The sequence below is a fragment of the Arachis hypogaea genome, chromosome 20 (genome assembly GCF_003086295.3).
Source record: "Arachis hypogaea cultivar Tifrunner chromosome 20, arahy.Tifrunner.gnm2.J5K5, whole genome shotgun sequence".
Lineage (NCBI taxonomy): Eukaryota > Viridiplantae > Streptophyta > Magnoliopsida > Fabales > Fabaceae > Arachis > Arachis hypogaea.
Window position 1 is genome coordinate 15,571,560 of NC_092055.1, and position 144,179 is coordinate 15,715,738.

General features: G+C 35.7%; 6 protein-coding genes across 24 annotated transcripts; 4 read left to right on the top strand and 2 right to left on the bottom strand.

The window, feature by feature from the left end:
- The first annotated feature begins 14,481 nt into the window (after positions 1–14,481).
- LOC112782740 (probable LRR receptor-like serine/threonine-protein kinase At1g67720) lies at positions 14,482–21,803 on the top strand. Of its 4 annotated transcripts, none has more exons than XM_025825296.3 (16): positions 14,482–14,845; positions 15,228–15,450; positions 15,978–16,304; positions 16,828–17,339; positions 17,481–17,607; positions 17,822–17,893; positions 18,009–18,077; positions 18,232–18,303; positions 18,460–18,528; positions 18,703–18,869; positions 18,946–19,196; positions 19,761–19,887; positions 19,968–20,033; positions 20,123–20,309; positions 20,408–20,540; positions 21,066–21,803. In XM_025825296.3, exons 1-16 carry the CDS (start codon positions 14,773–14,775, stop codon positions 21,396–21,398), a joined length of 2,808 nt encoding a protein of 935 aa, XP_025681081.1. In that variant the 5' UTR covers positions 14,482–14,772; the 3' UTR covers positions 21,399–21,803. The 4 variants fall into 4 exon arrangements, with proteins under 4 accessions (XP_025681081.1, XP_025681082.1, XP_072086315.1 ...); XM_025825297.2 differs by having other exon boundaries at positions 14,488–14,845; positions 19,971–20,033; XM_072230214.1 differs by having other exon boundaries at positions 14,513–14,845; positions 15,151–15,450.
- Positions 21,804–23,910: 2,107 nt separating this feature from the next.
- On the top strand, positions 23,911–28,533 carry LOC112784064 (uncharacterized). Of its 8 annotated transcripts, none has more exons than XR_003816514.2 (4): positions 23,953–24,797; positions 26,161–26,441; positions 27,894–28,084; positions 28,328–28,533. XR_003816514.2 is itself a non-coding variant. In XM_025827172.3 (3 exons), exons 2-3 carry the CDS (start codon positions 26,180–26,182, stop codon positions 28,333–28,335), a joined length of 270 nt encoding a protein of 89 aa, XP_025682957.1. In that variant the 5' UTR covers positions 23,911–24,797; positions 26,161–26,179; the 3' UTR covers positions 28,336–28,533. The 8 variants fall into 8 exon arrangements, 4 of the variants coding, with proteins under 4 accessions (XP_025682957.1, XP_025682956.1, XP_072086317.1 ...); XR_003816513.2 differs by having other exon boundaries at positions 23,967–24,845; XR_003816516.2 differs by having other exon boundaries at positions 24,666–24,797; positions 26,086–26,441.
- A 2,034-nt stretch (positions 28,534–30,567) lies between these two features.
- LOC112783763 (uncharacterized) lies at positions 30,568–41,761 on the bottom strand. Of its 9 annotated transcripts, none has more exons than XM_072230225.1 (9): positions 41,273–41,738; positions 39,398–39,902; positions 38,505–38,571; positions 35,310–37,828; positions 35,046–35,161; positions 34,455–34,647; positions 31,922–32,772; positions 30,934–31,110; positions 30,568–30,828 (listed from the first exon to the last, which is right to left on the bottom strand). In XM_072230225.1, exon 4 carries the CDS (start codon positions 37,717–37,719, stop codon positions 36,541–36,543), a length of 1,179 nt encoding a protein of 392 aa, XP_072086326.1. In that variant the 5' UTR covers positions 37,720–37,828; positions 38,505–38,571; positions 39,398–39,902; positions 41,273–41,738; the 3' UTR covers positions 30,568–30,828; positions 30,934–31,110; positions 31,922–32,772; positions 34,455–34,647; positions 35,046–35,161; positions 35,310–36,540. The 9 variants fall into 9 exon arrangements, with proteins under 9 accessions (XP_072086326.1, XP_072086324.1, XP_072086325.1 ...); XM_072230223.1 differs by having other exon boundaries at positions 30,934–31,245; XM_072230224.1 differs by lacking the exon at positions 39,398–39,902 and having other exon boundaries at positions 31,922–32,725; positions 41,273–41,714.
- A 12,929-nt stretch (positions 41,762–54,690) lies between these two features.
- Positions 54,691–55,269, top strand: LOC112785505 (F-box protein At2g35280-like). The gene has a single exon (XM_025828967.1). It carries the CDS (start codon positions 54,691–54,693, stop codon positions 55,267–55,269), a length of 579 nt encoding a protein of 192 aa, XP_025684752.1.
- Positions 55,270–57,951: 2,682 nt separating this feature from the next.
- Positions 57,952–58,635, top strand: LOC112785506 (F-box protein At2g35280-like). Its single transcript, XM_025828968.1, has one exon. The coding sequence runs from the start codon at positions 57,952–57,954 to the stop codon at positions 58,633–58,635; it is 684 nt and encodes a 227-aa protein (XP_025684753.1).
- Positions 58,636–81,043: 22,408 nt separating this feature from the next.
- On the bottom strand, positions 81,044–81,876 carry LOC140182968 (protein FAR1-RELATED SEQUENCE 5-like). Its single transcript, XM_072230952.1, has 2 exons — positions 81,577–81,876; positions 81,044–81,427 (listed from the first exon to the last, which is right to left on the bottom strand). Exons 1-2 carry the CDS (start codon positions 81,874–81,876, stop codon positions 81,044–81,046), a joined length of 684 nt encoding a protein of 227 aa, XP_072087053.1.
- Positions 81,877–144,179: the final 62,303 nt, after the last annotated feature.

A 144,179-nucleotide genomic window follows, 5' to 3' on the forward strand; every position in this document is an offset into this window, starting at 1 on the left:
AATTTCGTTGCAGATTCAATAATAAGTCAAGTATTCTTTATTGTATCCTCCAAAAAATTCGTCAGTAACCCATTTTACACATTATTATTATTATACATTGGTGAGGACGAATTAAACTTTAAAAAAAATATGTGTAACACATACCTTAAAGAATTGTGCTATTTAATTCACTATTTTTTTTTCTCTAATATTTCACATAAGTGTCCTGTGTCCAACGGTTTAAAAAATTATTCCTTTTCTTATACTACAAACTTTCACATTATTCAAAATAATAATATACTCAAAAGTATTCGATTTATTATGTATCTCAATATTTGATGTAATGGTGGAATTACGAGGTTAAGCTTTGTGACCTTCGTGACTTCAATTTCCACTTGTATGTTCCTAAACTGAGTAGCTTTTGCTTTTCAATGTCCTTGTAGTTGTAGTTATTGACTTGGACAAGTCATCATACTTCTGAGAAATATCATTTTTTTTAAAAAAAACTTGGATGAACCATCGGGGGTCTTTCTTGACGATGAAACATCATAGGTATTTTCTGTGTTTTTTTTTTTTTTTCACATTCTATTTTCAACTTGTTTTAACTATCCGCATTTCTTTTTTCTTTTTTTTTTACACTAATTTAAAATTCGCGCTATGCATGGAACCAAATATTGATTCATTGTAAAAATTTATTTGTGCATGTCCATTACTAATAGAATAATAGTTGTTACTCTTAATTTGAAAAAGTGTAAAAGCGATATAAGACTGTTGCAGTCTATATTTATAGAAGCTAAATAATATTCTTATTTTTCTAGCACATATTAACATCCATTTACAAAAAAAAAAATAATAATGTGTATGCTAAAATTTATTTCATTGATTATTTTAAAATGAATTAGAAACTATTATTGTAAAAATTAAATTAAAAAATTAATATAAAAAATATATAAATTATATTCTATTAATAAGTTATATTTCAACGTGATTTTAATTAGTATTATTTAAAAATATTCCTTTTTTAGTGTCTAATAAAAAATATCCCAATATAAATTATATGACATTAATATAATTTTTAATCATAATTAATTTTGTAAAATTATATTTATACCAATATTCTTAATTTATCTATAAGTACTTTTATATATGATGAATTAGTATTGTTTTTAACTTTTACGTTATGCCACTCTAAATAGTGTCTCCTATAATTGTTGCATAAGGTTATTGTCAATTAGAGCATGATATATTAATTAAATACAAATACTAACATAAAAAGAAAAAAAATTATTTTTGAAGAATTAAATTTAAATTCAATTTGTACTTAAAAGTTGAAATAAAAAACCTCTTATTCTCTAAAAATAAAATTATTATCATAAAATTATTTTTTTTGACAATTTACAATAATGTGATACAATTTTATATTTTTGTACATATTTCTCTTAAAAGTAAGAACTCTATAAATAAATTTTTTTAAGTGGACTTGCACGCATACACGGGCGCTGCTTAAAAAATTGTTATGACTTAAAATTTTATTTAAAAAAATATTATATTATTTGAATAAAAAATTTTACTTATTTATTTAAAGGCCTTAAAATTATAGTATTAAAATTGATTTATGTAAAAGAAATATTAAAAATATTATATAACAAACTAAAATGGATGTAATTATATAAAAAATATCTATAATAACTTCAACGTGAATTGTCGTTGTTCTTGATATAAGTTCTTTATAAAAAATATACATTCTTTTTTTTTTTTTTTTCTTTACATCAGGTACCAAGCTTGTTTTCTCTCCACCGTAGTGTTTTTTCTCCATCGTAGTGGGAGCCACGGGGTAGAAGAGTTTCCTTCTTTGAGCATCGTATTTTTTTTTTTTTTTTTTTACTATGAGAGTACGAACACACAACATAAGTAAAAAATTGTAACTTTTTAAGGTTGATCCAATCACTCATTCTTTCCATTTTTTTTTTTAAATATTATTTGTCCTTTAAGATTCAGTCTTTAGTTAATTTTTTTTAAATTTATTATTATTTAATTAATTTAAATACTCACTTTTATTTATTAATTATTCAAAAAATTAAAAAAAAAATTATTTATTTTTTATTTTTTCTCTCTTCTAAAAAATGAATAAAAAACAATATTTAAAAGATACTTAATTACACTAATTTTTTAATATATTTTAGTGTATTATTTAACTTGTGAATATGTGTGAGCTTAACTTATTTGCAAAAAAAATGATAATATAATATGATTTTTCTATGTAATTAAAATGATTTTAACAAACTAATCTTTTTTTTTATGTTAGAATTTTAAATTTTTTAATAAAGGATTAAAAAAACAAAGATCAATTTAATATTCAAATTTTGTAATTTAGAAGTTTTAAAATTATGATTTTCATATTTTAGAGTAAAACTTATAATAAAGAGAATGTGAATAAATTAAACAATGTATCTCTACAGATAACACCAAATATTTGAATTGATTGATAATAATTTAAGTTAAAAAATTGACAAAAAACTTTTTTTTTTATGTCTAGTGAATAATCTACAAAGATTTTCTGATACTTAAATCAATAAATGTCTTTGGTTGTAATGTGTAAGTATTTTACCTTTTTCTTGTATTGCTTTTTTCTTTATATCGTCTAAGTACATTACTAACAAAATAGTCGTTGTTGCCATTTAATTGTCATTATGACTTGATGTTATAGTATCTTCACATTTAATCTCCCTTCGTCAGATTTTATAATAATAGCTAATTTTTTTTTTAATTGACTTAACTCATCTTTAGAGATTTAGCTTTATTTAATTAATCGTTTGAGCTTTTTCTCAGATGTTTGAGCCTTGTATGTCCATAATAAAAATAATCAATTTATTTATCGTATAATAATTACACTCTTTTTTACAACCGCACAACCAAATAATTTCATAATATTAAATATCGTATCATTATACTTTGAATGATGATTGATGATTATTTTTGGTATCCGTCTAAAATGGTATAAAAGAAAAAATATAAAGTGATTAAGACTATTGCATAAGTAACAATTAACAAATAATAAGAACAATATAGGGATAGCTAATCATGTACATTGATAGAGGCCACGATGCCCTTAACCAATATAACATTTGAAGGCTAAGATAGCTCCATTTGCTGAGCATCAGAGACTAGGGATAAGGTAGCATCTCATCTGCTTTAAACCCATTTAAACAATGATTAATTTTGATTGAACCAATAATCACTCTATTATACAGATTGAAGTGGTATAGAGAGAGAAAATAAATTCTTTTTATAGTTATTTTTTGTTATTTTATTGTTATTCAAAGTGTGGATCTTACTTTTTTTAATCTCTCTTTCATCCTATAAAAAAAAAATTGTAAACTTACATTTTTACCGTATAATTCACCATCAATTAATTAAGTACTCTATGACCAACAACATAATTACATGTCAATTTCTATTACTTCTTCTCTCTTCTTTCCATCTTCCTTTTCTTTTTTCACGATTTAATTAGTCACTATAATTTTTTTTATAATTTAAAATTTTTTAATTAGATTTATACATTATTTTAAATTTTATAATTAAATTTTTTTATACAAATATTAAAATTAATAAATAGAAAATGAGAAGACATTTAAATTTAGAGATTTAGTTTTTAAATACAAGGTATATTCAATTTAAAAAAATATATTCTATTAACTCTCATTTTTGGCACCACAAAAATTTAACTACAAAATTTAAAATAATATAAAGATTCAGTTTACAGTTTTTAAATTATAAAAAATTAATTATAAATTTAATAAAATTATAAAAACTGAGAAAATAATTTAATTTATTGTAAACTAATATAGAACATGAATTTATATATGTACTCTATAAATATGAAATCATTTTTTCTATATATTTGTGTTGGGGGGTGGGTCATTGACGAGGGAGTTTTAAGGAAGATTAAAAAAAAATAGAAAAACACACACTAGATGAGTCTAAAAGGGAAATTCCCACTAAGAAATTCTTTATGATAAGGAGAATTATTTTACACAAAGGAGAGGATAGTGAGGCCAAGCATGATTGGAAGTCACAAAATAGAAAGAGGATCAACTCCATGCAACTTAGGCTAAGTGGAGCATAGCTTTTCATTTGTTTAATGGAAAGTTAAGCAAAATGGCTTTGCCTTATTCTCTCTCATGATTCTTCATTACTATAGCTGTTTACTCTGTTTATTCTCTTTCGTTTTTCATTAATTAACATTATTAATTAACCTTCCATTGCTGAAAAGTTTCACTATTATTATGCTTGTAGTTGAATAAGTGAAATTTTTGTCATGGGTATTTTTTATTTTGTTTTCTTACAGTATCTCTTAAATAACATTTATTTCGAGGTATTGATAGAGATTAGATGACTGTAATTTTGGTATTATGTTTGTTAATTCAAAAATTGGTACTAAAATTTTAGTTTCTGTTTTTTAAATTTCAATCAGTACTTCAAAAAAATAAAGACACAATAAACTGAAATTTTTAGGGATGGAGAATGAAATTTTAATAACATTTTATATCTAAAATACTTCTATTTTAATTAATTAATTCTTATTTCGGTTTCTATCGTCCACTTTATACTAAATCTGTTTCTATTTTTTAATCTTACAGTTTTTCTCTTTCAAGGATTAATCCTTCACTAATCTGAGTTCTATTTAAAAATTTATTATTAGTCAATAAATTATTACATACATAAAACGAGATTTAAATTTCTGACACTTGTTTAAGCAATACTAGTATCAACAAATCATATTTAATCAATTTCATTTAAAGTAGGCAATTATAGTGTATTTGAAATTTGGAATCAAGTTGAAGGGTTCATAATTCTTCATCTTACTGATTTTGTGGGAACAGCGGCGGAGGATGTTGTCTTCATGAAGCTGAAGGAGTGAAGGGTGCTATTTGCCATTTTCCTGTCAAAGACTTCATACACGTGTCCACTATCGGCGGTTATGGATACAATTGCGGTGCGCTACGTCTATATTTTTTATAATAGATACTATTTTAATATTAATATTTTTAATAATTAATACATTTTTTATTTTTATTATTTAAATATAATTTAAATACATAATTAATTAGAACACCCATCCTTTTATACAAATAAAAATATTTAGTGTATAAATAATATTATTGTAATGAATAATGCCAAAATAAAGCAACATATTGTTACTAGTTCTTAGTATTCTTTCTTAATAATTAGTATTAAAATTTATTTTGACTTTTATATTTAATCTCTTCTCAAATTTAAATTATTTTCTAATGTTTTTTATTTATGTTTTGTCTGAAACTCGTGCTTCTTTTTATGCTGACCTTTCTAGTGTTTAAATTTTTAATATTTGTGGCAAATTTTAATTTTATTTCTAATGTTTGAAATATTTTACTTTTATCTCAAATATTATAAAAAAATATTTAAAAAAAATAATTTTAAAAAATACGAAATAAAATATTTGAAACATAAATAAACTTTTTAAATATCAAAAATAAAATTAAAACTTATTTCAAAACGTTAAAAATACCTTAAACAAATAAGCGAGTGAACATAATAAGTATGAGTAAATAGCCAAAATCGTCTTTGAAAGATACCCCGATCTCCATTTTTATCCTTGAAAGATAAAGATAATCAAAATCGTCTGCGAAAGATACACGATTGGTCACGTTAGTCCTTCCGTCAGTTGGATAATGACGTGTCACGTTAAGTGCCATGTGGCATATGATGATGTGGAGGGCTAATGCCACGTGTCACAAGATGATTGGTTTGACATGTCAGGTCGGTGACACGTGGCATGTCACGTGGCACTTGACATGTAAAAAAGTTATTTATAATCAAAATAGTCCTTGAAAGTTTAGACGTAAGTCATTTTCATTCCTAAAATTTTAAAAATTAATCAAATTAGTCCTTATATAATTTTTTTATTTTTTCTTGATAATATTAAATTTAAAATATTTTTTGATACTACTAATTTTAATAGAAATATAATTGACAATCAAAAAATTAGTAATTGTATCTTTTCTTCTTAAAAATTTTTTCAATAAAAATATCTCTCTCCTTTAATTCTTGTCAAAATCTCTCTTATTCTTTTCTATTCTAAAACCTTTTTTCTTACATTATTACATTTTGTTGGAATATATATATATTAAAGGTTTTAGTAAGAAAAAAACACAGATAGTAACAATCAATCTGGTCTCTAACAAATCCATACACAATCTTTTAATCTACGAGAAATAGTTTATTAATATAAAAGAACAGTTATTTAGTTCATATTAATAAAATTTTTATTGTAAAATTCTTTTATTCATTTTTTAGATGATTTAGAATTTAGGATTAAAATTTAGTGTTTTGAATCTATAATTTAAAATTCAGAATTTAAATTTTAAAATAAAAAAATAATAAATTTGTCATTTTTAAATCTTAAAAAACTATATCTAATTAATCTAATGTCGTAGTTTTTTTTATTTGGGACAAAAACAAAAATTTATGCTTATTTTAATTGACTGTGTGAAACGCAGATGGTAAGGTCATTACATATAAAGAGTGAATTGAAGTGCTTGATGAGGAGAACAAGTTAATCACATACAAAATCTTTGATGATGATGTCAATGAACACTATAAGGACCTTAAGATAACCCTTCAAGTGACTGAGAAGGATGATGAACATGGTTGTATTAAATGGACTATTGAATATGATGAGAAGATTGACTAATAATGTAAGAAAAAGGTTTTAGAATAGAAAAGAATAAGAGAGATTTTGACAAAAATTAAAGGAGAGAGATAATTTTATTGAACAAATTTTTAAGAAGAAAAGATACCATTACTAATTTTTTGATTGTCAATTACATTTTTATTAAAATTAGTAGTATCAAAAAATATTTTAAATTTAATATTATCAAAAAAAATAAAAAAAATTATATAAGGATTAATTTGATTAATTTTTTAAATTTTAGGGATGAAAATGACTTACATATGAATTTTCAAGGACTATTTTGATTATAAATAACTTTTTTACATGTCAAGTGCCACGTGTCACCGATCTAACATGTCAACCAATCATTTTGTGACACGTGGCATTAGCTCTCCACGTCATCATCCAACTGACGGAAGGACTAACGTGACGAATCGTGTATCTTTCGGGGACGATTTTGATTATCTTTATCTTTCGATGACCAAAATGGAGATCGGTGTATTTTTCAGGACGATTTTGGCTATTTACTCTCATAAGTATGCACATGATTTTTAAATTTGTATGTACGTCCAATAAAATTATTCTCTTCCGCCCTGATCCCAGTTACTGACATTTTGGGCTAAACAAAAAAACCCCATTTTCCAAGGCAGTTTGACACTATTTTAAATGGGCTTCATATAGTCACCAAAAAAAATGGGCTTCATATTTTTTCAAAATTATTTGAATTAAAATGTATTGCAAGTCAAGACTTAAAAATATGTATTGCAAGGATCCAATTTTTATGCACAGTCCATTGTTCTAATTAAGATTTCTCCAACTTCTCGGCCCATTTTTGTCCAAACGATAAGAAAGAAAATATAAGCTCTAATAAATAATAATATCCCATGACCAAAAACAATAATAATAATAATAATAATAATAATAATAATAATAATAATAATATCCCAAAAAAGAAAATAAAATAGATCCTCGTCTGTTCGCAGGCTCCAAATATTAAAAGAATAAATTCAGAAAGAAAGGGAAAGGAGAAGGGGGAGAGGGGGGGGGGGGGGGGGTTTAATAGAATATTGTTTTTCCTTGCTAAAGATTATTACAAACAATCACAAATTCACAACAATATATTGTCTCTTTAACTACAAAATTAGCTTACCAAAAAAAAAACTACGAAATTCAAAGTGCACAATAATAATAATAATAATAATAATAATAATAATAATAATAATAATTAAAGTACATTACTATTACTATTATTATAATCATATCTTAATAAAAAAATAAAATTTTTTTTTTAATATACTTGAACACATTTAAATACTATCAATATGTCAACGTGTTCAGTTTTATTTTTAACATATATTTTTTAAATGAATTTAAAAATAGTATATATTATTAATTATTAAAATAAAAATTATTTTAAATATTTTATATAATTAAAAAAAAATATTAAAAATAATTAAAAATTAATTTATATTTTAATATCAATAAAATTAATCCAAAATATCATTATAATTTATCTAAAAAATATTTTATATTTTATATATATGTGTTCCCATATTTTATAAAATTTTAAATTTACCTATCTGCGTATTTTGTATAGTATAGTATTTAAGTGTCCATACATCATAGTCAACTATAGTTGAATCATATTGGTCAAGCAAATAACTTAGTAGTCATAACTCAATGACGATGGTATATTCTCCTTACTTGAATTTGTTGACATGTAGGTAAAGAAGCTGTGCATCGTGCATCAAAATAATTAAATAATAATGTAAATATTAACATAATTTATATCAATATTTTTATTAAACTTATACTATTAGATTATCACTATAGGTAACTTTAATTTGGTACACTTCAAACCTAAAAAATAAAAAAGAAAATTGTATTCCAATTGACATAAAATACATAAAAAAAAATCCAGCTGACTATTAAATACAGATTCAAATTAGGAAAAAAATAAAAAAAATCTGCAGCTGGAAAAATCATAAGAAACTCAAGTTGCAAATAAAGAAAGAATAAGACAGTGCAGAAAATCTGTGTAAAATTGGACCACTGAATTGATTGCATTGAGATTAGATGGAGGGACCACATTCTTCCACAGCCTCTCTACAATATCTGCATTGCATGCTTTTTCAAACTTCAACAAAAATTAAAAAGCATAAAGACAACATGGTCCAAAGCAATGTTGCACCCTTGATAAGATTATGCGCTCTGAAAAGCAATAATTAAAGTACATTACTATTACTATTATTATTATTAAAAAATAAAAACAAAAATTCTAGATGTCTAAATCTTTAAGTAACTAAATTTAATTAAATTGTTAAAAATAAAAATCACTCACACCAGATACAAATCTACTTGGTGGCAGTCACCAAAAAAAAAATCTACTTGGTGGCATGTGGGGACAAGTACATTAAAGTACATTATTATTATTATTATTATTATTATTATTATTATTATTAAAAAATAAATATTATCGTTCTGATTTTAATAATATTACTTTTTTTTATAAATTCATATAAATATATAATATAAAAAATCATGTATATATAAACATTGTCAAAAACAGAAATGTTATTATCATTATTATCATTATTATTATTATTGGGTTTGGCCGCCATGCATGCCCTTTTAACACATTTAAGGTTGTTCCTAATTTATAAATATCAAGTCATAGCATAGTTATTCAGTGCATATGACCCATGAATTTATTTATGACAATAAATTAAAAATAATAAGAGTACTATTGTTAAATACTTAATACCAAAGAAAAAAGAAGCATAACGTGACAGAGAATGATAAATATAATTAGTACAGCCTGTTATGTCTGTTTATGTTGTCCTATAAGGCAATCTCAAGTTTTATTATACCCTGTAAGTCTTCGTTTTTGGGAGCTTCTTATAGTAAAAAGTAAAAACACAAGTGAGTGGGGCTCAAGTGTTTAATGCCAATCACTTTCATACATTGAGCTTAATTGTGACTTGTGTGTCACTCTTTTTTTTATAACAAGAGGGGGTAAAAGATTAAGAAAGAAAGTTGTTAGGGTTTTAACACCAATGGTATCAATTAAGATTCTCAAAATATATTTTTTATTTAACATATAATAAACAATTTAAAATTGTCAATACATGTATTGAAGATATTAGAAAGAAATTTACTATTAAAAATATGAATTAATCTCCACCTACAAGCTTTTTTACTACTATACAAATTTTACAAGTCCTCAATATTCCTTATTCCTAAAACGCGCCTATTATGGCACGTATGTTTCACGCACTTCCTTAATAGATTTTTCAATCAATCAACGCGCAAATATATAACTTTCTTTTTCGAAAGGATTTCGTTTCCTTTTTTGAATTCCTTCTGCGTTTTCTTGCATTTTCTCTTCGATCTCTTTTGTGCGTTTTTCTTTCCCTTCTCTTTCGTCGTTTACGTAAGTTTCTCTCTCTGTTCTTTTTCTTCGTTTTTCTCGTTTTTCATTGTTTCTGAAATCAAGCTCTGAAATCGTTTTGAAGATAATGGATGATTCAACTTCAGATTGTCAGCTGAATCAGAGTGAAGTGGATTTTGAATTTGAATCCAATGAAGTTCGTAAGGTGTGGTTTAATTCTAGTTAATAATTGAATCTGAATTTGAATCCAGTTAGTAGTTTATGATTATGTAGCTGAATAATGCGTGAATCTTGTCTGTGAAATTTGCAGTTCATTATTTCTTGTTTGAATTGAATCTAATGTACTAGTTTTGATGAATTTTTTGCATTTTATATTAGACGTTCGGGTGTAAATCAGGAATATTTGGGAGTATTTTAGGAAAGTTTGGGTGTATTTACAGTTTATGACTTTTCATCTCACTGAGGGTGAATTGTCTTATTGTTTTAGTTGAATTGTTTTAGTTTCTGTTTAATGATGATTCATGAATCTTATTTTTGTCATTTTTATGATGATTTTATAGTTGTATTTGCATTCTATAGTTTATCCTTGTTTTAATATGGTGTATTTTTGGTGTATTTTGCAGCTCCTTTGTGGTGTTTGTGAGCAGTTTGTTCTCCACATACAAGTGTTTTTCTCATACAAATTTTCTCCTCCTTTTATTGTTTTAAATCCAATCAAGTGGTTGAGATGTAGTTCAATTTAGAAGAAAAAAATACAGCATTAGAGGAAATATTTTTCTGTACAAAAATGCTATTTGTACACTAAAATCAGCCACCAATGTATTTGTATAAATACATATGTGGTTTAATTTATTTTCAATGTATATTTGTATTCCAGTATATATTTTATACTGGTGGTTGACTTTGGTGGCTGATTTTAGTGTACACATTTGCATAACTCATTTCTATATTTGCAGCAAATTTAGGTGTAAAATGATGATATTTGGGTGTAACACGAAAATATTTGGATGTAAAACGAAAATATTTGGGTGTATTTTTATTCTGATAAGTTATGCATAATTCAAAACTCTTCTTCTTCCTCTTCCTCATCTTCTGCTGCTGCTTCTTTTTTTTTCATCATTATCACCATCTTCTTCTTTTTTTCTTATTCATCTTTTCTTTTTTATTTTACATTCTCAAGTTTCTTCTTGTTTTACTCTCTTAACAAGAATAAAAACGAACAAATCAAACAAAGAAGAAGAAGAAACACATAATGCTCCAAAATTACTTGGAAGAGGATGAACTTACATTCATTTAACTATAAGAAAGAAAGAAATAAGGAAAAGAAGAAGAAGAAAAATAATGCAGCATTAGAGGAAACATTTTTCTATACAAAAATACTATTGGTACACTAAAATCAGCCACTAAAATCATCTACCAATGTATTTGTGTATAAATATATGTGTGGTTCAATTTATTTTCAATGTATATTTGTATTCCAGTATGTATTTTATATTGGTGGCTGACTTTGGTGGCTGATTTTAGTGTACACGTAGCATAACTCATTTCTGTATTTGCAGTAAATTTGGGTGTAAAACGAAGATATTTGGGTGTAACACAAAGATATTTGGGTGTATTTTAAGGAATTTTAGGTGTACTTTTATTCTGATAAGTTCTGCATAATTTAAAAACTCTTTCTCTTCCTCCTCCTCATCGTCTGCTGCTTCTTTTTTTTTTCATCATCATCACCATTTTCTTCTTCTTTTTTCTTTTATTCATCTTTTACTTTTTGTTTTACCTTCTCAAGTTTCTTCTTGTTTTACTCTCTTAACAAGAATAAAAAAAATCAAATAAAGAAGAAGAAGAAACACATAATGCTCCAAAATTACTTAAAAAATGATGAACTTAAATTCATTTGACTAAAAGAAAGAAAGAAATAAGGAAAAAAAGAAGAAAAAAATGCAGAGGAAATATTTTTCTGTACAAAAATGTTATTTGTACACTAAAATCAGCCACTAAAATCAGCCACCAATGTATTTGTGTATACATACATGTGTGGTTTAATTTATTTTCAATGTATATTTGTATTCCAGTATGTATTTTATACTAGTGCTTAACTTTGGTGGTTGATTTTAGTGTACACGTAACATAACTCGTTTCTGTATTTGCAGCGAATTTGGGTGTAAAATGAAGATATTTGGGTGTATTTTTATTCTGATAAGTTCTGCATAATTCAGAACTCTTTGTTTTCCTCCTCCTCATCTTCTGTTGGTTCTTTTTTTTTTCATCATCATCACCATCTTCTTCTTCTTTTTTTTCTTATTCATCTTTCCCTTTTTGTTTTACCTTCTCAAGTTTTTTCTTGTTTTAATCTCTTAACAAGAATAAAAATAATACTTGGAAAAAGGGTGAACTTACATTCATTTAACTAAAAGAAAGAAAGAAATAAGGAAAAGAAGAAGAAGAAAGTGCAGCTTTAGAGGAAACATTTTTATATACCAAAAATATAACAGCCCAGACCACCCGCTAGCACGATATTGTCCGCTTTGGCACACAAGGCCTCACGGTTTTGCCTTTGACGATAGGGATGATAGCCGAAGCCCTCCACACTCACTCGTCAAAACGCGTCATGCTAGGGAGAGGTATCCACACCCTTATAAGGCATGCTTCGTTCCCCTCTCCAACCGATGTGGGCCTTACAAAAAATACTATTTGTACACTAAAATCATCTATTAATGTATTTGTGTATAAATACATGTGTGGTTTAATTTATTTTCAATGTATATTTGTATTCCAGTATGTATTTTATACTGGTGGCTGACTTTGGTGGTTGATTTTAGTGTACACGTAGCATAATTCATTTTTGTATTTGTAGCAAATTTGGATGTAGAACGAAGATATTTGGGTGTATTGTTATTCTAATAAGTTCTGCATAATTAAGAACTCTTCATCTTCCTCCTCCTCATCTTCTGCTGTTTCTTCTTCTTCATCTTCTTATTTCATATTCTCATAATTCTTTTTAGGAGAAAAAAATCAAATAAAGAAGAAAAAAATACATAATGTTGCAAAATCAAAAGAAGAAGGAGGAGAAACACGACGATGAAGATGAAACATGCGAAGAAAAAGGAGGAGAAATACAAAGAAGAAAGAGAAGAAGAAGGAAGAAGAGGAGGAGGAGGAGAAATGCGAAGAAAAAATGACAGTTGTGGTTTTCATTAAGGAAGAAGAAGAAGAATCGTTCATAATGGTGAAGGAACGCTTTGGAAATGTGATGCGCGTGTTAACACGCTTTTGTGGGTGAGCATAGCTTCTGTTAGGTTTGGCCCAATTTGTAAGACTTGTAAGCCAAACAAACTTGTATGCATAGTATAATTGTAAAAATATTTAGTGGTTTTGAAGATATTATGAAATCTATAATACTTCAATAGAATTGTTTTTAATAACAAAATAATAGTTAACAAAGTTAAAAATGATATATGTATTTTTATTTACTCACAATCTTAGATATCTCTTAGTTTTTTTATAATACAATATAATAATATTAGATAATCAACTTTTTTTCAATTAATATACATCATCTAATTTTTTTAATTATTTAATTTATCTTAAATTCTAAATTTTAAATAATGAACTTTTAACTCTAAATCTTAAATTATAAACTTAAATACTAAAATTAATTAATGTTAGCTAACTAAAAATTAGTTTTTTTTTTTATTTTTTCGACACAATAATATTATTTAAATATTTTTATGAACATTGCTAGGCGCCCTTTATAAAAAAAATTTGTAGAACAAAATTGTCGAATATCATAACAAATAAATGAATAATATACAAACATACTTAATAATAATATTATTATTAGGGGTAGCAACATTATTCAAATATGCGGATACTCATTCCGTCTCTATTTGTTCGGGACGGATAATTATTTGCTCCGATGCGATGTAAATTTTCTGCAGGACGGACTCTTGGGCAGGGCGGGACGAGACAGAGTTGGGTTTAGGTAATACTCGCCCCCTACCCGTCTCGGTATATATATATATATATGTAAAATAATTAGTAAAATGATTAATAATATTATATTATATTTAAATTTTTACCTTAATTTATGTTATGTATGTGTCATGTGATGATGTTTATATAAAGTTTGAAATTTAATTTTATTTGTTGGATTTTAATAATTATAGAGATGAATACCTACAGAAGCGAGTAAAGATTCAACTTTTTACTACTCTTGGATAGAAATATAGGACGGATTCTATGCGGTTATTATAAGATGAGGCGGAATCGGGTAGAGCAAAAATCTGCCCCATTGCCACCCCCTAACTACTACTACTACTACTACTAATAATAATAATAATAATAATAATAATAATAATAATAATTTGTATATCACATAAAATGTATGAACACATTTAAAAGAAAAGAGAAAAAGGAGGGTCTGAAATCTTGTCCATTGTCCCAAAAGAAAAAGAAGATTCCAACGTCAATAAAAAGCTACACAAACGTGAGTGAACAATCAAAACAAACATATCAAAAAATAAATAAATAAAATTAAAGAAGGGAGTGAAAGACTTAAAAAGTTAAGTGGGAAAAAAAAGGAAGAGCTGGTTGAGACTTGAAGATGCTGAACACATCAAAGCAGCAGTTAATTTCATCGATGACCCAAAATTCTTGATGCAAAATCTTTTAGCTTCCTCTTCCTACTTCAATGGCTTCATTTTCTCTCTTCTTTCTTTTTATACTTCTTCTACTACCACCGTATTCTCTTTGCCAACTTCAAGGTATGTATGTATCTTCTTTTTTTTTTTTTTCACTGTGTAGTCATAGAAATACTATACAAAAACCAATGAACTTTAGTTTTTAATTTCAGTTTCAATTCTGTCTTAGTTCAAGCAAATTAGAAATCACCATGCATGCCTAAACACCTGAACTTATGTAAGTTTATCAACGTAGAAATGAGAAATCCTGAGAGCTTGTTTGTGAGTTTTGAAGTGTGAAGTTTAGTCCCATTTATATTTCAAAACCCTAAGTTGAAAGCATATGTTTATTCTGTTTAATATCGTGTTATTTTTGTGATGGAATGAAGAAAATAAAAATAAAAATAAAAGCAAAATCATGAGGGGGCTCTAGTTATGTGAGATCATTGTGATTTTGGGGATGCAGAGTTTGTGAGCATTGACTGTGGTGGAACAAGCTACTACAATGATTCAACAACAGGGTTGCCATGGATTCCGGATTCTGAGATCATGAAACATGGCAAAGCTGTGGAAGTTCAAAACCCAAATGGTGGCAGCAATATGATTCCTCTTCAGTACAAGACAAGGAGGGACTTTCCAATAGACAGCAGAAAGTACTGTTACACACTGAAAACTGAGGAGAGGAGAAGGTATTGTTGCACGCATCGGTTAAGTTTCGATTAAATGAGACATCAATTTAAGGTTTTCGGTCAATATGTGACATTTGGCCCATGGTAGTTCCGTGAGTTTAATTTTGATGTATTGATAGTGTAAATTATCATCTACAGTCATTTAGTCGCATTCATTCTTGTGAATGTCCACTCATGCGGTGGTGCGACTAGTAGTTATTTTTGTTAAAATATGACAATACGTAGTTAGATACATGTGTAAAACATCTTTGCACTGAGGATGCATGAAAATTAAATCCTATTTTCTTACTTAATCTGTTACTCCTTCTGTCCGATAATATAGGTCATATTTTATGAAACTTTGTTCACCAATATAATTCGTTTGAATAGTTTAAGGATGTTTCAATATACTTTTTCCATTACACCCCTTTTTCAGTGATTATCTACTCCAGTAGGCTTAATCTGTGTACTTTTCCCAAAAGTGACTTATATTTGTGAACTTGTATGCTTCTCAATTTTGGTGTATGCTAATCGCTTGAACCGAACAGGTACCTTGTCAGAGCAAGTTTTCAGTATGGGAACTTGGGAGATGGAGACACATACCCTCAATTTCTGCTCTTCTTGGATGCAACAAAATGGGCCACTGTGTCAGTCTATGATGCATCAAGGGTCTATGTGAAGGAGATGATTTTCAGAGCACCCTCAGACTCTGTTGATGTTTGCATGTGTTGTGCCACCACTGGCTCTCCATTCATATCCACACTGGAGCTTAGGCCCTTGAATGCGTCAATGTATGCCACGGAGTTCGAGGATGATTTCTTCTTGAAAGTGGCTGCAAGGATTAACTTTGGTGCTACTAGTGAGCATGCTGTCAGGTTCGCAAGCTAACCCCCGCTTCAAAATTCTCTATTTTGCATATGTTGTATAGCATTTGGTAAGTAAACCACTGTTTTGATCCTTGAAAGACTAGTTTGTTCACAAAATGGTTGCTCTAAGATTGATAGTGATCCTGTAGTAAAAGGTTTATTCTGCTCGACAAATCCACCTAAGATGAGAACTGTTTTTGTCAGTAAACTAATGTTTCAAGGGCCAAAACGATGGTTTGCTCAAAACTCAAGTGAAGCTTCGTAACCTGAAAAGGTACCACGGGATAATTATCAATCTCTCAGTTACTATTTTGTTAGAAAACTAATCTTTCGAGAGATGTAGTTTACTCAGCTTTAACCACAAGGATTAGAAACTTTCTAAAACTTGACCTCAGAGACCTTAGCTAAACTTCTTGCAGCATGTGGCATGGCAAGCTTGATAGGGGAAAATGGATAAAAGGATATTTTTTTCCTTTTGGTACCTTTATCTTGATTTATTTATGATTATTTTAACAAGTACTTAATATATCAGGTATCCAGATGATCCATATGATAGAATCTGGGATTCGGATCTCATTAAAAGACAAAACTTTCTTGTTGGGGTGGCCCCAGGCACAATTAGAATTAACACAACAAAGAACATAGATATACAGACAAGGGAATACCCTCCTGTTAAAGTGATGCAAACCGCGGTTGTAGGCACAAAACGGGTACTCAGCTACAGACTGAACCTTGAAGACTTCCCTGCCAACGCTAGAGCTTACGCATATTTTGCGGAGATCCAAGATCTTGGTAAGAACGAGACTCGAAAATTCAAATTGGAGCAACCTTATATACCTGACTATAGCAATGCAGTGGTTAACATAGCTGAGAATGCAAATGGTAGCTACACTCTATATGAACCAAGTTATATGAATGTGAGTCTGGATTTTGTTCTTTCCTTCTCCTTTGCTAAGACCAGGGATTCTACTCAAGGACCTCTTCTAAATGCAATGGAAATAAGTAAATATGTTGAAATCGCTTCCAAAACTGACAAAGAAGATGGTAAGCTTTTAATATCAGTATATATTTTGCGAAAATAACTTTTGGTGCATGGGTAGTATACCATATTATATGAATCGGTATATGACTAAGTACATACTGATATAATCATTTAACTTACATAAACATACTTTCATTTTGCAGTAAATGTAATAAATGTGTTTCGCTACTTGTCTTCCGATACTGACCCAAATAATGGGGATCCCTGTGTTCCAACACCTTGGGAGTCGGTTAATTGTAGTGCAGCTACCCCTCCAAGAATCACAAAGATGTAATATCTCCATATCTTTTATTTAACCTGAAATTTCAAGAATGGTGAAATTAAACACAAACAATGCTGGATTCCGAAAGTTTAAGCATGATGTTAGAATCACTTATAAGATATTTGAAATGTTCAAAAAATATATCACATTCTAAATGTATTCTGCTTTACTGAAAGTTCAAAAAGTGCAATATTTTTACTAATTCTAAAAATTTTGTAATAGAAACCTGTCAAGAAGGAATGTTAAAGGTGAAATTCCACCAGAGCTCAACAACATGGAAGCATTGACAGAGTTGTAAGTGAATCATCCTTTTGGGGGGAGAGGGGGGGGGGGGGGGGGGAGGGAGAGTAATTTTGATTTTTCTTCTTTAGTTTACTTTTCTTTTGTAATATTGTTCTCGTTTCCTTAGGTGGTTAGATGGCAACTTGCTTACAGGAACACTACCTGACATGAGCAATCTTATCAATCTAAACATTGTGTACGTTCAGTTTCACACACAGCATTCATTTATTTATATTTTTGAGGGCTCTCTGATGGAACCAAGAATCAATATTTTGTAAATGGCCCTTCTGAGTTTTTCTTTGTGCCTTTTTTCTTGTTTTCTCATTTTATTTTCAACTAATGACATGCAGGCATTTAGAGAACAACAAATTGACTGGTCCATTACCGTCTTACTTGGGTAGTTTGCCAAATTTGCAAGCACTGTAAGCAGCAGTTAATCTTTAAAATTTATCATTTCTACTTCTAGAGCAACTTGACAGATTTTCATACTTAGCCCTTTACGGTCACTATTTTGATGTATATACTTCTTAGATTGTTACCTCTCAGATCTTTATGGATCGTCTGTGAATATTTGACAGGTTCATACAGAATAACTCATTTAGCGGAGAAATACCAACAGGACTATTATCTGGAAAAATCATTTTCAAGTGAGTATGCTCAGCAACTTGATGATTTTACTAGCATTAACCCCACTTACTACCGATGCCGAACAGCCACCGAGACTAATTTAAAGTAACTTCAGTATGAACATAATAGGATGAACATCTTTTCATATTTGGTATGCAGATTGAAGTAATGACCATGTTTATTTTCACTTTCAGCTATGATAATAATCCTGAACTACATAGAGGGAACAAGAAGCATTTTCAGTTGATACTAGGAGCTTCAATTGGAATACTAGTAATATTATTACTATTATTCTTAACAAGTCTTCTGCTAATGCATAATGCACGGAGAAAGGCAGCTAAACAGAAATGTGACGAAAAAGGTTTGTCAGATGACTCAAAATCTAGTACTTGGTAAATACTCAAGCTCTTCCATCTAAGTGTTATTGTGTGGTGCAGGGATTTCCAGAGGTAGTACAAAGCCATTAACCGGATACTCATTCGGTAAGGGTGGGACTTTAATGGATGAGGGTACTGCTTACTATATTTCACTCTCGGAGTTGAAAGAAGCTACTAATAATTTTTCGAGAAAAATCGGGAAAGGGAGCTTTGGATCTGTCTACTATGGGAGAATGAAAGATGGAAAGGAGATTGCGGTTAAGACTATGACTGATCCATCCAGCCATGGGAACCAACAATTTGTGACTGAGGTAGCATTTCCATATTTCATATTTGAATTCCAATATACAATGAGTTCTGAAGAATCTACTATTATAAGTTGTTACCTGCTTTCAATCAAAAGATAATTTATGCTCCTCTAATTTTTATTAGCATAGCATTTTCCTAGTTTAGAACCCCTTTTTTATCTTTTGTTTTCTTTTATCATTTTTCTAATTTTCTTTATGAATGTCTTTATCTTGTCATTCAGATATATTTTACTTTTAATCAATGAACAATTTGTCCAATTAATAGATTGAAATTGAATGATTGATCTCTAAATTGTTGGATTTTTCTCATTCATTGTTGAATGTTTTTGGCTTTGACTAAACCCACATGTATTTCTCTTAATCTAAGAAGAAACAAAGATAGGAATTGTGAAAATGCAAATATATCAGAACTAGAAATAGAAACTATGAAATCTTAATTCCAGCTAAGTTCTAAAAATGCAGAAAGTCTACTTTACAATACAAATATTTTACTACGGTTGGAGAAACTAGAAAAATATGACAGAAAGCTTAAATTTTAAGCTCATTGATTACATATCATAAATGCAGGTAGCTCTCCTCTCAAGAATTCATCACAGAAACTTGGTTCCTTTGATTGGATATTGTGAAGAAGAATATCAGAATATTCTTGTTTACGAGTACATGCACAATGGAACATTAAGGGATCACCTTCATGGTCTAATTCCACTCCCTCATATTCATTTATTTTTATTTAGTCGAAGTTGTGTGATGATGTATATTTCGATGTTTTGACAGAAGGTTCGAGTCAGAAACAATTAGACTGGTTAGCACGGCTTCGGATTGCAGAAGATGCAGCGAAAGGTTGATTAATCAATTTCTTGGTCCATAGGTAAACTTAGTAATTTACTATCAAAATTAATATTCAAAAGTGAAATTTCCTATTTCTGTAGGCCTTGAATACTTGCACACAGGATGCAATCCTAGTATTATTCACCGAGATGTAAAGACGAGCAATATTCTCCTCGACATCAATATGAGAGCGAAAGTGTCAGATTTTGGACTATCAAGGTTAGCTGAAGAAGATTTGACTCATATATCAAGTGTTGCAAGAGGAACTGTAGGCTACCTGGATCCTGAGTAAGCTATGAGTCTCATGCATGATCAGTGATATCTTTGTTAGGGTAATATGTTGAACTAAGTTTCTATGTGTTCGGTTTTTTTTTTTTAATGAACAGGTACTATGCAAGTCAACAATTAACCGAAAAGAGTGACGTATATAGTTTTGGAGTTGTTATGCTGGAATTGATATCTGGAAGAAAGCCGGTATCACCAGAAGATTATGGTCCTGAAATGAATATAGTTCATTGGGTATGTGTGGTTTATTATTTTTCTTTAGTACTTAAGTCTCACCATGGTTTCCAAACAAAAGCTGAAGTAAAACTGAATAAGAAAATATACAGAAGACAAAGTAGTCCAAGATTTGAAGGTGACGACTTCGTCCTTCACTATTACCTTCTTGGACAAGTTCATCACTTACATGTACGGATTTTGTAAGGAAGGACTAAATTATCACCCTTTTTGATTGCCCGGGGACAATTTTATCATTTTAAAACCATGAGGGACGAGATGTGGAGCCTTGGAGCAACTTCAAGCCATGAAAACAGCCACGGATATATTTTATCAGATCATGCTGCATACATTACACCCTTTGGGTGTGGCCCTTTCTTGGATCCTGTGTTAATACGGGATGTTTGTGCACCGGGCCCTTTCCTGCATACATTATCTTCCATGTTTTTGGCCAATGACGAAATTGGGAGTTCACTCAAAAGAAAAAGATAGCAACTAGTCCAACTAGAAAATTTTTTCACCACTTTGAAAATCATTGTTTTGCAGGCAAGATCCTTAATCCAAAAAGGCGACGTGGTAAGCATCATGGATCCATCCCTGGTTGGGAATGTCAAAACCGAGTCAGTTTGGAGGGTTGCTGAAATCGCCATGCAATGTGTGGAGCAACATGGTTTCTCCAGACCAAGAATGCAAGAAGTGATTTTAGCCATACAAGATGCCTCCAGGATTGAGAAAGGTTCATCAGAAAATCACCTAAAATTATCATCTTTATCTTCAGGTAGCTCAAAACCACAATCTTCAAGGAAAACATTACTTACAAGTTTTCTTGAAATTGAAACCCCTGACTTGTCACAAGGTTGTCTCCCATCAGCAAGATAAACATCTTTTCTAAGGAGAAAGTTTATGCTATGACCTTAACCAGAAATCTTGGACTATGCAAAAACTCAAAAGGAGAAAGTTTTGCACCCCAAGTAATCTTACCCAACTTGATTGGAGGATAATTTGGTTTTGACCAAAAAAATGATGTTAAGGTATGATTTAGTCAAGTGTTGTATTGCACTGCATACTATGTTTATATCATAGTGAAACTCACTGGCTAGTGGCTAGTGATATATGATGATACCTTTAAATCTTATAACCAATGAAATTGTAATATTCTACCTTCTTTATCTGTATTTGGCAATTTTTCATGTATTAAATGGGTTATTCTGATTTAATTAGCCTACTTGTAAACTGGAAGATGAATAAGGATATATTTTTCGGTATAATATTATTTTTCTCAAATTTTCTGTTTTTGGTCTGCATATTCTTTTCCTAGTTAAAAGCAGAGCTATCAAAATGAGTCGACTCGATTTGCACATTTTTTTTTTAATATTGGGTTAACAATGGTTTTTTCTAAATTGCGATATCCTGTGGTATTTTTTTAAAATGTGGGATGATTTAATTTACCGAGTACAAATCGGACCGTCCGATTTATGTTTAAAAAATTAAAAAAATTTGGAATACACAAATCGGATCGTCCAATTTGTATATTCAAAATTTTTTTTTATTTTTTAAGCACAAATCGGTGGGTTCGATTTGTGTACCCCGAATTTTTAAAATTTTTAAAAACAAATATTTGTGCACCTCCTATAATTTTAAAAAACACCAAAAATTATCACGTTAAGATATAACATTCCTCCTACTTTTATATTCAAATTTTTTAACCCTCGATTTGCTCATAAAAATAGATGAGTCTAATCAATAAAAATACAACTCGTTTATAAACGGACCATTTTAAGAGGGTTCAAGTGAATCGGTCATTAAGTCTATTGTCTTCTTTTTCAATATATAGTCTTATTGTTGTAAAATATTAATATCTTAACTAAATTTTGCGGACTTTAGTTAATTAAGTATGAAAAAATATATAAATGTATCATAAAATCTTTTGACTCGAACGTTAACTAAAAAAGATTTTTTTTAACTTAATAATTTAGTTTTATTAAAAAAAAAATGCGCGAAATAAGTCAACTTATTTATTGATCAGCTAATGTCGAATTCAATTATGGCTCAAGTTGATTCGAATTCGGTCATCCATCCATTTCTCAGTTATAACTAAGGTTCAGTTTTTTTCGTAATCTAAACTGAAACTACACTAAACTATTTTAAATAGTTTAAAAATTGAATCAAATTATTTTGTTACATAAATTAATTTTAAACCAGTTTATAACAGTACAATACAATACACCAGTTTAAACTAGTTCGTAAAAATAAAATTAGTTTTAATTAAAAAAATTTATTTAAATTAATTTATAAACTAGTTTTAACATATAAAAAAAAAATAATTTTTACACACTCTCTCTCCCTTCTCTCTCTCCTTAGACTATCTAAAGTAAAAAACTCATTCCAGTTCCTATTTATAGCTCACCTGTCATAAAAAAGTAACTCGACATCAGTTTTTGCGCGATAAACAGTAAATAGGAACTAACTTTGGTCCTTATTGTGATCCCACTTAATTAATTAATTAAAGTAATTAAAATTAATGTAGTTACTATTTTCTTACAATAATGTTATTAAAATTTATAAATTCAAAAATAATTCAATATTAAAAAATATTAAAATAGATAACTTGAATTTGGTTAATATTTTAAATTTTACAAATAAAAATAAATAATCCAACCACAAATTATTTTATAATATGTAAAAATTAAATTTATCTTTTATGTAAATAAATTTAATTAATTATGATTTAATATAACAATATAAATATTTATATTAATTATAATTTAATATAATTAATTATTAAATAATTAATATAAATAATTAATTAAATAGATATATAATTATTTAATATAATAAATTATTATAATTATTTATTAATTAATTATAGTTTAATTATTTAATTAATTATAATTTTATATCATTATTTATTTTAAAGATAATTTGCAACAAGTTATCATTAGGTAAATTTAAATATTAAAAAATTATTTATTTTTATATTTTTTAATTTAAATATTAACTTTTATCTTTTTTTAATAAATTAGACAAATATAAATAGACACCATAAAATAGGCTAATTTTTTTTGGTATGGAAAAAATATTGGTGTTTTTGTTGAAAATGGGAGTATTTGGTGTAATTACAGATGGGTGGATTTTTTGGGTGGGAAGCCAACACGTGGGGGGCGTGGTGGACACGTGGCAGCATTCTGGCCAACACGTGGGGGGCGTGTTGGACACGTGGCAGCTTCTTAGCCAATACGTGGGGGGCGTGTTGCAACACGTGGAGGGCGTGTTGAATGATTTCCATACTACTGTAATACACTTCAAATATCAATATTCAACCAAAATACCATCTCTCTTTCCATATTAAAAATAATTTCTGCATAAAATACACCTCTTTCAAAATTGTACAGGGACTCTCTTTTCCTTCTTTCCAATGGTTAATTCCCTTTGTGTCAGAAAAAGTTTAATACGAACCAAACCATTAGAGTTGCTCTTACCCTCTTTCTCCTCCTCCCTCTCTTTCTCTCTCCCTTCTTTCCATCTTTCTTCTCGGCCTCTCTCTTTCTCCTATCTCTCTCTTTCTCTATCTTTCTCCTTCTTTTTCTCTTCATCTCTCTCCCCTCCTTTTTCTCTTCATCTCTCTTCCTTCTTTTTTTCTTTTTTCTCTTCTATATTATCTCACAAAAGTAAACATTTTAACATATTTTGTATATTTAAAAATTTAAAATTATAAAATATTTAATTTTAATAACTTCAAAAACTGATTTAAATAATTATTTTTAATAAAAATTTAATATCTTTATTTTAGAAGATTCAAAATTTAAAATTAAAAATTTATAAATTAATCTTAAAAAATAAAAAAATAAAAAATTTTTAATTTTTTAATTTAAAAAATATAAATTTATGACTAATTAAAAATATAAAAATATTTTTTATTTTTAAAAATGTAAAACATTTAAATTTTTTCGTTCAATAATATATAAAAATAAATAGGTCTCCCAAAGAATTTAAATATTTCACTTTTTAAAAGATAAGTAACGTTTTTGTATTTTCTCAATTAATCGAGGACTTATTTATCGTTTTTTTAAAAAAAAATTGATTAATATTCACTAAAAAATTAGTTTTTAGTATTATTTAATTGTATCATTGCAAATTTTTCTATTCCCTTCAAAAACGATTGTAAACAAATCTCGCGAATATAACCTAAGAAAAAAATTTTTTTTTTCGAAATCTATGTAGAAATAAATAAATAATAAATAAACACAGCAGCGTAAAGTTCCCGTTCCTGTTCTCAAGGTACGTTTCCGACTCAATTTTCTCCGTTCCTGTTCGATTTTCTTCCCTGTAAGTGCTTTTCTTTCACTGTTCAATGCTTTTCAAGAAGCTTCTTCAGTTCTTATTATAGTTAGTATTCACTTTCACTGGGTTCTGGCACTCAAGTTTGGATTCAATTTGTGCTCTTTTTTGTCAGTCTTTTATCCATTTCGTGGCGTTTCTCGTTGCTTAATTGCTTATTCCAATGCGTTTTGTTCCCCAATTGGAGCTCTGCCGAGCTGCAATTAGGGTTATTGGTGTTGTCGCCGTCATTTGTTTGCCAATTCCAATTCATTTGGAACGACCTTGTCGTAACTGTTGACTGGTTGTTAACGAATCCAGGAGTTTTTGTTTTTGGAACCTTCTAAATGCAACCACTTGAATTGCCAGCTGGATTTTTAATTTTTTATCATTTGTTTGGATTTTACTTTCTTTTGTTTGCATTTGAGTTTTGTCGTTTGGGCAATGAATTTTAGGGAATTTGAAAGAAAGCTTGTGATTTACTTGAGTGATTCTATGGTAAAGTGGGATTTGCGGGTTTCTGTTGCACCTTGTTTACTTCTAGTTATTTAAGTTAGGAATTTTCATAAAAATATGGAAAGATGGGGAATGGGGCTCCATCTTCCCCCCCGGCGGGGATCAGGGCGGGGATGGGGAGGTTTTTGGTGTTCGGGTTGGGGATGGGGAGCAGGGAGGTCTCTCCCGCGCCCCCTTCCCGCCCGGTTGACATCCCTGCTCATAGAGTGCAGTGTGCACCGTGACCCAATACCAAATTTTATCAAGAATGCTAGAACTAAACCAAAAATAAAAAGAAAAAAAAATCTATCTTGCTCAACTAAAAAACAAAAAACTAACACTAACATTCAATCAAACAATTTGAGAGCCAGGTCAATCACCATCGATGTATCTAGTTTCTTGTTCTGATTACAGTGAGGTTCTTGGCTGGTCCTGTTTATTGCTCCTTTGAGTAGGCTTCGTCTTCCCCCATCTGAAGCTATAATAATATTATTGACTTCGACCAAACGTTTCTCTAAGTTTGTTTTGCAAATGATTGTGACAATGTCTCTTATTTCATTTAATCAATTCTAGAATATGCTGATAGAAGATTGTCAGAAACTTGTTTTGCTTTCGAGTCTTTGTTTTGACGCTGGTTAGAGATGTAATGCACCCATTTTGCAAACACCTTTCTTATCTGAAATTTCTAGTTACTTTGTCGATTATATTTGGTTTGACTTTAAATTGAATTGATTATTCTATATTTGCATAGTAGGTTGGGGTTTATTATAAGTGAGGAGATTTGTTGTTGATTGTTTTGTTGTTGGTGGTGGTGGTGTTGTAAATAAAGAGTATCGAAGATAATAGAGATGGGATTCATAATGGAATTCGCGAGGCACCTGGTACTAAAGATGATGGAGGATCCAGAGGAAAGGGATAAGAAGTTCAGGGAGCATGTCTATGCTGTGAAGGACAGGTGCGCCAAGACCAAGGAGATGTGGAGTCTCCCAATGAGGCCTTATGGCTTTTGGACCTTCGAGCGCCACAACTCTCAGCTTGCTTGGGATGCCCAGATCAGCCAGGTCGAAGGCCGCCGCGACCCCTACGACGATGCCCTCCAACAATTCTCAGGTATCCCATCATGAATTCTCATCACTTCCACACTGCCATGATTTAATCAACGTTCTACGTTTGAGCTGCTTAGAATTTGGGATAAACCATTTTTAGGTAGAATTAGAATTAATGTTATGAGACTATTTATCCTAAAAGTTTAAGTTATTCGGTAGATGCACATAAAGAGTTGCGTATCTAACAGTACTTCATTTATGATTTCTGTTTAATAAGTGATTGGATGAGCCCTAAGATGCTGCTCTTAGCAAAATGGCAGTTTACTAACATGCATGGACCGTCAAACTTTCTGTAAAACATTAATTCTTTGTATAGACATGCTATGCTATTTGTTATATTGCTGAAAACGTGAAGCTACCTCTCATGTAATGCCATTTTAGCTACCGGCTTATCCTTTTCCCCTAGTTGGTTTCTTCTCCTAAAAGTTTGGGGAGATGGGTTTATTTTGAGGGTTCTGACTTAGATGGGGGAACTTAAAATCAGGATCATGGTGCTCTTTACATAAATATAAAATCTTCCTTTTTCCATTTCTTCCATTTTATCCCATTCCACTTTATGTTCCTTGCAACATTAGTAACCTTGGACTTCTTAGGCAGATACTTGAAGAAGCCGCTATAAAAAAAAATCCATGTTGTTGACTGAATTATCCATGGCTGCTAGTATATACAATGATGCAGACCAACTTTGAACCAAAATGGGTCTTGTATGTTACCAATTAAGCTTCAATAGGAGCAATGCAAAACAAATGTTACTGGGATTGAGGGAGGAGTCATAAAAAATAATTTATTTGTAAGCAAAAAGTACTATTTTGGTCCCCAACGTTTGGGGCAAATCCTAACTTGGTCCATAACGTTTTAAACATTCTATTTCTATCCCAAGAGGTTTCAAATGGGTTCACTGTTGTCCTACCATTCAATTTGACACGAGTAATTAATGAAATGGGTAATGTGCATGTTAACAACGTTTTTAGTTAAGTCATACCTACTTATTTCTGTGTATTAGAGAAACATAACCAAAAACTTTCTTATAACCCTTCCTCTTCTTGTTCTCCTTGTACAAAATTCTAAATACTAGCAATCGATCATCAGCGCTCTAGAATCAAATGAAAAGCGTTTATATTAGTGATCGTTGATGGGTTGATTTTACTTACGAACTAAAATTGAACATTATTGGCTCTTCAATATGCAAAGTGTTTTGTGTCAAATTTAATGGTGGGACAACATTGAACCGATTTAAAACTTTTGGGGACTAAAATAAAATGTTTGAAATGTTAGGCGGCTAAATTAGGATTTGTCCCAAATGTTGGGGGACCAAAATAGTACTTTACTCTATTTGTAATTTATGATTGTGTGTAGCTAGTTGTTATATGGTATTGTCTTAGAATGTAGGTTTCTTTAGGGTTTTTTTTTTTTTTTTTTTTATACTTTTTTCTTCTTTTAATTCTTTCTCTTCAAGGGAAGATTGTCGTAGGTGGTAGTGCACATGTAGAAGAAGAAAAAGGTGGGAGGAGGAAGAGAAGGTGGTGGATGGAGGGAAAGCGAGGGACAAGGTAAGAAGATGAGTTGCCCCTATAGACGTGAAAAAGGGGAAGAGGAAAGTCAACGCCACGGGTAGTGACAGAAGAATAATACAATAGAAATTTCAAAGTAAAATTTATTTCTTCAATATAAGTATGTTTTATAAAATTAGTTTTATATAATAAAATGCTTTAATTTCACCCATTCATTTAGATTTTTAATGGATAAGATTTATTAAAATCTTGGACCACCAGGAATGCAAATATACTCTCCTCACGGAAGAAAGCCTTTGAATAGGAATCTCTATACATATTTCTTATGATCACATCTTCTGCATTCGTTCATATATTTTTTCTTCTCTTTTAAATGCAGGGAAATGAAATTGTCACAGGTTCTTTTGGTGGAAAACTGGGAATTCCTCTTATTTCCTTCATTGAATTTTCTGTTCTGTTTTCTGACGAAGACATTGCAGGCAGCTGGTTTTGTAATGCTTCAAAAGTTCAAATTGTTACCTGAATAAAGTTTCTTAATATTAACTCTGGTGTTATATAAGAATTTTATCGCTCCTTTAGAATTTACATAATCTTTCACAATTGCACTTCCAGGATGCTTAAACATAATTAAACATATGCAACATTCCTAATGTTTTAAAACATGTTATTTTTTAATTTGACACATTTTGTGTGTTACTTTAGGTATTGTAGATTTGATAACATTCCTGCACTAGTTTTGCCATATAACATGCAGAATAGTTAATCTTGCAATATCCCGGTGGAATGTTACCACTTTGAGCAATCCTTATTTCTATAATTTTCTTATGGGATTCTGCCGTCTCTTCTTCCCCTGCAACACTTCTGCAATCTGATTTCCTCTTCCAGGAAGCAAGCCATTAAACTTAAACACTTACCATCGACAAAGCTTCCTGTTACCTCTTCCTCTGTCTCTTCTTGGTCATTCTCTGTTTAGTCTTTGCTATAATTTTTTCCCTTCTATCAGAATTTTGTTTCACTCAATCATTTTTTATCGAGGCCCGTATTCTGTTTAACATCTCAGTTTTTTTTTGAATCATGTTTATTATTCAATTATTAATTAATTAAATTTATAATAATTTTGAATTTTAATTTCATAATAAAAAAATAGAATATAATGCACTTGAAAATTAACATTTAATTTAAAATTTGAAAATATGAAAATATTAGCTTTATTCATTGAGTACAATACAAAATTAAATTCAAATTCAATTAGGTAGACAAATGTGTTACACGTTTATAGTAGAAAATTGCGTTGTAACTAACTAGTCTAAAAGGTTCGTTTTAAAGCTTACTAATTCTCTATAAATTTGTCTCTAATAGCTATTTTCAAATGTAGAAAATTTTATAGGACTTGCAAAGTGACGATTTAGATTGAAGATTTCACCTAAATGCGAGTTAGATTTTCCTAACACAATCTGGACATACTTAAGAGTCATTTTAGTCGTTCCTTTTTCATTCTATTCCCTTTTCTATATAAAAATGCTAGGTTATCTATTTCCTCTTTCTTCTATTATCTCTATAGATTGTCACATGTATTTTTTCTACCTCATTATAGAAAAAATTCTTATCTTTTTTCACTTTTTTACTCTCATTCTAAACCCTTTGTCAAACTATTCAAAAATTCTATTAATATATCGTCTAAGAAGATATTGTCTTTGAACTATGCTAACTACGAAAACCAGAAATATAAAATTTTTTTTTCTACAATAAATATAAAAATTTTCTTTCTGCAATAACCAACACAGACTTAGAAATTGGCATAGAATTCATATCTCCACAACCTCAATATTTATATTGAGTTTATTGAGTAAGACGTTTTAGTCATCATAACTTATCATTTATTTGTTCCTCGTATTGTTCTTATTAATAGTCTATGGTCCATCGATTTCTAGCCACATTTTAATCGGCCCGAAACTTAATCTCATGCATGAACTTAGAAGAATGAAATTTGTCCCTTAGCCAACGATTCATACGTATATTAAAACACACATAAAGTCTATAAATCTCTCTTCACTAACGAATCGTAACTATTTACATTGGAATATATATAGAATTTCTACAAATTTCACTAGAGGTAGGACTTTTTTAAAGTGTTTAGAGAGAGAGAGAAATGAGAGAAGAAGAGAACAAAGCTTGTGATATTTCAATTATCAATATGAAATCAAAATGTGTCTTCACAAAGGAGAGAGAGAGAACTATTTTATAGTTACACATACTAATAGACTTGGAAGGTACTAGATAATACAACCGACTTGCCGACCATACCCATAGTTTCTACAGCACCCTCAAACTCACGGTGGCTTAGATGCCAACCTGAGTTTGCCAAAGAATTTTGTAAAGGAAGCAGCTGGGAGCGGTCTCGTGAAGATATCAGCTATCTGCTCAGTGCCTGAAATGTGGGTAACAGCTACTAGGGGTGCAATCGGTTCGGTTTGGTTCGGTTTTGGATCAAAAACCAACCGAACCGACCTAATCGGTCCTATAGTAATACCAACCATTCGGTTGGCTGCTGTTTGATCAACCGAACCGAACCAAACCAACAGCGGTTTGGTTCTGTCGGTTTTTTTGGTTTTTTTACACCTATCAGAATTAAAATTATCATAAAATAAAGTTTAAAAACTTCAATAAACCAGAATAACAAGAGTATATCACATCCAAATTCAATACAAATTCAACTTAATTAAACATAAAACAAAGACAACTAAAAATGCCTAGCAAAACAACAAAAATAAACACTTTAAACTGAAACAGTCACTTTGTAACAAATAAAACCAAACAGCCACCATGCTTAATCTGAATCCACACCAGACTCATCATCATCTTCTCCGGTTGGTGCAATTTCTACAAAAGTAAAACAAAAAAATCAATATAGATTATAAACATAATATAGATTATAAATTATAAACATAAACCATAAAAAGAACTACAAATTTCTTTTTTGCATACCTAATTCAAGTTTCTCAAACTCTTCAATAAGCTCCTCAAAATCAGTTGTCATTGGAGAAGCAAGAAGCCAATTTTGTGTGCATATCAATGCCTCAACTGTCTTTGGAGTTAAGAACTCCTATAGTTGTTATTGCATGAAGAAACAGTAAACCCATGTGCCATGTACCTATTTCTAAGCTTCATTGTGAAAGAACCATGGTTCTAATTAAGTACTGCAATAATCTTCATTGTGAAAGAACCATTGTGAAAGAAACAGTAAACCCATGTGCCATGTACTCTTTATTTAATTTTTCTGTGTTAGTGTTATCAATCCTGCATCAAAGTAATTATTGGTCTTTTGGTCTAGAAAAGACTAAAGAGTACTACTATTCACGTTCATTTTTACCTCTAAACTTGATTTATTAAGTATGGGATACTGCATGACATAATGCAGATATAAGGACATGACAATGTTTAAAATTTGTGGCTAATTACAATATCCCAAATCCATAACTTAAAGAAAAAAGAACACCAAGAATTAAATTACAAAGATACTTAAACAGAAAAAGGTATCCAAATCCCTCAGCTTCATAGACAGAAAAAGGTACTCAAGAATATCTAATAACTTGCAATAAATTTTGAAAAAACCAAAGATCAGGGAGACAAAACCAGTCCTAAAGATTAATCAACAAGAAAATTCAATTAGGATTCAAGTGGCCAGGCAGTGATTAAAGTAGGTAAAATATCTCTGTAAGCACCAAATTTTTTTATTTTAGTTATATGAGTTAATATTTAGAATAAATTGTGAAAAAATCAACGAACAAGAACATTGTGAACAGCAACAGCAACAAACTTTCAATTAGCCCACCAACAAACTTTATTTGATTTTTTTATTTTTTATTTTCAATTCAACGAACAGCAACAGCAACAAACTTTCAATCAACCCACCAACAAGAACATCTAATAAGTAATAACTTGCAACAAATTGTGAAAAAATCGAGTTACCAACCTCAAAGACGACATTGTGAGTTGCAGAAGAAGGCTCGGCGACGAGGACTGCTGGACGGAAGAACGGCTCAGACGGAGATCGACGACGGCGAGACGATGGCGTGAAGACAGCTCTCTGCAACGCCCGTGATGGAGATCGACGACGTCCTTCACGGCGACTTGACGACGGCGCTCTCAGCTCTCTGGCTCTCTCAAGCTCTCATTCTCTCAGGGTCTCAGGCAATCAGGCATAGAAGAGAAAGATGGAGGTTGTGACTTGTGGGGTTGTGACTTGTGTTGTGGCTGCGCTGAGTGAGTAGGGATTGGGGGTTAGAGGATTGCATATTAGGTTAAAGGGTAAATGTGTAAAAACAAGGTTTCTGAACCAATATTTCGGCTCGGTTTGGTTTGGTTCGGTTTTTACTGAGCCAACCGAAAACCGAACCGAATCGATCGGTTTAATTCGAAAAAAACAAAAAAAACCGATTTTTTCGGTTTTCTTTTCGGTTGTTGTAAATTTCGGTTCGGTTTTGCGGTAAATTTCGATCCGGTTCGGTAACTTACACCCCTAACAGCTACTAAACCCGTGGTTACTCTTTCTCGAACAAAGTAGAGGTCCAATTCAAAATGTTTAGTTCGATGATGAAGAATCAGATTATAAGCGAGCATGACACCGGTCATATTGTCACAATAGACTGTGGGATGAGCAGAGGGGTGTTGTCAAATTTCCAGCAAGCGGTTTTGAATCCATGTCAATTCTGTAAGTACAACTGCAAGTGCTTGAAACTCAGCCTCAGTAGAACTTCTGCTCATAGTGGTTTGTTTACTACAATTCCAAGAGACAAGATTGGATCCTAGATAAACACAGTAGCACTGTCCACAGCTGTTAAGTTATTAGAACTGATCATAGGAGTAACCATAAGTTTAGAGTATTGCATTCCGGATTTAAGTAATAATTCATGTATATACTTGGTCTGATTTAGAGAGATATGACCTGAAGAGTGATGTGAACTTCAATGCCTAAAAAATAATTCACATGTCCTAGGTCCTTAAGGAGAAAAGTGGAATGAAGTTGAGTAATTATATACTGAATTTCACTTTAATTGTTGCCAGTAACCAGCATGTCATCAACATATATGAAAATATATGTAACGTTTGAACCTGAAACTTAGTGAATAAAGAGGAATCCGATCGAGTACATTGAAAAGCAAATTTAGCTAGAGTAGAAGTAAGAGTAAGGTACCATGCAAGCAGAGCTTGTTTTAAGCCATATAGTGAATAAAGAGGAATCCGATCGAGTACATTGAAAAGCAAATTTAGCTAGAGTAGAAGTAAGAGTAAGGTACCATGCAAGCAGAGCTTGTTTTAAGCCATACAAAGCTTTATGCAATTTACAAACAAGATTAGGATTTGAATGTTGAAAACCAGGTGGTTGATGCATATATATAGTTTCAGATAAAGTACCATTCAAAAACTGTATTGTGAAAATCAAATTGTTTGATAAACCAACCTTTTGATAAAGCAATGGTGATGATAACCCGAATTGTAACCGGCTTAATTACAGGTGTATATACCTGATCAAAGTCAATACTTGCAGCTTGATTAAATCCTTTGGCAACTAAACGTGCCTTATGTCTAACAATCTCACCCTGTGAATTCTTTTTAACAGCAAAGATCCATCTACACCCAATGATATTTACATCAGGTGGGGTTTCAACAAGGATCCAAGTTTTATGAAAAACCAAGGCCTTATATTCAATTTTTGATATATTTGGGAATAAGAGAATCTGATTGAGCATGGAGAGGAGAGGTTGTAGTGTTGAGTGCCTTGGGTTTTAAGTTTTTGGTTTTTGATCGAGTGAGCATAAGGTGGTGTGATTAAAGACAGGTGGAGATGGAAATGATAAGGGTAAACAAGTGTCAGTATGTGAAACAGGTATAGTATTTATAGTAGGAATAGGATGTGTGAGAGGAGTGGAGTTATTTGGTTGTGCGGTATTAGAGGATGATGCAGAATTTAGATATAGTAGAAGGACCAAAATCAGAAGCTTGGTGAGGTGAATTAAGGTGTTCAGAATTAGTATACGAATTTATAGATGGTATGGATATAAGAAGGGGTAATGGAAGAAGGTGGGACAGAAGGAATAAGAGGAAGAAGTTCATGAATATAATTACCAATGGAGCCAGATTTATCAGAATTAGCGGGAAAGAAGGAAAAGCCAGGGAATTGAGTTTCATCAAAAACAACATCACGAGACACATAAACTTTACCTTAGACAAACATTTATAGCCACGATGATTAATAGCATATCCTAGAAAGATGCAAGGCTGAGATCGATATTCTAGTTTGTGTGAAGTGTATGGCCTTAAGTTTGGATAACACAAGCATCCAAAAATTTTTAGAGAAGAGTAATCTGGAATTTGATTAAATAGAAGCTCATGTGATGAAAGATGACTAGTATTAGGGGAAGGCATGCGATTAATAAGATAAACAGTAGAAAAGGCTTCATCCCAAAACAAGAGAGGTAAAGAGGCTGTAGCAAGAAGGGCCAAACCTGTTTCAATAATGTGCCTATGCTTGCGTTCGGCCAAGCCATTTTGTTGGGGAGTATGAGGACAAGATAGCCTATGAGCAATGTCTTCTTGCTTAAGAAAATCTTTAAATGCAGTAGAACGATATTCACCTTCATTGTCACTTTGAAATGATTTAATAGAGAAACCTGTTTGTCTCCCCATGAATGACTTATACTGTTTGAGAACAGCAAAAACCTGTGACTTATGAGTAAGAAGATAAATGCTTGTATGCCTAGCGTACACATCAATAAAAGAAATATAGAATTGAAAACCATTTTTTGAGATAACCAGTGCAGGCCCCCAAACATCAGAAATAAGAAGAGCTAAAGGATGATCATAAGTAGATTGAGACATAGTATATGGTAAACGATGTGATTTAGCCAAGCAACAGTAATTACAAACAGAATTAGATTCATATTCTTTATTCACTTTCAACTGAAATCTGCCAATAATGTTCTTTACAATAGGAAGAGAAGGATGACCAAAGCATTTATGGTATACATCAAAAGAAGCACAAGAAGAAAGAAAAGCATTAGCAAAAAGAGGGGCAAAAACAGATTGAGGAATGACACCTTTGTCAAATTTATACAAGCCTTTGTCAGCCTTGCCTTGTAGAAGAACCTCCTTGGTAGCCTCCGATTTCACCAAGCAAAAATCAGGATAAAAGGAGAAATAAACATGGTTGTCTCTAGCAAAACATGAGACACTGATTAAATTCTGAGTTATGGTTGGAACATAAAATAAATCATACAATCAATATGATTCTTGAGTAGGAATATTATTATTGTGAATAATTGAATTACCTACATTCTAGATAGGCATTCCAGATCCATTACCTGTGAAAACTTGTTCTTGACCTTAGTAATCCAAGGGTTGGAGAATATTTGATGAATCATGTGTGCAATGGTGAGTAGCACCCGAGTCTACATACCATGATGGATCACTTACCGAAGCTGAGAGTTGCAAGCATTGCTCTAGGATTATGGAAGGATGAGGGTGGAGCTAAGGATCCATTCTAGGAAACTTGTGACTACTGTGGGGATTGGTGATAGGATTGATCAAACCGAAAGTAGCAAGATGGAGCTACATGTTCCATGCGGCCACAAATCTGGCATTGAGGGCAGTTCATAGAGTTTCAAGGGCTTCTTCCACCACACATATTCCTACCACCTCTACCATGACGGCCTTGAAAGCCTCTACCATAATTTTCTTGAAAACCTCTACCATAGATAGAGTTTGTACCTCTTCCATAATTACCAAGAATGGATGAATCTGAAGAACGAGGCTCTTGAGTTGGAGCCTGAGTTAGGTGAACTTGAACCATGGATTGATCAGGTTTCTTGAACCTGTCCACAATGTCTTCTTGAGCTATAAGAAGGGCTTCAAGGTCTGGAATGCTATAAGCAGGATCTTTTGCAGTAACATATGTAATGAATGGGTGATAATCTTCATTTAAACCATCAAATATTACATTTGTATGTTCGGATTCAGACAGAGGAGCACCTACAGCAGCTAAATAATCCACTAATTTTTTAATTTTCAAGAGATAATCAGTGGTTGAACCTTCTTTCGTGATAATCTTGAGTTGAAGTTGAGTTGTCGAACCCTAGCCTTCGTCCGAGAAGCAAAATGCGTGTGAATGCGAGACCAAATCTCATGTGCAAAACTGCAACCAATTACAGGATGCTGAAAAAAAAGAATCAAGAGATGCAAAAAGCCAAGAAGTGAGGTTGTAATAATCAGTGCGCCACTGTTTGTATGCTTGTGATTCTGTATTTGTTGATTCATCAACAGGAGAAGTAAATCTTGTAGGGATTTTCTCCACATCCATTGACTCTCATTTCTTCTCACTCCAAAACTGAGACATTGCAGAAACATTGATAGCACCTTTGCTGCAAAAATATTTTAATTTAAAATTCACCACCTCTTCCACACACATTGGTTTGTCTATTTTCTGTCTGCATTGCACATCCAAGAAAAAGCAAGGTCCTATATGTTCTCATTTCACAAACAACTCAATGAGTATATTTGCAGAAAGATTATATTGTATTATACTTTTCATCAAGTTTATCCTTCCAAAACACTATCAAGATAAGCACAAGTGGAACTTCTACTATCTTGAGAAACCACACACCTCACAATCTGCTTCCACATTCCCATCTTTGGCACAAATCGCTGCTTCATCATCTGCCTTACAGCCCAATCGACCTCCCCAACCACACCCTTCTCACTCATACCCTTCACAAGAACTTTATAAGACATGAAACTAGGACCAAACCCCATCAACACCATTCTCTCCATGATCTCTTTGGCTTCCTTAAATCTCTCATTATCAAGCAACCCATACACCACTTCTTGATAAGACCCTCCATTGGGATCACATCCTTTTTCCATCATCAATCTCTCCAACACCTGCTTTGCCTCGTCGACCCTCCCTTGCTTCCTCAACCCCGAAATCAGCACATTGAAAACCACGACGTCAGCACCAACCCCACAATTTTCCATTCTCTCCAACAACCCAAAAGCACCATCCACATCCCCTTTTTCGCACAACCCATGCATCAAAGTAGCAAAAGTCCTCACATTTGGCTCACACCCTAGTTGGGGAAATTCATCAAATACCTTGAAGGCATCCTCCAATTTGCCACAACCACACAACCCCTTGATCAGAATGTTCAGGCAACAAGCATCCACCTCAACCCCCAGCCTTGGAGCCGCCGCATAAACCTCATGTGCAACTTCATAGAACCGTGATGAAACCAAAACATTAAGGACAAAATTAAAAGTTCTGGTGCTGGGCAAGCACTTGAATTTTGTGGGCATGGCGAAGAGCGTGTTGACAGCCTTGTCAATACGGTTGAAGGAGTGAGCGTAATGCTTAATTAGGGCGAAGAAGAAGTCGTCGGAGAATCCAGAGAGGTCGAGGGCTTCGATGAAGCCTTGGAGCGCGTGAGGGAGGTTAGCGCGTGAGAAATTGGTGATAATAGAAATGGAGAAGGTCTCGGTGGGAAGGTAGTCCTTGCGGGAAGAGTAGAGGGAGAGAAGGGTGAGGGCAGAAGAAGGGTTTGTGAGGGAGTTGGCCAGGGCGGTGGCTTCCTTCGGCGTGAGCCAGTCCTTGTGGCGGAAGCGGATGAGGATGGCGGAGTCCTTAGGGTCCGGTGGTGGCGGTGGTGGAAAGGGGGGTGGAAGAGGACGGTGAGGGGTTTTACGGTGGAATGGTGTGCGCGGAACGGATTTTGGGATCATTGTTTTGAAAAGTTGTTTGAGTTTTGGAGGGAACTGAGAAGTAGAACTTCTGAACTTTGACGGAATGGGAATGGGTCTAATGGCAGCAAGCAAGAAGCCTAATATAAACCTTCACAACAGAAAATGACATATATGAGAATATTATCGTTGGATAACATAAATGTAAACTACTGAAACTGTTCCAGTACAATCCTATAAATGGAAAATAATGATTACAACCATATCTGGCAACAGACCAAGGATAGAGAAGGTTACAGGGGAATTTCAATAATAACGAAAAGGTGTAGACACCAATAAATGCAAACTGCCAAAATTCAAAGCAGATCGCCTGGGAGGTGACATTTAAGTGTTGATGTTTGAGAAGGGTCTCATGAAATGGCAAATCCTATGCCATTTCCTTCTCCTCTTCTTCTCACACACAATGAGCAAGTTTTGATATTCCAATTCCAGCAGGTAAATTTGATATTAAAATATGATGCCCTTGCTAGGTAATTTCTGTACTAAATTACATAACAGAGTATTCTTACTTACAATAAAGGATTCAAAAATTAAGTCCACTAAAAAATATAAAACAAATATTCATCAATGATTAGTGGCAATAACCCACAAATAAAAATTGATTAACATACAGAGTGGTATGAATGAAGCATTGAAAGCTGAAACAGAGAAATCTAAATTTGGTTTCAAACACCATACAATGAAAATGCAAGACAACCTCCTTGTATCTACTTATTTATAAGTCATTGTTGTGATGTAACCTGCTACCATACAGGAAAATTACTTACAGGCACCAGCCGCAACCAAGACCACAGCAACCAAGGCGGGGTTCTTGTACAGGTCTTCCTTCAGCAACTGCATAACCATAATTAAGGTCAAAGAGGAAATCATATCAAAATCCAGCTGTGGCAAGCATGATTAAAGGAGTATGCTACACTACAAAGACATTATCATCAAACTGGCACCTATTATAAAATGAAATCAAGAGTCTAACAACCATCTTCTAACATAAGCAACATTGCTTTAGTGAAACCGGCCCTGCATGATTTCCTAATTCCTATTAATTCATCTTAATGTAAATGCAATAACTTGGGTTTGGATGGAAAAATGTTTAAAGAAAGATCTATGCTGTCAGAAAGTCTTAGACAATCATCCCATCACCTAAGCGTGCCCTTTGATCACAGGCAAAAGAATCGAATATCCAACGATTGAAACCCTAACCCTATCCCTATATCACTACTAGCCTTCAAACTTATATCCAGATCACTCCCGTCACCAAACTCAACCATTTTAAACCTTCAAAAATCAACTTCAAATGAAAATAAATAAATAAATAAATAAATAAATATAAATAATCAATGAAAAATACCAAGTCAACCGAAGTTTCTGAACCATTTTCCACGCAGATTAAACTAAAACTTTCTGCAGCTGAAACATATAATAGTACACTAACCAGGGCAGAACATAGCGAAAGCTAGAAGCAAGAAATTAAATTTAAAAAAAAAAAACACATCTCGAAAGTTCCAACCTTTGATCCAACCCATCACTCTAATCAACCACCTAATCATTCTAGGAACGAATCTAACCCTTAAGATCACAAAACCTTCGAGTCCAAAGCTCAAATCAAATCCCAGAAAAAACTAAAAAATAAAAAAGAGGTGATGGTGGTAGAGAGGGATACCAGGAACTGCTTGGTAGCCATGAAGGTAATAAGGAGGATGAGGAGCCGAGTGGTCGGCGGCGCCACGCGGCGGAACAGGGTGGGGAAACCCGATGGCTGGGTGAGGATCCCGCGGAGGCGAAGGGTAGTTGGAGACGCCTTGGAAGGTGCTGTATTGAGCAGCAGGGTAGGGCTGAGGTGGCGCTGCGGAATGAGGGGGCGGTGGCGGTGAAGAGTGGTGGTGGTGGGATGTGACGACGGCGTTGGACGGGGAGTGGTGACTGAGCAGGAGAGTGGTGGTGATGAGATGTGACGGTAGAGTGTGTGTGACTTTGACAGCTGAATCCGTGTGTTTTGTGTGTGGAAAATAAGCCCTTTTATAAGTCTTACAAGGCTAATAATCAAAACAATGGGTACTAGTTTGTTGTTGAGCTCATTTTTTTCATTATGGATTTGGTATTGGTGTTGTGCAAGGTTCTGAAAACCGGACTGGTCATCAAACCGTTCTAGTCACTAGTTCACTGGTCTAACCGGTGGTTCAACCGAAAAAATCGTTTTAGAATAAAATAATAAATAAATAAATAAACATCCTAAAATATCTTCCAAATTTAAAACAGTACACAAAAAATCATCAACCAAATTCATATGATCTTATCAAAATACAAACTCAAAAGTTAAATAGTAAAAAGAAATATCTAAATATTAAATTTTGACTTTGAGGGTTAACAGGATCACTTAACACCTCAGATTCTAATTTAGAAATGTCAGGAGACAAAGGATTATCAATTTCAAAAGAATGTTGAGCTAGTTCAGTTAGAAAATGTTGATCATTCTGTGGTATTATGCTAACTGAACATGAACTTGAACCTTGCAAGAAGACCTTTTCGGTTTAATCTTAGGCAGCGTTGCGTTCATCTGTTGTAAGAGAGCTCTCTTAGCAACAGATTCTTCTTGCTGAGCAAGCCATAAACGGGATCTAGTGTTGTTTCCAAGTTGAGGTATCAACATAACAATTAACAAGTAGTCATTGAATAAGAAAGCACAACATATCACCAACTACCTATACACTTTGACTCTCCTACCACTACCATCATCATCATTCATCAGTTTATTTATATATGGCATTGGCAGGTAGCTACCCTACTCATTCAGCAACAACCAGCACTTGATTTGATTTCCATTTTTAGCGTTCAGCAACAACCATTACAAAACAGCAGCATAACAACAACAATGCCATAACAAAACAGCAGCATAACAACAACAGCAGCTTAACAAGTCATTAATCACAAATTCCAAATTCAAAACACTGATGCTTAACAAGTCACTAATCAGAAATTCCAAATTCAAAACATTGATTAGTGATCGCAGAATCACAATGCCATAACAAAACAGCAGCATAACAACAACAGCAGCACAACAAAGGGAAAAGAACAATGAAAGTCACAAAAGAAATTAGCAATCCTATTCCTGTTTCGTGCATTTAATTACTCATAAACAAAACTCAACACAGAACAACACAAAGAACAAAAACAGGACTAAAATGATTCACCTAATCAGTAATCATTCAATCCAAAACAGAGCTAATCATTCCATGATTCAAATTTCAATTAGTAGCACTAACAGAATCCCCCCAAAAAAAATCAATGTTCTGATCAGAACTAAGAACAGAGAAGGAACATTCATTAAGGTGTCTAAATCCTCATATCAAGTCTTCAACCACTAGCAAACCCAGAACACAACAACACAATAAACAAAACTTTTGATTCTAAAACTAATAAATCTCCAAAAAAATCTAGACCGATTTAAATACTCACTATTTTCAACAAAAACTAAGGCATATCAACCCTCAAATTCACATGTAGTTCACCATTTTAGAAACAAGTTCACATTTGGTACCTATTGGAAGAGGTGACAGCAAACTAAGTCCAACCAACTTCAGGACCAAGGGCTCCGGTGACGTGGAGGAGGCGCGCGGCGTGGAGGAGTGAGCAGAGAAGCCATTACCTTCGATCTGAGCAGTTTGGGCAGAGTGTGAGGAAGATCTGTTGAGTGCGACGGACAATGGTGATCAGGCGACGGACACGACGACTGACGACGGCAGAAGCGCGGCTAAGAAGATGAAAACCAGACGCGAATGTTGATCTCAACGAAAAAGCTGCAATTGGCGAGACTGTGAGAATGAACAGGGGTTGGAGACCTGGAGCACGACGACAGCGCGACGGACGGCGGTAGTGCCTCACTCCCTGCGCCGGTGGTGGAGGTTAGATGGCTAGGGTTTGTTTGAGGGCAAAACCAAAAAGCTCTGAAGAGAAAACGTGTGAGGAGGGTGTGTTGGACTGTTGGGGGAAGGGGGGTGAGTGGTGAGTGAGTGAAGGCGATGAACGTGGGTTTTTTATTTTTTTATTTTTTTAAATAAAAACGGTGCGTTTATTAAGAACCGGCCGGTTACCGGTCCAGTCTGACCGACCGGTTCTTGGCCGGTTCATCAGCTTTTCAAACGGTTCGTGGATGGACGGTTATTAGTGGCAGACCGGACCGTTTTCATTGCTGATTTTCGGTTTGATCGGTTCAACTGATCGGTTCGGTCCGGTTTTCAAAACCATGGTGTTGTGCATTGAAATGGATGCAGGACCAATATTTCCAGTGCTATGGTACTTAGTCAAAACGTAGGTTACGTTTAGTTTTGTTTTCATTTTTTTTTTTGTTGAGAGAAATAGAAAAACGCAGCTTGCGTTTTGTTTTTTCAAAGCTTTTTAAATTTTTTTTATTCCCTTTAAGCCCAATTGTAGCTTACGTTTTGCTGTGGGCATAAAAAAATTTTTTTTTGAAATAACAAAATGCATCTTGCGTTTTACTTTTTTGTGTCAGCTTTTTTCATAGAAAAGCCAAAATGCAGGTTGCATTTTATGGGCTGTCAGCTTTTTTTTTTTTTTTGAAAAACTAAAAACGCATGTTGCGTTTTATTTAAAATATATATATTTTAACCAAGAGTCCAGCCTATAAATACGAAGCAAGACTCTCATTAAGCTTGCCTCACTCCATTTCTACTCATTGTATTCTTCTTTCTTGCACATAGGCCGTAGTTCTAAATTTTTTTGGCAGTTAGGTGTGTCAAAAAAATCGGATTATGTGAGGTTGAAGTTATGGAAAATATGCAAATTTGCGAGTATATTATAACAGTGAGGTTATACCAAACACACATGAAGGAGTGACTTTTGTTTGTGAATGTCCGTTGTCATTTTCTATTCCATGTACCATGAGTTTTGTCGAGTTGCAAAATGGGCTTTGTAATAACATTCAAAGCCACATTTTGAAAAGGGTGAGTAACCTTTTATACAGAAGTCCTGTGCAAGTATTTGGTGGGCTAATACAGTTTCAAATAATGTCCATCATTGACGATGCCAGTATGCAGCAGATGTTATGTATTTATCAACAAACCCGATTTCACGTGCCGATGATAGAGCTATACGTTGAGTTTGAACAGCAGTCAGAGTTGAGCGCGGTCGGCGAGGAGGTCGATATTGATGAGCTCGGGGATATAGATTGGGAAGAAGATAATAATGACAGTGAAGAGGGGTTCAAAGCTAACTATGAAGTCGATGACGAAAACGATGACGGAGACTTGGCAGGCAATCCGGCAGTGCAAAATGAAGCGAATGCGATTGTAAGCCAGCACCTGTTTGGTGTTCTGTCTTTTATGCGGACTCTAGATCTCGAAGCCATGCATGCCCCAGAATTTCCTGAGTATGCGAATATGGGTATGTTATGATTATTAACTCAAGTTTTCTATGGTGTTTATTTTATTTGCCTTGTCTGACGGATGGTGGTGTGCATGTTGTAGGTGAAGGCAACGCTGCGGCGGAAGATGGCGAGTTTAGTGTCAGAATGGAATTTGGTTCGAGAGAGTCGGTGATATCTGCAATCAAAAGCTACACTATCTCTATAGGAGTTGATTATACTGTGTATGAGTCTGAGTCGCAGACATTCTATGCGAAATGCAAGGGGTATGGTGCAGGGTGCGATTGGCTTATCCGAGCTAGCTTGATTCGAAAGAAAGCTTGTTGGGAGATCAGGAGATACAATGGCAAGCACACATGCACCGTCGGCACGATTTCACAAGATCATGCCAAGTTGGACTCGGACACAATTGCAGATGCCATTAGGCTATTGGTCGAAGCAGACCCCTCGATAAAGGTGAAATCTATTATCGCAGAAGTTCAATCCATGTTCAACTACACTGTGAGTTACCGCAAGGCTTGGTTGGCAAAGCAAAAGGCTGTCGCAAAGGTCTTCGGTGATTGGGAAGTTTCTTACCAGACTCTACCAGTATGGTTGAAAGTAATGACGGTGAAGATGCCAAGGTCTCGTGTTCAAATTAAAATGCTCCCTGTTTACCGTGAGAGTGAGGAGGTTCAAGGTGTAAGAGTTCTGCACCGCGTTTTTTAGAGCTTCTATCCATGTATTGTAGCATTCAGACACTGCAAGTCACTGGTGCAGGTTGATGGCACGCACCTGTACGGAAAATATAAAGATGCACTTTCTGGTAGCGATTGCACAAGATGGGAATCAAAACATTGTACCTATTGCATTTGCGATAGTCGAGGGCGAGACGGCAGACGCATGGGAGTTTTTCCTAACCAACTTGCGGAGATATGTTGTTATCATTGATGGTGTGGGTATTATTTCTGACCGCCATACCTCCATCGACGCTGCAATAGCTCGCAGTAACGGTGCATGGTCACCACCAAGGGCGTGGCACATGTACTGCATCAGGCACATCGGGTCCAACTTCTTAAGGAGGTTCAAGGCTCCATATTTTCAAAAACTCATGGTGAACACAGGTATTTCAACTCGCTGTTATGGTTCTATTCATAGTAAATTTGTGGCTTCTGCTTATGATTAAATGGTTTGTTCAACAGGCTATTCTAGGATGGAGCAGGAGTACAACAAAAACTACTAAAGGCTTAAAGAGCGGGGTGAGGCATATACTCAATGGTGCGATGACATCGGTATTGAGAGATGGGTGTTGGCATTCGATGGTGGTCATCGTTGGGGACATATGATGACAAATTTGGTAGAGTGCATAAATTCTGTCCTCAAGGGTGCACGCAACCTTCTTGTAACTGCCATTGTCCGGTCAACTTTCTATAGGCTGAATGAATTGTTCACTCGGAAGAGTACCGAGGCTCATGAGCGTCTTCACAACGGATTTACGTATTCAGAATTTGCAACGAAGAGAGTTGAAGAAAGCTTTCGACGTGCAGGAAACATTGTGGTCAACCGATTCGACAGGCGCAACGAGATGTTTGAGGTTCACAAAATGTAAGATGGTACCATTTGCACTGTTAACCTTGCGCAACAACACTGCAACTGTGGCCTTTTCCAGGTCGAGCGACTCCGATGTCGCTACTTGCTTGCATGTTGCGCCAACCAGTATTATAAACAAATAATAATATACTATTCATAATAATAATTACTCAAATATAACAATAATAACAATAATAATAACCATTTATTATATTATCATTATCCTAAACAATATTCTATTATATATACACTAACCATCGTAACAATTTTTTTGAATTTCCCCGAGACTAAAGCATAATAATAGCTAACAATAATATTGTATAATAATAACACTGACACTAACAATCCCAATAGTATTAATAAGAACAATAACCGCAACAACAACAACAACAACAACAATAATAATAATAAAAAATAAATAAATAAACATTTTTTTATTAAACAGTATTATAATAATGGCTAACAACAACAACAACAACAACAACAGCAACAACAACAACAACAACAACAACAACAATAATAATAATAATACAAATAAATATATTTATCTATTGATCATAAAATTAAAAAAAAAAACTTACCCATTCAGGATGATCCAAATATTCAATGATGTGATCCTCAAATCTAGTAAAATTATGCACCATATTTTTCCTTCTTCCCTCAGTTGAACTTAAACCCCTTCCCGGACTTCTTCTTCCTCCATAACAGCACAATGTTTTAACTCCTAACCTTCTCTTTCAGTATTCACCACAATGTTCACTTACCCTCTCTTTCACTCTCACGGCACAATGTCTCACTCTTTCTCAGCATATTGTTTTCCTTGCTTGCGTTTTGGCTTTAAAAACACTGGTTTCACCTCCCATTGTGAACACATGTCATGCATGCAAGGCTGCAGGCTGCCGAACGCAACTTGCGACTTGCTTTCATGCTGGCCAAACGCAACTTGCGTTTTGTGATACCCTAGATTGGTCAAAGGCTGCTCCTGTCTGCATGCAGGGAGCCACAGGGTACGTTTCGTTTATTGGACTCCCTTCCCTGCCAAATGCATCTTGCGTTTTGCAGTAGGTGGCAGAATTTTGTATTTTGTCCCAAAAAAAATGTTACCTGCGTTTTGCAGGTGACTGATGTACACAGGTCCACATTTGTGGACAATACACCATTGATCTATATTGATGATTATCACCATTATTTGATCCATAACTAAATTAATTTCTGTTGTTATTGCTATGAATTTGTTGTGTGAGAATGATGTTTTTCACTCTGTATGGTTGGTTTGGACTCTGAAGATTGTGGGAAAAGGGAGAAGACTTTAATAGCGTGGACCACAAGGTGAAATTTTGTGTGGACCGATGGATTAATCATGTATTCATAATTTGAACATAACTTGTTGAATTGGTTACTTAAGCAATAAGCAATTTTGAAGAGGTAATGATGCCTTTCAAATCACACTTTTGTGTGTGGTAAATTAAAAAAAAAAAACCTAAAAATAGAAGCCATGAAATACACGGTGGTCAAAGGATGCTATATAGAAGAGACATTTCACAACCACTGTTTAAGTGTCACCGACCTAATCAGATAGAGTATGTTATGAGGAAAGTACATGAATAGTGTTGTGGCCATCACGTGGGCTTTAAAGCATTGGCACAGAAACTAATAAGAACAGGGTATGATTGGACCAATGATGAAAGCCTCCATGCAGCTCGTCAAAATGTGTCTAAGGTGCTAAGAGCATGGCAATTTCCATAGAGTACCAGTAGAAAAGCTAACTTTAGTCATGACATCTTGGCCATTCACAATGTGGGGAATTGACCTCTTGAGACCTTTTCTTATGGCACCAGAGCAACTCAAATACCTCATACTGGCCATCAGTTATCTCACGAAATGGGTGGAAGCAGAGGCATTAGTCAGCATCATAGCAGCCCAGTGCATGGAATTTTTTTGGAGGCAAGTAATCAATCGATTTGGAAATTCTGAGGTCGTTTCTCAGAAAATGGTACTAGTTCGCAAATAAGAAGTTCCGTAACCTTCTCAAGGGGCTGGAAATCTGACAACATTTCTTGTCGGTTGAACACCCGCAAACAAATGGCTAGGTCAAAGCCGCAAATAAAGTTATCTTAAAATAGATAAAGAACTGACTGGATCAAAAATAGGGTGCCTGAGCGAATGAACTCGGCTCCATCCTCTGATGTTATTGAACTACGACACAATCTGCAACAGATGAAACACCCTTCCGACTCACTTATGGTACCGAGGCGGTAGTGCTAGTAAAACTCGAAAAGCCAAGCCCAAGACTCCTCTTCGAGACCTTCAACCAAGGGACAGAGATGGACCTGGTTGATGAAGTGAAGGCTATGGACCATTTAATAGAAGCATCTCTCAAGCAGTGAATCACCCTAAGGCACAATCAAAGAGTTAAGGAAAGAGCTTTTGTCCAAGGAGACATAGTCTTTCCTTGCCTTGGGAACCCGTCAAGGGGGAAGGAAGGTTTTAACGAGACCTATGATTTCCTATTTAAGTTCATGATTTCCTTATAAGTTATTATTGTTATAGTCACTCAATAGCAGAATTTTAGGAAGTGGTCAATCCCAAAAACCAAAACAAAAATAAATAGATACAAGCGAATATCTAATCTAATAAGCAAAATGCTAAATTTCAATAACTTAACCAAAACAAAGTCTACATTGGCCCATCAGGCAACAAAACCAAGATAAATTTTAAGTCTAAATTAGCCCATCAAGCAATAAAACCAAAATAAAAATTTACATCAGCCCATGAAGAAACAAATAAAAAGGCAAAATAAAAATCTTAAGTTTTATTCTTGAGAGCCATGTCCATAATCTGTCTGTCTTTGATGACCTTGAAGGCTATAAGATAGGAAATGTTAAAATCGGGAGAAATGAGTGCCACTTATTATTTCAGGGCCTCCTTAGTAACAGAAATTGCCTCCTTTGCATTTTTCACAATCTCTGTATTTCTTTTCTTCAAGTTAGCCACTATCTCCCTAGTATCTTTGGCCTTCTTTGCCTCCGTAGCACAACACTTGGCTTTGGAAATTTTCACCCATAGCTCGGTCTTAAGGTCAGTAAGCTGTTGGATCTCGTTCCCGACCTCCTTAGCTTTCTTCTCAGCCTCAGCCTTTGTAGTATTTACTGCGCACTTTTCTTGGGCAGACATGTTGCAATTGGAGAAAAAGTCCACAATCCCAGAAGGCAAATGTTCATATACGAAGGCCGAAAAGTTGAAGGCCTTCTGCACAACAGATGGGGCATCAACCTCTTTGCCTTTGCTGCTGCCTTCATCTTTTTTTCGCTTCCTCTCTTTGGGCTCTGGGTTTGGGATGACGTGGAGATCGTCATTCCCACCAAACGCCTCGTTCTGCTAATTTCCCTCTTGACCAACCTCAGACTTGGCAGTCTCAACAATTTGAGGGATGCTCTCCTCTTTGTCCTCCTCGTCCACCTCAAGAAATTTAGCCATCAAGTTGGCTAAAGTCGTGTTCGCGTCTACAAAATTGAACAAGATAAATAACAGACAAAGTGGCATGGGAAGAAATAAAATCCACCAACATATTGATGACTAGCCTCCTGGTCACCTATGACCAGCCAAGGGTTAAGAGCATTATTTTCCCAAATTCTCATAGAAAATTTTGATTAGATAGTTGGCACCAGTTGCATAGCTTCAGTGTGTCAATAACCTCCTTTCACCCTCTAACGTCAACCAAAAGGAATGGTAACCTCTGGTCAGCCTTACCTTGAAATACTCTTCTTTGAACCTATGGAATGAGTCCTCCGGAAGACCAAATTTTTTTTTTGGATTTGATCCGAAATGACATGTATTTTTTTCTTATGTTTTCTTTCTCGATTTGGCACAATCAGAAGGGAAAAGAATAAAAAGATCTCCACAATAGCCGAGATCTTTAAATACTCGCATGCCAGCTCACAACCACTTAATAACAATCCAATTGTTAGGGTGAAAGTTGGGAAAGGGTCACGACACACCAGTTGAAAAGGGACATCACGAACGACAAAAAAGAAATCGAAGTCCCAAGACACTGAACATGGGTTTATAAACCCACAATCAATTTAGGATACGAGTTACCGATAAGTTGACATAGCATATGTGCTCTTGCACATTGGGTAGTGAAAGGTCGTACTGCGCTTCCATTGCGCCACCTCCGCAAATCACCCAAGCCTCCCGAAGCTCTTGCTAATCACCCTCACTAAGTCGCGAAGGGGTTCCCACCACATTGGAGGTACACTAGTAGCAAATTCTGGGAACTCCCAAATGAGTTCCAGAGGATGAGGATTGACTCTCCTTTACACCATACCTACAAATGGGGACACCATCATTATCATGAGCCTAGCATAAAACTACACTAGCAAAAATAAGTGTGAACTAAGAAACTATTTCTATCAAGATGCAGTGGTACTATCCTTTCTACCCTACCAAAAACCTCTACCAACATCTCCACCTAGAATCTTGACAGATATGCTCAGCAAAAGCTAGAAATAGATGTAGCAGATACTCTAACAATAGCTAAAAATAAAAAAAACACTTGACTGAAAAAAATAACTGAAGAGGAAGAGAAATTAAATGCAAGGGATCAATGAAGTCATAATCCTCAGAAAAGTAATGAAGAGTTCCACAAAGAAGAAATGGAAAATGAAAAAAAATGCAGGTTGGAAAATGAAGCGAAAAGAGGAAAAATGAAGGAGAAATGAAATGAGAAGAAGAAAAATGAAGAAAAGTTGAAATAATTATCAAACAAATATGTGCAACCTCTAAAAGTACAAATATGAAAGGACTAAGGGTAAAATTGTAAAAAATTCCAAATAATAGCATTTAAATTCCAAATAATAACATTTAAATTCCACTCACATCAATTGATGTGATGCCTTGAGAAGCGTGCACGACTGCGAGCAAGAAACTAGAAGCTTCCGATAGTACACATGGAAGCCGCCCCATCAGGCTTCGAAAGCTTGACAATCACCCAAGTCCACAAAAATGCATGTAACATCGTCAACTCAGACACGTCATATTTGAGGGAACTATTACGGACCCGACCTCAGACCCAAACAGCCCTACTACAATCCAAGAAGGTACCCCTAGCTCCACACGAGTCTAGGGCCCAAAACCTTCACCTATCATCCGACTCAACGATGTTTTAACAACTTTTCAATTTTGAAATTCAAAAGACCCTAGTTTCATAATCACCCCAAATATATGAGTAATAGTGAACCCTATATAAAGAGGAGTTATCCGCTCCTTCAAGTATGATTTTTTGAACCCTAAAAAATTTCACCTCTTAAATGTTTACTGATTTGATCGTCATAGTATCTTTGCAAGTCACCCCTGCCTTTTTTTCATTCTCAACTACTAGAAGGCTCGGTAGGAGGCCATTGTGAAGTCTCAAAAGGTGATCTCCTATTTTTCAAAGGTAACTCACGAACAATTCTTTACATGTATGCTCTACTCTTTTAAGGGCACGGATTCCATGTGCCGAACTTCTTTGGCACACCAGTGCACATAGCACTTATCTTCGGCTGACCGATGCGCCATTTGATGTTGGCCGTCGGATCTCTCTTATTTTTTTAATCCAATGGTAGAGATCACCCTTCCTCTTCCCTCCTTTGATTGGTTATTGGATATCTTGTGTCAGAGGGGCTATTTTAAAAATTTATTTTGTTGCTGGTTATTTTTGTTAGATCTGAAAACTATCTGGATTTATGTAGAATTAGTTAACGATTTTTAAGATGGAATTATTTGAAGTTAATGATTCTGCGTTACGTTTAATCAGAGACGATGGGTGAATAACGAAACTCTCGCGCGATCTAGAATTTTCACAATTAAATTCGCGTTGTAAGTATAGCTTCTAGACCGACAAGAATTCCTTTCTTACAAAAAGTTTTGGTTGTCACAAGTAACAAACCCCTGATAAAATTGATAACCGAAGTATTTAAACCTCGGGTCGTCTTCTCAAGGAATTGCAAGGAAGTATGATTTATTATTGGTTATGCAAAGGTATATTTTGGAGTTTTGAAAAGGTTTGAACAAGTAATTTAATTGATAAGAAAAATAAATTAATAATGAATAAAACTCTTGGCAAGGTATGAGAATTAGAAGTCCTATCATAGTTATCCTTATCAACGGTGATGAGAATTGGGTTTTAACCCCACTTAGTTAAGTCAAGTGGACTAATTAGCTTGATCCTCAAGTCCTAGTCAATCCCTGTGGGAAGACTAGCTTTAGAGCGATCCAAATCAATCAGTAATCTGCTAATTTCAATCACTGCTGAGTTTGACAACTCAAGTGTTACCAATTACTTAACCAAAGCCAAAAGGAAGAAAATATCTAAATTAAATTAAAAGCATCCATATAAATAAAGCAAAGCAAAGTCAAATCTGAAATACCTCAAATTATATTAAATAAAACATTCAAATCTAAACACGAAGAGTTCATAAACAAAATTGAGAAAATAAATAAAAGGAACATTGAACCTGAGAAGAAGTTGAAATCCTAAATCCTTTAAGAGGAATCCTAATCCTAAAACCTAAGAGAGAGGAGAGAACCTCTCTCTCTAAAAACTACATCTAAATTATGAAAAGTGAATAATGGAAGACATGTTCATGAATGGATGCATTCTCCCACATTATAGCCTCTAATATGTGTTTTCTGGGCCAAAAACTAGGTCAAAGACGGGCCAGAAATCACCCCCAGCAATTTCTGGTATGTACAGGTTGCGGGAAAGTGACGCGGAAGCGTCGTCCATGCGTTCGCGCAGATTGGGTTTTCGCCAGGTCACGCGTCCGCGTGATCCACGTGTTCACGTTGCCTGGCTTTGAGGCAGCTATGGCAAATTATATATCGTTGCGAAGCCCCGAACATGAGATTTCCAATGCAACTAAAACCGCGTCATTTGGACCTCTGTAGCTCAATTTATGACCGTTTGAGTGCGAAGAGGTCAGGCTGAACAACTTTGTAGTTCCTTTGACTTCTTGCATTCCTTCCACTTTTGCATGCTTCCTTTCCATCCTCCAAGCCATTCCTGTCCTGTAATCTCTGAAAACACTTAACACACATATCAAGGCATCTAATGGTAATAAGAGAGGATTAATATTAGCAAATATAAGGTCAAAGAAGCATGTTTTCAATCATAGCACAAAATCAGGAAGGAAAACGTAAAACTATGCAAATAGTATGAATAAGTGGGTAAAGAGTTGATAAAAACCACTCAATTCAGCACAAGATAAACCATAAAATAGTGGTTTATCAATGGGGTTGGGCTGGGAAGGAAGGAGTTTCATCGTTGACGTCGTTTGACGCATACTAGAATCGTGTGGATGTTTACGTTTCCGTCACTAACCATCAATGGAGTTGCAGGAAGTTTCCCCCACCCCCTCACAGAATCACATTGCAAAGCTACCTACTCTTCGAATGACGCATCTATCGCGACTCATTGGTTCAGAAGATGACGATTTGCATAGTGTCATTGCCGGAAGGGGTTTCGATCGCCGTTGAAAACAAGGAGTGTTATTTCAGGTAGATGTATGACTTTGCAGGAGACGATCCACAAGGAAGGATCCAAGCAGCGTGGAGAAGGTGGGCTAGAGAATGATGAATGAGAGGCAAAACTCTTTTCGGGTCGGGGCGGGTCAGGTTGGAACACTGCTGGTTGGACTCGGCTCAATCCAGATGGGCTTGTAGATTATAATTTTTTTCTGAAACCAATGACAGGCTCAAGTGTTGGGTTATTAATTATTTTATTAAAACTAAATCACTCATTTGGTATGGTCTTCTTTACAATACCCAAAAAAAAACCTAACATGGTTGAACAAAGAAGAGGAATACCCAGGACAAAAAAAAAGAGGAACACCAAATTAGTTATTGCATGTATAGTTAGTAGCTGAACAATCTAATAGCAGTATTAAATATTTAAATTTTCGTAGGATATAATAATTAAAATACTCTGTAAAACCAACTTTTCTGGTGCATAAAATTAATAGAAACGCTGAATATTTAACATGCACATTTTTTTCCAATTGAACCCGAGATTGCATTCATGCAATATGATTGGTTGAGGATGAATACCTATCCTTTAACAAGCAGAATTTGATGTGACTTTTTAAGGAGATTTTATTATTCAATAAAATAATAATGCACCTCTTTTATTTTTGGAAAGGTAAAGGAATAAATTAAATTATTTCGTTGGAAAGGACAGTCAGTATTAAACTATTGCTTTGTAGAATCGAAGCATTTAAATTATTGATGTGTGTTGTTGAATCTTGTTGTTTATGGCTTTATGCTTCTCCTCGTATCTGGCATTACAGTATGTAGCATTATTTACTATTTTGTTTGGAATTTACGCATGATTATCCTCATATGGAATATATTTTTATTGTGTTTCTGTTGTTGTGCTTGGAGAATCCTAAGTTTGATTTGGTATGGAGGATTCGTTGGATGATGATACAGCTTAAGCATGCGGCTATACACAAATTATTATATTCATAATGCAAACGGCATGTGTGGAACGATCCATTATCACTATGTTTTAAAGATAATGCTCACACGCATAACCTTCGCATCCAGCAGTCAGTATTTCATAACGGCGTTAGCTAATAGGCCCACCCAAAAAAAAAAAGACCTGAACAGTACAATACCACAGCCCGTTCTCCGTTACATGGGCCGCCCCAGTTACAGACATTGCGGGGGAGGGGTCAGTTTATGGTGTCTCCATCCCGTTGTTGCACTGACCCCTAAGACCTGTACTTTACCTCTCCAGCAAAATGTCGGCCAGCTGCCGTATGATTTCTCCTAGTTGATTCTTGAGGTCCCGTCTCTCTCTTTCGATCTGGGATACATGGTACTTGATCGACGCAACGGCCTATTGTAGGTCCTCAATCGATTGGCTGGCTACAAGTGATGTAACTTTGTTAGCAACACATTGACACTGACGCAAGTGACTAGACGTGGGGGTATCGCAAGAAGACAATTTTCGCTTACCAGATGCACCTGGTACCTCCGTGGAAATCGATGTCACCGTTGTATCATGACGTCCACCGTGAACGAATCGATTGAACTCTGACACCGGCGGGAGCTCGCTGCTCAACCCCGGAACAAGCGATGCAGTCACATGGAAGTAGTCGTTCCAGGCATTCACGACCTCTTGGTAACTTCGGTAACGAAGAAGCAGGTTCCGTGGAAACACATCCACCTGAGCCGATGCCGACTCCCAAGTGGGATATATTTCGGGTATCCTCTCTCTAAACACGACGTACCACCCACCTTTTATTCGCATTGCCATCCGACTGTTAGAGGAGATCTGGTAGACCTTGTAGAGGGAGAGGGGGTTAGGCTTGATGGTGGAATACAGTTTATGAGTTTTTCTCTCACCTGGAGGCTAAGAAATGGAAGAGAAAATAAATAAAGCAACTAAAATGGTGCAACAGGAGTCGAGGTTTACTTGCACGCGGACCCTCTGTTCAGGAGTAAGGGTGCAGGGACTCTAGGTTCAGGAATAGGGGTGTACTTGCACCAGCAAAGATAAAAGTAATAACCGTATCAATCACCACTATTAATTTCAATGAATTTATTATATTTTTAGAATTAATTTTTATCAAGAATTAATTCCCAATATAAATTGTTATCGAGTGAACTTTTTCATTTTAATATGGAGAAAGGGTTGGTGTATAGCAAGCTTATGGAGGGAATTGTTATATGTGTTCCCAGTTAAATAGGATATATGCTTTTTTAATTAGGTAAATTATACTATTGCGATAAGTACAAATTATACTATAATAATATATAACAGTTAACATTCCGTCCATGTATTAATACTTGGTTTTATCTGGACGCATCGGTAAATAAAGAAAACATCTAGGGAAACGTATGTGGTACTAAACTACAACCCCCAATGGCAGTATATTAAAAAGAAAAATGCCACAAGGTTATTTACAAATTCATCTATCCTCTTTATAATCTCCAATAATCCCTCCACGAAGTCCTTGCAAATGGCCGGAAGTTCCCAGAAGGACAGAAAGAAAGTGGACGTATCCATTCAGCACGAATGTCCACTGAATCTTCTTCCTCGCGAAATATGGTCGATGATTGCCACGATGGTTGCATCGAATTTGATTGAGGATCTGTTCAATATGCAGATGACGTGTAAGGTGTTCTTGGGTGCGGCGAGTTCAGACGCTGTATACAAGCATGCGACGATGTCGTATAAACCGTTAGTGCACTTTTTAGTTTACCTCGACCGCCCTGAAAGGAGATTCCTTGATCGCTGCGTGGAAGTAGGAAATGTGGATGCCATACTCCGGCAGGGGTTCATGGAGTATTTCCGGTTTGGCCGCTGTGACAAAGGGATGGAACTGTTTGCTAGGGCTTCAACGGAGGGTAGCGTCGAAGCATGTTACCTGTGTGCCACATTGCTACTGTGTGATCACGAAGACGAAGAAGAAGTGCAAACGGGTGTTCAAATGATGGAGGTTATCCGTATTTCTGGGCAGCTCGAGAGCTGCAGCAAGTTCTTTAGGGACATTTTCAACGATTTCATGGTGTTCTTCAAAATGTTTGCATCTGAATGAACATGACTATTTACCACTCTTGTAAATTCGCCCCCGACTGTACTGTTGTGGGTTTATCTTTATGTAATCCGTCAATACAGTGGCTAGCAAATGCCTGTTTGTTATGATCCTTCATTAACCCCTTGCTATGCGTACTGATGGTGTGTTCTATTTTAATATATGTTTTTTGGTTAAAAAACTGTTAGTTTGATCAATTAATTTATCATAATTATGTGGATGACACAGACGATGCAATTAATGCTTATCTTGGCTAGAACTTAGTCCAAATAATGCTTTCTTCTTGAGTGGAATATGATCTAAACTCTGCACTATTGAAGTTACGTTTGAATGGACAGAAGACTATTTAATCAATCAACCTTTTACACCATTGTCCATTTTTTTCTGGGGCTAGGTACTAACTTAGACCGTGACAGTGAATTTATACAAAATTGGTAACTTGGATAGGCAATAGGGAGTCACCGAAAGGGGTCAGGTAAAAAATGGGAACGATATTTTTTTTATATGTGCAATGATAATTGACATATGGTGTATAAAATTTGTACAAACATTGAATAATGAACATGCATTTATGTTCCAATTGAACCGCGGGATTTTATTGTATCCATATAATATAACTGGTTGAGAGATTAAATACTTGTCCTTTAAAGAACAAAATTTGCTTTCATATTTTACGGAGTTTTTATTATGTAATTGCACTAATTGTTTTATTATAACCTGAGAGAGAAGTACTTTGAATTTTGTTTCAATCAATGGCTTCGTATTCTTTGTCATCCAAGCAACCTAATTTGCAAGATGTTTATTTCCTATAATTTCATATAATATTAGGATATTATAAAAATTATACTATGTCTACATTCCTTTGTTTTATTATTTAGTGTAAGATGACGGTATGTGCCATTAAATTAGAAGGCTCCCGTAAACATTCGTGACAATCAAACTTGCTGCCTGTGGAGTAATACCAATATGCAAGGAAGGATAAATCGATAAATACGTCTTTGATAACGCACACGTAAATAATTGCCGAAATGGTCCGAAATCACGATTTGGAAATGGTATTTGGCTCCATCGTAACATAAATCCCTAATCGTGTGTCAACAGGTCATATGACTTTTGAAATTAAAAAGCAGACAGATGAAAGTAGATATAATTATATTAATCGAGTTTAAGTTCCACTACAGAAGATCAAATGGGAGACAGAACAAACAAAGGAAATAAAAGGATCATACAGGCTTCGACAAAAAACATGACATTAAGATATCAAGCATGTGCAGTAGGTCAAATAACTCCGGCCCCGTCTTCATTCTACCCGGTTGGACGACGACCCGGACGGAGCAAAAAATTTTGCTTTTTCTCCAAAACGTGGATCCTGCGTTGCAAGTCACACCACGGTAGAACCTCAAGCTATTCCCGTTCACGGCGCTTGGTGATTTCTGCCATCAATTCGTTTACTTTGACATCCAATTGGTGAAGGATCACGTCATTCTTTCACTGCGCTATTTTCAACTCCTTTTTCAGCCGTTGCCTTTCCTTCTCCTCTTCCTCCAGTTTATCCTTCTTTACCTCGAAAACGAATTTGACGGCCAACATCTCCACCTTCGCCTGCCTCAGCTCTGCTTTGGTTGTTACAAGTCTAGCCTTCAAAATCTCCTCCCTCCTGACCAGTGCGGCCTCAACGAGGTCATAATCTGCAGACTAATGGCGTGGTCGGGGACGGATTTCTGCGACATTTTCTCGAGACTAATGACGTGGTCGGTAAGAGCATTGATCGAGAGTTTTGCGAGATCGTCGGGACTAATGGCGTGGTCGGTGACGAATTCCTGTGACATTTTCTCGGGAGAAGAGGACGACATATGGCAGACTACGACGACCCTTAAAGCAACAATTTTTGTTCCTACGACGACGGTTGTCCTCCGGTGGGTCGTTTTCAGGCGATAGACGTTGAATCTTCCTTCTGAAGTTACGCCGAGGGTGCAAAGTAGAAGCCGTGTGTGGAGATGAGTGTTGCGGTGTGGCAGACGGCAGAGAGAGCAGTGGAATGTCGTAGAAATAAGGAGAGGGAGAAAGATAGACAGAGAGTGGAGAGAAGGAGTTACGGCAGAGAAAAACTGAAGAAGGGTTAGTATTTAGTAGGGTTTCGGGTTGTCAATAACGGGCACACACACACACACATATATATATATATATATTATAAAGTAGGAAGTTGCTTGGTATTCTTTTTTTCGTAACTAATGGTTCAATAATAGGGTTTTTTTTTTATGAAAATAAAAGATTAATTTAAACTAGTTCGATGAAAAAAAAAAGAAGAAAAGATAACATTTATTCAGTGAGTAATTAAAGTAAGCAACTAAGTTGACATGAATATAACACAAAAATCGAACAGTCAACGTTAAATTATTGTGTTGTAAAACCAAAGTATTTGAATAGGATAGCACATTAGTATTAAAATAAAGGGGTAAGTATTGAGTTAAGCTTGTCTAGAAAAATAAAAAAATTGAAAACGAGTATTTCGTTCGTTCCCTATTAATTATCTGATCTCTTCCAGAACAATCGATAAAGAGACATACGAGGCACTGAACCATTTTAACAACAAAAAAAAGGATATAATAAGAGCACAAAATGTATCATTGGTGGTCGTGTCTCGTCTTGATATTTTCCAAAACCCCTGGCCTAAGTTGCTTGCAAATGGCTGGAGGTTCCATGAAGAACAAAAAGAAAAGGAACGCAGCCAAGAAGATCAGAGAGAAAGGGACCGTATCCGTTGAGTACGAATGTCAGCTGAATCTTCTTCCTCGCGATATATGGGTTAGGATTGCCACGAAGGTTGCGTCGTATTCGATTAAGGATTTGTTCAACATGCAGGCGACTTGCAAGGTGTTTTGGGGTGCAGCGAGGTCCGATGCTGTTTACAAGGAGGCGTCGATGTTGGACTTGCCAATTGCGTCCTTTTTATACTACTATGGCCGTCCTGAAAACAGGTTCCTAGAATGCTGCGCGAAGGCAGGAAATCCGACTGCCCTACTCTGGGTGTGGATGACTGAATTCGTCTGGATTGGTCATTGCATCGGTGGAATGGATACTCTGACTATGGCTGCAACTGGGGGCGACTTGGAAGCCTATTACATGTGTGCGATGCTGCTACTGTCTCATGGCAAGGAAGATGAAGAGCACATCCGAAAGGGACTTGAATTTTTTGAAATTGTATGTGATTCTGGGGCGCTCGAAAGGTGCAGAGAGGTCTTCAGGCAGGTATTCGCGGGTCGGTGGGTGGAGGTTAAGCCGTTGGATCTTGGAGAGCCCGAGGTTTGTTGGTCTACCAGTTGCTGTACCAGAGGCACCATGGGTGATGTGGAAGATTTATCCCGCTGATAAACCCCAATTTTGTGGTTTATCTTGTGTTGATTTTAGGGGATTTTATCATCTTTTCTCACATTTATTCAATGAAATAGCATGATTTTGTGAATTTCTCCTAATTTGTGCTTAAGAGTAAAAACATACTTTTTAGGCCTTAAAATTACTAATTTTAATTCACTTTAATTTCATTCGATGCCTTGATATGTTTGTTGGGTGATTTCAGGATTAGAAGGCAAAGATTGGGTTGAAGGAATGAAGAGAAAGCATGCAAAAATGGAGAATTCATGAAGAAATGAGGATTTGCTGAACTGAAGGCCACGCGCACGCGTCACTCCACGCGTACGTGTGAGATGAAGATTTGCCAATGACGCGTACACGTCACCACGCGTACGCGTGACCAGAAAATCAGCAATCGACGTGCACGCGTCATCCATGCGCACGCGTGATGTTGGTCACGTGACTCACTTAAAGGCAAAATGCTGGGTGCGATTTCTGAGCTCATGGAAGCCCAAATCTAACTCATTTATGATGCTTTTGAACCCAAGAATGGCAAGGGATTATGGGGGGGGGGGGAGAGACTCATAGTATAGTTTTCATCATATTGTAGGTAGAATTCTAGAGAGAGAATCTCTCCCTTCTCTCTAGAATTTAGGGTAGTTTAGGTTTAATTTTCTTAGATTCACTTTCAATTCTTGCTTTGATTTAGTTTTCCCTTATTAATTCCTTGATATTACACCTTTGTTCTTCTAGTTCTTATTGTTAATTTCCTTTTCATGTCATTTTTATGTTGATGCACTCTTGTTGATTTGAATTTCTTTTTAATGCAATTTTATATTTCTATGTCTCTTGATGCTTACCTCACTTGTTATTGTTAATTTCTTGCTTTTGTTAGTTATAGTTTCCTTTAATTCTTGCAATTGATGATGTTTACTTTTATTGCTCTCTAGGTGTTTGTTAAAATGTTTTCTCTAGTTATTGTGTAGTTTTCTTTACTCTTGGCCTAGGCTAAGAGAATTGGGTGACCTTGAGTCATTGGGTCTCATTGAATTGGTGATTTGAGAACCCTATGTGGTCAATTTGATAACCATTGACTCTATCCTACTACTAAGTTAATTAGTGGCTAGATTAGGACTTATGGATTGATGTTGATCAAGCCTATTTGACGTACTTAATGCTTTGAGGTAGACATTATACTTACTTCAAGCATAGAGGTAGACTTAATGCGTTGGTCCCTCATAATTGTCAATATATGGTTTGTTGACAAGGATGGTGATCTTAAATTCCTATGCTTAGCCAAGAGTTCTTCCTTTCTTTTATTAATTCTTGTTATTTACATTTCTTGTTCCTTATTACAAAAACCCCAAAACATTCCTTCATAGCCAATAATAAAGCACTTCATTGTAATTCCTAGGGAGAATGACCCGGGATTAATACTCTCGGTTATTTTATTGGGGTTGAACTAGTGACACCCAAAATCTTTTAAACTTTGATTTGAGCATTATTTGTCGGTTGGGAACTATACTTGCAACGAACTTATTTCCTCTAACTGAGAAGAAATTCTTAGCCGACGGTTTTGCTCTTTCAAGTTTATGGCGCCGTTGCCGTGGAATTGCAATGGTGTTATGTTATTGGCTATTGTGAATATGTGAATATGTTTGTCTTTTACTTGTTTGTTAGCTTTTGTTAGGTTTAGGTCTTTGTTGCTTCTTTTTGTTAACTTTTGCTTTTATTTGCTACTATGAATTCTCACCCCTTTGGCTATGAGTTTGGTTCAAATTATGTTGTAGAAAATGGGAACTACAATGACAACATGCGTCAAGGATGGAACAATCAAAGATGGGAGGAGCCTCAAGGGATTGATCAACCTTCTTGGCAACAACAACTTCCGGTTCCTTATAGGTATAATTCCAATCCTAATGCATATCAATCTAACAGATGTGGTGATCCTTATTGTAGTTGTCAACAACCACCATCATATGCCTATGAACCACCTCCTCAACTTAATTTTGAACCACTATCCCCTATCACCAAACACCTCCATATGACCCTAATCCTTATCCACCATACTAACCACCTTATGAGCTATATGAACCATACATGGAACCATAACAATTCCAACACAATTACTCCTAAGAACCACCTCCATATACACCATCTCCATACCCTTACCAAGATGAACCACCTTCCAATTATGAACCCTTTCCCCCAAACAATGAACCCTCTCTTACACCACATCCAATGGATGAGTCTCTCCATGCCTTCAAGCTAGCACAACAAAGAGATATTAGCTCTTACCTCCAAAGACAAGAAGAGACACAAAAGGAGTTCAAGAAGATAGAAGCCGTGCTTGCCACCGTAGCGGAAGCCGTTCGCAACATGGTCTCCTCCCGCCTAAGCCTATGCGATCAAGGCACTTCCATTGTTGAATGTGGAGAAGCAATCAAGGAGCATAGTGAGGGAGTGAATTTGGAGCTTCAATGTGAAAAAGAGGAGTTGAAGCAAGAATTGTCAAAAGGGGAGGAAGTTGAGATAATTGAGTCGGAAGAAGTGGTTGAAGACCTAGGAGATGTTGGAAGTCCATGGGAATGTAGAATTAGAGAGCCTTCTTCCAAGAAGCTTGACATTGATGTTGAGGAGGGTGTGCAACCTCCAAGGCATATCATGGTTGAAAACTTTGAAGAGGTTGACCAAGAGATGGATTCAATCATTGATGAATTCCTATCTACAATTGAATACTCTCCTATTGGACTTGACATAGAGATCAAGGAAGAAGATACACAACCTCCCATATCCTTGGTAAGCAATGAAGAAGATATTGAATTGGAAGGAAGCTACCAAGAGGAAGATGTTGAAATTGAAGAAGCTTGTGAAGAGGTGGAGATAATCAAAGAAGAGCATAAGGGAGTGGAGCTTGCAAGACCATTGGAGACACCCCTTCCTAAGTCACCATCCTACACAACATTCAAGTGGGTAAAATCCTTATCCCTAATCTTTACTTTCTCACTTGAATATGGTTTGGTTGAAAATGATGGTCAACTTAGAGCTCTTTGTGGAGTTAAGAGTAGGAGAGAATTTTGTAGTGATTGGAAAAATAATGTTAGGCTCATCAAGGTTGGATGCTCAAGGTTTAGGAGCAATGGTTTGTGTAGAGCTAGATTGCTTGGGCCTAGGAGAATGTTTGGGTGCTCAATTGTGAATTCAGATCACCTACCACCCGGATGGAATAATGATGATCAACTTGAAGATGGATATAGAAACAAGATTTGAGATCCGAGCATATATGAAAATCAATTTTGGGAGCCCTTAGCTTGTGTGAAACTTCATCGAAGCTTGGTGCCATCAATTTTAAGATTTGGAGCTTACTTGAAATCCAAGCATTAGTGGAAGTTCAAGGATGAGTACAAGCATAAACCACAGAGACAAGGAGCTTCCCAAATGTCCAACTTAAAGACTTAAACTAAAAGTATTAGGTGGGAGACACCCCACCATGGTAAACTCTTTCCATTCTCTTGTAGATATAATCAGTAAATGAATTGAGTTGCCATTGTAGGTAGTTTTTCTTATTTTCTATACTCTTATACATTTTGCTTTTATTGATAGGTTGTTTGTTAAATTTATGTTTTGATTAGAATAGTTGTTGTTAAATTGTATTTTGCTTGAAGCGTAAGTTTTGGTTGTTTTGTATTTGAAAATTTTTCAAAAATAAAAAGATTTGTTGTTAAATTTGAATTTTGATTGTTTTAGAATGCTTGTAGAATAGGAGAGTGCCCTGTTTCTGTTTTCATATGTAAAAAAAAATGCGCGGCACGCCTAAGCGTGGCCAACGCGCACGCGTCGTATGGCATTTTGTGCGAAATTTGTGCGAGAACAGTGCGGGGAGCACAACTGCTACCCACACGTACGTGTGGGTAACACTTACGCGTCACCTGTATTCTCCGCGATCCATGTGTACGCGTGGACGATGCTTATGCGTCGATCCACCATCTTGCCTACCGATACGTACACGTCGCCGATGCGTGCGCGTCGCCCTTCGCGCCCTGTTTCCCCTGTTTCTGCTCTGTTCTCTTTTCTTCCTTTCTTCCTTTCTTCCTTTCTTTCTTCTTTCTTCTTTCTTCTTTCTTCTTTCTCTTTTCTTCTTTCTCCTTTCTTATTCTTTCCTTTTCTTTTCTTCTCTCCTTTCTTCTTCTTTCTTCTTCCTTTCTTACTTTCTCTCTTCCTCTCTTTTCCAATTTCCACTTTTCATTTTTCTTATTTTTCATTTTCTTTTATTTGTTGCATTTACTTCTTTTCATTCATTGCATTTTAATTTTGTTTTTATAGCTTGTTCTTTTTTTTCTTTTCTAAGTCTCTTATTTTAATAATGGTGTTGGATTCTCTTTTTTCATGTTGTAGGTAGAATTCTAGAGGGAGAAGCTCTCCCTTCACTCTAGAATTTAAGGTAGTTTAGGTTTAATTGTCTTAGATTCACTTTCAATTCTTGCTTTGATTTAGTTTTCCCTTGTTAATTCCTTGATATTACACTTTTGTTCTTCTAGTTCTTGTTGTTAATTTTCTTTTCATGTCATTTTTATGTTGATGCACTCTTGTTGATTTCAATTTTCTTTTAATGCAATTTTATATTTCTACGTCTCTTGATGCTTACCTCACTTGTTATTGTTAATTTCTTGCTTTTGTTAGTTATAGTTTCCTTTAATTCTTGCAATTGATGATGTTTACTTTTATTGCACTCTAGGCGTTTGTTAAAATGTTTTCTCTAGTTATTGTGTAGTTTTCTTTACTCTTGGCCTAGGATAAGGAAATTGGATGACCTTGAGTCATTGGGTCTCATTGAATTGGTGATTTGAGAACCCTATGTGGTCAATTTGATAACCATGGACTCTAGCCTACTACTAAGTTAATTAGTGGCTATGTTAGGACTTATGGATTGATGTTGATCAAGCCTATTTGACGTACTTAATGCTTTGAGGTAGACATTATACTTACTTCAAGCATCGAGGTAGACTTAATGGGTTGGTCCCTCATAATTGTCAATATATGGTTTGTTGACAAGGATGGTGATCTCAAATTCCTATGCTTAGCCAAGAGTTCTTCCTTTCTTTTATTAATTCTTGTTATTTATATTTCTTGTTCCTTATTACAAAAACCCCAAAACATCCCTTCATAGCCAATAATAAAGCACTTCATTGTAATTCCTAGGGAGAACGACCCAGGATTAATACTCTCGGTTATTTTATTGGGGATGAATTAGTGACAACTAAAATCTTTTAAACTTTGATTTGAGCATTATTTGTCGGTTGGGAACTATACTTGCAACGAACTTATTTCCTCTAACTGAGAAGAAATTCTTAGCCGACGGTTTTGCTCTTTCACCCGCGTCTCGTGTGTGCAGTGCCTGGCCGATTACGAGGTTCGGGTGTTCCTGGAGTTGTTTGCATTCAAATAAAAATGTCTATTTTGAGGTTTGTGTTTCCCAAGTTTGTTGTTTATGCTTCTCGTATTTGGTATTACCGTATCAAGCATTATCTCCACATTTGATAAGAATTTACGCATGGTTATCCTCATATTAAATATATTTTTATTATGTTTCTGTTTTCGTGCGTGGATAACTCTTAGTTTGAATTGGTATGGAAGATTTGTTGGACGATAAATCGATGATATAACTTGAGTATGCGCCTATACACAAGTGATTAAAAGTCGTGGGGAAGGCAAACAGTATATGCAAAACAATAATAAGGTTTTCGTAGAGAAGATCTGTTTTTCGTTGTAGGGGGAAGGGGGTTAAGCTTGATGGTGGAATATGGTTTAGGGGTTTTCCCTCGCCTGGATGCTCAGAAATGGAAAAGTAAATTGAAGAACTCCAACGGTGCAATAGTAGCAGAGGTGTATTGGCACGCGGACCCCACGTTCAGGAGTAAGGGTGTACTTCACGCAGAAATAGGTTCAGAAGTAGGAGTGCAGAGATACTAGGGTCAGGACTAGGGGTGTACTTGCACCCACTTAGATAGAAAAAAAAGGTTTGTTCTGTCAATCAATATATTAAATTGAATGCAATTAATTGTAAATAAAAAATTATCATTTAATTCGATAATTTAATTTAATTTGACCATTTACGATTTTTTAATTGAGTTAAAAATACTTAAATAAAATTGCAAACAACCAAAACATCATTGACGTTTCCCATTTCCGGATATCGAGGCAAATTGAAAAATGAAAATGAGACTGCCCACTGCCGTTTGGCAGAAGAAAGACACTTCTACTTGTATACGTATATATAAGTATAAGTACATGTAGTAAATGTATTAATTATACGGTATTATCCATAATGTTGGGCAACGAAATGTCTGACACGCTAAGCCATATATATATATATGAACTTTTATAGGATAGAAAATAAATGTTACAGTTGAGGATATATACGTTTTGGAAATTGGTATTATCACGACAACTGATAAGTTTAAATGATAATAATAATAATAATAATAATAATAATAATAATAATAATAATAATAATAATAATAATAATAATAATATATAAAAGCTTACATTCCGTCTCTTAATTGGCAGTCATTTCTCCTCTTAATAATTTTCGATAATCCCCCAATAACCCCCCTCTAGCCTCTGCCAAGCCCTTACAAATGGCTAGATCTTCCAAGACAAACAAAAAGAAAGGGAACGTGCCCGTCGAGCATGAATATCCACTGAATCTTCTTCCTCGCGATATATGGGTGAGGATTGCCACTAAGGTTGCATCAAATTCGATTCATGATCTGTTCAACATGCAGGCGACTTGCAAGGTGTTTCTGGATGCAGCGAGTACCGAAGCTGTGTACCAACATGCGACGATGTGGTACATACCGTTAGTGTCCTTTTTATTTTACTTTGATCGGTCGGAAAGGGGGTTCCTCGATCGCTGCGTTGAAGAAGGAAATACGAATGTTATACTTCGGCAGGGGTTGACGGAGTATTTCTAGATTGTCCGCTGTAGCATTGGGATGGAACTGCTTGCTAGGGCCTCGATGGAGGGCAGCGTCGAAGCAGGTTACCTTTTGCCATGTTGCTACATTGTGATCACAAAGACGAAGATGAAGAAGAAGTGCAAAGAGGTGTTGAATGTTAGAGTTTATCCATACTTCTGAAAAGGTCGAAAGGTGCAGGGAGTTCTTCACAGAAATTTTCTGGGAGCGATGGATTGACGAGAGACCATCGGATCCGGGACATGCCGTGGCTTGTCAGTCCACCACTTGCACTACCCGCGGCACCATGGCTGATGTGAATGATGTGTCCCGTGTCTCATGTGTGCACTGCCTGGCGAATTACGAGGTCAGAGTTTTCTTGGAGATGTTTACATTTTAGTAAACGTGGTTGTTTATCACTCTTATTAGTCTGCCCCCAAATGTATTGTTGTAGGGTTATCTTTATGTAACTTTATGTAATCTGCCAAAACAATGGCTATCAACTGACGATTTGTTAATAATCTATTTCTTGGTTGAAAAAATGGCAGTTTGATCTAATAAATTAACATAATTAAACCGCATTGTTGTTCGCGCATTATTTCATAGCTTCACCCAGAAAAAAAATAGAGAAATTCAAATGGTGCAAAATTAGAAATAATTAAGAAAACCAAGTTTTAGGTAGGGAATACAGAACATCAAAAGGACGGCTAAAGAAACAAAGCAAATAAAGATATGAAACATAGAAGCCGTAGGTCATATATCCCCGACATCGTCTTCATTCTGCCCAACGAGCTCCTGATCGTTAGAGCTGTGTACCGTTGGTGGAGCTTGACCATAAAAATGGCAGACCAATAACCCTAGCTTGATCTCCACAACCTCGAGCCTACCTTCCATTTCATGCCATGGTGCCAACTCTTGTTGTTCCCTTTGACGAAGATCGGCAATTTTTGCCTTCAATTCGTTTGCTTTGTCATCCAGTTGGCGAATGGTCATTTGATGCTGTTCCAGCTCCGTGCGCAACTTCTTTTGCAACTGGCAAACTTCCTCCAGTTGATACTCCCTTGTCTTCACCCTGACCTTGGCGGTAATACTCTGCAGCCTCGCCTACCTTAGTTTTAGTTCTGTCATTTCAAGTCTATCCCCTTAAAAACATCTCCTTCCTACAGAGGGTGTCGATCAGATCGGCGTGGTCGGTGAGGGATTCCTGCGACATTTTCTCGGATGAAGACGACGAGGTCTAACCGACGACGAAGACCCTTAAAACAACGATTTTTCTCCAAGCAGAGAGGTTAAAGAAGAAGGTACGGCTTATAAGAACTGACGAATGGTTATGACGGATATGGTATGTCAATAGCGTGTATATAAATTATATCTCAGGGATATTTTTGACATTTCCTATGCATTGACTATTTGACTGTGCGTTACTTGTGTAGTGATATAAAGTTGTTTCGTATTTCTTTATTTTGATTAGTTTGGTTAAAATTTTTAATCAAAATTTAAGTTTTAAAAAAATAAATTAATACATTTTAATATGTTTAAATAATGTGCCGCTTTTATTCTTTGAATAATTAAGATAATAATGCCCCTGGTTTTATCGGTAAACAAAGAAAAGATCTGGAGAAACGTGTGCTGTATTGAGTACCATGGATTGTGCAGACGTAGCAATAAATACATATATTGACTAGAGCTTAGGACAAATCATCTTTGTTTCGAGGTGGGATTTGATCTGAACTTTTCTACTACTGAAGTGAGTCAAGTGACGTTTAAATCAAGGTTCTGAAAATCGGATCGGATCGACCGGATCGACCGGTTTAACCGCAAACCGGCAATACAAGCGGTCCAGTCCTCCTCTAGAGACCGCCTGGAAAAAAACCGTTGGAAAACCGGTGAACCGGCCGAAAACTAGCCGGTTGGGCCGGACCCGTGACCGGCCGGTTCCTCTGAACGACGCCGTTTTTTTAATTGTTTTAAAAAATTAAAAAAAATGAAAACCTACCCTACCCGTTCGTGAAGCACCCCCACCTCCATTCATTCATCTCAGTCTCACAGTGAACCAACCCTAGCCCTCTGAAGTTCCTCTCCATCGTCGCCCAGTAGCCCTCCATCGTCACCGCGGTCTCAGGTCGTCAGCGCCACCACCGTCGCATGGTCCTCAGCACCAGTAGCCCTCAATCGTCGCCTGGTTCCCAGCCCAGTAGCCCTCCGTCGTCTTCATCTTCTCAACACCAGCAGCCCTCTCATCGTCTTCATCGTCGCCTGGTCCTCAACATCAGTAGCCCTCCATCGAACCCAGGTGAGTGACGCGTCGTCTTCATCTTCTCTGAACTTTCTCTGCTCATCTTCTTCGTTCTTCACCTCTTCGGTCTTCTTCGGTCTTCAATTTCTATTTGTTGTTTAGTATAAGAAAAAATAATCTTAAAATTAAATTAATTCCTCAGTTGATACAGAAACATGAAGACGTTCTTAGTTTGCACTTTTTGTTCAATTTATTGCTGTTTTCAGGGATTTCAGGTTGAATTTCTGAGGTTGATGGAAATGGAAGCTCTGACATTTTTGTCAAGCTGAATATGCAACCTTTCTGCACCGAATTGTGGGAGACATTAATGGGCAAGTGGGGCTGCACCAAATTGTGGCTTTCAGTTAAGGGGGCTATGCCATTGGATGAAGGGTTGGCAATTAGATTCAATACATCTAATGTGATCAAGTGGAAGGAAGAAAAACTGCAAAATAGAACCAGCGGTTGCAAAATACAAAAATAAATTGAAGGTAGCTGGTATACATTTAGTTTGATCAATGTTGATTTACTGATTACTAATTTACTGATTTGAGGTTAGTGGAAAGTTGAATCTGTGTTACTCTTTCAGGGATTTGAGGTTGAATTTGTGATTTGTGATTTCTTAGGTCTTTTGTAATGCTGCTGATTTGAGTTTGGAATTTGTGATTACTGATTAGTGAAAACTTCAGAGTTATTGCTACTTAAAAACAATTGTTCTATTTATACACCTTTCCTCTATCAATAATTGACCACAAAATTATAAGGTTCTATTTCTATAGTTCTTGACTACTAATTTGAGAGCTATGATCTTAGCCTAAACAACAATGCAGGTTTCTGGATGATTAATTGTGTTGTCTTGATTAGAATATGCACTACTAAACATTTCTTTTATATATACACTCTACTCTTACTCTGTTATTTCAATAAAAATTTCTGAATGTAGTATTCATAATTGCTTCTGTATAATAGTCACTTTACATGCTGATTTACACCTTCGCTTCATGATGCAACTTCTTCACCTGCATCTTACTTCATTGTGATATTAGAATTTTAGACTACTAATGTTCAACGATGTTATGTAGGGAAACACAACTTCGGGCATTTCATTCAACATGTGAGTGATACAATTACTGTTTGCGAGGCAACATGAGCAATTAAAGTCTATGCAAAGAACTCTTGAAGACGAAGAGAATGGAGTCGTCAGTGGAGCCTCAGACAGAGAAAAACAGCTTGCTGAGGAACATAGTAACAATGATGTTAAGACAAGAATGGCTACTACTGTGCAGAAGCATGATGACGGAGATCAAATTCAAGCTTCAAGCAATGAAGCATGTGTCATTGAGAAACATGACCCTGATAAAAAATGTGAAGAACACTGAAATATGCAAGAGGTGGATAAAGTTCAAACTTCAGCCAATGAAGCAAGTGTCACTGAGAAGTATCCTTCTGATATTACAAGTGAAGAATGCCGAAATGCACATGAAACAGATCAAGTTCAAACTTCAACCAACGAAGATAGTGTCACTGAGAAGCATCACTCTGATATTAGAAGTGAAGAATCCCAAAAGACACATGACTTTAGCTGCTGTTGTTAACTTGTTATGCACTTATACTGCTGTTTTGTTATGGAATTATGGCACTGAGTGTTTTAAATTTTGAATGTGATTTGTGATTTGTGATTATATTAGTGATTTTGTTATGCTGCTGTTTTGAATTAATTTAGGGGTGATTATTTGTTATGCTACTGTTTTCAATTAATTTAGGAGTGATTAATGATTATTTCTAGTTGTATTGCTATTTGCACCATTGCTCTTTCTAACGACCCAATTTTCAATATGTCTAGATCATACCGGAAACCGAGCGTTACCAATTTATCTTCCTAATTATTATCTATTATTTATCATATGAGCCTGATTTGTTGTTAAAAGCGTAGTTAATTTGCGAGGTGTATTTTTTTAAAAAGTTTGGATTAATAGACGGAATCATTCATAATCAACTCACAACTGATAACAGATAAAATAGTTATAAGCAACCACACATAAATACATCACAAGTAGCTAGCAACATTCAGTTATCCAGCCTTTATTAGAGTATAGACCTTTAGTTAGAACACCCCTAGATATAGCTAGATAATAACTATATACATATACATACATACAACATCCCAGGTCCTGACCTGTTCAAGATGTCCCTAAGCTGGCACCTAGGCTAGCCTAGACTCTATACTCACCTAGTCCTTCTAAACTTCTAAAGCGAGGGAAAATACGTTCTAGGTCTTCAAAACTCAAGTCAGGTGGAACGTCATCAAAAGGTAGAACACCATCTACTACTCCTCTGTACGATCAGACATTGCCATAGGACGTCTCTCTGGTACCTCATGAAGTTGCCACACAACAAGAGTCACGTACACATGATTTAGGTTAAAGTTCACGTACAAACGGGGTGTAGACATCGGCTGGTCTCACAGTATATACATATATACAGAGAACGATATTCACCCTAGACTCAGAAGACTATCTAGAGCGGAATCCTCCTTGCAGAACCATCATCAACGAACTACGGTAAGGTACTCTTACTTCCATCTGAAGGGGGAAGGGAGAGAGAAGGGGTAAGAACTAGGGAGTTCTTAGTAGGACCGGGGTTATTAGTTAAGTTCATTAATTCTGTGTTGCTTAGCGGACATATAGCAGAATATAAAGATGCAATAAACAGAAGACAGATGAATAAAGAAAATAGAGTAAACTGAAAACAGATCACCAACAAAAGAATATAAGAAAGTAAAACACAAACACAGAGAATATAATAAAAACAAGGAAAGCATACATTCATACAACAATCATAACAGAGGAAATGCACAACCAAGTATGATTCATGTCTGTCCTATGCAGACCATGAGCTCACGTGTCGGTTTACACCCTGCAACCTGACATTACCTAGGAACAAGTCCCAGATATGGTTTCCCTTTGTGTCCTTAGTGTATATGTGTCGGTGGTTAAGAATACCACTCCTTCGTGACTACCGGCAGTCAGCGCAAGGCTCGACCCCTTAATATACGCACAAGAAGAAACAGTGATCTTCAGTTCATGGGCGTCCCCGAGATCAATAAACAAACAAAACAAAACAACGATCTTCAGTTCGTGGGTTATACCCGAGATCAACATACAAACAAAACAACGATCTTCAATTTGTGGGTTATACCCGAGATCAACATATAACAGTTCATGGGTTATTCCCGTAATCAATTATTATCAGTTCGTGGGTTATTCCCGTAATCAATGATTATCAGTTCGTGGGTTTTACTACTCTTTTCTCTTTGTTTGTTTACTCTGCTCTGATTACTCTTTTCTCTGTATCTGTTTCCTCTGCTCTCATTACTCTTTTCTCTATATCCCTATTACTCTTTTTTACTTTATCTCTTTACTTCACTCTGGTTACTCTGTTCTCTCTGTTACTTTATTCTACTCTGATTTCTCTATTTAACGTTTGTTTTTAAGGCTTATGTAAATTTCGGAATGAATAGTTAGCTTGTCCCAAGTATAGGTTCATTAAGTCTATACTAAAACAGTTTAACTTTTCATATAATACCTAACCCTAGTCACAACTCAAGGACTAACTAATTTGCCCTAGTTCGTTCACTAATCTCTGTCTGTTTTTCTATTATTAAAATTTTACAGACTTTTCTTTGGTTTTTATCTTTTCTTTAACTTCTTATCTTCCCTTTATCTTTTCCTCACTAACATGTTATTACCACTCCCTAAGTGTTTTATGAAGGTAATTATGAGATTCTACGCTTAAAGTTGTCTTTCTAAATCTTTTACAGAAAACTGCATTTTCTGCATTATTTTATTATTTTTATTAAAATATTATTTTTAATTAAATATTATTATTTAATATTTTATTATTTATTATTTTATCATTAATTTTCGAAAATTAACTTACCTTTTACTTTTAACCTTTAAAATTCACTTTTTACCACCCGTAACTTTTAATATTTCTACTTTTACTACCCAAACTTTCAGAAATTACCAAATAACCCCTTAAACACCAAAAATTTTACTTCCTTGCCCTTTCTAAGATCTAAAAGGTGTTCTTCAATGTTCTTCACCACACTCAAAGTGTTCTTCGTGTTCTTCGTATATTCTTCAGATTCTTTCTCTGTTTTTACCTGTTTTTCAGTCTTTTCAGCAACCGATTTTTACCAAAATTCAAAATAAATTCCCAGCCACTAAAACCTCATCTTTTCTACATGATTTTAACATAAATTGAACCCCAATTTAAGCTCTAGGGTTTCGTTTTCCAGCAACCTTGAACACACATTCATAGCTTAAATTTCATCAAATTTCATCAAATTTTCACCAAAATTTCAACAAGAATTACTCATACAAACAATCAATTTCAAGTACAGCCAAACAATATCATAATCACACAACTCAAACACAATCAATCAAGATTAAATTCGTCAAATCCTACCTGGTTTTGCTACTCCTAATTCAGTTAGACTTTCAGGTGGTCCTTTAGCACTTTTTCCTCCTAAATCACATCAAGAACAACTTTAAATTCAAGAACCCTCAACTAACCAAATCTCCCTCAGCATGTTAGGAGGTGATTTCTAACCTTAGAATTGCTGAAAAGTCACGTTTCTTGGTCCTCAAGTCAAGTTAAGCATGATTTCTAAGGAAGAACATCAAGAAAATACATGTTTAAGCATGTTTCCTTGAAAACCGAATTGAAGAGGGAGGGAGACAGCCATCTCACCTTATTTCCAGTCTTGATAAGTCACATGGTTATGTAAAGGAAGAAGAGAGGATCATTTTGGTGAAATCAGAGTTTTGATTTGAGTTTTAGTTCAGAAGAAATCAAGCTTTGAAGATTAAGTATTCATGAAAGTTTCTCTCTTTTCTCTCTTGTTATTTTTGGCCAAAATGATGAAATGAGACAGCCTTGAAGGTCTTGGGGGTGTAACGTGAGTTGTGATTGGTTGGCTTGGAGGTGGGTTAAAATAATATTAAAATATCTCTGGTGTACAACTACTAAAACTAGGTGTATCGGAACACTCGTAAAAAATCTCTAAAAATTATTTTCTGAGCTACTAGCATAAATGACACTAGTAAAATATTTATTATGAGAATAGAACATGTATGATGAGGCCTTAGCATTGCTAAAGTCATCAGAGAATGCTGGTGCTAAGCTGCACCAGTAAACCGTAAACCTGGTTAAACCGATTTCCTATTTTTAGCTAAAACAGACCAGGTAACCTTATAATATCATTCAAGAATCTTCCAATACTAATATAATACTAATATTATACTATTATCTCTTTTATCTCATGAATCGAGTCCGGTTCGTCAAACTGAGACTATTTACGAAAACTAGAATCAAAACTCTTAAACGATACGGTTCAAAAACTAGGTTCTTCGTGATTGCGTTATCGAGCTTGCCTCAGAAAAGGTTCTAGCTTAAGGATGACATAATGACAATGAGGATTGAGATACTTTATGATATATAAGAGGTGTTCCCTTTACTGATCTTCTGGAAAAATCCGTGCCTTCAGAAAAGATCTCGCGTACTCGAAAATCAGGGTTGTTACATTCTACCCTCCTAAAAGAAAGTTTTGCCCTCAAAATTTCAGTCACATGCAGAATCCATCTTCAAGCAGTTTATTTCCTTCAAGCCATCCTGACGATGAGATCGATTCGTTCCTTACAGCATCCAATTCTCACACAGCCATAGCCATGAAGATCATAGCAGCTATGAAGATAGCTGTGGCTCACGTCGATTCATTGTTCGGAGCTCGATTAAACCATGCCTATTCACAGTCATTGAGGTCTTATCCGCACCAAACAATCAACATTAAGGTGATCAATCTTAATATCTCAAGTTAAGCATGAACATTCCCAAAATGAGCACTCATAGACATTCATGCCAAATGTATCTTAAAGATACCCTAACAACATGAGACACACAAGCAGAGTATGCAATGAAGCACAGTCAGTCCATTTCCCAGGCTCTACTAGGAACAAACTGCTCTGATACCAAATTGTAATGACCCAATTTTCAATATGTCTAGATCATACCGGAAACCGAGCGTTACCAATTTGTCTTCCTAATTATTATCTATTTTTTTTATCATATGAGCCTGATTCGTTGTTAAAAGCGTAGTTAATTTGCGAGGTATATATTTTTTTAAAATGTTTGGATTAATAGACGGAATCATTCATAATCAACTCACAACTGATAACAGATAAAATAGTTATAAGCAACCACACATAAATACATCACAAGTAGCTAGCAACATTCAGTTATCCAGCCTTTATTAGAGTATAGACCTTTAGTTAGAACACCCCTAGATATAGCTAGATAATAACTATATACATATACATATACATACATACAACATCCCAAGTCCTGACCTGTTCAAGAGGTCCCTAAGCTGGCACCTAGGCTAGCCTAGACTCTATACTCACCTAGTCCCTCTAAACTTCTAAAGCGAGGGAAAATACGTTCTAGGTCTTCAAAACTCAAGTCAGGTGGAACGTCATCAAAAGGTAGAACACCATCTGCTACTCCTCTGCACGATCAGACATTGCCATAGGACATCTCTCTGGTACCTCATGAAGTTGGCACACAACAGGAGTCACGTACACAGGATTTAGGTTAAAGTTCACGTACAAATGGGGTGTAGACATCGGCTGGTCTCACAGTATATACATATAAACAGAGAACGATATTTATCCTAGACTCAGAAGACTATCTAGAGCGGAATCCTCCTTGCAGAACCATCATCAACGAACTACGGTAAGGTACTCTTACTTCCATCTGAAGGGGAAGGGAGAGAGAAGGGGTAAGAACTGAGGGGTTCTTAGTAGGGCCGGGGTTATTAGTTAAGTTTATTAATTCTGTGTTGTTTAGCAGACATATAGCAGAATATAAAGATGCAGTAAACAGAAGACAGATGAATAAAGAAAATAGAGTAAACTGAAATCAGATCACCAACAGAAGAATATAAGAAAGTAAAACACAAACACAGAGAATAGAATAAAAACAAGGAAATCATACATTCATACAACAATCATAACAGAGAAAATGCACAACCAAGTATGATGCATGTCTGTCCTATGCAGGCCACGAGCTCACGTGTCGGTTTACACCCTGCAACCCGACATTACCTAGGAACAAGTCCCAGATAAGGTTTCCCTTTGTGTCCTTAGTGTATATGTGTCGGTGGTTAAGAATACCACTCCTTCGTGACTACCGGCAGTCGGCGCAAGGCTCGACCCCTTAATATACACACAAGAGGAAAAAGTGATCTTCAGTTCGTGGGCATCCCCGAGATCAATTCACAAACAAAACAAAACAACGATCTTCAGTTCGTGGGTTATACCCGAGATCAACATACAAACAAAACAACGATCTTCAATTCGTGGGTTATACCCGAGATCAACATATAACAGTTCGTGGGTTATTTCCGTAATCAATATTATCAGTTCGTGGGTTTTACTACTCTTTTCTCTTTGTTTGTTTACTCTGCTCTGATTACTCTTTTCTCTGTATCTGTTTTCTCTGCTCTCATTACTCTTTTCTCTATATCCCTATTACTCTTTTTTTTTCTTTATCTCTTTACTTCACTCTGGTTACTCTGTTCTTTCTGTTACTTTATTCTGCTCTAATTTCTCTATTTAACGTTTGTTTTTAAGGGTTATGTAAATTTCGGAATGAATAGTTAGCTTGTCCCAAGTATAGGTTCATTAAGTCTATACTGAAACAGTTTAAATTTTCATATAATACCTAACCCTAGTCACAACTCAAGGACTAACTAATTTGCCCTAGTTCGTTCACTAATCTCTGTCTGTTTTTCTGTTATTAAAATTTTACAGACTTTTCTTTGGTTTTTATCTTTTCTTTAACTTCTTATCTTTCCTTTATCTTTTCCTCACTAACATGTTATTACCACTCCCTAAGTGTTTTATGAAGGTAATTATGAGATTCTACGCTTAAAGTTGTCTTTCTAAAGCTTTTACAGAAAACTGCCTTTTCCGCATTATTTTATTATTTTTATTAAAATATTATTTTTAATTAAATATTATTATTTAATATTTTATTATTTATTTTTTTATCATTAATTTTCGAAAATTAACTTACCTTTTACTTTTAACCTTTAAAATTCACTTTTTACCACCCGTAACTTTTAATATTTCTACTTTTACTACCCTAACTTTCAAAAATTACCAAATAACCCCTTAAACACCAAAAATTTTACTTCCTTGCCCTTTCTAAGATCTAAAAGGTGTTCTTCAATGTTCTTCACCACACTCAAAGTGTTCTTCGTATATTCTTCAGATTCTTTCTCTGTTTTTACCCATTTTTCAGTCTTTTCAGCAACCGATTTTTACCAAAATTCAAAATAAATTCCCAGCCACTAAAACCCCATCTTTTCTATATGATTTTAACACAAATTGAACCCCAATTTAAGCTCTCGGATTTAGTTTTCCAGCAGCCTTGAACACACATTCATAGCTTGAATTTCATCAAATTTCATCAAATTTTTACCAAAATTTCAACAAGAATTACTCATACAAAAAATTAATTTCAAGCACAGCCAAACCATATCATAATCACACAACTCAAACACAATCAATCAAGATTAAATTTGTCAAACCCTACCTGGTTTTGCTGCTCCTAATTCAGTTAGACTTTTAGGTGGTCCTTTAGCACTTTTTCCTCCTAAATCACATCAAGAACAACTTTAAATCCAAGAACCCTCAACTAACCAAATCTCCCTCAGCATGTTAGGAGGTAATTTCTAACCTTAGACTTGCTGGAAAGTCACGTTTCTTGGCCCTCAAGTCAAGTTAAGCATGATTTCTAAGGAAGAACATCAAGAAAACACATGTTTAAGCATGTTTCCTTGAAAACCGAATTAAAGAGGGAGGGAGACAGCCATATCACCTTATTTCCAGCCTTGATAAGTCACATGGTTATGTAGAGGAAGAAGAGAGGATCATTTTGGTGAAATCGGAGTTTTGATTTGAGTTTTAGTTCAGAAGAAATCAAGCTTTGAAGATTAAGTGTTCATGAAAGTTTCTCTCTTTTCTCTCTTGTTATTTTTGGCCAAAATGATGAAATGAGACAGCCTTGGAGGTCTTGGAGGTGTAAGGTGAGTTGTGATTGGTTGGCTTGGAGGTGGGTTAAAATAATATTTAAAATATCTCTGGTATACAACTACTAAAACTAGGTGTATCAGAACACTCGTAAAAACATCTCTAAAAATTATTTTCTGAGCTACTAGCATAAATGACACTAGCAACATATTTATTATGAGAATAGAACATGTATGATGAGGCCTTAGCATTGCTAAAGTCATCAGAGAGTGCTGGTGCTAAGCTGCACCAGTAAACTGTAAACCTGGTTAAACCGATTTCCTGTTTTTAACAAAAACAGACCAGGTAACCTTATAATATCATTCAAGAATCTTCCAATACTAATATAATACTAATATTATACTATTATCTCTCTTATCTCATGAATCGAGTCCGGTTCGTCAAACTGAGACTATTTACGAAAACTAGAATCAAAACTCCTAAACGATACGGTTCAAAAACTAGGTTCTTCGTGATTGCGTTATCGAGCTTGCCTCAGAAAAGGTTCTAGCTTAAGGATGACATAATGACAATGAGGATTGAGATACTTTATAATATATAAGAGGTGTTCCCTTTACTGATCTTCTGGAGAAATCCGTGCCTTCAGAAAAGATCTCGCGTACTCGAAAATCAGGGTTGTTACACTCTTTTCACTATTTAACTTTGTATTTTGATAAGATCATATAGGGCTGTCAAACGGGCTAACTCGTTTAAGCCCGCTTTATTCGCGGGCTAGAATTTTCTAGCCCAGACCATTTATGGTCAGCCCGATGGGTTAAACGGGCCAGCCCGTTTATTATTTTATTTTATTTTTAAAAAATATTTTTGATAAAAAATACCACTTTTAGGTCAAAAACCATTAAAAATAATATTTTTTTAGTTGATGAGTCGGATTTTCGGGTCGGATCGAAAAAAATATTAGCTAAAAGTGCTACTTTTTAAAAAAAATGTAAAAAAAATTTAAACGGGCCACCCGTTTAGCCCGCGGGCTAGCCCGTTTAACCCGTCATTTTTTTCGGGTTAATCGGGCTCAGCCCATTTAGCCCGAAATTTAAACGGGCTTAATTTTAGAGACAAAGCCCGCCCATTTAAATGGGTAAACAGGATGGCCCGATGGGTTTAACCCATTTTGACAGCCCTAAGATCATATGGATTTGGTTGACATTTCATATAATGTTTTAAATTTGGAAGATATTTAAGATTTATATTAGACTATAATTATGTTTTATGATGTTTATATATAATTTATTTATTATTTTATTCTGAAATGGTTTTTCCGGTTGAACCACCGATTGAACCGATTGGACCAATAAACCAGTGAACCAATAGCTAGAGCGGTTTGATGACCAGTCTGGTTTTCTGAACCTTGGTTTGAATAGACAAGAAGGGCTGAAGGGCTGAATAACATGACAGACGGGACTGACGGTGAGTTTATACAAAAATGATTACTTGTAGAGGCAATGGGAGTCACCGAAAGGGAGGTCATTAACAGGAAACAATTTTTTTTACAAATAATTTTTTTCATACGAAATGATAAAACACATAAATAGCAATGCACGAAATTATCTACTAATTGGCATAAAATGATAGCAAGACGATACATATATAATAACATTAGCAAAATCCTTACATAATACATACATTAGATAACCAAAAAAATAAGGTGAACCCAATCCTATACTATCAATCAAAGAGGTGGATAAACAAGATCAACTCATAGTTTGCCCGATAATGCACGCATGGAACATGAGCAGTACCTCCATCACTGTCGTTTACGTGCCACCCTCTTCCATAGCGTTGATGGTGGTAAATAGCACCCATGTTTCCACGGCTTGGACATGCATGCGAAACATAGACTAGATTCTCTCCGTATAGCACTGGAACGCGACGCAGATGTGTCCACGACCCTTGGATAACGTCTCGAAACACCAATTTGCAGATTGTTAGGGCACCGGCCACCTCAAGCCCATGAAATGTTTCCAAGCCCTTGTTCTTTGCCTCAGCGTCGTCACGTAGCATCAGCATCATTGACACTGTGTACTGGGTGGCCGAATGGCCGTGGGCTGCGACAGTGTGCATCGTTTCCATCCCTGCCCCCATCCAAGTACACCCGATCCATGTTTTCTAGCCTTCGTTTGTAAAGTACAATGTTGCATTTCAATATATCTATATCTATACTCTATTTTATTTTCAAGCATACAATTCAAAAGAACACAAAGAACCAGTGCGATGCCACTGCGTCAAGCCATAACTGGGCTAAATGTTACATACTAAATAGGTGCTGTTTGTGGTCGCTTTGTTTTTAGTATGGCTATAATGGCTATAAGTTTTGGATCAATAAAAAAAAGACACATAATGGGTTGACTTGCATGTGAAGAAGCTTTTGACTAAGGTGAAGGGATGGTAAATATAATAATCAAGAATGATAATTGTTTATATGAGTGTTTTATTTTTTGGGCATGACATTGGGCAAGGCAAGCACAGAGAGACATGGATAAGATGATGGCCCAAGTTAGACAAGAGGCATCAATCAGAAATCGATTGGCGTTGCAATTTTGTCATTGGCAATGGTTTCACGGTATCCTCGGATGGTCGTTAGCTTGAAGACTAGTAGTATCATCCCTGTTTGGTGAGGCTCCATAGTTCCCAGCCTACCTTGGGCCACGACAACACCATATTTTTTATGGCACATATACTGTCAAATTATACTCACACTCATGTATTATCAATGTTCATAAATAGACATACGGTAAAAAGATTTTTTTATCATACTTTACATCATTAAGGGTTAAGGCACTTTCCTCTCTTAAACGCAACACTAACTATTTCAAACTACCATTCCCCATGTTAACATTATATTGGATAGTCAAAGAATAGCCATTCTTAGGCATCAATATCTTGGCCACCAGAGACTTGGCCTATTAAATATCTACATAAACGTTACATACAAAATATCCATTTAACATAGAATCGTTATAAAGAAGCTCCTAACTACCATGTCCGGTTCAACAAAAGGGTCGACAACGAACGATATATAATACATTAGGTTTGACAGTGGATTTGCAGCTCTTCGCATGACACCACTTCAGACTCCACACCTCCACTTCTGGAATCAGTCGTCGGTTCCTCTCTATGGTTTTACTGAAAATACACAATTAAAATCAGTTGATTCTAGAGCACAGCCACATACCAACGAAAGCCAACATAGCATAAACTTTTTTTAACGTCGACAACATATAGAGATCCTCAGGTATATGTAGTTTAACAAAATCAACTTTATAATTCAGACGGTGGTTCTATACCAAGATGAAATGCAAACAATATTCGGTATGCGGCTACCGCCTACCGGAGAAAGTGAAAAGGTTCGACCAACCTATCGTTGCAACACACAGTGGAGACGACTATAGGCTCTCTTTGCTCAATCGGCGAGAGACATGACTGGCCCAGACGTGTTGGTCACAACGAAGTCGCTATTAACAAACCCAACTGCGTGTCACTATCGGAGCATAGGAACGAAAGAATCTCCGCAGTCGCATACAGATCCCCAGATAGGTTATCATAGAGCTGACACCAATGTAAAAACCAAATGATTAGAACCATTTAACAAGGCATAGATGTTAACTAGATCATCTATAAAACGACTAACCCACCATGTCAGTGTCCATCGAATCCATGTCATCTGCAACTGCGCTGGATGACTCTATTGTGCGGCGGTCCGGACATGTCGTCCTATTGTGTCCCACCTCCTGGCACAAACGACATCGCTGGGTTTTCTTTCCACCGTTAGCACCGTTACCCTTTGTATTGCGCCTGGGTGGATTCCGTGCCGGGGCTCTGCCACCCTCAGTGGGTGGCCCCTCAGGTGGAAAACTTGTGTCCGCTGCATCTTCGTTCTCGAAGTGCTTCAGCATCAGCATGGCAATGTCTCTTGCAAACTAGAACTTTTTAGTGCTGTCACATGAAATTTTGCACACTTTTCGGTACCAATCCATCAGGCACCAGTGTTGCGTTAGTTGTACAGAATCCCAAATCACGCCCATCGACTGCATTGCCACAACTTATGCATCCTTGGTCCATCTCGGCAATATTAGAGACCTTGGGATCTCATGAACATTGTTAAGAACAAGCACCGTAAGTATATGTTCACAGGGAACCCCGAAACATTCCATTCTCATGCACATGTATCGGACCTCACTCATTTCAGACGTTGCAACAACATGCCAATCCTTTCCCAGAGTGCCGTATCGAGAGATGGTGTGGATAAAATACGAACCGTTATCTTCAGAATCAACCACCCTCATTGCACAGGCCCTATCAAGGATGGGAACAAACAAATAGAATATTGCCTGAGTGTAGTTCTCAGCTGCACTCCGCTCCAACTGTTTCAGGTTGGTGGTCATAACAGGGTCATCCTTTGCACACTCGAAATCATCCTCCACTTCCTTTGCACGCACAAACATCAAGCATCGATGAAAATGACGTAAAAAAAATTAGTGTAACTGTATCGAGACTTAACATACCGTGATATCACAGCGTGCAAGCACTCGCACCTTGAGGTTGTGCAAAATCCGGCAAAGAACTTTCCTCGTACGTGTGTTGTGGTCCAACTGTGCCTTCTCTCGTACATCTCTTGTACCCATCTTTTATCGGCGATGCCAAATTTCTCCACCATATCAAACCACTTTCTCTGGAATATTCCGACCTCGTAGTCGCCAAGCATGTAATCCCTAAACATCCTGGTGAATTTAGGCTTTCCGATTTTGCTCGTGGCATTTCGGAGTATGTGCCAAGCACAGAGTCGATGGTGAGCCTCTGGAAAAACTTGCTCGATCGCAGACGTCATTTGCCTGTCACCATCGGTTATTATGGACACGAGAGCCTTCCCTTTCATTGCAGTTTGCAACTATTGAAGCAGCCAGACATAGGTCTCTTCTTTCTCGTCTGCCACTAATGCAGCGACAAACACAACCGTTTGGTTGTGGTAATTCACACCGGAGAATACTACAGAGGTGAAAGGTAAACGTTTTTCTTGTACGTTGCATCAAATGCAATCACGTCTCTAAATACCTAGTAATCAATTTGGTTGGTGCCGTCACACCAAAACAAATATTGTAACACGTCCTCCCCGTCAACAACTTCTTTGTCGTGCAGTGTTGGATCATTTGCCTTGCACTCTCGGAGATACCTTAAGCACGATTCCGCATCTAGGCTACCTTCCCTTCGTTGCTTCGCATTTACATTGTGCATGTCCTTTGTTGTGTACGGGACATTATGATACCTGCCGACTTGGCTCACCATAAAACCGTGGATTTGTGAGACGCCAATGCCCCCCTTTGCGCATGTCGTTCATATGCTCGATGTCCGCTTCGCTCATCCTCCGATGGCCTGGGAGCATGGAAGAAAATCGCAACTCAAGAACGTGGTGGTTATGCGCATCTGAAAAGTACGCAACGTGCCAACGTCCTGATTCATCGTCCATGCGAAGTAGCATCCTTGCAGGGCATCCACACCGTGTCTCGGCCCTCGGTCTCTTTTACTGGTTAGGCATTTAGTAGAACTTCGGGGATCGGTACCTTTGTCGGTGGCACACGAACTCCTGCCGTATCCTTACTTCGCCACATTTTTCGCTTCTGGAACGTCTCGTGCTGAAGCTATGGTGCTTTGCATATTGCTGGTAGAACTCAAATGCAATGTCAACATCTGCAAAATTAAAGCGGAGAACCTCCTCCTCGCTCAAGCTCAAAAAATCAATCGAACCTATCGATTCGCCAGAATCAACAGCGTACAAGTCATCATCCGCATAATTGTCAGAGATTCCTCCGACGCCGTCCAAACTGTCTTCCAATTCAACCGCATCCCCATTGTCGATATCGGCCTCTGCATGATGGTCATGTTCTGTTTCATCTTCCTATAAATCGTACTCGTCCGACTCCATCCCTGCAAAGCCTTCGCCCTCAACCGATCCAACTCCATCCTCTGCTCCGTCGCACATTTCTACTTCCTCGGCGACACCCACGCCCCCAGTGGTATCTTCATCCCCGGCAACCCTGTGCCAAACAACAACAATGCGGTAATTTAGCGAACCACGCAAAGTTAGGGGATGTCCTTCAAAGAAAATTGGAGACCTATGACGAAACAAAAGGGGATATTTGTAAATCAAGTGAAGGATGATAATAAAACGAGTACCTTCTTTCCATTGATGGAGACGGTGAAGTCATCAACTGCCGAAGACAACCGACAATGCAGATCAGGTACCGTCGTCGTCAGAGGTGAGGCTGTTGGTATGCTTGGATCCACCTAAACAGAATCGTTAACACTGAGTGGAGGGGAGAAGAAGTTAGCTGAGTGGGGAGGTTTCAGTCATTCTCGGTGGTGGAGATAGGAAGGGACGGTGTGATTGCGACGGAGGAGAAGAGGAGGAGAGAGTGCGATTGCGACGGAAGGGAAGGAAAGGAAGAGGGTGCGATTGCGACGAAGAGAAAGAAGAAGAAGAGGGCAGCAGTAATAGTTGTTAACCAAATACTGAGCTAACAATTAAGTTAATTGTATGCATTTTAAAAATCGTAAAAATGACCCCTTATTTTATATGAAATTGCAGAAAGAACCCAGGAAAAAGCATTGAATTTCATTCTGGAGCTCTCTGGCTGACCGGTGCGCCAAACACCAAAATGGCGTTTCGATGCACATAGTCCTCCTGTGTACCGAATCTGTGTCCCTCTTTTAAACTCTGACATGGAGCTCTCTCAAAGTTTTTAACTACCCAATGTCGACATTTATATAAAGAGTAATGTTAAGTAATCAATTTTTTTTCACCTAATTTTTTAGAACTTTTTGTTTATCTTAAATACATAACCCTAAATTCTCATTTATAAATATAAATACTTAAATTAATTAACATTTGACTAACTAAAAGTTGATTCTTTATGTTTTTTCATTCAAAAAAGTATGAAGTATTTCTATCTACTGTCGTAATGAAAAGCTAATTATGATTTTGTTTTTTGGGTCATGGGTAGGTAATTATGAATCTATATTACATTATTTTGTCAATTTGGGTCTCTTTTTTCCCCTCATTTTTTGACAGAAAAATCTGATACAAAAGATCAACCAGAAAATACATGCTTACTTATTTGTTTTTGGACTTGTGTTTTTATAAAATGTACGGGCTTCCATCATTAGTAAGCTACACATATTTATGGCTCCAATCCTTATCCAAATATTTTGCTTCAGAACTTACAAGTCTATATTCATCTTATGGGCCTGTATTGAAATTCTCCACGAGAATACCTGGTGATTTTCTTGGAACTAATACAGTTGTGTTGTGTCTATGTGATTGTTTTTTCTTTAAAAAATAAAAAACCAAGTATCTAGTATTTAAAAAATTTATATTCTTAAACCAATCTAGTAGTTAGTTCATTAATTTTAGAGGTTTAAATTCTATCTTGTGCATGCAACAATTTATTGACTAATAACAAATTTTTAAATAAAATTTCGATCTGCGACGGATTAATTATTAGCTTGTCGGGATAGAGATACCATGAAAAACTAAAAAATAAAGATATATATTCTTAAAAAAAATAAAAAATTAGATTTTGATGTAGTATTTAGCAAACATAATTAAAAAATTCAGACATTTTAATCATTAAACTTTGGTGTTTTTCCATAAAGTGAATTTTTTCCTTTTTTTTAATGAACAAATTTATTTAAAAAAAAATTTATAGATTGAATTTTGTTCCAATTGTTTTACATATTTTAAATAATTCAAATATTTCTACAAAAAATTAAATCAAATGCACAAATCGTTTAAAATTTTTAGGGGGATAATTTCTCATTTATATCTTTGGCAGCTATTTTTGTCAATAATATACAATTTCATGTACTATTTTAATTTGATATTTTTTTTTCAAAACTGTATAGATATATTTCATTAGTTAGAATTGTATGTTTAATTCATATATAATTGTTTAGTATATTGAATGCTACTGAATGTGGCTAGGGATGGTAATACGTATTCAGTATTCTATTCGCAGATATCCAACCCGATTTTATCTAGTCGCGTAGAGTTGTCAACCCAATTCACAGTGGGTAGGGTAAGATATAGGTTGAGTTTCAACCCTATTTGATCAACCCGCACTATATATATATATATATATATATATATATATATATATACTTTATAAAAATATGTTTTAAGTAGATGTTAAATTAAAAATCTTTCACTAAATGTAAAAGATCTTTAGCCATTAAAAGAAAATCATTAATTGATAATTTAATATATTTTTTTTATATAAAAGTGAGTTCTATTTTAAATTATCATCAAGTTATATAATAATAGTGTATCTTTTTTATAACTCGCGAGTAGGATCGGATATCTACGAATTAAGAGCGGATAGGGTTAGGGTTGTAGAGTAAGATTGAGTTTATATAAAAATTTTAACTCGTAGAATCTAATCCTAACTCTATCCTACCCATTACCATTCTAAATGTAGCTAGTTACTGAATCGTTGTTCCCAAAATTAAATTACCTAAAAATAGTAAAAACGATTTTGGATGCAATCAATTACATAAATTAAAAAAAAAAAAGACATGCATGTATTTAAATTTCAAACAGGATAAACGAATAATATCTCTCTTCACTTATTTTAAACACGTAAATTATCCTAAAAAGGATTTATTAAATGTTTTGATCTAATATAAAGATTTAAACAGATTTTTAAATTATAAAAAGTTAATTACAATTTTTTATAGAATTATAAATATCAATTAAATAATTAAACTTATTTTTAATTTACACTCATACACCTTTTTTTTTAAATATTTTTTAGAGGTTTCTAAACTTCGTATGAAAGGTTACAATAACTTCACTTGCCCTTACTAACACAGGAATAATGCCACATGAGAATGCACATGAACACTAATGGCATATGGTATATAACTGCATAATTGAGTTTGATTTGATTCTTCTGGTGATCACATTTTCAGTACAATATCCAATAAGTAGGAGGTGAATGCGTAGATCGGATCGGATTAGATATGACCAAAATTATAATATTTAATTCGTATTAAAATTATCCGATCAAATCAGATTTTATATCCGTAATTTTTAAGTTTTGATCTAATCTTGCGGATTGAATCGAATATAAAAATATTTTTAAAAGTTTATTTTTATTAAAAATATTAATAATTTTTTTTATTCTTTTAAATATGTTTATTTTTAAAATAATATTAACCATATTTTTTTAAAATAATAAAATTAAAATAATATAATATATATAATAATTATTAGTTGAAATAAAATATAAGAAAAATATTTATTTATTTATTTATTTATTTTTATAAATTCAAGATATGTAAATACTTACGTAAAATTTGTAATCTAATTCTATAAATGTGCAGATCTAATTCGATTTAATAGTCTTGTAAATCAAATTTATATACGTAATTTAAATTGAATTCAGATAAATATCGCAGATACGTAAATTGATTCTATCTATGAACACCTCTGCCAATAAGAGGCACGTCACTCCATCCATTATTTATTCCTTATTCCTTATTCCTTAACAGACGTGCTTTCTTAAAACAGAAAACGTGACAAATGTAATATAATGATATCGTAACATGCATTTTCCTCCCACTTTACCACCCTTGATTGCTGGAATGCGTCAAATATAAAAAAACAAAATAATAAATTTTAATTAAGGGCAGGCGTATAGTATAAAATAGATTTAATTGTTAGCATCTCTAAACATGCCATGTGGAATTAACACAAGAATCGGAGAATTGGACGAGGTCGGTTATTCTGTGTTCCACCTATCAACGAGCTTCAGCTTTTAAAGTAATAATAATATAACTATCTTCCTTCTGTATGATGATTGTGTGAACATGTATACAATGATGTAGGTATATTATATACAATATTATGGATATATGATAATGATACATGATGAATATCATGCTAATTATAGATCAAAATCATATCTATGTGTTTACATGTTGAAAACGCTACGTCAAGTTATGATACCTCATACTCCATATTTTCATGTGGATATTCGAATACAATATCATTATTCAATAGAGAAAGGTGAGAAGGATCAATAGTATAAGTGAAGTGAAAAGAAATGCAAATATAGAAATTAAATAAGTGAGAAGCATCAATCATATCTTTGTTATTATATTTTGGGAAGATCTCTAGTGGCTTGGATTGTGGTGACTAAAAGTGATTTTTTTATTGACTAACAAGTATTTTGTCGACACCTATGCTGATTAATGTAAGAGAAGTGTTAGTCATAAAACTAATGAAGAAGACTATTATGTAAAGCGCGCCAAGAACAAAATAAAGCATAAGTGCATGTCTAAAAACTGTTTTTTATTCGTGTGGGTCATTAATTTATTATTGGATCATGGCACTTATTTTGATGAGTTTCATTTATGTTCGGTAGGTCGGGTACCGGACGATTCGGGTTAGGACCCTGAGGTCAACGTTTCGGATGATGGGGAAGCTCGTCTGGTCGTGGTTTTCTGTCCCCGGGTGAGCGGAATTCCGAGCACTTCTGATGGAGAAGGGGGTGCCACCTGCAAAGACACTCTGACGCCCTTGTCAGAATATGTGCAGGCGGAGAGGAAATGATGTGTGAATGTGACGTACCTTGGGAGGAGAGCCAGTCTCCCCCTTATATACATGTCAGTAGTGGGCCCCTTCAATGGCCAGGCCCATGCCCTCAAGGGCGTTGTCATTCGGCTGTGTGCAAGCCGTACGGGACGCGTGTTCGGGTCGGGTGGAGGGCGTATTATATGGCCGGCGAGAACTCGGGTCGGGTCGACCCGCGCGAGTTTGGGCCAGGCCGTAACAGTGCCCCCGACGCGTCAGCGATGGTCGTGGGGGCCATTGGTGGCGCGTGACGTTCACACTCGTGCGTTGTCGTCGGGTCGGCTGGTCGTGGGAGGGACGCGTCTCTTGCGCGCGTCTCTTGATCTGCTGTGGCATCTGTTGCCATTTCGTTCTCCGCGCTGGGCATTTAATGCTCATAATGATTTGAAAAATCCGTGCGCAAAGACAATCTTGCCCCTGCTTCCTTTCGCGCTTTTTGGGGGTGGTTTTTAAACAGTTTTTCCCCTATCCACCTCCCACTCTCACTATTTCCATCCCCTTTTTCTCCCTAGCATCCAAAGCTTTCAGTGCGAACTCCCTCTTGCTCCAACTTTCAATCCAGATTTTCTTCATCGTTTCAGGTAATCTTCTGGTTTCTTTCTTCTGGTATCTGTGTTATGTTCTGTTGTTGTGTGATTTGTTGTTTGCATTTGTTGCATGGCTCGTTTATTTTTGTTAAGAGGTTTTTCCAGTGTTGGGATAGGTGAGTTAGGGAAGGGGTACCATTCCAGGATAGGCCTTTTTGGGTGGTTTGTGAGGTAGGTGTAGTTTTTAGTCGTATCTGGTTATGATTGAGTTGAAAAGGTGTAGTTTCTGAGAATTTTTCGGGCTCCCGACCTCATAGACTAACGGAGTGGTACCCCGCTGTAGGTATGCCTCGCGTTGTCTCCCGGTCTTCCGGATCTGCTGCGGCTTACGACCCGTATGCTTGGGTGACTGACGATATAAGGAGTTCACCCAACCAGATGGACTTGGGGGAACTGACGGAGTTCCGGCAGGCCGGCTACTTGTGTGGGGGTACTGACGAGGAGGCCAACTACGAGGCCATTGTCCCGCTTCCTCATGAGCGTATTTATGAGCTCAATTTTCATTCTCCCCGCGTCCCCGATTGGATCTGGTTTTATAAGTCCATGTTCACACAAGTTGGTGTTCGGATACCGTTCTCCGATTTTCAAATGGCTCTGCTGAACCGGATATCCGTTCCCCCGTCTCAACTTCATCCGAACAGCTGGGCTTCGATCCGCTGCTTCGAGATGGTCTGCGAGTACTTAGAGCTGCCGGCGTCGGTGGACGTTTTTCTCTTTTATTTCAACCTTACCAACCCCTCCAAACAGGGGAAAGCAAGAAAAGGGTTTCTTTCTTTCCGTGCTGCCCAGGGTAGGAAGATTTTTAGCCTTTTTGAGGATTCCTACCATGGTTTTAAGGATAAGTATTTCAAGGTTCGTCCCGTCAAGGGTCGCCACCCCTTCTGGTTGTCGTTAGAGGGGGAGCGCCTTATCCAGACTTACTGGAGCTTCGGCGTGGGGTCGAATCCTTTTGTGAAAGTGTCGTACAAGAGGTTGTCGGCTGTAGATAAGCAGATAGCGAACGTTCTTCTTGCTATCTTTGAAAAGAATCCTGTGAACCCCCACCTTCTTATGGGTGAACGGGAGGCCGGTCGAAGCTATATTCGTGAGTTGCTTTTCTTGTTTGTCTATGTTCCTTTGTCGTTGTTCTTCTTATTTCCGGTTTGACGACTAACGTTATTGTTGTTTATTCGCAGTGGAAATGTCTGCCACCGTGACCGGTCTCGAGAATCTGATGAAGACCTTTTTTGAGGCTAGTGATGATGAGAATGCCGAAGAGAAGGACGCCGGCAAGTCGGAGGGTCCGTCAGAGGAAAAGGAGGGCCAGGCTTCCCCTGCCCAGGATACCGAGACGTTGGGAAAGCAGGGCTTAGGGGGTCAAGCTTCCCCTACCCATGAGGAGGGACCTGCTGACGTGAAGGCGACCCTCTCCCCTCATCCGGATAGCGACGTGGAGCTTATCCACACTCCTAAGAAACGAAAGATGTCTTCCAGCCTGGAGGGGGTCCTAACCGTAATGGAGAGGAATTTTGATGCTTCCAAGTTCATTGACTCCCAGCTGATACCCGGGACAGAAGAGCATTTTCATGCAACCGAGCTGTCCGGGCAGGCGAGGTGGATGTATCGCACCTTGCTTCGTGGGGCCGTGATAGCTCGGAAGGCCGAGTTTGAGCTATCTGGTATGGAGGCGCTTCGGAGGAAGCTTGAGTCTTCTGTTAAGGCGAATAATGACTTTAAGGCTCAAGTTGAGCTCCTCCAGGGTCAGCTGTCCGAGATGGGGGGAAAGCTTAATGCTGCTGAGGAGAAGTCGTCGTTTGTTGCGGAGAGGCTGAAGGCGTCCGATGAGACCGTGGCTCGGCTTCTTGAGCGTGAGATGACATTGGAAGGTCAACTGAATGCCGCTCAGGGTCGAGTTGTCGCTTTGGAAAAGGAGCGGGAGCAGGCCATCTCGGAGGCGAAAGCCGCTAAGGCAGAGGCCGTTGATCTTAAGAAGAAGCTTAAGGTGGCCAAGGAGCAAGGGAAGAATGTCATCTTGATGACCGAAGATGCCCTGAAGGCCCAGCTGAAGATTGCTGCTCCTGATTTCGAGACGTCGTCAATTGGTGTTTTCAAGACTATCCAGGACGGGAAAATTGTCGATATGCCGAGGAAGTGAAGTCTCGTAACTTAGGATATTTTGTAATGCATTTGTTGAACAACCTGTTGATACTTTGTCGTTTTGTTTGCCTTGAACAATTTTACTTGTCCGTTCCGTATTTTGACGCTTTATAAGTTATCGTCGTTTGATTGCTATGATTTTTGCTTGTTTCATTATTTTGTCGTGTTGTCGTTTTCATGTTACCGTTTATTCTGGGCGGGCTTATATCTTGTGCCCGTCTTGCCGTTTTCGCATTTGGTAGCAGTTCGGACCGATTCGGTCGCGTAGTCGTCGAATTGGTTGAGGCCTATGAGCCGTCTGGCTCCCGGGGTGATCAGTCCCGGGGTGCCGTTTTAGATTTTGGTCACGAGGAACAGATATCAAGTAAGAAAGTTTTAACAAGTAAAAAATTTGAACAAGTGAAAATTACTCGTCAGTTGGGTAAGTATTTGACAAAGTAAGTAAACAAGTTGAATTAACATGTGGATGGGGCGAATACTAACTATCTGGCTAGGCTCCCTGGTCGGTGAGCCGGTGGGTCAGGAGTAGAACCTCTTTAGGTTACTTGCGTTCCATGTTCTGGGTATTTCCTTGCCGTCAAGTTTTTCGAGTTTGTAAGCGCCCTTGCCGAGTACCTCCCTTACCCTGTAGGGGCCTTCCCAATTTACCGCCAGCTTGCCTTCTCCTGGGGTCGGGACGCCGATGTCGTTGCGTCGCAGGACGAGGTCCCCTTCTTCGAAGTCTCGTTTGAGGACTTTTGCGTTGTAACGCAGGGCTATTCTTTGTTTCAGCGCCATTTCTGTTAGGTGAGCCATCTCCCTTGTTTCTTCGATCAGGTCTTTCTCAACCGCTTCGCTCATGCCCGCGAGGAGTAGTCGGGGGCTTGGTTCGCCGATTTCGACTGGTATTACCGCGTCGACCCCGTAGGTTAGGCGAAAGGGGGTTTCTCCCGTGGCGCTTTGCTCGGTTGTCCGGTAGGACCATAAGACGGAGGGGAGTTCGTCGGCCCAGTTTCCCTTCTTACTGTCTAGGCGCTTCTTTAGACCAAGAAGGATGACTTTGTTTGCGGCCTCTACCTGCCCGTTTGTTTGGGGGTGTTCTACTGAGGAGAACTTTTGCTTTATCCCCAGGCCAGAGAGGAATTCCATGAACTTCTTGTCGGTGAACTGGGTCCCATTGTCCGAGATAACGACCTCTGGGATGCCGAAACGGGTTATCACCTGCCTCCACATGAACTTCCGGCAGTTGGAGGACGATATCGTGGCTAGTGGTTCAGCCTCTACCCATTTGGTATAGTAGTCAATGGCTACAATGAGGTATTTGACTTGTCCTGGGCCAACCGGGAAGGGTCCCAGGAGGTCGACTCCCCATTGTGAAAAAGGACGTGTAGTCGTTAGCGAGCTTAGCTCGAAGGCTGGTGCCTTGTGGAAGTTGGTGTTTTGTTGACACTTTGTGCATTTTGTGACAAATTCCTTCGAGTCCTTCATCATTGTTGGCCAGTAGTATCCTGCTCGGATGAGCTTCCTTGCTAGGGCTTTGCCCCCGATGTGATGTCCGCAACACCCTTCGTGGACTTCTCTAAGCACGTAGTCCGTTTGGTCGGGGTGCAAACACTTCAATAGGGGCTGGCTGAGTCCCTTTTTGAATAGTTGTCCCTGTATGATTGCGTATCTGGCCGCCTCCCTTCTTAAAGCTTTGGCCGCCTTCTCATCTTCAGGTAACTTGCCGAGTTCCAGGAAGTTGGTAATGGGGTCCAGCCATGAGGGGCTCGACTCCGTCAGGTGGAGGGTGACCGTTGGTTCCTTCACCATGCCCTGGATGAGCGACCGGTTACCCGATCCTGGCTTTGTGCTCGCAAGCTTCGACAAAAGGTCTGCTCGTGTGTTCTTTTCTCTTGGAACGTGCTGGATAATGACCTCCTGGAACTGGCTTGTCATTTGCTTAACCTTTTCCAAGTACTTTTGGAGGAGGGGGTCCCGGGCTTGGTAGCTTCCGTTTATCTGCGAGGTGACGACTTGGGAGTCGCTGCATACTTCGACCCTCGTCGCCCCGACTTCCCGAGCCAGCATTAGTCCGCCTAGGAGAGCCTCATATTCTGCTTGGTTGTTCGACACGGGGAACTCGAACTTGGTCGATTGCTCATAGATGACCCCTGCTGGGCTTTCCAAGATGACCCCTGCTCCTCCGAACGTTTGGTTGGAGGCTCCGTCCACATGAAGTCTCCACCGTGTGCCCGTTTCCTCGGGAGGGTCGCTCGTTACTTCCACCAGGAAGTCTGCCATCGCTTGGGCCTTGATTGCGTGTCGCGGCTCATACTGTAGGTCATATTGTGAGAGCTCGATGGCCCAGGTCATCATCCTACCAGCCAAATCAGGTTTTTGTAGTATTTGCCGAATCGCCTGATCTGTCCTCACGACTATACGATGACTCTGGAAGTATTGTCTTAACCTTCGGGAGGATACTAGGAGCGCCAGTGCCAGTCTTTCCAGTTTACTGTACCTCAGCTCTGGTCCCTGGAGTGCCCTGCTCACAAAGTAGACAGGCTGTTGTGTCCTTGCTTCTTCTGTAACGAGGACCGCGGCAAGCGCTTCCTCGGTTACTGATAGATAGAGGTAGAGCGGTTCTCCGGCTCCGGGTTTCCCGAGGACTGGTGGTGCCGCCAAGATTTGCTTGAAGTGGTTGAACGCCTCTTCGCACGCTGGTGTCCATTCGAACGCCATTCCCTTTCTCATTAAGTTGAAGAAAGGTATGGCCCTTGCCGCCGATGCGCCGAGAAAACGGGACAAAGCTGTCAATCTCCCAGCAAGTCTCTGGACGTCTTTGATGCAACCCGGACTCTTCATTTGAAGGACCGCTTGGCATTTTTCGGGATTGGCTTCCACTCCTCTTTGAGTGATCATGAAGCCTAGGAACTTTCCGGCCTCCATGGCGAACGCGCATTTGAGTGGATTAAGCCTCATGCCGTGTTGTCGTAGGGACGAGAAAACGTCGTTAAGGTCACTCAGGAGATCGTCAGGTCGGGCGGTCTTTGCGAGTATGTCATCTACATAGACTTCCACTGTTTTGCCCAGGAGTTCACTGAATATCTTATTCATCAACTTTTGGTATGTGGCTCCTGCGTTTTTTAGGCCAAATGGCATTACCTTGTAACAATAGATGCCCCCTGGCGTTATGAACGCCGTTTTTTCCTCGTCGGGTCGGTGCATCGGTATCTGATTGTACCCTGAATAGGCGTCCATGAAACTCAGATATCTGTACCCTGCCGCTGCGTCGACGAGTGTATCAATATTAGGTAGGGGGTAGCAGTCCTTGGGACAAGCCTTGTTGAGGTCAGAGTAGTCTACGCACATTCTCCACCTCCCGTTGTGTTTTTTAACCAGAACCACATTCGACAACCAAGTCGAGTAATCCAATTCCCGGATGAATCCCGCTTCTAAGAGGCTGGCCGTTTGCTTGGCTACCTCGTCTGCCCTTTCCTGCGACATTTTCCTCCTTCTCTGGGCCACTGGTTTGGCTCCTGCCTTTACGGCCAGGTGATGCGACATGAGCTGGGGGTCTATCCCTGGCATGTCGGCAGGCGTCCAGGCGAAGAGGTCGGCGTTAGCCCTGATCATTTCCATCAAAGGCTCCTTTATTTCGTGCGGGAGGTTTCTGTTTATGAATGTGAACTTATCGTGCTCCTCGCCGACTCTGAACTTTTCCAAGTCTCCTTCTGGCTCTGGTCTAGGTTTGTCGTCTACCCTGGCGTCCAGGTCGGCCAGGAAAACCCCTGACGCCTCCTTGGATTTTTTCCTGAGAGAAAGGCTGGCATGGTCGCAAGCGACCGCCGTTTCCAAGTCGCCCCGGAGGGATCCCACGGATCCGTCATCGGTGATGAACTTCATCACCAGTAGTTTTGTACTGATAGCTGCCCCCAGGTCGTTAATGGTCTTTCTCCCCAGGATGATGTTATAGGCCGTCGAATCTCGTAATATTACAAAGTCTGCCATGATTGTCCTTCGTCTTTGCCCTTGTCCCACAGAGGTCGGGAGTGTGATGATTCCGTCTGGCTTGATGAAGTGGTCTCCTAACCCTACCACACCGTGCTGATGGGTCGTCAGGTCGGAATCTCTCAATCCCAGGGCATCGAAAACGTTTCGGAACATGATGTTTGAGTCTGCCCCCGTGTCTACCAGGATTCGTTTGACGAGGCCAGTTCCGACCCTAGCCGTGATGACCATGGGCGGACTTTTCGGCACTTCGTCAAACCATTGGTCCTCCGGGCCGAAAGAGATAGGTGGGAGACCCTTAAGACCTCTAACAGGTGGGGTGGAGACCGCTAAGACCTTGGCATCTTTCTTCTGCGCCGATTTCGACCTCGGGGCGGTATTCCTGGCCGTCACCACGTTTACCACCGTGAGACCGTGGTCGTCACCCTCTGGCTCCTGTTGTCGTCTTGTTGGTCGGGATCTGTCCTCGTTGTCGTTGTCCCGGTTGCGTCTCCTTGGTTCCCTTATAAGGTGGGAGAAGTCGGCGAGTTTGCCGTCCCTGATAGCTTGCTCGAGGGCATCCTTTAGGTCAAAGCAGTCTTGGGTCTTGTGCCCGTAACCCTTGTGGTACTCGCAGTAGAGGTTCTTGTTTCCTCCCGTCCTGTCCTTCAGTGGTCGGGGCTTCGACAGTATCCCCTTTTCTGCTATCTGTTGGTAAACTTCAGTGATCGATGCCGTGAGGGGGGTGTAGTTGGTGAACTTCCCAACTCGGGGGAACGGTTTGGATGGTTTACTCGGACCGCCGTCCTTGGCGTGTTCCTTTGGTCTTTCTCTGGCTTCGAAGTGCCGGGGTTGGTTGTAGGCGGGCTGCCGTTTATTGGCAGCCACAACCCGGCTGACTTCCTCGTCATTAATGTATTCTTTGGCCACGCATTGGATCTCTTGCATCGTCCAGACGGGCTTCGTGGTGAGGTGTTTCCTGAAATCCTCATTCGAGAGCCCGTTCGTTAAGCACAAACTTGCCACTGAGTCCGTCAGACCGTCAATTTCCAAGCACTCGTCATTAAAACGGTCCAGGTACTTCCTGGTCGGCTCTCCGGGTCTCTGTGTCACCCCCAGCAAATTGATTGGGTGTTTGGCTTTGACAATCCTAGTTGTGAACTGAGCCAAGAAGGCGCGGCTGATGTCGGTAAATTGGGTCACCGAGCCTTGCGGGAGGTTGTTAAACCACCGTATTGCCGGGCCCGCTAAGGTGACCGGGAAAGCGCGACATCTGACCTCGTCTCCCACCCCTTCTAGGTTCATCCTGGCCTCGAAGGCCGTCAAGTGTTCCAGGGGGTCTTGCGTTCCGTCATACTTCATGTCTGTCGGCTTGTCGAAATGTTTTGGTAGTCGGACCTCGAGTACAGAGCGGTGGAAAGGGGTCGCTCCTATTATGACGGGTCCTCGGGCAGTTCTTCTCGACTCATTGTTCTCGCGGTGGGCTTCCTCGTTGCCTCTGTTCGACGTGCGCCACCTTTCGTGTCGGGCGTAGATAATGGGGTCGCGACTTCTTCTTCTGGGGCGTACCCGTTCCCCAGTGCTCTCCGACTCGTATTGGGGGCTCGGCGTGCGCCTCGAGCGGCTTCTTGAACGGGAACGGGTGGGGCTCCGCTCTGGGGAGCGTTGGTCGCGCTCTCTTTCTGCTAGCCTGCGCTCTAAGTCCTGCATTCTGTGGCGTAGTTCTTGCATTATCCTGGCGTGGTTGTCACCCGTCCCCCGAAGGGGCGTCTCTCGTGAGTCTGCGTCGCATCCCTCGGGGGCGACCGTTGCTGCTGCCGGAATTCCGTCGCGACGGCGCCTCCCCCGAGCACGGGAGGCGCTACTTCGGAACCTGTCCCAGTCTGGACCAGCACGAAATCCATGAACGTTTTATCCCCACAGACGGCGCCAATGTTCGGTAGGTCGGGTACCGGACGATTCGGGTTAGGACCCTGAGGTCAACGTTTCGGATGATGGGGAAGCTCGTCTGGTCGTGGTTTCCTGTCCCCGGGTGAGCGGAATCCCGAGCACTTCTGATGGAGAAGGGGGGTGCCACCTGCAAAGACACTCCGACGCCCTTGTCAAAATATGTGCAGGCGGAGAGGAAATGATGTGTGAATGTGACGTACCTTGGGGGGAGAGCCAGTCTCCCCCTTATATACATGTTAGTAGTGAGCCCCTTCAATGGCCAGGCCCATGCCCTCAAGGGCGTTGTCATTCGGCTGTGTGCAAGCCGTACGGGACGCGTGTTCGGGTCGGGTGGAGGGCGTATTATATGGTCGGCGAGAACTCGGGTCGGGTCGACCCGCGCGAGTTTGGGCCAGGCCGTAACAATTTATTTCTTTAAAATTTTATAATCATATGTAATTCAACGATTATTCAAAAATAATATAAAAAACTATTTGAAATTATATTTAAATTAAATATTATTTTAAATTTATTTTTAATATAATCAGTTAGATGTAATTTGAATATATATTTTAAATTTTAGCATTTATATTTAGAATTATATTTATTAATTTAAATTAAATACTGTATAATTTTAAATTATAAGTTAGTATATGTAAATTATATTAATTAGTTTATTATTAATTTTACGGATAACTAAATAAAATTAAACTTTGAAAAATTTATTTCTATTAAGCATGAAAATTCTACCATTAATTTTTTTCTATGAAATATTCAAAATGTAACCTAAACCATAGTAGTTTTTTTTAATATTTTCTATATGATTAAACTAAAAAACCAAAAAAAAAAGTTTATTTTTAAAAGTTCATTAAATTAATAGATTAAAAGTTTATATTTAATAATATATAATAGATTAAATATTTTAATTTTATAACAAGTTCGATGTCAAATGAGATAAAAATAAAAATAATAAAAAATAACTATAAATAAAATATTACATCTTAAAAAATAATTGAGATAATTAAATACATGATTGTAAAATTATCTAAAATATAAGTTAAAAATATTATTAAAAAAAATTTTAGACAACTAAAAATTGAAAACTTATCACTTTATCGATTTTTTTAAAAAGAAAAATAAATATTGATAATTTTTTGTTACTTTTATTTTATGGCACCAATAGAAAAATAATTAATTTAAATTTTTGTTGACAAAATGTTAAATAAAGGTGAATATTAAATTTTTATTTACTTAGAAAATATTTTATTCTAATATAGTTATAACTTAAATAAATTAGTAGATAACTAATATTAATCATGCATTACATAGATAATAAATAAATTAAAATAGTTTAAAATTTAAAGAAATTCTAAATATATATTCGAGGAGAAATAGTTAAATTTATTATATATTATTAAATATAAAGTTTTAATCTATTAATTTAATGAACTCTTAAAAATAAACTTTATTTTTGGTTTTTTAGTTTAATCATATAAAAAATATTAAAAAAAAAACCTATTATGGTTTAGGTTACATTTTGAATATTTCATAAAAAATTAATAGTAGAATTTTCATGCTTAATAAAAATAATTTTTTCAAAGTTTAATTTTGATTAGTTACCTTTATAATTAATAATAAAAATTAATATAATTTACATATACTAATTTATAATTTAAAATTATACACTATTTAATTTAAATTAATAAATATAATTCTAAATATAAATGCTAAAATTTAAAATATATGTTCAAACTACATTTAATTGATTATATTTAAAATAAATTTAAAATTTTAAAATAATATTTAATTTAAATATAATTTTAAATAGTTTTTGTATTATTTTTAAATGAACGTGAATTACATATTATTATACAATTTTAAAGAAATAAACAAAATTGATCAAAACAAGGGCCATGATCCAATAATAAATTAATGACCCATATGAACAAAAAACAGTTTTTGGACACGTATTTATTCTTTTGTCTTTAACCTTAACACTTTTCTTGCATTGCCTAGCACCAGATGTAGACAAAGTACTTGTTGGTCAATAAAAAGTCACCTTTAGCCACCATAATTTTAGTCACCAGAGACCTGCCTCATCTTATATTTTTATCTATTTTAATCACCTTATTCTTCACATAAAAACAGAAAAAACACATAATTTTATTAACAAGTAAAATGAAAAAAATTTATGTGCCTTCTACGTATAGAATTATTTCACTTTTCAAGATGGCAATCACAGCTCACACCAACTCTTCAAAAAATATTCAATTAAAGAGCTTCATCGTTAGAAATAAATTCAAAAGTCATATAAATAGGGATACATGAAACAATAAAAAAATATTAGGGGATCAAAAAATTAAACCGATTAAATTGAAAAGAAAAATCATCAGCATATGATTATAATGACGGTCTGATTAATTAGAATCTCAAAAAAGTTCCAACGAAAGAGAAAACAACAATCAAAGCTTCGTGTAGAGAGAGAGGTTAGAGAAAGAAAGCAAATTAAAAATGAAGATGGAGAAGGCGCAACTTTTAAAGTTTTTGAAAGAGAGATTTACCAGTGTTGAGACTAAGACGATACACGAAGATTAAAAGATGATGATGGCTCACATGAAGAGACTTGAATTGTTTCTATGCATCATTATGTGTGGACTTGTACTGAGTTTGATTATGAATTTGATTTGTTTGGTTAGATAGGACAAAGGATGCATGCAGGATAGGATTTATTGATGGATGTTATGTATTATTGTTGTCTGGAAGTTATGTTGACATTGTTGTAGCTATTTATTTGCCTATTAATGAAGTGTATCTGTGTCTTAAATTCGATCGCATCACTAACAAAAGCATGAATAGAGTGAAGTACAACTAACTAAAAAGGGCAACTCAGAAACAAAAACGAAGTTCAAATAGACTTATGAAATCAAATTTGTCAAAAGCACAAGATTAACACCAAATAATTGAACAGCATAACATTAAGCATTAACACAAATTGTTCCAACTAAAATATTGTATACTTGGCTACTTGCTAATTAGTCTTAATACCAGACACCAAAATACTCAAATTGTCCAACAAATGCCAATAACCATCCATACTAAACATCAACATATAACCCAAAAAATAAAAAAAAATCATTTAAACTAAACATTAACTTATAACCCAAAAGAAAAACTAATTAGAGAGCTAAGCGTCCTTCAAGTTGACTGATTTGGCATGAACTTAGAGAATCTAAAAGTGGTTGCTTTACTTGCTCCATTCATGATTTTATTTGACACCATTAGAATCCTTGTGGTGTTTGAAACTCCTAAACCAGGAGCAACAGTTGAAGTAGGTACAACGGACCTTATTTATGGGGCCTAAATGGTAGGTTGGACTGTGGAGGGGCTGTTGGACTTGGAGCTGTGGGCTTCACATAGGGTTGGGCTGCTGGACCTGGAGCTGTAGGCCTCACATGGGATTGGGCTGATGGGGCCTCATAATAGGCATCTTTATCCTGATTCTTTTCCTGCTAGTAGATGCAGCAGCGGCAGCAGCAATATTGGAGGGAGTTTTAGGAGTTGATGTAGCACTTTTGGTATATCTAGGTGCTCTCCTTGCAAGGTTGGTTCTAGCAACTCTCCTTCCAGCACCATGACTTGTTGGACCGGATATGTTCATATTGGCCTACAACAAGTTAAATCTAATTACTACATGTCACGTTACTGTAAACAGTAGTGATTGAGTTATGTACTACCTCTTCATAAGCTTCAGAGTGTGGGTGACCTTGTGTGAGCTCCTCTTCTACTGCATCTATGGTTTCCTCCTAAAACCTCTCCTGCTCTGAGTTTGACATGTCTTCTAAGCCCATGAGTGGCACATTTGCTCCTGCTGCTAGCTGGACTTGTCTTCCATCTAGCTGACCTGCTTGAGGTGCTTGCTGTGCATCTGCATCTTGCTCAGTTGCAACATGATTCTTCTTATCAGGACAGGTTCTAGAGTTGTGTCTCACCTACGAAGAGAAGATCATTTCGAGCATCAATAGATGAGCATACTCAACAGCAAAAGTTATGAAACAAGTTAGAGTTTATATTTACTTTTTTGCAATATTTATAACTTGTTTTTCCATAGCTCCTCTTAATTTTGTATTGGCTACCACTCTGTCTCTCTAATTCATGTCGAGCTTTCTTTTTTGTAGGTCTTCCTATTGACCTCTTATAAGTTGGAGGTAGGGGTGAAAACAGGCCAGCTCGGGCCAGGCTTTGCTCTTAACAGGCCTGGCCTGTCATGTAGTTGATTGGCCTGAGCCTGACCTGCAGCCTGCTATAGGATTTTTTCAAAGTACTAAGCCTGGATTGGCCTGAAGCCTGTTAAAAGGCCTGCTAATTTTTTTTTTACAAAAATAAAAATATTATTTAAAAAAATATTTTTTAATAAACATATTTATATATAAAATGTCATATTTAATATTTATAAGAATTTTTAAACTTTAAAGTATTTAAAATATACAAAATTATTTATAATTAAATATAGTAAATTTAAAATATCTCATTATTTTGTTAATAATAAAAAAATTATTTATCTATATAATTATGTATTAAAAGGTCCAAACAGGCCTGACAGGCCAGGCTAGGCTAATTAGTGAGCCTGGGCCTGGCCTATTAACATAATAAGGCCTTTATAACAGCCTGAGCCTGTGCCTATTTTATAACAGGCCAGGCTGCAGGCCCCTGGCAGGCCGCCTGGCCTTTTTCCATCCCTAGTTGGAGGGAGACATGGCAGGCCCTCTGCATCAGCCCAATATTCTTGACTAGGGACAGTGTTGATGTGAAATTGGTATGTTCTGTTGTATGCCTCCATAGTCAGCCAATGGTGGGCATAATCTTCTAACCTTTGATTTTTTCTTTGAATTACAGCAACTCCATGACAGCATGGCAGGCTTGTCAGTTGCCACTTTCTACAAGTCTAAGTCCTTTTTTGAATGTTGATTCGAACTGTTCGACTATGCCTTCTAACTTTGAATACATTGTGGTTATCATCTCCCACCTATTGAGCTTTCCAATAGTTTCCTTTCTTCTTTTCTTTCTCCAATCTGCTCGTTTGTATAGGAGCCAATTTTTCCGTATAAGTCATTAGTGCATCTTTATGAGTTGCTATAGTCTTTATGAGGTAATATTTAATGTCCTCTAGCATGATAATGATGCTCTTGCCTTTTAGTACCATCATTGTTGCATTAAGTGATTCCGCTTTATTATTCGTAATGTTATCCACTTTAGGCCAAGTAGAGAATCTTGACCCTGACCAAGTTTCTTGCTTATATGTAAACAAATATTTCCAGACAGATGTATTAATTCTCTTAATTGCAGCCATACCTTCATTAAATTCCTGATCAGTCAACGCCCTTGCACATTGAAATAATAACTGTTTAAGTTCTAGGTCTTTACAACGCTTGTTAAAATTCCTCCACATATGCATAGTACAAAACCTATGATTAACCCCTGGCATAACTTCCTGTAGAGCAAGAATTAGCCTCTGCCATTGACTAAGTTAGACAACATATACTATAGCTTGAGGTATGAGTAAGTGAATAAAATAATTGAATACACAAGTTAAAAACTAACCTTCTGCTTATCTGACATGAAGTGCCAATCAAATTGCTTATGGTCTCCGATATCTGCCAACAAATATTCTAGGAAATCTTTCCAGTTTTTCTTTCTTTTTGCATCAACTACTCCATATGCAACTGAAAATAGATGATTGTTAGCATCTTAAGCAACGGCTATCAGCAGCTGCTCCCCCTCCCTCCCCAAATAATCCTTTAAAAATGCTCCATCAAGGCATAGAAAAGGCCTACATCCTTACTTGAATCCCCTTTTGTAGGCATCTAGACAGATGTATAGACTTCTAAACTTAGGTAACCCTTTATGTTGTGGGGTTGTGCCCATATAACAAGTGGATTCTGGGTTGGCCTTACGCAGCTCATTTAAGTATGTCCTTAACTTCAAATACTGTTCTCTTTCTATGCTTTCAATGACATCTTTAGCCTTTTCCATTACCCTAAACATCATCCTCTCTCCGACACATATATCAAACTCAACCTTGAACAAATCTCGAACCTCTCTGTGGGACAAATTGGGACAAACCCTAATCTTGCTAATCAACTCCTCCGAAACCCATTTACAAGTGACTAACCTACTTCTATTACTCCTAGGACACGTATGCTCGTCAACTAATGTTTTTATTTGGTAACTAGGTGGCTGGTTTCTCCTTGCACAGTAAACCAACCATGGACAAGTTTTGTTGTAATAGATGACCCTGCACCTATGTGGTTCAACCTTAAGAAAAAATGCCTCTCTACCCATTTGAATACTGTACTTCTTGAATGCATCCTTAAACTGTTCCATCGTGCCAAACTCCATACCTAACTCCAGTCTAATTTTGCCAAACTTTGTATCAGAATTGTGCTGAGGGAATACTGGATTTTCATCATCAGAATCAGAACCAGGAAGGGTGTACAAATCCTCAGAGTGGTACTGATATTCAGTTGGCTCTTCATCATGGTCATTTGGGTTAGGAACAATCACTCTTGGAGTCTAATTCTCTTCCCTAGGTGGCAGAATCCTCTGACCTGATGGAGGGAGTCTTGGATGATGCCTTCGACCTTGTATCCCACAAGAGGCAACCTCATCTAGCTCAACAACATGATGCATTCATATCATTAGGTTATTAATTAACCGACAACTTTTGGCAAGTAAAATAGAATCCCAACATTAAACAATATTACTCCTAGGATCTACAATCCATTAATATGATATTTGTGAATAATTGCATGTTTTAATCAACAAAAAATATACAATAAATATACCAACTTACATGTGCATCACTATTGCTCTGTGGTGCAGGTTGTGCTCTACCAGATGGTTGGGGCCTTGGATGTTTCTTCCTCCATTTTCTTCCCCTGCCATCAGCTTCTTTAGGATTAGATTGCCCCTCTTGACCTTCAACATGTGTCTCATGGTTGTCTCCTAAATTGGGGGTCTCATTGGCAGTTGTTGCAACTTGAGTTTGATTAGGTAGCATCTTAATAGCTATGTCATTTTGCAATGCTTCATCATTCTCCCCTTTACTCAACGTTGATTCACCATCTTCTTGCTATTGCTCCTCATGCTGTAGGGGATCATTTTGATGATTTTCCTGATTTTCTGAAGGAGCTCCTTCTACTTCTATGTCATCAGGTCCTCCATGCTCCTCATGCTGTGAGAAATCCTCGTGATGATTTTCCTGATCTTTTGAAGGAGGTCCCTTAACTTCTTCGTCATCAGAAACCTCAAATTCATCAACATACTCTGGATCGATATCAATGGGATGCTCAAAATACAAGTGGACCCTATTTTCATTCTTCAGTGCAGCATCACACAGCTTAACCACATCAACATCCCTTTTCAGCACCAGTAACCTGTTAGCTAAATCCATCCCTAACTCCAACCAATACACTTCATTATACCTAGTATAACCTAAATCTAGAAACAAACCTTCAACAAAGAACATATTACATGTATCAACATGCACCTTCTCGATGATACTCACTAAACCACCAGTATACTTCAGCACACCATCCACATCCTTCTCTAACCAACTCCGATGGTGATAGACAAAAGTGATATGAGTTGTCATTTAAAACACATCAGATAAGTCAACACATTAAAATACCATTATCAAACCTCCATTTCAAAAAAAAAAAATCCACTTAATCACTAATAAAATGCAAACCCCAACGAACTGATAATAAGAACAACGAAAACATAAAATGCTTACCCGAACCTTGGTTGTTCAATGGAGATTTATTCACTGAGTATCAATGCCAAACGTGAGCCTGCATGTGACGTTACTAATTCCAAGAGACAAATACAAAGATACAAGAGACGAAGACAAACAAAGACCACCACCAAGAAACTCTTCAGTTTCACGCGTCGTAAATAGCCATAGTTAAATATGGTGTTTCATTTAAGGTAAATTTGGTCATTTAATTTGAATTGGGCAATTAGGGTTTCATGAATTAGGGATATAGCAGAAATGGGATTGAAACCCTTAATGGATGCCACGTTGGATTTTCATCTGCCACATCATCAAGCTCCGTTTAACAAAGAAGGGTTCTCCTCACGGTTGGGCAGATTTGTAGCATTTTAAAAAATTTTGAGGGTATAATTATCGTTAACAAATATTAGGGTTATTATTGTCAGCGTTTTATAAATTCGGGGGCATAATTGGTAATTTACTCATATACATATATATACATATATATATATATATATATATATATATATATATATGTATATATAGAAGATGTATTTAGTGAGAATATATTTTTTATATGAGAATGTGAGAATGCAATTATTACTGTTGGATTAAATTTAATGGTCAAGATTAAATCTACTATAAAAACTAGATTACATAAAACAAAAATTAAAATGACTACTCTCTTACATCATTTTTTCTTTCCACTGTGTTCTCAATACCCAAAAATCAAATCCCTAATCCTATTGGGTCTCATTATTATTGCTCCTCTTTGTACTCGTCACTGTCATAGCTTCTCCTGTTTGAAGTCATATTCATTCACATTATGAATAGAAAAATACACATACAACTCTGTTCATTTTGAATATGAATAGAGTGTGACGACAACAACCAACAATTCAGAGACTAGAGGGAGCAACAACGACAATGTAGAAAGGAACTATGGCGACGAATACAAGGAGGAGCGATGACAGCAACGAGACTAGTAGTGAAGGACATAGCAAGGAGATGTTCAAAAATTAGGAATTTGATTTTTGGTATCCAAACGCAAGAGAAAAACACAGTGGAGAGACGAAAGAATGTGAGAGGCAACCACACTTTTGCTCAGAGAAAGAGAGAGTAACAATTTTAATTTTTTGTTTTATGTAATCTAGCTTTTAAAGCAGGTTTAATCTTAGCCATTAAATTCAATCTGACATTAATAATTGCATTCTCACATTTTCATATAAAAAACCTATTCTTACTAGATACATCACTTATATATATACACACACGCACATATATAAAAAGACCTTTTAACCAAACACAAATTGAATAAAAGAGTTTTTGTTCAAGCTAAAACGGATTAAAAGTAAATTCACAAGATTATTTGAAACTAAGATACATCGAAACAAAGAAAATACAAAGTGTCATTAAAATTAAAAATATAAATACACTATATGTAATCATCTAAAATGAAACAATCATCGTCGTCGTTGGCTCCATCCTGTAGTCTTTGGGGTGTTGGTGGCATCGGCAGCCGATCGAGGACCATACGGTGCTAGAAGACGTTTGGGGCAGCGGAAGAAGCGATATACCTGGCGCACCGCTGGAGGAGTCGCTCCCCAGCTTCTCTCGTATAAAGGAGTACAAATTTATATGGAAGGGAAGATCTTTGATAGATTATAATGGTTTATGAAAAAATAACTTTTACACAAATTTTACGAAAATACCTAAATTTTATATCCAAATCTAAATGCATACATAAATTAAAAAAATAATTTTAAATGTTAAAATCTAAATATTAGAAAAATATATTTAAATTTTAAAAATATAAAATTTTAAATTAAAGGATAAACAATATGTAAATTTTTTTATTCCACTTTATTCAATTGAGTGATATTACTTGAAAAAGTTGTAATCTTTTTTATTCCACATCAAGTTAATTGAGCTTTATTTTATAGTCAATATTCATCAATAAACACTATAAATTCATCATGCTATATATATATATATTCCAACTACATATACATACAAATTTATAATAGTTAGAATATATGTATAGTATAATATACTTGTAGTGTTTATTGTTGAATATTAACTATAAAACTAATATTTTTTTTAGAACACAAATTTAATAACAACATCAAAATAAATCTTAAGAAGAGATGATTATATTATGACTTAGATAGTATTTATAACAATATAACTTCTTATAACTCTTATAAATTTAAGAACTATTTTTTGATATATTTTAATGTTATTATTTTTGTTATAAATAATTAATAATAAATATAATTAATTTTACTGTTATAATTATTTACTGATTTACATATAATCATTTATTTGTTTGTTGTATACATATTTATTTGTGTGTTACGATCTTTGTTAAATTTATATTTTATTATTATACGTTGTTATATATATTTATATAACATGTATTAATATTAAATAGAATATTAATAATTGGATATATATTAAAAAAAAAATTTCTCGCTAAAAGTGAGATACTCTTGAATTTTTAAAAAATCGAGAAAACTGTTTTCGCGGTAAGCGAGTTCTTTTTGGAGTAATTTAAAATAAAAATATAAAAAAAAATCTCCGAGAAAGGTGAGTCCACCATCCTCCTAAAGTTCAACACCATATATTTCTATTTTCGAAAATAACACTAAAATAAATCTATATTCAAATTTTTGGCCTAAAAAATATACTTTATCTATAAAAAAAGAATAAAATAAATAAATAAGGAAGAGAGAGATAAAAATAAGAATGAATAAAAAAATATATTTATGATAAATAGATTAAGAATAAATAAATATATAATAAAAAATAATAATATTTTTAAAATATTTTGGACAACATGTAAAGGTACTATTCGTAATTAAATTTAGAGAGATTTATAAAGTATGGATGAAAAATTAGGTTAGACTTCAGATTTACTCTAACAAATTGAAGAGAGACTAATTGAATTTGTCAAAAGTTTGAAAGATTAATTTCATTTATAATACACAGTTGGAAACTTTGAATCATAAAGCTCAAAGTGGCAGTTGGAAACTAGACACTACATTATCATCTAATACATTTGATTGATCGATAGGTTGATATCATAAGCATAAGTTTCCCTTTCAAGCATTGATTCATGAGGACCCACTGGATAGGATCAAAGTCTAACAAGGATTTTTTTTTCTTAAACTGTCTATGAAATTATAAAAAAAGTATATAAAAAATTAACTATTAAATTAGTATATATATATATATATTTTTTTTATAGATATATGTTTTATTTTATATTATTTTATGGTTATTTTATAATACAATATATAATTTATATGAATAATTAATTTAGTAGTTTTGTTTTTTACGTATGGTTGTTTTAATTTTAATATATCAATCTATAATATTTTTTGGTGACTTCAATTTCTCTTATAAAATTTAATCCCAACTAATGAATATTGACCAGCCATATTTTCTTTCCACACGGAGCCCTTAGTTGTATGGCTATACGCATGCCACCTAACCTTATGCTCAAACAGTCAAGCTCAATCATTTCCTTTTTTAAAGAAAAATAATTTACTTCTTAAAATCAAACTTTAGTTACTATAATATTTTATTCAGATTTATTATTTAGATAATTCTTTATTAAACAGCTACAATGACTTGCAAGTAGCAATATTTAAAGGAAATTTGCAGAGAATAAAAAATCACGAAAATAATAATAATAATTGGATAATTGTAATAATTGTCTGAATAATATCACTCAAAATTTCACTTATATTATTCGGAAATTGTATTTTGTAGCCAACATTCGTCTCAATACAAACATTAGAAACAAGCTTGTCTCTCATTAATTTTGTGTTGGATTAGCTATATCTAACATTAGTTACTAAAATTAAATTCCTTCTTGCTCTTTACTGAAAACGTCAACATTATAATTAAACCTATGGTTTATAAATTGATGCATCGTGTTGTGATAAGATTGTTACGTGGATGCCTATTTATGATAGGCGGTGCAGTATTATCAAGGAAGAATACTTTTAATAAGTGTTTGAAAAAGTTACTTCATGCATCTATATAAATAGAGGCTCAAGCCTTTCCCAGTAACACAATAATAAGAATATTAAAACATTCTTCGCGCTCTCTCTTTCATACTATTCTCTTTCTTACATACTTTATAATATTATTAAATATATTAATTGATATAGTAGTTCTAGTGAATGTTATAGATATCTAATTATATTTTTATATTTTATATTTATTACCTCTTCCTTATTTATTTAATTATTTTACAACACGTTATCAGCACGAGACTCTGATCAAATTTTAGAAAGACTCAGGTAACAAATTTTCATTATGTTGAAGCTCTCTCATCTTGAATTTAATGCTCTTGATATATCTGGAAATAATTATTTATCATGATGTTAAAATCCATCTTGATTTAATGGATCTTGAAGATACCATTAAGGCTAAAAATAATGCATCCCAGAAGGATAAAGCCAAAGCTATGATTTTTCTTCGTCGTCATGTTGACGTATGATTGAAAAATGAATATCCCACATTAAAAGATCCTGCAGATCTGTGGAAAGACCTTGAAGAAAGGTACAATCATGTGATACTTCTTCAAGTCCGATATGCTAGAGAAAACTTTCTCAACCTTCCATGCCTCGAATGTGCTCCTGCAGTAGCAATTGAGAAAAAGGATTTAAAAATATTCTGAGCTAATTTCTTACTTTCTTGTTGCTGATCGCAACAATGAGTTGCTCTTAAGAAATCATGAAGCGCGCCCAGTTGGCGCCGCCCCATTTCGTGAAGTAAATGCGGCAATTTATAACTCCAGAAGAGGTAAATGGCAAGATTTTGATAACAAGAAAAGTTATGGAAGGAAAAGAAATTATGTTCATAAGAAATGATCTCACCAGAAGTGGGATAAAGAAAGAAACAATGGGCAAAGTAAATCAATTGAGAATAAATGCTTCTGTTGTGGTGGAAAGGGCCATTGGTCACGTACCTGTCGTACCCAACGTACCTAGTTGATCTTTATCAAGTATCCTTGAAAAAGGATGACAAAGGAAAGGAAACAAATTTTGTTTCAAATTATGAAAATTCCACCATTCATTTTGATGTATCTAATTTCTTTGAGGATCCTGAAGGAAATATTGGCTATTTGATCAATGATGGAATAATTTAATATGTGTGTTTGTTAAGTATTCATGTGAATAATTTTACTGTGCATGTACTTTTACTCATTTTATTATTTGTTTTTGAAGAAAAATGGCAAGGACATATTCTGAAGATATTTGCCTTGCGGATAGTGCAAGTTCGCACACTATTCTTAAAAGTACTATATATTTTACCCATCTTGTGCCAAAAGAGGAATATGTTAATACTATTATTGGCTCAGGCAATATGATAGAAGGCTCCGGAAGAACTATAATTCTGTTTCCTGGAGGAATAAAATTTATAATAAATAATGCACTATTATCTACCAAGTCCCTGAGGAACTTGTTGAGTTTCAAAGATATTCGCCGAAATGGATATCATATTGAGACTATGAATGAGGGAAATCATGAGTATTTATGTATCACAACTCATGATTCAAATAAGAAAGTTATATTAGAAAAATTACCCTCACTTTCATCTGGGTTGTATTATACCAAGATTAGTGCAGTTGAATCACATGCCACTGTAAACCAGAAGTTTACTAGCCCAAATAAATTCATAACTTGGCATGATAGATTGGGTCATCCGAGAACAACCATGATGAGGAGAATTATTGAAAACTCCCATGGATATTCACTAAAGAACCAGAAGATTCTTAAATCTAGTGAATTTTGTTGTGCTGCATGTTCTCAAAGAAAGTTAATTTTAAAGCCATCACCAGTAAAGATTGGATTTGAGTCCCCTGAATTCCTAGAAAGGATTCAAGGTGATATATGTGGACCTATTCATCCACCATGTGGATCTTTTAGATATTTTATGGTCCTGATAGACGCATCTTCGAGATGTCACATGTGTGCTTATTATCTTCTCGCAACCTGGCGTTTACGAGATTACTGGCTCAAATTATTCGATTAAAAGCACAATTTTCAGAAAATCCAATCAAAGCAATTCGTCTTGATAATGCTGGTGAATTTACCTCCCAAGCTTTTGATGCTTATTATATGGCTAATGGAATAAGTGTTGAACATCCAGTAGCTTATGTTCACACACAAAATGGGTTAGCAGAATCGCTTATTAAACGCCTCCAATAATTGCTAGACCCCTTACTTATGAGAACAAATCTCCCAACCTCGGTTTGGGGCATGCTATTTTACATGCCGCAACACTTATTCGTTTGAGGCCAACGAGTTACCATCAGTTCTCTCCTATGCAATTAGCATTTGGCCAGCAGCCAAATGTTTTCCATTTAAGAATATTTGGGTGTGTGATATATGTTCCCATTATACCACCTAATCGCACCAAAATGGGACCCTAGAGAAAATTGGGGATATATGTTGGATATGATTCTCCCTCTATAGTGAGGTATCTTGAGATACAAACTGGAGATGTATTTAAAGCCCGGTTTGCGGATTGTCATTTTGATGAATCAAAATTTCCAACATTAGGGGGAGAGAATAAGCTTCCTGAAAAGGAACTTAATTGGAATGCATCATCGTTGATACATTTAGATCCTCGATCAGGGCAATGCGAACTAGAAGTTCAAAAGATTATACATTTGCAAAGAATAGCGAATGAATTGCCTGATGCATTTTCTGATACAAAGAGGATAACCAAATCTTATATACCAGCGAAAAATGTCCCAATTCAAATTGATGTCCCAGTAGGACAAGTAGCCACTGAAGCAAATTCACGCCAGAAGCGTGGCAGGGCGAAAAATGTCCCAATTCGAATTGATGTCCCAGTAGGACAAATAGCCACTGAAGCAAATATACGCCAGAAGCGTGGCAGGCCTGTCGGTTCCAAAGATAAAAATCCTCGAAAGAGAAAAGAGGTAAATACGATTCCTGTGAAAAAGACATTGTAGAGACACCTGCAGTTGTCCAAAATTCTGATATAATTTTAACGCCAGAAGACGTTCAGGTACCTGAAAATTGTGAAAATGATGAGATATCAATAAATTATGTCTTTACAGGAGAGAAATGGGACCAAAATAAGACAATTGTCAATGAAATATTTGCATATAATGTGGCATTGAATATCATGCATGAATGTAAGGATCTTGAGCCAAGATCAGTCGAAGAATGTCGACAAAGAAATGATTGGCCAAAATGGAAAGAAGCCATGAAGGCTGAGTTAGACTCACTTGCAAAACGTGAAGTCTTTGGACCTGTAGTCCGTACACCTGAAGATGTAAAACCTGTTGGATACCGATGGGTATTTGTGAGAAAACGAAATGAGAGAAATGAAGTTGTGCACTACAAAGCCCGACTTGTGGCACAAGATTTTTCACAAAGGTCCGGTATAGATTATGAAGAAACGTATTCCCCAGTAGTGGATGCGATAACATTACGTTATTTGGTCAGTTTATCTACATATCATAAACTACATATGCATTTAATGGATGTGGTAACAGCCTATTTATACGGCTCATTAGATCGGGATATCTATATGAAAGTCCCTGAAGGACTAAAGATATCTAAACCATCCAATGAATATGCGCAAGGGTTATACTCAGTCAAATTGCAAAGATCTTTATATGGTCTAAAGCAATCTGGACGAATGTGGTATAATCGTCTTACTGAGTATCTGGCCAAAAATGGATTCAAGAATGATGATATCTGTCCATGTGTTTTCATAAAGAAGTCTACATCTGGATTCATTATAATTGCTGTGTACGTTGATGATTTAAATATCATTGGGACTCCTGAAGAGATTCCAACAATTATAAAAACTCTAAAAGAAGAGTTTGAGATGAAAGATCTAGGAAAGACTAAATTTTGTCTCGGCCTGCAGATCGAGCATACAAAAGATGGGATCTTTATTCATCAAACAACATACACAGAGAAGATCTTGAAAAGATTTTATATGGATAAGTCACATCCCTTGAGTACCCCAATGATCGTAAGATCTTTGGATGTGAAAAAGGATCAATTCCGTCCTAAAGAAGAAAATGAAGATATCCTTGGTCCAGAAGTACCATATCTTAGTGCCATTGGAGCGCTAGTGTATCTTGCTAATAATACACGACCTGATATATCATTTTCTGTGAACCTACTAGCAAGATATAGTTCCTCTCCAACTAGAAGACATTGGAGTGGAATCAAACAAATATTTCGATATCTTCATGGAACGGTTGATATGGGATTGTTTTATCCCTATGGATCCAAGTCACAATTAGTTGGCTATGCAGATGCTGGATACTTGTCTGATCCACATAGAGGGAGATCTCAAACAGGATACATGTTCACATATGGTGGAACAGCTATATCATGGAGGTCTACCAAACAGACGATAGCAGCAACCTCCTCTAATCATCCTGAAATACTATCTATTCATGAAGCTAGTCGCGAGTGTTTTTGGCTGAGGAGCCTGGTTCAATATATTCTGTCATCATGTGGATTGATTGACCATAACATAGCTCCAACTGTCCTGTTTGAAAATAATACAGCATGTATTGCTCAACTTAAAGGCGGATATATCAAAGGTGATAGAACAAAGCATATTTCTCCCAAATTCTTCTTCACTCATGATCTTCAAAATCAAGGGACAATTGATGTCCAACAGATCCGCTCAAGTGACAATCTGGCAGATTTGTTCACAAAGTCACTCCAAAAATCCTCCTTTGAAAGATTGGTACATGAGATTGGGATGCGCCGATTTCAAGACATTAAATGATGTCGGCAAGAGGAGGACACTGTACTCTTTTTTCCTTGGTTAGGTTTTTTTCCCATTGGGTTTTTCTTGACAAGGTTTTTAATGAGGCAGTCCCCATCACTAAAGGATATTGTACTCTTTTTCCTTCACTAAGGTTTTTTTCCACTGGATTTTTCTTTAGTAAGATTTTAACGAGGCAATAATCCTAAATGGTCATCCAAGGGGGAGTGTTGTGATAAGATTTGTTACATGGATGCCCATTTATGATGGGCGGTGCAGTATTATCAAGGAAGAATGCTTTTAATAAGTGTTTGAAAAAGTTACCTCATGTACCTATATAAATAGAGGCTCAAGCCTCTCCCAGTAACACAATAATAAGAATATTAAAACATTCTTCGCTCTCTCTCTTTCATACTATTCTCCTTCTTACATACTTTATAATATTATTAAATATATTAATTGATATAGTAGTTCTAGTGAATATTATAGATATCTAATTATATTTTTATATTTTATATTTGTTACCTCTTCCTTATTTATTTAATTATTTTACAACACATCGATAATTTTCATTATAGTAGATTATGGGGTAGACAAATTTAATAATATTAAGAATTATCTTACACTGAATTTTTTAAATTTTTTATTGTAACAAATAAAGTAAATCATTCACTTTATTTGATCATATATAGAAAAATATACATATTAGTACCCAAAAAAATTATTAATCAAAATTGTATAAATTATCTTATAAAAAATTATTTAAATAGATCCCTAATAAATTAATCTAAAAATAGACCAAAATTTTTTAAATATGATTCTAAAATTAAAAAATATAATAACTAAAAGATATGATAACTAATTAAATTAAAAGATCTTAAAATATATGATAACTAATTTAATTTTATTACATTATATCAGATATAATTTAAAATATCTATAAATACTATTATACAAATCAAAACCAAATCAAATCTTTTAGAAACTCTAACAACAAATCAAAACTAAATAATTTTGAATTTAATACTAATTTTATGCCTCCCAATGAATTTTAAACGAATTCTTAGACTTCTTGATATTCTCATTTAATCCAATAGACTTTATGAGTGTCGCCATTTCAGCACTATTATTTTTGAGATGAATTCTTAATCTCTTTGATGCCCAAGACTGACATAATATAATTTTTTTAGTATTTAAATTTTTAAACATGATAATATTATTATTCTATATCTTGTCTCTAAAATAACAAAAATATTCTCCTAAACACATATCAAATTTGGTGCAACTTCTCCCATAAAAAAATGTCATTGTTGTCTATGGTGATGAAGTTCTAAAGTGATTCTTTTGAGAAGAAATCATAGACTAAAGCATGATGAAATTCTTGAGCATAAAAGCCAAGCAAGCAAACCACATTAATATGGTGAATTTTACCAATATTTTTGATATTTTATTAATATTAAAATATAAATTAATTTTTTAGTTATTTTTAATATTTTTTAATTATATTAAGTATTTAAAATATTTTTTTAATAATCAATAATATATATTATTTCTATACTCATTTCAAGAATATCTGATAAGAATAAGATTGGACACGCTAACACATAATTGTATTTAGGTATATTCAAACGTGTTCAAAGAAGAATTTTTTATTTTTTATTAAGACACGATTGGACACAAAAAGATACGCGTATCGAACGAGTATCAATGAATGTCGTGTCTGAAATGTGCTTGACACGTGAACACGATAAATCAGGAAAGTATCCGTGTTTTATAGAAAATAACCAATGACAAATATGCTGGGTTGGTGTCCACTTTTGATCAAATAAAAAATAATTTTAAATGTGATTATTAATTTTCAACTGTCTTTGTGGTATACTTCTACTTAATTAGTAGTTGATGCATGCATAATTTAATAACCCTAAGGTATCTGATATTATATCTAATCAAAATAAGAAGTAATTTCATGCAACGTGTTAGGTGAATATGTATATGCGTTAGAACATGCAAGCAGAACAAAAGCAATAACTTACCCATAAACAAAGTAAAGGAAAAAAATCGCAAAAGTAAAAAATAATTGTAAAGTAATAAAGACAGAATAAAAAACGAATTGGAGGACCTTGTGGGTTGCAACTGTGTCTTTCACACTCATCATATTTATTATTGTGGCACTCTCTCCCTACAAACAGGAATAGTGACATCATAATAATATTCGAGACATATTCTAAAACTCTACACACTGGACCTAAAACTGGTAGGACAGTTTTATATATATATATATATATATATATATATATATATATATAATGCAGTTCATGACTTATTTTCCAAGTTTAATCCACTACTAATAGTTGCTTTTATTAATTAAGAATAACATATTATTCATGGACACTGCATGGAACACGCGAACACACAAATTTAAAATTCTTATACGACACAGAGGCACAATATATATGTAAAATATAAAGCATTATTTAGATAAAATGTAATGATATTTTAGTTTTTTATTGATATTAAAATATAAATTAATTTTTTAATTATTTTAATACTTTTTTAATTATATAAAGTATTTAAAATATTTTTCGTTATAATAATTAATAATATATACTATTTATAAACTCATTTCAAGAATACATGTTAAGAATAAGTTTGGACATGCTGACACATGATGGTATTTAGGTGTATCTAAGCATGTCTGGGAAAGAATTTTTTCTTTTTTTATCAAGACACGATTGGACACAGAAGACACGTGTGTTGGACAAGTACCAATGAGTGTTGTATCCGAAATGTGTCCGACATGCGGACACGACAAATTAAAAAAGTGTTCGTACTTCATAAAAAATAACATATGACAAACATGCAGGGTTGGTATCCACTTTTGACCGAATTGACATAATTTTTAACGTAATTATTAATTCTCAATTGTCTTTGTGGTATACTACTACTTTAATTAGTAGTTGATGCATTCATAATTAAATAACCCTAAGATATCTATATATATTTAATAAAAGTAAGAAGTAATTTCACACAATATGGTGGGTAAATACGCGTATGTGTCAGAACATGCAAGCAGAACGTAAGTAATAGCTCAAACATAAACAAATTAAAGGGGAAAAAAATCTCAAAAGTAAAAAAATTATAAAGTTATAAAGGCAAGATGAAAAATGAATTGGAGGACCTTGTGGTCCGCAACTGTGTTTATTATTGTAGCACTCTAACTTCTCCCATGTTGCAAACAGTGACATCATACTCAATAATATTCTAGCCATATTCAAAAACTCTACATCCTGAACTTAGAACTAGTAGGACAGTTTTATATAACGTAGTTCATGATTTCATTTTCCAAGTTTAATCTACTAGTAATAGTTGCTTTCAATAAGTTAAGAATAACCTATGATGCACAGATACTGCACGAAATACGCACGACACGGGAACACACGAATTTAAAATTTTTATAAAATACGGGAACAAGACATTTATATTTATATAAAATATAAAGTATGTTTTTCAATAAATTGTAATGATATTTTGGTATTTTATTAATATTGAAAAATATATTAATTTTTTAATTATATAAAGTATTTAAAATATTTTTTGTTTTAATAATTTAATAATATATACTATTTAAAAACTCATTTCAATAATACATGTTAAGAACAAGGTTGGACATGCTAACGCGTGATAGTATTTGGTGTGTCCAAACGTGTCTGGAGAAGAATTTTTTTTATTAAGACACGATTGGACACAAAGAGACGCATATCAAACGAATGTCAACAAGTGTCATGTCTGAAATCTGCTCAACACGCATACATGACAAATCAGAAAAGTACTCGTACTTCATAGAGAATAACTGATGACAAATACGCTGGGTTGGTGTCAACTTTTAACCAAATAGACAATAATTTTAAATGTGATTATTAATTCTCAATTGTTTTTTTGGTATACTTCTCCTTTAATTAGTAGTTGATGCAAACATAATTTAATAACCTTAGGGTATCTGATATATATCTGATAAAAGTAAGAAATAATTTCACGCGATGTGGAAGGTGAATACGCGTATGTGTCAGAACATGCAAACAGAACAAAAGCAACAGCCCAAACATAAACAAATTAAAAGGAAAAAAATCCTCAAAAGTAAAAAATAATTGTAAACTAATAAAGACGGAATGGAAAACGAATTGGAGGATCTTATGGTCCACAACTATGTCTTTCACACTCATTATGTTTATTATTGTGGCACTATCTACCCATGTTACACAATAGAAATAGTAACATCATACTCAATAATATTCTAGCCATATTCAAAAATTCTATACCCTGTACCTAAAACTGGAAGGACAGTTTTATATAACATAATTCATGACTTCATTTTCAAAGTTCGATTCACAACTAATAATTGCTTTCATTAAATTAAAAATAACTTATGATGAATAGATATTGCACAGAACACGTACGATACGAGATACACAAACACACAAATTTATAATTCTGATAAGAAAATATTTTTTAGATCAACAAAATAAAGGAGAAAAATCCTTAAAAGTAAAAGATTATTGTAAATAAAGAAAAAAATTAATTATCGTTAAATTTTTATTTTTTATTACGTGTAAACATACTCTCTAAATTTAAAAGCGATTAAATTAAAGTAAGGTACGGTTAAAAATGACTAGAAAGCGAAGTACTGTGTAAAGTGTAAAGTAGTTGACTTTTTTTAGAGATACTAAACAGAACATAAACCAAGAAGCTAAGAATGATTTCAAAAACTCGTAGTTGGTTGGTGTTGAATTTGATATTTATAGTATTGGGAAGCAAGAAAAATTTGTACGTCTCCCGAGAAACTTGTATTTCTCAGTGTGAAAAACTTAGCAACATATGTCGTCCATTCTGATTAAAAAGCAACCTAAAAAACTGCGGGATCAGCAAGTACAAGCTAGAATCCATGAAGGATGTTGCAATGTTGTGGTTAATAAAGGAAACAGAGCACAAAGTGGAAACCATAAATTACAAAAACTACACAATCAAGCTAGTGGATTCTATCATTGAAGAGGACGATTGCTCCTCCCTACCTCACTACTTGCTCTACAAATTCAATTTCAGTGATGCCAACGACAACCATGGCGTTGCTTCGAAGCAACAGGATGTGAATAATGCATACCATGCCACTCAAATGCTAGACTACCCAGGTGTAGACTCTAAGCCCCCTATTTAAGCACATAATACATGAGCTGCAATACTAGTGTCACAGAATATGAACGTGAATATGAGTATTTTTTATCTCGTCATTTTTGCTTGGATTCGCATACCTATGCTATTGTTGGGGACTTAAAGACGGGATGGGGGAAGCCTGGTTATCACGTCAAGCTAATTGCTTCCACATCTTCAGACTTACCCCCTAATATTTTGTACGCCCATACTCACAGCTCCTTGACATACGGATTTAAGTTGTTGTGGTTGCACTTTCACTACCACCAGCATTACAAATCTAAAACTTGCTACTTTAACCACATCACTCACAATACTTCCTGCTTTTCTCCTTGTTACTTTTACCACCACAGCCACAATATCCACACTCCAATTCATTGCGAAAAAACAACAACTACTCACTCTCCAAGCAAAAAAAATAACAACAAAATATTAGTAAAAAATAGTTTAAATTTGCTTTAACTAACATTCATTAATTGTTGCTAGAATCAATAAATGCTAAATAAGTTAAATTTAGGTTGGTCTATTTAAAATTTTACAAAGATAGAGGATTATTATATAGATACGTGAATACTTATTAATACGCAAACATATATATAATAACTATTTTTTCTATTTTAAGAATTCAAGAATTCTTTGGGTGGTTCTCTAAAAGTATACACAAAAATTATTATATCTATAGAATTCAAATATTATTAGATTTAGATCAGAGAGTAAAATTTTGAGGAGAAATGTATATATTAATACTTAACCTTAGATTATATTTTCTGTACTGTTTTTAAAAATTATAAATATTTTTAGAAGTATCTAAAGAGATCATTTTTAAATTAATTCATATTTATATCTATTAAATTTATTTTAATTTTTAAAAACAATCTTATTAGATATAATCATTATAATTTGTATTTATTAAAAATAATTTTGTTTAATTTAATAAATATAGTTAATATAGCTTTTCATACAAAAAAAAACTAATTTCAAATATCATTTTTAATAAATTACTTAAAAAAATCTTTACAAATAGGATCTGAGTAATGTTATGTTACTTATGTTAGATATACGACTAGTATCAAAATTTTCTCTTTAACTGCAAGGTTTTAAGTTTAAACTGTAATCCTGATTTCTATCTTTTTATATGATATAATATGTGATTATGTTCATTGTATCTTTTGCTAATAATTTATATTTTTTATGATAATTTAACTAATTAATATCATTTACTTATTTGTACAATTGGTCTAACTGTTGATCAACGTGATTGAAGTAATATCTAATTAAAAGCTAAAATTAATTGTAAATAATGCAATTATAATAAAATAGGCAAGAATATTTTAGTATAATTTGCCATTTCTTTCCTTTTACGAATTATGCGGATCCTTTTATTATTGGAGATGAGATGTTCAATTTTATATCTGTTGTTTTAGCATTTTCTTTTCTTCACTTTTATGTTCCAATAATGATTAATGACGATAATTGTTTGCTAATCTATCCGTTCAAGAATGCTCAGTTTAAGACCATTTCTCCGGAGCTACTTTAACTATTGGCCGGCAGTGGCTCGATAGAACATGATAAATATAATCGAATTTAGAATTTTGCTAGAAACAACACTCTTGGTTGTTCTTTTCGCTTGTCAACGGCGAAGAAGACATATGTCAATGTATGCAAATATTGAAATATTCAAGATAGTAATAATTTTATGTCAATAAAATACTCATATAGAGAAATCAAGATGATGACAAAAAATTTTAAGAAAAAATTAAGTAAAGGTGGTTTCGACTCTGTATACAAAGGGAAGATACAAAATGGGTCTCTTGTAGCAATAAAGATGCTAGACACATCCAAATCTAATGAAAAATATTTTATAGTGAGGTAGCAACCTCGGAAGAATTCACTATATGAATGTGGTAAGACTTATTGAATTTTGTGTTGATGGATCAAAGTGTGACATTGTCTATAATTTTATGCCTAATGGTTCTCTTGATAAATATATTCTCTCAAAGAAAACATTTCTTTAAGTTATGAAAAAATATATGAGATATCGTTGGTAGTAGTAAGAGGTATTTGTTACCTTCATAAAGGTTGTGACATGAAAATTCTATATTTTTACATCAAATCACATAATATTCTTCTCGATGAAACTTTAACACAAAAGTTTCTGATTTTGAATTGGCATAATTATATTCCATAGATAATAGCATTGTCACTTTGACCGATCAAAGAGGGATAATTGGATACATTGCACCTGAATTATTTTACAACAAACTTGAGGGAATCTCCTACAAGGCCGATGTTTATAGCTTTGGAATGTTGTTGATGAAAATGACAAATAGAACGAAGAATTTAAACCCACATACAGAGAATTCAAGCAAAGTATTCTTTCCCACCTGGATCTATAATCAATTCAGCAATGATACAAATATAGAATTGGATTATAGCATAGAGGATCAGAAGAACATAATTAAGAAGATGATAATTGTTGCACTGTGGTGTATCCAGCTAAAATCTCGTGATCGTCCTTCCTTGAAACAACTTGTGGATATACTTGAAGGAGAAGTTGAACGCCTAATAATGCCTCCAAAGCCTTCCCTGTATCCAGACGAAAAACTTGATTCAAAGTTGGACCAAATATCAACATCATATTATGACTTAAAATGTGCTAATAGTAGTTACTTTTAATGTGGTTATTAATTTTTAATTACCTTTGTGGTATACTACTACTACTACTTTAATTTGTAGCTGATACATCCATAATTTAATAACCCTAGAGTTTCTGATATATATCTAATAAAAGTAAGAAGTAATTTTACGCGATGTGCTTGGTGAATACGCGTATGTGTCAAGACATGCAAGTGAAACGAAAGCAACAACTCAAATACAAACAAATTAAAGGAAAAAAAAATTCTCAAAAGTAAAAAATAATTGTAAAGTAATAAACACAGAATGAAAAATGAATTGGAGGACCTTATGGTCTACAACTGTCTTTCACATTCATCATGTTTATTATTGTGACATTCTTCCCCATGTTGCAAACAAGAATAGGGACATCATATTCAATAATATTCTAGCCATATTAAAAAACTCTATACCCTGGACCTAAAACTAGTAGGACAATTTTATATAACGTAGTTCATGACTTCATTTTCCAAGTTTAATCTAATAGTAATAGTTGCTTTCATTAAGTTAAGAATAATTTATGACGCATAGATACTGCACGGAACACGCACGATACGAGAACATACGAATTTAAAATTTTTATAAAACACGGGGACAAGATATATATATAAAATATAAAGTATGTTTTTTAATAAATTGTAATGATATTTTGGTATTTTATTAATATTAAAAAATATATTAATTTTTTAGTTATATTTAATATTTTTTAATTATATAAAGTATTTAAAATATTTTTGTTTTAATAATTAATAATATATATTATTTATAAACTCATTTCAAGAATACATGTTAAGAACAAGGTTGGATATGCTAACACGTGATGGTATTTGGTATGTCCAAACGTGTCCGAGGAAGAATTTTTTTATTAAAACACGATTGGACTCGAACGAGTGTCAACGAGTGTCGTATCTGAAATCTGCTCGACACGCGTACACGATAAATAAAAAAGTACTCGTATTTCATAGAGAATAACTTATGACAAATATGTTGGGTTGATGTCCACTTTTACCCAAATAGACAACAATTTTAAATGTGATTACTAATTCTCAATTGCCTTTGTGGTATACTTCTACTTTAATTAGTAGTTGATGCATACATAATTTAATAACCCCAGGGTATCAGATATATATCTGATAAAAGTAAGAAGTAATTTCATGCGAGATGAAAGGTGAATATGCGCATGTGTCAGAACATGCAAGCAGAATGAAAGCAACAGCTCAAACATAAACAAATTAAAGGGAAAAAAAATCCTCAAAAGTAAAAAATAATTGTAAATTGATAAAGACAAAATGGAAACGAATTGGAGGACCTTGTGGTCCACAACTATGTCTTCCACACTTATTATGTTTATTATTGTGTCACTCTCTAACCATGTTGCACAACAGAAATAGTGACATCATACTCAACAATATTCTAGCAATATTCAAAAACTCTATATCCTGTACCTAAAAGTGGAGGGACAGTTTTATATAACGAAATTCATGACTTTATTTTCAAAGTTCGATTCACAACTAATAGTTGCTTTCATTAAATTAAGAATAACCTATGATGCACGGATATTGTAGAGAACACATATAATACAGGATATGCGAACACACATTTATAATCCTGATAAGAAAATATTTTTTAGATCAACAAAATAAAGGGGAAAAATCCTCAAAAGTAAATGATTATTGTAAATAAAGAAAAAAACTAATTATCGTTAAATTTGTATTTTTTATTACGTGTAAACGTACTCTCAAACTTTAAAAGCGATTAAATTAAAGTAAGGTACGGTAAGAAATGACTAGAAAGTGAAGTACTGTGTAAAGTGTAAACTAGGTGACTTTTTTTAGAGATACTAAACAAAACATAAACTAAGAAGTTGAGAATGATTTCAAAAACTCGTAGTTGGTTAGTGTTGACTTTGATATTTATAGTATTGGGAAGCAAGAAAAGTTTGTGCGTCTCCCGAGAAACTTGTATTTCTCAGTGCGTAACACTTAGCAACATATGTCATCCATTCTGATTGAAATGCAACCTAAAAAACTGCAGGATCAGCAAGTACGAGCTAGAATCCGTGAAGGATGTTGCAATGTTGCAGTTAATAAAAGGAAATAGGGTAAAAAGTAGAAACTATAAATTACAAAAACTACACAATCAAGCTGGTGGATCCTATTATTGAAGAGGACGATTGCTTCTCCATACCTCACCACTTGCTCTACAAATTCAATTTCAGTGATGCCAGCAACAACCATGGCGTTGCTTCAAAACAGCGAGATGTGGATAATGCATACCATGCCACTCAAATGCCAGACTACGCAAGTGTAGACTCTAATCCCCGTATTTAAGCATATAATATACATGAGTTACAACACTAGTGTCACAGAATACGAACATGAATATGAGTATTTTTTATCTCGTCATTTTTGCTTGGATTCACATACCTATACTGTTGTTGGAGACTTGAAGACGGGATGGGGGAAGCCTGGTTGTCAGTCAAGCTAATTGCTGTAACATGTATAGACTTACGCCCTAATATTTTGTACGCCCATATTCACAGCTCCTTGACTTACGGATTTAAGTTGCTGTGGTTGCATCTTCACTGCCACCAGCACTACGAATCTAGAACATGTTACTTCAACCACATCACTCACAATGTTTCCTGCATTTCTCCTTGTTACTTTCACCACCACAGCCACAATATCCACACTACAATTCATTGTGGTAAACAACTACTCACTCTCTAATCTAAAAAAATAACAACAAAATATTAGTAAAAAACAGTTTAAATTTGCTTTAACTAACATTCATTAATTGTTGCTAGAATTAATAAATGCTAAATAAGTTAAATTTAGGTTGGTCTATTTTTTGTTATATTTATTCTCTCCTCTCTAAATGTTGATAAAAATTATTTTAAAAATTTTTACAAAGATAGAGTATTATTATATAGATACGTAAATACTTATTAATACGTAACTGCATATATATAAATATATATAATAACTATTTTTTTATTTTAAGAATTCAAGAATTCTTTAGGTGGTTCGCTAAGGGTATACACAAAATTTATTATATTTGTTCTCATCTACATCTGTGAAATTCAAATGTTATTAGATTTAGTCCAAAGAGTAAAATTTTGAGGAAAAATGTCTACATTAATACTTAACCTTAGATTATATTTTCGTTACAGTTTTTAAAAATTATAAATTTTTTAGAAGTATTTAAAGATATCATTTTTAAATTAATTCATATTTATATCTATTAAATTTATTTTAATTTTTAAAAACAATCTTATTAGATATAATCATTTTAATTTGTATTTATTAAAAATATTTTTGTTTTAATTTAATAAATATAGTTAGTATAGCTTTTCATACAAAAAAAACTATTTTCAAATATCATTTTTAATAAATTACTTAAAAAATCTTTACAAATAAGATCTGAGTAATGTTATGTTACTTATGTTAGATATAAGACTAGTATCAGAATTTTCTTTTTAACGGCAAGGTTTCAAGTTTAAATTGTAATCCCGATTTTTATCTTTTTATGAGAGAATGTGTGATTGTGTTCATTGTATCTTTCGCTAATAATTTATGTTTTTTATGATAATTTAACTAATTAATATCAGTTATTTATTTATACAATTGGTCTGACCATTGATCAACGTGATTGAAGTAATATCTAATTAAAAAGCTAAAATTAATTGTAAATAATGCAATTATAATAAAATAGGCAATAATATTTTAGTATTTTGATTACTAATTTTCCATTTTTTTTCCTTTTACGAATTATGTAGATCCTTTTATTATTGGAGATGAGATATTCAATCTTATATCTGTTGTTTTAGCATTTTTCTTCTTCAGTTTCATGTTCCAATAATGATTAATGACGATAACTGTTTGCTAATCTATCTGTTTAAGAATGTCCAGTTTAAGACCATTTCTCCGGAGCTACTTTAACTATTGGCCAGTGGTGGCTCAACAGATCACGATAAATATAATCGGATGTAGAATTTTGCTAGGAACACACTACTCTTGGTTGCTCTTTTCGCTTGTCAAGGGCGAAGAAGACATATGTCAATGTATATAAATATTGAAATATTCAAGATAATAATAATAATTTTATGCCAATAAAATACTCATATAGAGAAATCAAGATGATGACAAAAAATTTTAAGAAAAAATTAAGTAAAGGTGGTTTCGGCTCTGTATACAAAGGGAAGCTACAAAATGGGCCTCTTGTAGCAATAAAGATGCTAGACACATCCAAATCTAATGGACAATATTTTATAGCGAGGTAGTAACCATCGAAAAATTCACCATATGAATGTGGTAAGACTTATTGAATTTTGTGTTGAGGAATCAAAGTGTGCCATTGTCTATGATTTCATGCCTAATGGTTCTCTTGATAAATATATTCTCTCAAAGAAAACATTTCCTTAAGTTATGAAAAAATATATGAGATATCATTCGTAGTAGTCAAAGGTATTTGTTACATTCATAAAGGTTGTGACATGCAAATTTTACATTTTAACATCAAACCACATAATATTCTTCTCGATGAAAACTTCAACACAAAAGTTTCTGATTTTGAATTGTCATAATTATATTCCATAGATGATAGCATTGTCACTTTGACCGATCAAAGAGGAATAATTGGATACATTGCACCTGAATTATTTTACAACAAACTTGAGGGAATCTCGTACAAGGCTGATGTTTATAGCTTTGGAATGTTGTTGATGGAAATGACAAATAGAATGAAGAATTTAAACCCACATATAGAGAATTCAAGCAAAGTATTCTTTCTTACCTGGATCTATAATCAATTCAGCAATGGTAGAAATATAGAATTGGATAATAGCATATAGGATCAGAAGAACATAATTAAGAAGATGATAATTTTTGCACTGTGGTGTATCCAGCTAAAATCTCGTGATCGTCCTTCAATAAAATAACCTGTGGAGATGTTTGAAGGAGAAGTTGAACACCTATTAATGCCTCCAAAACCTTCCTTGTATCCAGACGAAAAACTTGATTCAAAGCTGGACCAAACATCAACATCATATTATGACTTAAAATGTGCTAATAGTAGTTACTTTTAATGTGTTATTAATTCTCAATTACCTTTGTGGTATACTACTACTACTTTAATTAGTAGCTTATGCATGCATAACTTAATAACCCTAGAGTTTCTGATATATATTTGATAAAAGTAAGAAGTAATTTTACGCGATGTGCTTGGTGAATATGCGTATGTGTCAGAACATGCAAGCAGAACGAAAGCAACAGCTCAAATATAAACAAATTAAAGGTAAAAAAAATTCTCAAAAGTAAAAAATAATTGTAAAGTAATAAACACAGAATGAAAAATGAATTGGAGGACCTTTTGGTCTACAACTGTCTTTCACATTCTTCATGTTTATTATTGTGACACTCTCCCCCCATGTTGCAAACAAGAATAGTGACATTATGCTTAATAATATTCTAGGCATATTTAAAAACTCTACATCATGGACTTTATATAACGTAGTTCATGATTACATTTTCCAAGTTTAATCCACTAGTAATAGTTGCTTTCATTAAGTTAAGAATAACCTATGATGTACGGACAATGCACGAAACTCGCACGACACGGGTCACGGGACACGGGTCACGTGAACAAATGAATTTAAAATTCTTATAAGATACGGGAACACAACATATACATAAAATATAAAGTATTTTTTAGATAAACTGTAATGATATTTTGGTATTTTATTGATATTAAAATATAAATTTTTTAAAATTATTTTAATACTTTTTTAATTATATAACGTATTTAAGTTTTATTTTTTAATAATTAATAATATATACTATTTCTAAACTCATTTCAAGAATGCATGTTAAAAATAAGGCTAGACACGCTGAGATGTGATGCTATTTAGGTGTATCCGGTGAAGAATTTTTTATTTTTTATTAGGACACAATTGGATACAAAAAACATGTGTCGGATGAGTGTCAATGAGTGTCGTATCCGAAATGTGTCTGACATGTGGACACAGCAAATCAGAAAGGTGTCTGCACTTCATAAAGAATAACTGATGGCAAACATGCTAGGTTGGGATCCACTATTGACCGAATAGACAATAATTTTTAATGTAATTATTAATTCTCAATTGCATTTGTGGTATACTACTACTTCAATTAGTACTCATGCATTCATAGAGAAAAAACAGTAAAGAAATACACAGATAGAGAAAACAAATAAAGCATTTAGATCAAGTAGCATATAGATACATTTTATCAAGAAGGCAAACCAAATACAAGATGTACACTAAAATAATACACACAAATACAAATGATGCATGTCTGCCCTATGACCAATGAACTCATCTGTCAGTTATACAGCCAAACCCGACATGTCCAGTAACTAACCCTGGATAGTCCCTCGAATCGCGTATCCCCAAGAAGAATTCACATCTCAAGGAGGAATTATCCGAAAAGGTATAAGTGTCCACCCACATCTTGCGACATAGGGTCAACAAAGTCCGAAGTCTCAACTTGTAGCAAGTGAGGCGAACTATTGCATCTACCCAGGGAGTCTCAATCCTCATATTCAATTCATCATGCAAGCAGGATAACACCCAGGTCTCGCCATAAATAGAAATTCAATCAATATACAAGGGGATATCACCCAGACCTTGTCAACTCAGCCAATCAGGCCATACTCAGTCATCATCAATCTCATCATCCATGGCTTATATCAATTTAGTATTCATTAAGTTCATTACTCACAAGCTTTTATCAATATTCATTAACATAATCATAATCATAATCATAATATCTCGCACATATCTCAACTTAATCAAGTTCTCATCATAAGCTTCATATTAATATCACTTCTCATCAGTGATCTCATACTAGACAGAATTCTCATCATGATCATAAACTCTACTCTGCTTCCTACTCTGCACACTCCAATGCTCAATGAGTTAGGCTTAAGTCGTTACATACAGTTTGCAGGTATGAGGTCTTTAATACGACACCCTAGACACAAGGTCAAGGTTCCATACCAACTCAAATAGAACATAATCATTCATAACTAACATCAGTCTAACTCAAACACGGCGTATTCCATTCAATTTTATTAAATCATTTCTCTAATTAGTCACTTTATAGAATGACAAGTCCAACTTCCATAATCCTCAATTTCAATTTAATACTCCTTAGGTCCTCTATCTCATAATTCTTATAAATCAACACTTAACTACATCTTTCTCTAAGTATCTCTCTTTCCTTCAACTCCATTATCTAACTCTATTAACACTATCTCCTTTCACACTTCCTAAATCCGAACCCGTAGATTGAGAAAGTAATTTACCTTTTTAAAACTTAAATTAAATAAATAAATTCCTTTTCATTGTTATTCAAAATTAAATAAGTTAAATCATAAATTAATTTTAAAACCATTTTGAGCTTTAAAACTTTTCAACAAGGTTGAAAGCCATACTAGTTAAAAATTGAAAATCTTAATTGAAAATCCTGAAAGCATTTATTCTCAAATCCGTTACTTTAATTACTTTAAAATCTCTAAAAGTATTCAAGACATATTTCTTTTGATAAAATTAATCAAACCAAACTCTTTTTCTTTTAACAAAGACTTCCAAAAGTCTTCAAATTTTTTTAAAAAAATTCCGACAAAACCTCCCCTAAAAACCGAGTTTAGCCCCCTTCACAGGTTCCCTCAATTTAATCTCAACCGACTTCCATAGCCAACGACAACATTTAAATACGTTCCAAGCCATCATCAGCCATTCATCTTCAAACTTTGAAATCACATTTCAATATTTTTTCTAACTAAATTTTTTTGCTAAAAATTAAAAGATTTGCTTCCAAGGTTTCTAAATAATTCTTTGATCGTTAAATGAAAACATTTGCCTTCCTTTTCTAAAAACCCGAACATAACATATTCAATCAGCCTCACTAGAATTTCAGAAATCAACCAATCAATAACAAACACAACATATTCAATCATAGCAGAAAATTATTTATATCACATGCATTTATTCATTTGCATTAATCAACTAAACTTATTAGGTATTCGAAGTTTAAAGAATTTTTAATTATCTCCTACCTCGACTAATCAAACTCGCAGCAATTAAAACACAATAAATCCTTTCCTATCAATCTACGGTAGCAGCAACAACATTCACCGTTTGCGGTTACGGCAATTTGACCCTGAGACATCAAGATCTCAAAATCCTCAGTAACAAGTAAACAGAATGTTAGCAGTGATAGTTTTAGAGCAGGGTTAACTTATTGCAACAAAAGAATGAAGTAGCAGTCTCCGAACCAACTCGGTAGCAGCTCCGACAGCTACAAAAGCTCCATGCGACAACAGTAACTCAACCCTGAGACATTAACGTCGCGTAAAACTCGATAAAATATAATGAAACAATGACAATAGAGATTTGGAACAAGGAACAACTTAATGTAATTAAGAATAAATGAGAGGACATAGTAGCGATCGCTCCGGTGATGACACAATAGCTTGATGTCGCATGCAACAGCTACCAAACTCAATATGAAGAACCGGAACTCGACCCTTATGTTACCAAAACTTCAGAACCTTTAACAATTCATAACAGAACACCGATTTCAAAGGTTCTGGAATGAAAATGCTTACCAAGAAGAAGACAGGGGCTCCAGCAGCAGTTATCCGGTGGCCAAAGGCGCGACAACCACCACGGCACTAGCGGCATCGCGGTGTGCACCCACCATTGTTGCGTCTTCTCCTCCTTTGCGAGCTTTCTCTCTCTTCTCTCTCTCTCTCTCTCTCTCTCTCTCTCTCTATGGTGGCTTCGGCGACAACAGCAAGGCAACGACAAATGGCACGACTTTGACTGATCGGCGGCAACCAAGCGCCACAAAGTTGGACGCAGTGGTGGTGTCTACTTCCTCGAGCTCTCATCCTTTGTCTTGGGCTTGATAGCGACAACAGCGATGGCGGCATTGATCCCCGCCAGCGCCGTCACCTCCTTCTCTTCTTCTCCCTTTCTCCGTGCTCCCTCTATTTCACTTTTTTCTTTCTCTGTTAAATTCATGCGAATATAAAATTACTGATTTATTCTAATTTTAGTGACTTTAATTTTGCCTCCAATTCGAATCCTTTTTCTTTCTTCTAGACTCATTTTCATCCTCGATTTCACTTCTTTCTATCTAACTCACATTTTTTGCCTGTCCATCACTATTTTACACAATCTCATCCCCAACCCCCTTTTCCAATCTCCTTCCTTTAGAAAGTAAACTCCCCTCAACCAAAGAAAACCCCTTGCTACTACCAATCGCTGTTGCCGTCCGTTGTCCACTGTCGGAATGAGAGACTGCCGTTGCCGTCGCCCATCACACTCTGGAGATTCCCTCTTCGTGCTGTTGGCATTCTCTAAGACTCGAAGTCTCCAACCCCTGTTCGTTCTCACCAATCGCCTGGTCGCCATCGTCCGTCACAATCAACCGCTCTCTATTGTCCGTCGAATGTCAGTGCTCACTGCTAGTGCTTGTTCTTTGTTTTTTGCTGTTGCTCCGTTTGGAAATCTAACCTTCTTCGTGCTGTTTCTTTGACGGTCAGTGATCGTTGTCCCGCTCGTTTCCTGGTCTCTATCTCTGTTATGCTTTTGCCCCTCTGCTAAGCTCAGAACAAAGGCAATGCACAATGGCTTCATTTTGTTTTTAATTTTTGTTTTTTATTCTTCATTCTGAGTATTGATTTTTGTTTGAGATTCTGCTAGTGCTACTCATATTAAAATTTGAATCATTGAATGATTAGCTCTGTTCTTGTGCTATATTGTACATTTGTATTCTGTTTTCTTATTTTGGATTGAATCATTGAATGATTAGCTGATTTAGCTCACTGGGTAACCTTGTTAGTCTTTATTAAAATTGTGCTAACTTTTATGTTTTGTGACTCAACTGTGCTTAAATTGTGATTATCTTGATAACTTAATTGTACTTAGATTGAATAATTAATTGATTATTGATTATCGATGGCTGCTCTGCTGTGTTACTCTTTTGTGTTTTGTGATTCTTATATATAGTGATGTGCTCTTATAGAGTGATGTGCTGCATTGTGACTGTCTTGATGACTTAATTGTAGAAGAGGAGGAACAATAGGTCATGTCAAGGATACTAAAGTTTGGATCCGAGAAGAGTATCGACGATTGGAGAACGAGTCCTTCTCAACTTTTGTGGATAATCTCCCAGAAGACATATCAAAGAGAGAACTGTTTCAACTGTTTAGTTGGACTGGATGCATAAATGACATATACTTATCGAGAAAACAAAAGAATGGGGGTATATACATTTTTGTGTTTATACGATACACAACAAAAGGAGGGGCCTTGAAGGCTACAACAGAGATGAATCGTATGAGATTGAGAGGCAAGGTTATTTTTGTGGGGAAAGCTAAATACAAGAGAAGTTCCGAGGTAAAAGACACGAGTAAGATCCATCACAGAGGTGATACTCGAAATGTTATGGCTCGTCAAATGCTACAAGAAAGAGAAGAGACCCAGAAAATCTCAGCTATCTCCAATAAATATTTGACGAAGGAGAAAACAGTTCAAGATCCACATGGAAATGGGTGGACAAAGAAGGTGGAAGTGGTTGTCACGAAAGAAAACTTCGTCTAGTTGTAGAAAAGCCTAGTTAGGGGAATGATGAAGGCTATTGACTTCAGGTCATTGAAGGAATCGATTGCGAATAATTTTTCTCATGTTATTTAGGTGCACGAAATGGGTGCATATAATGCTTTGTTGACCTTTGACAGTCTCTTGAATGCAGAAGAGAGTTACACATTCAAAATGAATAGCCTAATATAGTTGTTTCATAGTGTGTGGATGTGGGACAAGTCGGAGAGAAGTGAAACTCGAAGAGTGTGGCTAGAATGCTTTGGGGTCCCTTTACATGCATGGTCTGTGGATACTTTTAGGTTAATTAGAATCCAATGAGGTGAGGTGGTTGGGTGTGATAACGTGATAGAATTGTGCATCTCCTTTAGTGTCGACCGTGTACAAATTGATACCTGTGTAATGGATGTGATCAATGAATGGGTCCATATGACATTAGGCACTAGTGGCTTTGACGTTTTGGTAAAAAAGGTGGGACGTGAAACATATGGCATGAATGGTTACTTGGAAAAGGTGGGAGCTGACGAGGGAAGCTATGAACAACTTAGGAACATATCTATTAGGGTTTGTGATGATGTAGCTATAACGTCGCAAAGGCCAACAAATTCGACAAGCAATGCAGATCAGCAACAAAAGTGGTAATCTATGTGCTGCGGGAGGAGGTTGAAGAAGAGGCTAGATTGGTAGATTTAGAAACAATTTTGAATGAGTGGAGTTATAAAAATTTAAGTCACCATAAATTGAAATTGGTAACGTATCAATCTAATAATGGTGATATTGAAGGCATGGCAGATTTAGTGGGATATGAGGTGAGTAATAAAGTGGATTCTGAGCTAACTATTCCCTTAGATTATGGGTGTAAATCTAATGGGTTGGACAGGGAGGAAATAAGGATTAATGTGTTTGAACCGAAAATGAGGCCCACCAACAAAAATAGAAGCTGCAAGAAAGTGTGGGGCCATGAAGGCCCAAGCTCCAAAGTAACTCAATAGGTTGGATCCGCGGATGTCTATCATGGGCCAGTCTTGGAGCGAGTGGGTTGTGCTTGTTTTAGGCCGGTCATGAAGTCAACGGGTCGGGCTAGGATGATCCAGCAGGGTACTGCCGCAACTGCCATGGTTGCCTCTACTCCTAGGGATTTTTATGAATCGGGGGATGTGGTTTCAAGGCTAGGAGAAGCACGAACCCTTCCTGGTGAAGAACGACTAGCGACTGCTGGTACAGAAGATGCGCGTTGGCCACTACACAAGTTAGGGGTTGGTGGTTGGGCGAACGGTGTAGGAGCAAACTGGAGAGGAGGAGGATGACTTGACCAGGGTGTTGAGGATACGTTGACAGCGCGGTTGTGCCAGATAGAAGATGAACCTCACTCATCTGTTGGTGCGCTGGAAATGGCACATGATGGTGAGAATAAGGAGGCTCGGAGGGGGAGACATGCGGTTGCAGATTAGTAAATCATGATGGAGGGTCTGATGGGCTAAAAAGGGATATGGGCGTGGAAGACGGGTCTAATAATGGATACGGTGATGGTGATGACTCTGAACACTGTGGCGGAAATAATCAAGAAATTGTTAATTTAGGGTTTGGAATGGAAGTGGTTATTGACAGAAATATACCGGTATTTAATGACAGAGATGGCTATGACAATGATGAGGACAATTTGGGGTACACAGCACATGCCAACGATGATGAAGCCAGTGACAATGAGGGTTTAACATTGGATGAGAAACTGTTGGAAAACCAAAGAACCTGGGAATTAGCAAAGGAGTTAAAAGCAATGCTATATAATGAAGAAGATGACATTATGGCTATGCTCCAACAACAGAATAAAGAAATTGCTCAGAAAAGAAGATTGGTGAAACAGAAGGCAAAAGCTAGACAAAACAGACCCAAAACTCATAAAAAGGTGTGCAATAATTTATTGAAATAATTTTTAGTTCTTGGAATATTAGGGGGTTGAGGGTTGATGGAAAACTGAGGATAGTAAAGGACCTGAAGCGGAAATATAGATTAAATATGTTAGATTTGATGGAGACTAAAAGACAGTTAGTGACTAAATTTGATATATAAAAAATTTAGGAGAATGGTTGTTCGGGGTGGGACTTTGTTGAGTTCGATGGTGCACCTGGTGGGTGTTGTTAATATGGGATGATGAGTTTTTTAAAATAAGAAATAGTTATAAAGGTGAAAGATGGTTGTGTGTTGAAGGGGAATTGTTGAAGAATAATTTGATTTGTACTTTTATTTTAGTTTATGGTGCACATGTTAGAGATGAGAAGCTTGTTGTGTGGGAGGAGTTGAGTTACATAGCTAGTTTATGCCAGGTTCCCTGTTGTTTCATGAGACTTTAATGAGATTGTATAGGTGGAGGAAAGACGAGGCACTAATAGATTATCCTTATCAGTGGAAGACTACAAGAATTGGATACATGACATGGATTTGGTGGACTTGCCGATGACTGACTGCAAGTTTACATGGTTCAGAGGTCGATCCTGCAACCGTATCGATAGGGTTATGGTTAGTTTGGAATGGCTTGAGGAGTTTCGAAAGATTCGATTACAAGGTGGTTCAAGGGGTTTGTTTGATTATTGTCCTATTATAGTGGAATATAAGAGGCATAGAGATGGGCCGAGGCCGTTTCGAAGTCTTGACTCGTAGTTTATACATGAAGGTTTCCTGAGGATGGTCAAGGAGGAATGCAGAGGACTAGGAGAGACGCAATTCACAGATAAATTGAAAGCCTTGACAGTTTCTCTAGAAAGATGGCATAAAGATAATTTTGGTGACACAGACAAGAAAATCATGAAGTTTGAATAAGAGATTAAAAATATTGATGACTGGTACACGAAATTGTGATTCACACTTTTCACAACTTCACACAACTAACCAGCAAGTGCACTGGGTCATCCAAGTAATAAACCTTACGTGAGTAAGGGTCGATCCCACGGAGATTGTCGGCTTGAAGCAAGCTATGGTCATTTTGTAAATCTTAGTAAGGCGGATTCAAATGGCTATGAAGTTTTGATAATTAAAAGATAAATAAAACATAAAATAAAATAGAGATACTTATGTGATTTATTGGTGGGAATTTCAGATAAGCGTTTGGAGATGCTTTGTTGCTTCTGAACCTCTGCTTTTCTATTGCCTTCTTCCAACCATGCGTGCTCCCTTCCATGGCAAGCTGTATGATCCTCTCGGATGAAAAATACCAGGTACGATATCTGCACGGCTAATCAACTGTCGGATTTCTCGTCTCGGATGAAAAATACCATGTACAGCTACTGCACGGCTAATCATCTGTCGGTTCTCACTAGCGTCGGAATAGGACCCTTATCCTTTTGCACACTGTCACTGCGCCCAACATTCGCAAGTTTGAAGCTCGTCACAGTCATCCCTTTCCAGATCCTACTCGGAATACCACAGACAATGTTTAGACTTTCTGAATCTCAGGAATGCTGCCAATCATTCTAGCCTATACCACGAAGGTTCTAATCTCAGATTTGGATGCTCTATTGTCAGGAGAGACGATGTGAATTGCAAATCAGAGACCTAAGAGAATATACTCTGGTTGTCGTCCAATGACTACGTTGAACATCATGTAGACCGCTTGTGGTTGTCAGGCACGCGGATCTTGGCTAAGCGAGTAACGAAGATAGTGGGTGATTGTCACGGGTCACCTTTTCATTCTGACTTAAATGAATTAAGTACGAGAGTATATCTTGAAAAAGAAATAGGCGTGAATTGAAAGAGAAAAACAATAGTACTTGTATTAATTTATGAAGAATAGCAGAGCTCCACACCTTAATCTATGGGGTGTAGAAACTCCACCGTAGAAAATACATAAGTAAAAAGGTCTAGGCATGGCCGTGAGGCCAGCCTCCAAATGTAACATAAACGTGTTCCAGTCTATGGTAGATGCGAATACAATAGTAAAAAGTGCTATTTATACTAAAATAGTTACTAGGGATTACAGAAAATGAGTAACTAAGTGCAGATAGTGCAGAAATCCACTTCCGGGGCCCACTTGGTGTGTGCTTGGGCTGAGCATTGAAGCTTTCACGTGCATAGGCCATCCTTAGAGTTAAACGCCAGCTTGGGTGCCAGTTTGGGCGTTTAACTCCAGTTCTGGTGCCAGTTCTGGCGTTTTACTCTAGAAAAGGGTCTCAGGTGGGCGTTTGAACGCCAATTTGGGCCATCAAATCTCGGGCAAAGTATGGACTATTATGCATTGCTGGAAAGTCCAAGATGTCTACTTTCCAACTCAATTGAGAGCGTGCCAATTGGGCTTCTGTAGCTCCAGAAAATCCACTTCAAATGTAGGAGGGTCAGAATCCAACAGCATCTGCAGTCCTTTTTCAGCCTCTGAATCAGATTTTTGCTCAGGTCTCTCAATTTCAGCCAGAAAATACCTGAAATCACAGAAAAATATACAAACTCATAGTAAAGTTCAGAAATATGATTTTTGAATAAAAATTAATAAAAATATAATAAAAAGTAACTAAAATATACTAAAAACTATGTAAAAACAATGCCAAAAAGGGTATAAATTATCCGCTCATCAATGACATGGTGGGTGATGGGGTTTATGATGGAACAGTGGAGGCAAAAAGAAGGGCTCTTGTGGTTGCTGTGAGAAATGGTATGTGAGAAAAGAACTACATTGGAAGCAGATGTCTTGTTCTAGACATGCGAGGGACATTGATAAGAACACGAGGTACTTCCATAACTTAGGTTCTGCGAGAAGGAGAAATAATAGGATTGATGCGCTACTCATTAATGAAAAATTGATAAGGAATCAAGCTAGAATTAAGATTGCGATTAGGGATTTTTATAAGAACCTATATCATCAGGAAGTGTCTCCCTTGGTGGGGTTCAGGGACGGTCTAGTGGAAAGGATTGGTGAAGCGGATGCTTGGCTTTGAAGGTGCAACCGACTTCTGAGGAGGTTAGAAAATCAGTGTGGAATTGTGAATCGTCTAAGACTCCAGGAAGTGATGGATACAACATGAACTTCATAAAGAGGTGTTGGACTGAAATTGGCTCTGAATTTACGGCAGCGGTGTTGGGTTTTTTCCTGACTTCCAAGTTACCGGCGGATGCTAATCTCACTTCGGTGGCGCCGTCCCCTAAGTTTATTGGTGCAAAGGAAATCAAAGACCTTAGGCCGATTAGTATGGTGGGTTGTGTGTATAAAGTCATTTCGAAAATGCTGGTAAGAAGGATGCGAGCAATAATGCCACGGCTAGTAGGTAAGACTCAGATTGCTTTTGTTAAGGGGTGGAAGATTCATGACCGGACTCTTATTGCATTTGAAACTGTTCAATGGATTAAATTAAGAAAGAAGAAAGCGGTGATAATAAATTTAGACTTCCAAAAAGCATATGATAGAGTCAAGTGGAGTTTTGTGGACCTTGTGTTGCAAAAGATGGGTTTTGGACGAAGATGGAGGGGTTGGGTTATGGAATGTGTAAGTACGTACTCTATGTCAGTACTGATAAATGGTTCGCCATCTAAGCCGTTTAAGATAGAAAGGGGCCTGTGACAAGGTGATCCACTGTCTCCATTTTTGTTTGTACTTGTCGTTGATGTTCTACATAGGATGTTCGGGGAGGCGATAAGAAACGGGCGCATATCGCCGCTACTGGTTAGTAAAGATCATATTGAGTTGTCGCATCTTTAGTTTGCGAATAATACTATTCTGTTTTGTCCCCAGAGGAAGAGACCATTAAGAATTATAGGAGGATCCTTTGTTGTTTTAAGTTGATGTCGGGACTAAGTATTAATTTTGATAAATCTAGCTTGATTCCAATTAATTGTGATGATCAGTGAGTACAGCGTATGTGTAGCGTGCTGGGCTGTAAGGTAGCCTCTCTTCTAGTGAAGTACTTGGGGATCCCATTAGGAGCTAACCCGAGGTTGGTTAAGGCTTGGAAGCCCATTATAGATAAAGTGAAGGGGAAGCTTAGCATATGGAAAGCCAAGGTTCTTAATAAAGCCGGTAAGTTGGTGCTCATTAAATCTGTGTTGAACAACCTCCCTGTCTATTATTTGAGTTTATATAAAATGCCAAAGGCTGTTGCAGAGAAACTGATTCCCTTATAGAGAAGATTTCTATGGAGTAAGGAGGATGGAAGGAATGGTATAGCCATGGTAAGGTGGGAGGTGGTGCAGGCTCCCAAAAATTTTAGTGGGTTGGGCATCGGGGGATGCCATGGTGCGTAACACAACCCTTCTATTTAAGTGGTGGTAGCGTTTTTCGAAGGAGGAGTATCTATTATGGAAGTAGGTGGTTTGCTCTTGTAATAACCTGAACCTAAATGTGCTGCTGTCATCCCAGGTATTACCTGCCCAAGGGGGTCGTGGAAGGATATTTTCCATATACAGTTCAAGGATCAACAAGTAAGACAGAAGATGATTACTGGGTTGTCGATGGAGATTGGTGAAGGGAGAGGAACTCGGTTATGGAAGGATGTATGGCTACGTGTTAGTTCTTCGAAAGATCAATTTCCGAGGCTTTTCTCAGTTTCAAACCAAAGAGGATCCGTTATAGGAGATTGTGGGTTCTGGGATGGGTTAGAGTGGAGATGGAACTTCCAATAAAGGCGAGAGCTATTCCAATAGAAGTTAGATTTAGTGAACCAGTTACATGTTACTTTAAGATTGGTCAAACTTGCTTATGATAGAGAGGATAGAGTTGTGTAAAAATTTGATAAATAAGATATATTTTTTACTAACTCTTTTGTGCAGGTGTTGTAGGCGGAAATGATTTCGAAGATATAGCAAGTTACAGCTTTACTAGGATATTTTGAAAAGGTCTAGTTCCACCAAGAGTTGAGCTATTTGTTTGGTTTGTTTTAACTGGCAGGGTCAATACGAAGGAGAGGCTGAGTCGGTTTGGAGTTGTTAACCAGGAAGATGTTGTATGTATGTTATATAATAAAGGTGTTGAATATGGCCAGCACTTGTTTCTTGGTTTGAATTTTCTTGGAAAGTTTGGTAATGAGCGAATATTTTATACGCTTTTTTGCATTGTTTTCATATATTTTTGTTATATTTTGTTTAAGTTTTATTATGTTTTCATAGGTTTTAGTGCGAAATTCACATTTTTAGATTCTACTTTGTGTTTGTGTGTTTTATGGTGATTTTATGTATTTTCTGTTTGAAATTGAGGAGCTTGAGTAGAAGTCTGATTCAATAGAGCATTGCGGATAATCCAAGTGATCTCAGGTATTTTCTACTTTGCATTGCGGATTCCAATAGAGCATCTGAGCAACTTTGGATATGTGACATGAAATTCCGTTGACTATGGGTGCATGAGGTTTCTGTGGCGTTAAGGCTAAAGTCAGAGAAGTGGAACTTTCTGATCCGGAAGATCTGCCTTGTTTGTGGCACCTTGAGTAGGATCGTGAAGGGGAGTAGACTGCTTAGAGCTTCATCTTCTGCTACAATGAGAAACCTAGAGGTGGCTTGATGAGAGGACATGAGTCATCTCAACATGGTGGCTTACTGCAGTAGAGGAGGTTAACTTGATGAGAGGACATGAGTTAATCACTTACGGCTGCCATTAAAGGAATTAAAAGGTTATTGAAGAAGACAGTAAGAAAAGTTAATCCGAAAAGACAAAGCATCTCTGAAGCCTCAACCATTCTATCACCATTGAATTCTTGTCTCATTAGTAATGTTTCATTTAATTATTTGTTTTATGATTTTTCCGTGACAAACTATATTTTCTATCCGCCAAACTAAAATCTACAAAGTGTGTACTGCTTGCTCAAACCAACAATCCTCGTGGGATCGACCCTGACTCACCTCAGGTATTACTTGGACGACTCGGTATACTTGCCGGTCTATCTGTGCAAATTCTGCGGAGCCATTTTCGTGCACCAAGTTTTTGGCGCCGTTGTCGGGGATTGTTCTGATTTGACAAACAACCGGATTCTCTTGTTGCTTAAATTAGGTACTTTTTACTATTTTGTTTGAGTCTTTTAATTTCTTTTTCGAAAAAATAAAAAAATCCTTCAAAAATCTTTGCTTTTCTTTTTGATCTTTATCTTTTTGTTTGAGTCTTTGTTCTTGTTCTTGTTAAAGTTTCGAACTTTCTTGCTTTCTTTCCAAAAATTTTAAAAAATAGTGTCTTTTGTTTGATTCTTGTGTTAATCTTTAAGTTTGGTGTCTTTTTAAGTCATCTTGAGTCTTTAAGTTTCTTTTCTTTTCTTTTCTAAAATTAAAGTCTTTGAATTCAAAATTCTTAAGTTTGGTGTCTTTGAGTATTTTTCTTTAAAATTTTTGAAATTAGTGTCTTTGATTTCAAAATTTTTAAGTTTGGTGTCCTTTAGTTGTTCTTTATTTGCTTTGAATTTTCGAATTTGTTCTTTGTGTTCTTTCTTGGTATTCAAGTTGTTCTTGTTTCTTTTCTTGTTTTGATCTTAAAATTTTTAAGTTTGGTGTCTTTTGGTGTTTTCCTCTTTCAATTTTCGAAAACTTAGTGTTTTAGATCTAAAAATTTTAAGTTTGGTATCTTTTGGTTATTTTTTTTCTCTTTCTTCATTAATTCAAAAAATCAAAAAATATCTTTTCTATCTTTAAATTAAAATTTTCGAAAATTTTAAAAAAAAATTTCAAATTTAAATTTCAAAATCATTATCTTATCTTATCTTAATTTCAAATCTTGTCTTTTTAAAATCTTTTAAAATCTTTTCTTTTAATTTGATTCTATGTTATCTTATCTTTCTTTTAAAATTTAAAATTCAAAACTTTTTCAAATCTTTATCTTTTCTTGTCTTATCTTTTTATTAAATTTAAAATCATTATCTTATCCTATCTTAGTTTTAAATTTCAAAATCAAATATTTTCAAAAAAATCAAATCTTTTTCAAATCTTTATCTTATCTTGTTTCAAATTCAAAATTCAAAATTTAAAATTCAATTTTCAAAATTTTATCTTATCTTAATTCAATTTTAATTTTCAAAATTCAAATTTTAAAAATTAAAAATTCAAATTTTAAATTTCAAATTTCAAATTTAAATCTTTTTCAAATCTTATCTTATTTTCAAATTTTTCTTAATTAGTTACTTGTTTTCTCTTTCTTCTTTTTCAAAACTTCCTAACTAATTCTTCTCCCTCTCCTTTTTCGAAAACTACCTTTTAATTTTTAAATCTTTTTAATTAATTAAGCTTTTATTTTCAAATTTAATTAATAAATAAAAATAAAAACAAAAATAATTTAATTCTAGTTTCTTTTTACTTCTTTCTCCTACCTTTCTTTCACCATGAACCCAAATGGGAATGAACAGTTCAGAAGAACTTTGGGGTCCTACATGGCCCCCAGTCCTGACTTCTATAGGAGAAGTATTAGTATACCTCCTATTGGAGCAAGTAACTTTGAGTTCAATCCTCAACTCATTATTCTGGTGCAGCAAAATTGCCAATACTCTGGACTTCCACAGGAAGAACCTACTGAGTTCCTGGCAAATTTTTTACAAATTGCTGGCACAAATTTTGCTGGCAAGTAAAATTTTGTCTAACCACCTCTAGCTTGAAAACATAGAAGCAGCTAGTAGACAAGTTTCTGAATCAATACTTTTCCCCAAGGAAGTTGACCCGGTTAAGGCTGGATATCCAAGGCTTCAAGCAAGAGGACAATGAATCCCTTCATGATGCTTGAGGGAGGTATAGGAGAATGCTCCGAAAATGCCCCACTGAAATGTTCCCAGACTGGGTGCAATTAGACATCTTCTATTATAGCCTCACAGATATGGCTAGGATGTCTCTAGACTACTCTGCTGGTGGTTCTATACATATAAAGAAAATAATTGAAGAGGCTCATGAACTTATTGAGACAGTTGCCATGAACCAAAATCTGTACTCAGGTGATGAGACTTCCATAAAAGGAGAGGTTAAGGCAGTATCTGCTGAATCTAACCCTCTAGAATATGATGGCCCATTGACTCAGCAGCTACACGTCCTTGTATAGTAGTTGCTGGAGTTGCAAGAGGCTTTGAAAGAAACTCAGGCTTCTAACAGGAATGTAGAAGCCCAGCTGAGTCAAACAAGGCAGCAATTATATAAGAAGATAAAAGATAAATGTCAGGCGATCCAACTGAGGAGTGGGAAAACATTGAACACTCAACCTCAGAGCAACAGGAGACCAGAAGAAGAAAAGCTGACAGAGGACAACTAGACTACTATTCAATACACCTCTGAGGACGTTGCACATCCAAGAGGGAATGACATTGGCGTTCAACGCCAAGAAGGGGTGCCCACTCCTGGCATTGAACACCCAAAGGGGGGAAATACACTTGGCGTTCAACACCAAGAAGGGATACCCACCCTTGGTGTTGAATGCCAAGAAGGGGGTAGCAAGGGTGTTGAACACCCAACTAGGAATGGTCAGGCACATGCAAGTGCTGATAAGGCCTTTCCTAAAGAAGCTACTAACCCCCTTCCAATTCTGTAGGCATCCAACCTACATCAACCAAGGTTGATGAGTATAGAGCTAAGATGCCATATCCTCAGAAGCTCCGCCAAGCAAAAAAGGATAAACAGTTTGCCCGCTTTACGGACTATCTCAAGACACTTGATATCAAGATTCCTTTTACAGAGGCTCTTGAACAAATACCTTCTTATGCTAAGTTCATGAAAGACATCTTAAGCCATAAGAAATATTAGAGAGAGGTAGAAACAGTCTTCCTCATGGAAGAATGCAGTGCAGTAATTCAAAACAGCTTACCAGAGAAACTCAAAGATCCTGGGAGTTTTATGATACCCTGTACCTTAGGGAATACCTGCACAAAGATAGTCCTATGTGACCTTGGGGCAAGTATTAACTTAATACCTACATCACTAATAAAGAGACTCTATTTAACTCACAAAGTTAAACCTACCCGCATATGTCTTCAACTTGCTGATGGCTCTGTTAAGCTTCCATCAGGCGTGATTGAGGACATGATTGTTAGGGTTGGACCCTTTTTCTTCCCCACAGACTTTGTGGTGCTGAAAATGGAAGAGCACAAGAGTGCAACCCTCATTCTAGAAAGATATTTCTTAGCTACAGAACGGACCTTTATTGACGTTCAAAAAGGGGAAGTAACCCTGAGACTCAATGATGATGAGTTCGTACTAAATGCTGTTAAAGCCATGTAGCACCCAAACACTCCCGAGGAATACATGAGTGTTGATATCATTGATTCCCTAGTAGAAAAAGTAAATATGGCTGAGGGACTTAAAAAAGAGCTGAACGACATCTTTTATGATGCTCTGCCTGAGTTAGAGGAGCCAGAGGAAAAAAAAGAAGCCTTTGAAAACTCCTAAGGAGGAGGACAAGCCTCCTAAACTCGAGCTCAAGCCATTACTATCCTCCTTGAAATATGCATTTCTCGGAGATGGAGATACTTATCCTATGATTATAAGCCATGCCTTAGAGCCACAGGAAGAAAAAGCACTAATCCAAGTGCTAAAGACACACAAGACAGCTCTTGGGTGGACAATAAGTGACCTTAAGGGCATTAGCCCAACCCAATGCATACACAAGATCCTGCTGCAGGATGACGCCAAACCAGTGGTATAACCACAAAGGCGACTGAATTCAGCCATGAAGGAAGTAGTGCAAAAGGAAGTCACAAAATTGTGGGAGGCTGGGATTATTTATCCCATTTCTGACATCCCCTGGGTGAGCCCTGTCCAAGTTGTTCACAAGAAGGGAGGCATGACAGTGGTTCATAATAAAAGGAATGAACTGGTTCCTACAAGGACAGTTACAAGGTGGCGCATGTGCATTGACTATAGAATTTGTCAAAGGATTCCTCCAAAGTGGTTTCTACTTGCTGACACTCTTTAAGGACTTCCGAGAGTTTGTCTGTCACTGTGACAGTTACCAAAGGGCTAGCAACCTCCCTCATGGTCACAACATGCCTTAGCAGGGAATCCTAGAGATTGAGCTGTTTGATGTATGGGTATAGACTTCATGGGTCCTTTCCTACCCTCATACTCAAATACCTATATCCTTGTAGCAGTAAATTATGTGTCCAAATGGGTTGAAGCAGTTGCATCACCCACAAATGACACTAGAGTAGTGATGAAGTTCTTCCAGAAGAACATCTTCAGCAGGTTTGGTGTCCCTCGAACACTGATCAGTGATGGAGGAACTCATTTCTGCAAAAATAGCTTGACTCTGTGCTAAGCCGATATGGAGTTCGTCATAAAGTAGCCACCCCATATCATCTACAAACAAATGGGCAAGCTGAAGTCTCAAATAGAGAACTAAAGAGAATCTTGGAAAAAATGGTGAATACCTCTAGAAAGGATTGGGCAAAAAAGCTTGACGATGCTCTCTAGGCATACAGAACAGCTTTCAAGACCCTTATAGGGACATCACCATATCAATTGGTGTATGGGAAGGCATGCCACCTACCAGTAGAACTGGAACACAAGACCTACTGGGCAACCAAACTCCTGAACCTTGATGCAAAGGTAGCATGAAAGAAACAGTTGCTCCAGCAAAATGAGTTGGATGAATTCTGACTGGATGCATTTGAGAATGCAAAGATTTATAAAGAAAGGGCCAAGAAGTGGCATGACAGAAAGATTTCTTCCAGAGTCTTTGAACCTGGGCAGAAAGTTATGCTTTTTAATTCTACACTAAAGCTCTTCCCTGGAAAGCTGAAGTCATATTGGGCAGGACCTTTCCTGATCACTAATATCTCACCTTATGGTCATATAGAACTCCAGTGCAATTACTCTGATAACGATTTACTGTTAATGGCCAGAGAGTGAAACGTTACTTGGGTGGTGAGATTGAGCAAGACAAATCCACCCTAATACTGACATGAGTGCAGTACCGTCAAGCTAGTGACGTTAAAGAAGCGCT

Coding starts and splice junctions, on each gene's coding strand:
- LOC112783763 (XM_072230222.1), bottom strand. CDS start 37,719: ATGATCCCAAAATCCGTTCCGCGCACACCATTCCACCGTAAAACCCCT.
- LOC112785505 (XM_025828967.1), top strand. CDS start 54,691: ATGGCCGGAAGTTCCCAGAAGGACAGAAAGAAAGTGGACGTATCCATT.
- LOC112785506 (XM_025828968.1), top strand. CDS start 57,952: ATGGCTGGAGGTTCCATGAAGAACAAAAAGAAAAGGAACGCAGCCAAG.
- LOC112782740 (XM_025825296.3), top strand. CDS start 14,773: ATGGCTTCATTTTCTCTCTTCTTTCTTTTTATACTTCTTCTACTACCA. Junction 17,340..17,480: donor CAAAACTGACAAAGAAGATG/GTAAGCTTTTAA, acceptor TTCATTTTGCAG/TAAATGTAATAAATGTGTTT. Junction 18,304..18,459: donor TTGCCAAATTTGCAAGCACT/GTAAGCAGCAGT, acceptor AATATTTGACAG/GTTCATACAGAATAACTCAT.
- LOC140182968 (XM_072230952.1), bottom strand. CDS start 81,876: ATGAAAGGGAAGGCTCTCGTGTCCATAATAACCGATGGTGACAGGCAA. Junction 81,428..81,576: donor ACAGTTGGACCACAACACAC/GTACGAGGAAAG, acceptor GTGCGTGCAAAG/GAAGTGGAGGATGATTTCGA.
- LOC112784064 (XM_025827172.3), top strand. CDS start 26,180: ATGGGATTCATAATGGAATTCGCGAGGCACCTGGTACTAAAGATGATG.